The sequence below is a fragment of the Haliotis cracherodii genome, unplaced genomic scaffold (genome assembly GCF_022045235.1).
Source record: "Haliotis cracherodii isolate W230 unplaced genomic scaffold, xgHalCrac1.p SCAF_16, whole genome shotgun sequence".
NCBI lineage: Eukaryota > Metazoa > Mollusca > Gastropoda > Lepetellida > Haliotidae > Haliotis > Haliotis cracherodii.
Window position 1 is genome coordinate 4,577,693 of NW_027266271.1, and position 144,179 is coordinate 4,721,871.

Genomic DNA, 144,179 nt, shown 5'->3' on the forward strand with positions numbered 1-144,179 from the left:
GTCGTAGTCTTCAATGTATCCCAGGTGTACACACATGACAACAGATAGGTAGACATAATCTTCAATGTGTCCCAGGTGTACACACATGACAACAGATAGGTGGACATGGTCTTCAATGTGCCCCAGGTGTACACACATGACAGCAGATAGGTGGACATTGTGTTCAATGTGTCCTAAATGTACACACATGACAACAGATAGGTGGACATTGTGTTCAATGTATCCCAGGTGTACACACATGACAACAGATAGGTGGACATGGTCTTCAATGTATCCCAGGTGTACACACATGACAACAGATAGGTAGACATAATCTTCAATGTGTCCCAGGTGTACACACATGACAACAGATAGGTGGACATGCTCTTCAATGTGTCCCAGGTGTACACACATGAAAACAGATAGGTGGACATTGTGTTCAATGTGTCCCAGGTGTACACACATGACAACAGACAGGTCGACATTGTGTTCAATGTGTCCTAGATGTACACACATGACAACAGATAGATGGACATTGTGTTCAATGTGTCCCAGGTGTACACACATGACAACAGATAGGTGGACATGGTCTTCAATGTGTCCCAGGTGTACACACATGACAACAGATAGGTGGACATTGTGTTCAATGTGTCCCAGGTGTACACACACGACAACAGATAGGTGGACATTGTGTTCAATGTGTCCAAGGTCTAAACACATGACAACAGATAGGTGGACATTGCGTTCATTGTGTCCCAGGTGTACACACATGACAACAGATAGGTGGACATTGTGTTTCAATGTGTCCCAGGTCTAAACACATGACAACAGATAGGTGGACATTGTGTTCAATGTGTCCAAGGTGTACACACATGAGAACAGGTAGGTGGACATGCTCTTCAATGTGTCCCAGTTGTACACACATGACAACAGATAGATGGACATGGTCTTCAATGTGTCCCAGTTGTACACACATGACAACAGATAGATGGACATGGTCTTCAATGTGTCCCAGTTGTACACACATGACAACAGATAGGTGGACATGCTCTTCAATGTGTCCCAGGTGTACACACATGAAAACAGATAGGTGGACATTGCGTTCAATGTGTCCCAGGTGTACACACATGACAGCAGACAGGTGGACATTGCGTTCAATGTGTCCTAGTGGTACACACATGACAGCAGATAGGTGGACATTGTGTTCAATGTGTCCCAGGTGTACACACACGACAACAGATAGGTGGACATTGTGTTCAATGTGTCCCAGGTGTACACACATGGCAACAGATAGGTGGACATTGTGTTCAATGTGTCCCAGGTGTACACACATGGCAACAGATAGGTGGACATTGTGTTCAATGTGTCTAAGGTGTACACACATGACAACAGATAAGTGGACATTGTGTTGAATGTGTCCAAGGTGTAAACACATGACAGCAGATAGGTGGACATTGTGTTCAATGTGCCCCAGGTGTACACACGACAACAGATAGGTGGACATGGTCTTCAATGTGTCCCAGTTGTACACACATGACAAAGGATAGGTGGACATGGTCTTCAATATGTCCCAGTTGTACACACATGACAACAGATAGGTGGACATGGTCTCCAATGTGTCCCAGGTGTACACACATGACAGCAGATAGGTGGACATTGTGTTCAATGTGTCCCAGGTGTACACACATGACAACAGATAGGTGGACATTGTGTTCAATGTGTCCCAGGTGTACACACATGACAGCAGACAGGTGGACATTGTGTTCAATGTGCCCCAGGTGTACACACATGACAACAGATAGGTGGACATGGTCTTCAATGTGTCCAAGGTGTACACACATGGCAACAGATAGGTGGACATGGTGTTCAGTGTGTCCGAGGTGTACACACATGACAACAGATAGATGGACATTGTGTTCAATGTGTCCCAGGTGTACACACATGACAACAGATAGGTGGACATTGTGTTCAATGTGTCACAGGTGTACACACATGACAACAGATAGGTGGACATTGTGTTCAATGTGTCCCACGTGTACACACATGACAACAGATAGGTGGACATTGTGTTCATTGTGTCCCAGGTGTACACACATGACAACAGATAGGTGGACATGGTCTTCAATGTGTCCCAGGTGTACACACATGACAACAGATAGGTGAACATAGAGTTTAGGGGTAACGTACCCTAACACTGGCAACATTTGTATGTTTTCAGCGCCAATATATTTTCTATAACGGCTCCTAATATTCTTCACACAAAAACGGTGACAAAAAAGCAGGGTGAAAAGGTTTAGTATTGAATATTTTGGCTTCTGGAAATTGTTCTGGAACCTTCACAGTAGTCACTTTTATCCACTCCATTTATTCATTACTGATTCAAAGTGAATTCACCCTTGTGTCGTCACTAGCCATGCTTAAGCCTCCCTCGTTCCTTACAATTATCCACACTATCCTTAGAGTGTTCCCAACCACACGTTTCTGTCACAAAAATCACCAGATGAATTATTAATTACCATGTCATTCATACGTACTAGCCATTTTCATTTTGCGCCATATCGCCTCATTCCTCACCACTCGATATCTTAGTAAAATCTAAATATTTTTTACATTTGTATACTTATCCTGCATTACTCCGTATTGCATTTACTGCTGTCTTTGACAGAGAGACAAACTGTGTGAGATCCAGCTGCTGAAGAAAGTTGTCCCAACCAGCTCAGGAGGCAGCGCCCTCTCACAGTCGGCATGTGACCCGGAAGTCATGACGTCACACCAAAACACATAACTGCTTTAAACATAACATCTGAAACTTCGTGGGGACGTAGCGTAGCGAAAGGGAGGGCACTTAGACTTCGTAATGCAGGATAAGTATACAAATGTAAAAAATATTTAGATTTTACTAAATTTTTTAACTTATCCTGCATTACTCCGTATTGCATCTTTATCAGACGGCATGGCCAGTGGGCATACCTGCAGATGTTAACCATAATAAACCCTCGTCAAGGTCCGATGAATCCGCACCGCATACAAGCGATGACCGGAACATCTACGACCATTCCTGTCTTCAGGAAACAAGAGTCCATGCAAAAACGAAACGCCCGAATAGGTAACCGAAATACAATGAGGCGTGTAGCCAAAATATAGAACTTACCGAAGAGCGAAAGCGAAACGCAGTAGAGCCCTCTAATCTGAGGTGATAAACACCAGAGAGTTCGACGGGCCCCGCTCGGGGTATCGAAGAATCAGTGGCGTCGGCGGCAAAATCTACGACCAATCCCAAGAGCGAATGCGAAACGCAGGAGAGCCCTCTAGGCTGGAGGCAAGGAACACCGAGGTCAACGGGCACCTCTCAGGTATCAGAGAAGCAGCGGCGTTGGCGTCGGCGTCCAGATCTACTACCATTCCTGTCGTCAGGAAACGAGAGTTGATGTAAAAAGTAAAACCCGGATAGGTGACAGAACTAAAACTGACCGAAGAGTGAATGCGGAACGCAAGAGAGCAGTCTCGTCCGGGGTGATAAACACCAGAGAGGTCGACGGTCCCCGCTCAGGGTATCGGAGAATCAGTGGCGTCGGTGATAGATGACCTGTTGGGTTACAACCAGGGACCAAAACTGTGAAACTGACAACTTTCAAGGCTACATCACGGAAGTAGCGGTTGGTGAAGGCGGTGTCCGATCGCCAAGAACAGGCTTCCCTGAACGACTGGATGGAACAGTATACCGTGAAGAACCAGTGTAAATACGATCGCCCTGATCTCGTGTCAGGTGATAGCCTTTCGGGGGAGGGTCCAATCCAGCAGCTTCATAAGCTTTAAGGATGACCGCCCGAAGCCACGGGGAAAGTATTCTGGCTGACCAACGACTGCGACGAAAAAGGTGTTTCATAGACTTGCGGCAGGCTTTAGATCGTCGTAGAATAACCTTCAGTGCCCTTACTGGGCACAATGACGCTCTTCCTCATCCTCGGCACCCACAATGGACGAGGGGGGAGGGGACAAAGAATGATCTATCAGGCTGTCCTGGGAGTTGAGTCTTTACGCTGAAGTCCCAGTACGGTCCATGATGAACGGCGCCCTGGGTACTGCATTTGAACCGGGCACGGGAGACGTCGAGGGCGTGCTGTACATGGACTCGAGCAGCAGTAGCCAAAACCAGTAGAAACACCCGTCTTCTTCTTTAGGTCGTAGAAGGAAGACGAGGGGAGTGGTTAGAAGGGCGTTGAAGACCACATTCAGATCCAACGCAGGCGGTCTGAACTTGGCCTTCAGGTCTTCAATACTGAACGAGCGCAGCCAGGCCCGTAGGTCGGGAATTTTCGTCTTTCTCCGATCGTCCGGGATGGCCAGAACGGAGTAGATGGCGACCAGGTGTGTGGGGGTGGTAAAGCCCTTCAACCGACGGGTGCTGCGCAAGTACAGAAGGAACTGATCCAAGCGTCTGCGGTGACGCTGTCATCGGATCCTGGTGTTTGTCAGAACAAAATGCCTGGAACGAGCATCATTTATCAGCATACAGTCCCCCTGTAGATGGACGGTGGGCTGAAGCAATAGCCTTGGTCGCTCTAGCCGAATAGCCATTGGCTTTCTGCAGTTGTGTCAGGCATGCAGACGAGAACATGCGGGTATTAGGGTGTGGCAACAGACCGTGTGGATGGAGCAGAAGGTTGGACCACACCGGATGTTCCAGGGGTTGTCTCTGGCTATGTTTCGGAGGTCGATAACCCAACTTCTGGCTGGCCAATAAGGCGAGACCAAAGTCAATGGCAGGGGTCGAGTGGCCTGGATCTCTGAAGAACCGTAGTCGGAAAAGTGTACGCGCATAATCCTTCTCAGGAACGACTGAAGGCTTTGACTGCCACAGCGGTCGTATCCGGCACAGGTGGAATGGAAGACGACAGCTGGCAACATTCAGATATGAGGCAAACAGATCTAGGGTTGGGGTGTCGACCGTATGACATAGTCTGGCCAGAGGCGCCGGAGAGCGTGAGGCGTCTGAGAGCTTGAGGCGCCTGGAACACCGGAGATGGTGATTCTCGGGGGCGCCGGTCGAGTTTGTCAGTGGACACGATCAACAGGGCGTGACCGAGAATGCACTGTCAGCAAGTGACGTCCCGGATAAGCCTTTATCTCGAGGCTGTTGCTGTGCCAATGGTGTTGATCTCTGGATCACAGGTGGTCACAATGTGGGCTGGTGTGGGCCACTAGCCACTGACAAGGTGGCAGGGGAGGTAGTCAGCAACAGGGGTCTGCGATTGCGTACCGTCGGTACGATTCGGGAAAAGGTGTGATCGCCTGCGAACCAACCTCAAGTAGACGAAGTAAACAAGCTTCACAATCGACCGCCGGGGCATCGACGTAACCTGGGTAGTAGGAAGTCGAGGCAATATGTCCATTGCACGAAGTAATGAGATCGTTTTCATCCCTGAAGCGGCGTATAAGTACTCCTGTTCTTATATCGAGGTGACGATGGAGGACGACAACACGATACGAGGCAGGTATGCAACAGGGGTCAGTGGGACGGCCGAGGGACTCTAAGTATCAAATCGACACTGTGTCCGGTAGTCAAGGCGATTGATAGGAAGGTGTCGTAATCGAAAAGATCAAACCGGACGAAGGAAGGCGATCTTTACCATCCCTTTAATGCCTATAGGCGCTATCGTTCTTATAGCGAAGGGTTGATGAAACAAGGTTCCTCATGACAGCCGTGTTGGTAGAGGAGGTCTGTTGTTTCCAACATCGATGCATGGATGGACTGCGACAGGCGCCTGGTTGAGTGGTTGCACCAAGCGTACAGGTAGCCATGGAAACCAATCTGTAGAAATACATGGCACCCCTTGCCATGGTAAGTTGACCTAATTCCGGTCGGAGTTGTTGACAGTCCGAGTACTTGACACGTGACATGTAAATCACTCTGCGCAGTAGCCGAGAAAGCCGCATTGGAGTTGGAACTGAGGTGCAAACTCCACACACAGACAATCCTCAATGAACTGTGTGAGAGACGAACAAGTGGCGTACCCGAGTTTTGCGATAAAACGCGGAACCCCCATGGGCGTCGTGGAAAACCCGGGGAGCGCCGAGGAAGAGTCTCTTTCAGGAACGCTGGCGCTAGGGTAGGGTAGAACAGCGTTGGTGTCGGCGATGTCGACGAAGTAGACTCTTTATAAGTGGATGTCGTCGTCGAATCTGATACAGACGCTGTTTACATGACGCTCTGTTTCGATGGAAACCCGCAGGTCATCTCTCCGGAACCATAGCGCGGGATTAAGGACGACGGGATTAAGGATAACATCTCAGTGGGCAAGTTGAATCAGACCAACTGTCTATTGGTTGAAAAGATTCCACCCAGGAAGTAGAATGATAGTCACGGTCACGAAGACCGACGGGAGAGTATCGACAGGAGCGGCGACAGTTGTGTCACCATGCTTCTCCGATTGCCGATGGTGCCCCTTAAGCCGAAGCAGAAGATCGGATGAGATACTCGGCTCGTTGATCTGAGCTTGATAAAGCTTGTTGATCTGGGTGCCGGAGGTCACCGGTGGCGCCGGAGACATCAGAGGCGCCGGGAGCGTCAAAGACATCAGAGGCGCCAGGAGCGCCGGAGACATCAGAGGCGCCGGGAGCGTCAGAGACATCAGAGGCACCGGGAGCGCCAGAGACATCAGAGGCACCGGGAGCGACAGAGACATCAGAGGCACCGGAGAGGCGCCGGGAGCACCAGAGACATCAGAGGCGCCGGTGGCGCCAGAGACATCAGAGGCGCCAGGAGCGCCGGGGACATCAGAGGCGCCGGAGACATCAGAGGCGCTGGAGACATCAGCGTTGTCGACGAAGATGGTGTAGGAGACCGTGAACGGTCGTATGTCGTGCCATGGGAGGCAGACTCTACGTTGGGAGCGCCGGAGCCGCTGGCGGTGTTCGGAGCACTGCGCAGCTCCGCTGAGCGCTGCTGTCGTCAACGTAGATGGGGGTCAACGAGCACGTTGAGCGAGGTGTGTCCTGGATACTCGCATGAGCTGAAGGATCACAGCGACAAATGACTGCAACCTTGGCACTGCCTTGTGAAAGTACAGGGCGTCGTACAATCACGGCAGAAAGGGGCCGCCCCGACCAGATTTGTTCCCGCGGCAACAAGTGCAGCGAGGCAGAAAATCTGGAATTTAAGCAAAACATAACTATGTGGCAAAACCACAAAGTGCGGGAAGCATAATGTGACTCAGAAACTTTGTATTTCAATGAAGTTTATGAGATCAAACAATGACGCTAAAAGGTAGTGAAAAAGCATAGCTTTAAGCAAACACAGAACCATGTGGCCGAATCACAAAGTATGGGAAGCATAAAGTAACTCAAAAACGTCGTATTTTATTGAAGTTTATGAGAGGAAACAATTACGCTGAAAGGTAGCGAAAAGGCAAGGCTTTAAGCACACCAAAACAACACACGTAAATGTAATGTATTACCCAAGCCAAAGAGAGAATTCAAAACGCAGAACACGAAATTACGTGGCAATGTGGTGAATGGCCAAAATGGCGGGAAAGAAAACAAAATAGCGGGAACAACATTGCGCCCGTAAATTACTGTGACGTGAGCCACAAACGAGCGATAAACGTTACAATTTACGAATGGGAAGACCCTAAGGTCACGGCCCATAACAGGTAACAATGTAGCAGCATATAATGAATGTAGAAACACGCAAAATATAAAAAAACAAACAATAAGCTTTAATTTCCACAAGGGATACAAAGTACGTCCGTCTGTGGAGGTGACAAAGCAGTTATGTGTTTTGGTGTGACGTCATGACTTCCGGGTCACGTGCCGACTGTGAGAGGGCGCTGCCTCCTGAGCTGGTTGGGACAACTTTCTTCAGCAGCTGGATCTCACACAGTTCATCTCTCTGTCAAAGACAGCAGTAAATGCAATAAGGAGTAATGCAGGATAAGTTAAAAAATTTGTAGATTAGGGAATGGGATGAGTATGCCAAATGGTATCAGGAGCACTCGTAAGTGACCATAGACTAAAGTCATGAGACACCATGCCTACCATTAACTTTCGTAAATGTCTGTCACCTATTTGACCCTTATTATTCAGTTCCGTAACTGCGTAGGAATGACTAGGTAAATTTGCACTTAGATATACATTGTGGACGTAGCTCAGTCAGTTAGCTGTCGGGCTTACAATCTGAAGGTCGTGACTTGGCGTTTGATGGATTCACAGAAAGACTGGTTGCTTGTCTTCGAGACACGTGACCTACGGCAGAGATAGTCCTCATAGAAGTTGTGGTACTGTATTCTAAAGGTACTCCAACTTTACATGGCAGAGGAAATAAAAGCTAACAATTTGTATGTTTTAGGATACATGTATCCATGTTTATTCATAAGAAATATTAAGAAGTAGACTGATTAAAAACATCTACATCCTTCAGTTTGTATTCATATCTAAGTTGTATTTAATTTCTTATTTTTTACATTATATTTGTCACTACAAAACAAAATAAATGATTTATTTCACAAATTAGGATTTTGAATTTGTTGGTGATCAAAACATTATAATAAATAAATGGAAAGAAATGTTGACATTATACAGTGATATATGCACAAGAAATCATCAGCGATGTATTTATTTCCAGATGGAATGGCATTACAGCAACTGATAAAGCAGTAGCAGCAACAGCATTTGTTCAGCCAGGAATGAGCAACACTTGTACAAACATCCTGGCTTGGACAACTTGCCAAACTAAACAGAATCATTAATATTTACACCTAAAACCTATGCCCTGCTGAAAGTTTTGCACCTTCCAGTCATGTACTGATCTTGTTAGATTAGTACATCTATTTCCTGACTTATACACACCTACTCATCAGTTTACAGATACTTTTGAGAGTAACATCATGGCCAAACAAAAGGATTATAACTGCAATTTACATTTCATAATTTTTAACTGTGAAAATGTGTTGTAATTAGGCATGGCTTTGAACCCAGGACAAACTACATGCTGCATAACTCATTACTCAGTGTATGTCTAAATCAGAAATCCAGCGTTTGACAAAACTCACTAGCTTGTAGGTGACAGTCATAAGGTATGAGGAATATTTTTGTGCACTATGTGCTGATGTGTCGCTAATACATATTAAGCAATTAATGAAAGCTGTTTATCAAAACATAGAACTACAGATATGTCTCACAGTAAACAGCATTATGTGCACATATATCTGACACACAAATATACATTTTGCAAGTCCTTGTCCACCATATCAGACAACAAAGACCAGACAGAGCAGGAAGGCATAGTGATGAAGCTGCTGCTCTGGCCTGCTTCCCAGACTATAATTACTGGTACATACTTATCAGGTTCATACTTTTAGTAAACTAAAGTGATACGAAAGATTTAGCTACAGAATAAAACAAGATGACGCCGTGAAAAGATCCATTGTTTTATCATTGGCACCTGTAGTTGTGTGTGGTTTATGTCATTGTTCCGAACACAGGGTTGTGGCGGCAGATGCTTGGTCCATGTTCATCATAATCAGCCTTGGTGTGACACACTTGGTAAAACTCAGGCTGAAGATAGAAGACAAGATATTTAAACCACCTGTTGAAAACAGTTAAACTCAAACAATCGCAGTCTAAAACAGTTAGAAGTTCTGTAATGTTGGAATTTGAAAGTGTGTGTGTGTGTGTGTGTGTGTGTGTGTGTGCGTGTGCGTGTGCATGTGCGTGTGCGTGTGCGCTGGTGCAGGTCCCTTCTTCCAACCATCACATCAGCCTCCTACTGTCCATGGTTCAGGTACCATCACAATGTATCTATTACCAAGTGAGAATTTCTACAATAGCTCAGACGGTTATCTACTTCAGAAATATAGAATACTAAACAAGCTCAAGTGTAATACCTATTTTATAAAACGAGTGAATAGTTTTGGCATCTGACGAGCGATGTAACATGGCAGTGAGTTCAGTATTCTATTTAACATTTGCCTGTTCAAAACCTCATTTGCTCCAAGTATGGGAATTCAGGTCATAAACTTAGTCATGAGTATGAATTCAATATTTCACTGTCATCTGTAAATAGGCAGTCAATGGCGCAATCCACACTTGAGTTAAAAGTTGAAACAATTGAGATAATACCATAAAAAGTCTACCTTTAGAACCAAATATTTTACAAACATGTCACAATATCTCATGACATAATTTGGTTCAAAGCAATGGCCTGTGATGTCAACCTAGCAACAGGTTTGCTGGGGTATTCAAGTGCGCATAAGCTCCTCTCAATGATCTATCATTTCTACATTCAATGTCACTGAACATGCACAGCGATGTTGAGTGCTTTCAGTTTCAATATTTGTGAGTGAAACTAATTCCGTCAGTGTGTAAGCACATGATTTGGTCATAAACACTAATATCAGCTTACTGTAACTAAACAGTGGTATATTCAATGGGCTGTATAACAATAAGGTGTTCATACTTACTGTAGAAGCCAGCATACTGCCTCCAAACCAGACAGCGTATCTCTGCATGTGGTGTGTAATGACAGAGCAGTCAATTGGTTTAGGCTGCAATTGAAGATGTTTACTCAAAGATAAATTACTGACAACATATTTTACAGTGTTAGAAATTAGCCCTTGTCCTATAATTCTTGCCAAATGACCCAATAGTTAGGTATCCTAAGGACTAGTAGAAATTTGCCATTATAAACGGTTTTGCTGTATGTCATCATTATTAGGATTAGTGGACTAAAACAGTTTTTTCTATTGCTGTTTTTCCTATTATTTCTTACACAGAAAACCCAACAATGGCATATACATGATATGTACAACCAATTGTCAACCTGTCAATTTTAAGCAAACAGCCTTCCAGTAAATCAGTGTTTAAAATATCCACCTGCCCGACAGTCCGAGACGGTCTATTTTGCTGACGGACGGTCAGTTTTTAAAGGCTGCATGCTGATGGTCAGGAGTTTAAATTACTAAGTTGACAATCCACCAGTTTATTGTTATTTTCTGAGAAATATTAAACAGTACTATTCGTATGTTTACTCTTTTGTTAATTTTGTTAGTCTTTAACTTTGCAATATTGCCAGTCCGGTTGTCTGAATAATTGTTGTGCAAGTCCATCTGACAGGTCACCCATGCAGGTAAAATGAGTCAAGTATTCACTGTCATTCATCATGTAGGATTTTGTTTGGCGACTGCTCCAAATTACCATGTCTGCTTTTGATACATGCAGTGCTACTGTGTTCTAACAGTTCAAGGGAGGTAACTCTATGCAGATTGGTGTCCATCTGGGCTCTGTTCCACAAAGCGACCGTTGTAAGTGCGTGTAAGGCTTAAAAAAATATCCTTGGTACTCGGGCACTGCCGCATCATCACAAAGTCTGCTGCACAATTCGTTTTTATTCCCATTTTCAAAAAATAAAAATCCTTAAATATTCCCGTCTCGAACACACGACCGCAACAGTAAAATGCTACAATACTAAAAACAATGCGATCCAATATAGCGTGCAGTTACTTCCCTTTTCATTCGCACTGCTTAACTGGGCATCTTGTGTGTTATGGTCATGGAGTTTGTGTGCTTGTTTAGCTATTTGCAAATTTGGTCAATGAAAACATGAAATTTGCGATAAAACATCACTAGACATGATTATTTACAAATTCAATGGTATTTGTATACTGTATGCGGGACAATGTTTCATACGCAGTGGATAAGATTTACATGTGTATTTGCAGGAAATTGATGCTAATTTTTATACCCCATTATAAGGCGAATCGGAATGAAGCATGTCATCAGCGCATACAAAATCCCTAAATTTGCCTAAAAAAACATGTTTGTTTTTCGCAGAAAAAAATGACATTGTATCCCTTCAGCAAATTCAGGGAAATGAACAGATGATAATGAACTTGGTCAATACAAATCTGAAATTTGAGATAAAACATCACTAGACATGATGATTTACGGATTAAATTGTATATCCTGCTCTGATTGGCATTGTTTTATATGCATAGATAATGATTACCATGTGTATTTTCTTGCAAACTAAGCTGTACACGTTTCTCGGAATATACCAATGATTAAAAAAATATCCAATAATATAACATCTAAAGAATTTTGAATGATACATGGTTGGAAGAATTATATCTGAAACTATTATTTTATCAGGAATAATCTATTCCAATATCATGTTATTTTAGTTGCAGCCTTACTATGTATATGTGAAATAAATTAGTAACCATAAGCGTAGCCCTTTGGTACAGCTGTTCGCTATTCCCAGATATATTTTTGTAAGGAAAACTTTGACCAATCACCGAAACTTTGACCAATCGCTGTCGATGCTCACGAGCCCGTAGATGTGAAAACCTTTTGTTCACATAATCGTCAAACTACAACAAATATGACTTTAGGCGGGTCAATGTATGGCGTTTATGATATATATATCTATCCACTAAAGTTTGTTTCAAGGTGTCAATAGGGGTAATATGACTGTGGTTCCTGTAAACAACAGTGAATTCTGCGATCTTCCGATCACTTCACATAGGATTTCAACAAAATGAATTAAAAGAATATTGAATGAAATTTTGATTTTTTTTAATAAAATAGAATACAAACTTCAGATATATAATGAACTCTTTTAACAACCAATACAGTGTAATTACATGATTAATTTGCGTACTTCAGTACTGTTTTGTTGACATGGCATTTCCGGTGTTATGTGCTCACGGTAATGTTTTTGTGATGCGGAAAAAACATAAAAAACTCTTCAACCCTGTGTTTTAGACGACCCACAGACCCCTAATTCTAGTGACTAAAAACTTGCCTTATACACAGCAGTATATGGATTTGGATTCTTACTTGTTTGTACACAATAACAACAAAACAACGCAGCAATGGCGGGCTCCAAGTAACACTGCTCACAAACGTCAATCTTCGAATCCTCATAGTGTTTCCTTATATCAAACGGTCAAATGTAGGCATCACTTGCAGGGTATCACCGTTACGAAATTGTCATGTGCCGGGGTGTCCAAGTCTGTTCTAAACCCATTTCCAACCTCGAACATGTTCGAATCTTCAAAGGGTTTGCTTGTTCAGACTCCGTCAAAAAGCCGCTACGAAATTGGCGTTTTCCAGGGGGGTGCCAAATATTAATGAAACTTTATCACCAAGCGGTGTTACTTTTAGCATAAACCAAGAACAAAAAGTGAGATTCTTATAACACACTGATTTCATGTAAACTTGGAATAGTTTCTGTCAACAACCTTACAAGATATAATCTTTAAAGTAAAATGTTGTTGAGAGAAATAATCAAAATCAAAATCCAGTTTGGCCGCAACTAAAAAAGATATCCAAAATCGTTAAAGACAATTTGTTGTGTTGTGTATGGCACCCTAAAAAAACGCCCACTCGCACAATATTTTCAAAAGCCATTGCCTGAGAACCAGTTTTTTATATTTTTTTCAGCCTAAGAGTATGGGAGTTGCGATTGACACCAATGCTAAGTTCGCTTTGTGGAACAGTGCCCTCAACAAGAAGCTTGGGCTTCTATATCTTGATGGGACACCACTCAATCTTTACAATGAACAGAATACTCTTCAGCTGATACAAACCTAGGACACAGTATAGTTAAGTTCACACTGGACTGGAGTGCAGTCAGTCTGCACTTACATGCATTATCCTTTTTTAATTAGATTGATATATGTAATGAAAGGATAATTCATATGCACAATGGCCATTTTACTTAGAAACTTCTACTATAAGACTAAAGTAAAAATAATTTCCTGCTGATGGTGTAGTGAAAATATCCCTTTAAATTCACTTTCGCCGGTGAAAACCACCATTTTGATTTTCAGCCAATATATTATTTGTTCAGGAATTAGTATATACAATAACTGCCCATTAGCTTCTGCTGTGATTGTTTTGTAGAATTTTCCTATTCGGAATATTCTATAAGTAATACGTTACCACTGTTATACCAAGGCTGTTGTCTCCCACAACTGCTGCTATAGCGAAATCTACCACAGAGATCTCAATCACCTCATGCAGCACGTGCGTAGCCACCTAGCTGCCATGTGACACCCTTCACTCTTGTCTCTGGTGAGAGCAAGTGCTCGGGGGATGAACGGGCGGGCAGGAGCCCAGTGGTAACGTATTACTTATAGAATATTCCGAATAGGAAAATTCTACAAATTACATTAAGTAATACGTTACCACTGTTATACCGAGGCTGACTACCACAGTAGGTGGTGGGGCGCACCTACAACCCGAACCTGACTGCTCGTGTTCCTTCCGACCAGCGGAAGTAAACAACAAGGCAGAAGCACTCGATGCGCATGCTCCTAGCTAGGCGTTACCCTATAGGAATACCAAAGCACTGTCAAGCGCATACCGTAAGGCTCAATCATCATTGCCAAACGATTGGTGACTCCAAACGGCCCCACTTGATAGGTATTTCATCGCCGCAGCGGATGAGAACACAGTATCCGTGTGAGCTAAATCTTAGATCAGGTTAAACAGTCGGGAAGAGGGAAATTAATTTCATCCGGACCGTATATCCCAAAGCAGGCCTACTTAAAGTATGCATTAGGCGCGTGACCTAATTCCAGCATTCGTAAGCATGTACCACAAGGTTGGAATACACAGACAGACAATTAAATACATAATTGTCAAAATACAAATAAGGACAAAACACACAAAAAGCCGCCTCACCTGTGGTTTGAGCGGGCTGGCTTGCAGGACCCCACTCCTGTACCCACGGCGGTGGGAACATTGGAGACGACCCAGATTGACCACAGTGCAAGGTCTGACGCCTGTGGAGTTTGGAACTGCGCTGTACACACCGCTTAGATGACGGCTTGTGCCGCGATCAGCGGCCTAAGACAGTGCACCCCCTCCACGTCTTCATCAGAAACCTTCTGAGGTAATGATTGGCAAAAGCCGAGTCAGAACGCCAGTAACAACCTCGTAATATTCTGTGAACAGGGATATTCGAGTGTAGGGCAAATGTTGCTGCTAGCGCCCTGATCTCGTGCGGGTTTGACCCCGCTATCGGTAACCCCCGAGACTGGTACGCCAGATTGATGACAGAACGAAGCCATAACGCAATCGAGTTGCGAATTATGTCAGCAGTGCGATTAGGGTTACACGATATGAACAGACGGCCACGCCCTTGTCTGCGTTCATCAAAGCCTTAAGATTATACTTAAGGGCCCTAACCGGACACAGCGATCTGTCCTCAGTATCAGCAGGATGTAAGATTTCCTTGAGTGATCTTACAGTGAATTCCCTCTCCGTTTGACCAAATTTCTGATTCTTGGCGACGAAGCCCATGAGCAGGCCCAGGCTAACCGCTCCTTCGTCACCCCTATCGAATCGTACTTTAGCGACATCGACTGCATGAATCTCGGACACACGTGCCGCCGTGGCAAAGGAGAGGAGAAATGCTGTTTTCCAAGTCACATGCCGGAACGAAGCACTACCCAAGGGTTCAAACGGAGCCGCCGTAAGTGATTTTAACAATAAGGAGAGATCCCAGGCCGGTGCCCGAAGGGGGCCCTTTTTAAGATCGTGCTGTTTGAAACCCTTGATAATACCCCGAATCACCTGCTCTTTTGAGAGACTGGTACCCATAGCAACGTCCCGTACAGTAGCAACGGAAGAGACATTGGCAATGGAACCCCCGGAGAGTTTCCGGGTCTCTCGTAGGGAGACATGAAACGAGCAATATCCTGCACAGATACCTTATCTGGCGAATGAATGTGATGTTTACAACACCACTTCGTGAAAATAACCCAACGTGCATTATACACCTTTGAGAAAAACCTTTATTCCTCAGACGCTCGGTGACAACATCCACGCGTGCAGATTGAACTGCCCTGCGTTTGGATGAAGTTGATGGGTGTGAGGGTGGATCAGGAGATCCGGTCTCACAGGCAGTGGAAGTGGCGACTGGGTGACCTGGGTCAGCAAGTTGGGGTACCACGATCTGTTCAGCCACATGGGCGCGATCAGTTACATTCGACAGCGAAATCCTCGGAGCACAATCCTTAAGGTGAGTGGTATCAACGCCGTCAGTGGGTAAGCATAAGCGTCCATGCCCGTCCAGTCTAACGCGAGAGCATCGTGATCGATGGCCCTCGGGTCCGGGACTGGTCATACAAACAACGGGAGTTGATTGTTGAACCGTGTTGCGAACAGGTCGACCATCAGACGACCCAAACCTGGGATGTGACGGGCGCATACCTGGCACGGGACACTGTCCACCAGAGCGTAAAACTAGAACATGAGATCGAGTAGCGAGTGACTGTGGGTTCCCCCCAGTTTGTTCACATAGGACACTACCGTCTTGTTGTCGGTCGCCAGCATGAGCCGGGTGTCGACGAGACGATGCTTCCAGTGATTGACTGCGTTGATCACTGCCTTGAACTCGAGACAATTGATGTGAAGATCTAGTTCGTCTACGCACCACAGCCCCGAGCTCACGTCCCCCTCTAGATGGGCGCTCCAGCCCACTAGAGAGGCGTCTGTATACAGGTTCAACGTGGCCCGGTAGGGCCGCATAGAGACTCCTGATTAGATGTTGTAAGGGACCGTCCACCACACCAGAGGCGGTCGGAGCAGCGGGCGGAGTTGGAGACGACACCGTTCGGTGCAGTCCTGGGCTGACACAAGTAGCCCTAACAGCTGTTCCCAAAAGTGAACAGTCTGTGGCACCGCTGAGACTTTGGCAGTCATCGCCTGAATCTTGTGCCACCGGTCTGGGGGGACAAAGAGGCGATGGGTCACCGTGTCGAACCGACCTCCGATGAACTCCAAGTTCTGGGGGGGGAGTTAACTCGCTCTTGGGGAGATTGACAATCCACCCCAATTGCTCAAAGAGCCGACATGCGAAATCGAGATGGCAGGATAGGGTGTCCGTCTTCCGATTGGCAACTAGCGAGTCGTCCAGGTACACGAAGTACCTGACACCCCTCCTGTGGAGGAACCCCACTATGGGGGTGGTTAACCGGGTGAACAGCCAAGGAGCGGACGAAAGGCCGAAGGGGAGTACAACCCACTCGTAGTGCCTGCCGTGAAAGACAAACCTGATATACTTGTGATGGTCCGAGTGAATCGGAACATGCAGATAAGCATCCTTCAGGTCGATCGAAGCGAGCCAGTCGGATGGCATGATCAGAGCTTTCAGGTCCGCCAAGGTCAACATTCTGAACTTGGGCGGCTTGTGCAGGTACAACTCGTTGAACGATTTCAGATTGTGAATCATTCTGAGTTCAGCACTGTCCTTCTTGGGAACGAGAAATATCCTGGAGTAAAACCCCTGTGTTATTTCTGGTAGAGCTAACTCCCGTACTACCCTCTTCTCCACCAACCTGTCGATGGCATCGGTGAGGATGGGAGATCGGTTTCCGAATAGAAACCTGCCAACGGGGCAACGGTGAGCGGCAGATTCGCTTTGAGATCTAGCCGATAGCCGTACCGGATCGTGCTGACCACCCATGGGTTGTCGAACACTTGACCCAATTCTACCAGTAAGTCTGGAGTCTGGCTCCCACTGGGGAAGGAGAGGGGGGGCCTGACAGGCTGCGGCAGGCCCAACTGTCCAGGGTCAAGTGACTCGGGTTTGCCTACGGGCCAACCGAAGTTGGCGCTGTCGGCATACAATCCCCTCCAATGAGAGTCACCTGGAGGGGCCCTTGCCGTCCTTAGACGACTTGGGCTTCCCCCAGTTCCCCTTCTTCCCGCGAAAGGGCTGCTGATGGCCCTTACCGGAGCCCTCAGGGCGGGGCTTCTTTCCGGAGGAAGAAGAACCCGACCCCTTAGACCTACTGGCCACAGCATCCTGGGGCGCGTTCCGCTTAGGAGCGGCACACAGGCGCCGATGCAGGGACCCCACTAGATCAAGTGTGTGCCGAGAGGCCTCGGCAGACACAACAGCCTGTTGTTCCTTCAGAACCCCAGGGATCTTGTTATTGAAAAGGGTCTGCGCAGACAAGGCTGTGAAAGGAGCACTTCCTGGTTGGCAGCGTCCAACCCCGAGGCGGCAAGATATGACTGGCGCCTGAGAAAATGACACATGCCGGAAATAAAGGCCAAAGCCCCGGCAACGTACTCAAGGGAAGCATTTAAATCGAGCAGGCAGTTGTAAATGCGCTGGTCACGGTCCGTGGGAGAACCTTCGACCAGACTGGCCGCTGCAGCCAGGTAAGTTTCTCCGTGAGACATTGCAAGCATGGAGTGCCGAGCGAGGGTGTCCATCGTACCGGTGGACCCCGCGTCCGAACCCGCGGCCACCGAAGAGGAACAGCCAGCGGCCTATCCTGAGATAAGGCCGCCAGCTTGGAGTCCACAAGCTTGGAAAACAATGCAGTGACGGAATCCCCGGACAGCCCAAGGGCCGCCAAGGGATCCGACGCAGTCGTGGAGGTGGTTCCCGCAAGGGGACACCGACCGGGCATGCCGGCCACCACAGGGGTGGAAACTGACTGTACATACAGCCGGTAGCGCTCAAACGCCGCAGGCCCCAGACTGTCGCACAGGACGCACCGGGTGTCCCCGCAAGGAACCCTGCACCGCGGGCAACGATTGTGGGGATCTCGTGACGACAAGAACTTGTGACACACCCCTCAACGCCGGGTTGCAGGGGTAGAGGGGGTGGACAACGGCGACACATCCATGTCAGACATTTTGGTACTATGAACAAAAGAGCAAAACATGGTTACAAAACACGCACCACAAATATTCACAAACGACCATTTTCACAAAGGAAAATAAACGAGCAAAGTGAATATAGACCATACACATAGAACATATAGAGAAATAGGTGATATTAACCCCCAAAGCATACTATGGCAGGGGAACGTAAGACACAACATGCATACGAGAACCCCGCGAGTATATAGAAAAAAGGGCGGGAAATTGTTTTTCTGTTTGGCGGGGAAATTATATCCAAGCGTAGCTACCGCAAACGCCCCTACATGCACAGTTTATTAGTTTAATAAACCTTAATAAATATCACCGAATTGGTCGAAGAAACAGGAACGCTTCAGCAGTTTATAACACGTCTAGCGAGAGCCAGCGAAGAGACAAGAGTGAAGGGTGTCACATGGTAGCTAGGAGGCTACGCACGCGCTGCATGAGGTAATTGAGATCTCTGTGGTAGATTTCGCTATAGCAGCAGTTGTGGGAGACAACAGCCTTGGTATAACAGTGGTAACGTATTACTTAATGTAATGTGGCTGGACTCAAGCCACAGGTCTTTGTGGCAATCATATATATGAGCAAATACCCTAATACCCTATATTACATCGAAGCACCCACATTACTTCTCAGTAAATACCGGCATTACCTATAAGCAAAAATCCTAATTACATGAGTAAATACTCAAAAGCAAATGTGCAAATTACCCATACACAAATACCCTCTTTACACAAACCTGCCTCTAATGCATACCTTTATTCTTCCTGCACTCAGTTCCTCACTGACTTTCAAGCGAGCATCAACTAATCGCTTGATATCTCGCTGCAACTTTCGTCCAAAATCTCTGAACATTGTTGACCCACCCGACAGTACAATATTCTGAAAAGTAATAATGAAAACTGGTACATGTACTTTTTATCATTCAAAGACTATACCAGTGTTAATGAAATATAGAGAAAGGCTTTGTAGCTAATCTTGGTGTATTATCTGGTTTATTACCAACAATATATTATTAAAATGTAACTAAAAGGTCAACAAGAATATGTAAATATTATTTACAGCAGATTTGCAACCTCCCGAAAACCAAGCAACATGTTATTTTCAATAAAGCATCGAAAATAGTATCATCCTTGCCGAGTTTCAGCCTTGTGGTATCGAGATAAATGATGGCATGTGAAGTTCAAAAGCCATAGCAGAGTTAAAATCCAAATCTGCCAAAAAACATTGGTGTTTCAGTGTAGCATGGTCATGATCTCTGTCATGGTCGTCAAGAAAAGACAAGCACAGAAGATGTTAATATGTATATATATGAAAGACAACTGTACATAAATGATATGCATATAAAGAGGAATATGATGTCATATGGTGTCAAAGTCGTTCCAGGACAATTGTACCTAGGATGATTCCAGATAAGAATACAGGTCCCCAGCAACCTAATGTCAAGTCCCGTTAATCCGACATGGTTGGTTGCATATGATTATGTCGGATTAACGAGTATGTCTGATAAACAAAATTAAGTAGTATCAACGTTCATGATCGAAAATCGGACATCGGACATCTACACGATAGATAACGATACAAACACAGAAAGGAGAGCCAGGGTGTACTGACATCGCCATCAACATTGTGATGCCAATGGCACACAGGAAGTTGACAGATTTCATGATGTGGGTGTTATCCCCCTACACCGGTAGAACAAACCAAGTGCAAGGCAACTTCATAGCCCAATGCAATTGTGATGAAACTCTACAGCTACACATTGTTCCCATTATCAACCTTACCGACATCATGACAATGCTAGGCCCCATACAGCATGTGTAACAGTAGCATATGACAATCACAATGTACAGGTCAACCTGGGACCCTCCAAATTACTAAAGGACACATATAGCAAAAAATGCATCACTGCATACGACAGCATCATGCTGATCCAGATCCAGATCCAGATACGACAACAGCTTGCACATGCACTACAGACTGAGCAGGCCATGCTTCCCTAGTGTGTTCTACATCTTACCATAGTGTTTCAGTATAGAATGGGATAGTTCTACATCATGTACCTGTTGCAACTAAATGACATCAATGTTGACCACAAAACCAAATGTACAGTAAAGAATTCAAGTGTGCTTTGAATGTGATGGAAAAAAGGAATAAAAATAAACATTCACAGTAACTAGGCTTGGATAACTGTAACCTCTCAATGCACAAGTGCATTGTCCTACAGAGGTGTAAGGAGACTCGTGCTGGCTGTATCTCACACCCACCTTATAAAGGCCACGGCGGACATCAATTGGGCAGTTCTGTATAACATCATCCACCACTTCAGATATTGGTGTTGTAAAATCAGGATTGGAAAACTGTAAGAAAGGAGTAAATGTAACACTTTCAGTTGAATATCACCAACTTAATGGTGAGACCACTTGACATGGTATTATTAGGCCGAAGCATCACATAAGCGGAGTAACATTTTCTAATATGTTTACATTGGTAATGCTATGACTCCTTATCATCAGTCAGATGTAAGACGAAGGTAACGATAACTCAGCAGGTTAAATTTCAAACACTCAGAGCTGATAATGACATCAGGACATGCATGTACCTCTGGGTGAAAAAATATTTCTGGTCCTAGAAATCTTTCATATCCAACATCAACTGCAAATGACTGCTTGGTGACAGCATTAGTGCTCTCATGCTTCTTCAACCACTTGCTGGGGTCCTGGTCATACTTGGCAAACTCCTTGGCAATGTCAGGGCACACATAGCTGTACTTCTCCTGCAACAGACGGAGGCAAAGTAAGGAGGAGAAATACTTGATAATGGAAGAATGCTCTAACCATGTGTGCCTGCATAAACACTCCCCACTGTCAGAGGCCTGTGTACAGTTATGTACTGGTAGCCAGACCCCTTGTCATCAACAAGGACTCAAAATATCTAACTAGGAAAGTGTATGCAAGTAGAATCAGGCCCTGCTCCCATATTCCATGAGGTGCACCACAACCTGTCATCATGTGTGCCCAAATGTGTTCTAGTGCTATCATAATGTCAAAACTCCATTGATCTGTCAATGAATTATGGTCAATATCCTATCCTATATTTCCTCAAAATAAGTTCTGTGGCATGTGATTCCAACAAGACATTGTTGATATTGACTGATTTGGGTGATGATGAGTGAGTGAAAGAGTTGGGTTTAACGTCACTTTTAACAGTATTCCAGTTATATCATGGTGTGTCAGCTTAATGTGAGAGGAAGGCCCGAAGTGATGCAGGTCTCAGACATTTACCACTTTGGTGAAACCCACGAGCACGGGTATGGTGCTGACAATCCTAGAAACAATCAGGGCGAACCTGGATTCAAACCCACAATCATGGGTTTCTGGCGTGCCCAAGGGATGCGACTCTGGGGTGATGATGAAAAATGATGTACAATGCTACGTCTACAAAATACATGTGGTTGAAATCCATCCACATTAATTATCAGACAGAAATCTTTATCATGCTTTATTTTGTATCATGTGACATCAGACCTATGCAATATTGACATATCTGACTGCTTAACAAATTCGATCTGTCTGTACTCATCACATGTCTACAAATGAAGCGACCTGAACTAATAATATTGTAAAATTGCCATTATATTTTGAAAAAGCCACAAACTTTCTTTTCAAAATGGCATGCATGCCAGGTATACATCATGATTATTATATGCCATGCTTCAGTTACGTAGCTACGTGTCATTAACATCAAGGTGAATACTGATCATATCGAGTAGTTGCATCTTTACATTTATGGAATTTTCCCCATGTAATACCTTGATGGCTTTAGCTGTTTCCAGAGACTGCTCTGGTGGGATTCCAACTTCACGTTCTCGGAGCAACTGCTGAATGAAATAGGTAATGTCCCGCCCAGCAATGGGAATGTGCTTGATGCAGCTGCCTATCACATAGCCTTCTGCCTGAAATAAACTTGTGGTGGTTAATAGCCAATCAACAGACCAAACAAACTCATGACAACAAAGATGCTGTCATACATGGTTCGCAACTGTCATAGCTGCTTGATGAACTTGTGTAATCAAACTGACCACGCTTGATGCGTAACTTGGTTAGAAGCATTGTCTAAATCAAGCACTCAATAACATTATTCATTGTGAGCTTTCTTATCAATTTCACTGTGCAGTGGACCTGACAACAATATACTCCAAAATGTCCAGATAACAATGCTTCACGATATTAATGCGGACAAGGGACATTTGCATTAACTTCATGATTTACAGTGTACTGTGATCATGATTACAGTGAACAAGTCAATACTTACAACAGGTATTACATGAGTAACGCCATCCCCAGAATCTATAACTGTTCCCGTCAATGTCCGGTCACCAACTTGTCTTGATGTCCATGATGCAGCCAAGGCTAAAACTGCCTGTGGAAGAAAATTTCATTTAAGATGTTATTTCACTGCTGGACAAATGGAAGAGCGAGAGACCAAAGTCAGAAGACATTCATTGTGAGGCAGCAGGAGATTATGATTAGGTATTGGTGGGTTGCATAGTGATGGGGAAGGAAATTTTCTTCATTTTCATTTTGCATCATGATAACAAATTTTATGGGCCATTTTTTGCAAGTGTGGGCCATTCGTTGTACAATTTAGTACAGATAACCCTGTCTTAATTTCACTGATATTTGCAATTGGCCATAAATGCAATACAAGAGGCCCAAAGGGCCTGTATTGCTCACCTGGACATTTATGCGATCATGACAAAATATACATTTGCATTGTACATGTATATAATACTGCAAATATTTAGTAAGTTTGATTATGTTAGCATTTAAAAGTGGTGGATGGTAAATCTGACAGCATGAACGTGTACTTCTCTTGATTCAAATGTAGCATAAGGATCTGAATCGTTTCCAGGTTATGATCCAGGCAAATTACCCTTTTTAGGCCCGCCCCTCAGTCCCTGGTGGTGGGGTGGGGGGTTTCATCCCCTCCACTTTCTCCAATTTGAAATCCCACAGTTGGAAAATGCTTCCAACCAAATGTAGTTGATATCTATCTCTTAGTTCCAGGGAAGAAGGCGTTTAAAGCAATAATGCCAAATTACGCCTATTTGGCCTCGCCCCTCAGCCCCTTGGGGAATCAGCCCTTCCATTTGTACAATTTTGAATCCTCACCACCGGACAATGCTTCCAACCTATTATGGTTGATAACTCCTATTTGGCCCCACCCCTCAGTGCTTGGGGTGGGGGGTGGGGTGGGTCCCAGCATTACCATTTGTACAATTTGATTTTCCCACCACCTGGGGATGCTTCCAGTCAAATTTTGTTAATTTCCAATTAGTGGTTCAGAAGAAGAAATCGTTTGAAATAATTGTTGACATACGGATGTTGGCCGCACGACCCACACCATGGTATGGCATAAGCTGACCTTGGTCCTTCGGACCTGGCGAGCTAATAACATGAAAAGCATTGCTGCTGAGTAAAAACATTTTTATCTCACACAACGGGGTAACAAATGGTTCCCATAAATTTCAGTATTTTCCCCACTTCATTGGAAATAGCACATCTTCACGTCTGTACTGAAATACGACAGATAATCCTTTTGTTACACTATCTGATAATAAAAAAGTGTTCATTATATACCTAAACTTATGTTTGTAATCTGTTTCATTAGTTTTAATCAAATTTTATTTCAATGTTGTTTACATTAATTTTGGTGAAATCGTGTGTGTACTTTTCAGGACAGATTGCACCAACTGTCATTCAAAACAACCATGATAAGAGAACGGCTACTGGCACTTTAAAACAAAATTTAGTTGACAGAATGGATTCATATATCATAAATGTCATGCTTGACTCCAAAGCGCTAAGCTTATGGTTATTTGTAATATCTAGATATTTTTTACACTTATCCTTCATTACTTCTTGATGCACTTACTGCTTACTTTTGACAGAAAACGAAGCTAAAGGGGTCCAGCTGAGAAAGAAGTTGTTTCATTGAAATGTGATGCAGGACCCAGTAGATATTAGCATGTGCTTAAGTCTAGAAACTCATTTACCAAGCCAAGTGTTGGTTAGCAGAATAACCCCTGTCGGCCATGCAAACACTGTGCAAGATGGGTAGGTAAGGCTGGCTCTGAACAGGAGGAAAATTTTAATGGCAACAAGGATTGGTGAACTGCTGGGCTACGACCAGAGGACCAAAACTAAGAACTCCTTCGACATCTTCCCAGGCCACATTCCTCAGGTAAGTGGCTTGCAAAGACAGTGTCAGACCTCCAAAAAACATTATTCCATGATGGCTCTTACAGAGCAATTACTGAGTAGAGCCATCATAGAGGCAACCACCCGGATATTGTAAAGATTGTTACCATTTGGTGGATCAAGTTGGCAATTTCCTAAGCCTGAGAACGATAGTGCGCAACCATAATGATATAGTGTTGACTTCATTCCTGGAGGTCTGTGGATGCAGGTGTATACAACCTCTGATCAGGAAATCATAAGCACTGATTCTGGTCCTGAGCAGTCTCAAGGTAGTTAGGCGGAAGTAAGGTGGATGCTCCAGGTAGCACTTGTTGAGAGATTGTGAATCATCCGCATGTTGTAGGAGTCCTTCTTTGGTATAAGGAACATGTAAGAGTAGAACCCTGGTGATAGGGTTGGGGTGTGCACAAAATCTATGACTCTTTTCTGGAGCAGAATATCTTAGTTGGACACCAAAGGTGGGAGCTGCTTTTTGGGATACAGCCAATGTGGAGGTGCCTTGGAGGAGCGATGCACAGAGGTCTGGGAGACATATTCCAGGGCTGTCAGGAACGTTTCACCTTGAGCATAACTCGAGACCTACGCATGGGTATTGTAGATCTGTTTGTTGAAAGGATATGAAGCCGACCACGGTAGAAGAAGGAGCTGGCGCTTGAACTCCGAATCCCAATTGGAGGTGGCCAAATAACACAAGACGATCAGCCATCCAGTTTGTCATCTGGGACAGGCTGAGGTGAGTGTCTGACTCGCAGGATGTCTCATAATCCTCTATTACAGATGCTGATGCATGAGATGACGGGAGCCAAGAGGCTGACAGAGTGCCCAAGACTGTAGAAAGCGCCACTGTAGATTCAATTCAGAGAGGTATTTATAGGCTAAATGCATTTATCCATGAACAATACCGTGCCAAAACATGCCGCTTTTAACATTATACCAGTTATATCATGGTGTGTCAGCTTAATGTGGGAGGAAAGACTGAAGTGATGCAGGTCTCAGACGTTTAACACTTCGGTGAAACCCATGGGCACGGGTATGGTGCTGACAAACCCAGAAACATAATCGGGGAACCAGGATTTGAACCTACAATCTTAGTAAAATCTAAATATTTTTTACATCTGTATACTTATCCTGCATTTACTGCTGTTTTCTGACAGAGAGACAAACTGTGTGAGATCCAGCTGCTGAAGAAAGTTGTCCCAACCAGTAAAGGAAGCAGCTCCCTCTCACAGTCGGCACGTGGCCCGGAAGTCATGACGTCACATCAAAACATGTAACTGCTTTAAACAGAACATCTGAAACTTTGTGGGGAGGCAGCGTAGAAAAGGGAGGGCACTTAGACTTCGTAATGCAGGATAAGTACACAAATGTAAAAAATACAAATGAAAGTGAAACGCAGTAGAGCTCTCTAATCTGTCAACATCTACTACCATTCCTGTCATCAGGAAACTAGAGTTAATGCAAAAAGTAAAATCAGGATAGGTGACAGAAATAGAATGAGGCGGGTAGCCAAAAACTAAAACTGACCTAAGAGTGAATGAGGAACGCAAGAGTGCCGTGTTGTCTGGGCTGATTAACACCAGAGAGGTCGACGGGCCCTGCTCAGGGTATCGGAGAATCAGTGGCGTCGGTGATAGATGACCTGTTGGGCTACAACCAGGGACCAAAACTGTGAACGCCAGCGACATCTTCCAAGACTACATCACGGAGGTAGTGGTTGGCGAAGGCGGTGTCTCCGATCGCCAAGAACAGGCTTCCATGAGCGACTGGATGGAACAGTTATACTGTGAAGAGCCATTGTAAATACGATCGCCCTGATCTCGTATGGGATGATAACTTTGGAGGGAGGGTCCATAAGCTTCATTAGCTTTGCGGATGACCGCCCATAGCTAAAGGGAAAAGTATTCCGGCTGACCAACGACTGCGATTTCCTAGACTTGAGGTAGGATTTAGATCGTCGTAGAAAACCTGACTGGGCACCCAAATTGGACGAGGGGGGAGGGTATAATGAATGATCTATCAGGCTGTCCTGGGAGTTGATTCTTTACGATGGAGTCACAGCACGGTCCATGATGGACAGCGCCCTGAGTACCGCGTGGTACGTCGAGGGCATGGAGCTCATTGACCCGGACGAAGGACGACAACACGATACTAGGCAAGTAGTCAACAGGGGTCGATGGAACGGTCGTGGGATGAAGTATAGAATTGACGTAGTGTCTGGTAGCCAAGGCTGAAGATACGAAGGTGTCGTAGTCTAAAAGATCAAACCGTACGAAGGAAGGCAATCTTTTCCATCCCTTGAACGCCTTATAGGCGCTATCGTTCTTATAGCGAGGGGCGATGAAACTAGGTGCCTCGCGACAGCCGTGTTGGCAGCGGAGGTCTAGTGTTTCCACTAGCTGTGCATGGATGGACTGCGACAGGAGTCTGGTTGAGTGGTTGTACCATGCATACATGTGGTGTTGGTAGCACCGGAGGCGCTGGGAAGCTCGGCTGAGCGCAGCTGCTGTCAACGTAGATGGCTGAGGAAACAAGACCTGTCCCGTTGTTGATAAAGGTGATGGCAAGAGTGTAGAGAGACCGCAGTCTCAGAGTTGTAAGCCATATCAGGGGGTCGACAAGTACGTTGAGTGGAGTGTGTCCTGGATACTTGTATCGAGTTGAAGGAGCACAACGATGAATGACTGCAACATCGGCACTGCGTTGTGAAAGTACAGGGCGTCGTACAATCACGGCAGAAGGGGCGGCCCCGACCAGATTTGTTCCTGCGGCAACAAGTACAGCGCGGCAGAAAGTCTTGAATTTAAGCAAAACTTAACAATTTGGCAAAACATAACTCTGTGGCAAAACCACAAAGTGCGGGAAGCAACATATAACTCAAAAACTCGTACAAACCTGTAGAGGTTATGGATTCTCTGATGAAATCCTCCTTGGGGCACTTATTGCATTTTCCTTGCTCAAGAAAATCTACATGACAAAGTTGTAACCATTTTCCTTAATAAAACAAAGTTTTTGTATGATATATGACCACCCCAACGGGGCCTCACCCTCTACAGGCGACACACGCCAAGGGGAGCGACTCTCATGCAAATCACTTTTCCAATGTCTCATAGCTGACGGAATGTGGGGAGGAGGGCGGCCGTGCCCAAAGGAGGATTTCATCAGAGAATCCATAACCTCTACAGGTTTGTACGATTCTCTTTCAGATTAAATCCTCCTTGGGGTACTTATTGCATCAAGATAGACTCCTAAAGATAAATAAAGGAAGTGGCATCCGTCTGCAACAAGCATAAATAAACATATTGTTTTACATGATGATAGATAATTAAAAAAATGGAACCCACCTTATTGTGAGGCACCACTGTCGAGAGGCGGGGGCTTGAGAGAGGGCGTGGTCAGACCATTTGCCATGAAAAAGCCTCAGTAATGGGCCTCAGCTATCATAAAGCGAGTGAAAACTCAAAAAAAAAACCAACCCCCCTTTGTACAAGTGATAACGGGGACAACAATCACGAGGAACAATACGCCTGCTAGCTAGGCAGGCTTTAGGGTCCTGTAGGATCGAGCGAGTGCTGTGCGCAAAACGAGTGCTTTATCGATTAGTAGTGCCTACCCAAGAATCGTCGTCTCGGAGAGAAGAGAGAAGACGGAGCATTACAAAGCCAAGACACCCGGAGGACATTCTAAAATCTTGAAGACTCAATCGGCTAGAGATATAGAACTCTGACCAGTGCAGAGAACTGACTGACCGAACCGAGCACGCTCCCTAGAGAGTTTATCAATTTGGTAATGTTTGATGAACCTACTCGGCCGGCTCCAAATAGCCGCCAAGCAGATCTCCTCAATGGGCAGAGCTGCAGCATACGCTTTTGACGTAGCCACTGCCCTAACCAATGAGCCTTCAACCCCTCAGGGGGTCCCTCCCTTTGTTCTTATATGCCGAACAAATAGTAGAAACAATCCACCGCAAAATAGATTGTTCGCAGCAGAATAATATCAGCTGTAACAGGAATCAACATCAGCTTGGTGAACACCATCGGGGCCGTGGAGATCCTGAAGGGTAGAACCTGGAACTGATAACACCTCCCGTCGAAAAAAAACCTCAGGTATTTCTTGAACTCGGCGTGTATAGGTATGTGGAGATAGGCGTCTTTGAGGTCTATCGATGTCAGCCTGGTCTCTACAGCAGAGATCACTGAGCGCAGTGTCTCCATCCTGAAGGACGGTACCTCTATGAGTTTGTTCAATTTTCTCAGGTCTGAACCCTCCGTCTTTTTTGGTGACGAAATAAGTCGAGTAGTAGCCCTCGCTTTCCTGTCCCTTTGGAACCGGTTTGATAGCAGCTTTGTCTAGCAGTGCTACGATCTCGGCACGGAGTATGTCCGCCTTCTCTCGGGTAGCGGGCACCGGTGTGCGCCTTATCCCGGAGAAGGGTGGCGGAAGAAGTTTCCACTGAGGCAAGTGGCCTTCCCTGAGTGTGGACATGACCCAGGGATTGGATGACACCTTCGCCAATTCCGACCGGAAGAGAAAGAGTCGGCCGCCCACGGGAACTTCCGGCTTCAGGCAATGAACCCCAACAGTCTGCAGCCCTAGCACCTCGGGCCGAGCAGGAGCTATTGGGAACCCAGCCCTTGCCCTTCTTACCCCTCCTGACGCCCTTGCCTGAAGGAAGCGGTTGTTTCTAAGCAGGCTGAGACTTCTGATCTGGCATTGGAGGAGGCAAGGGGGGAGGCCCGCTTAAAAAATTTGGTGCTAGGCACCTCCAACAAGGCCTTAGAGTCCTTGATGGAAGCATACAGCACAGCGGCCTCCCTAACTACCTGCTGCGCCCCAGGGAAGAGGGTAGAACCCATCTTATACGGGAGCGCAAGTAGTTCTTGGCGTGTGGCACCAAGTACTTAGACACGGACATCCACAGCCGGCGCATGCCCATGACTGCTTACATCATCTGGGAGGCGCAGCTATGAATAGGATCCCTCGCCAGATAGCTATGAACTTCAGTGAGTTGGCCAGCCAACTCTGAAGAGTCGAACTGCCCCTCCCCAAAAGGCTCCCGCTGCACCGCTGACACGGCAATACAGAGCTGTTGGCATGCATTATGATATTGCTCCTCGAAGCAAACGTAAGCAGCCTTCAACTCCGCCTGCCCTGCTTAGCCTTAGCCTTAGCCAAGCTGGAGGTCGAAGACACTCCCAGGGTCACCGAAGTCCAAACGCACTCGTCCACGACCGGCACCTCGATGTCACGGTCCTCTGCCAACGGGTACCTCCTATGAAGTTCGGGAAGATCGAACTTCTTACGGGCACCCGAAAGCAGGGGATCAATGACCTCGTGTACAAGTGAGGTCAAAATGCGGAGCCGCACCTGGGGCGCTTTGCTCGGAGCAAAAGCATCCCCTGGAAGGCGGAACTCAGACGGATCTGACATGGGCATGGGGGCAGCCACTTGAGGCAGTACCTTGACAATTTTATCACAGACATGCTTCAGCAAGGAGGCGAAAGAGAAGCTCCCCAAACCCTCCGAGTCATCCCCCCCTCCTCATCTCTCTACTCCGAGCCGAAGGCTCCACCAGGGCGCCCGCCACCCCTCCGCTGGGGATCGATCGCGAACCGGAGACGAAGCCCGGACGTGAATCGTCCCCGGGGCCAAGCAGCCTGCCACGGCCGACGCCGGGCATTCCACAAGGCCCCGCGGCCGCATCCGATGCCAACGCTCGGGGAAGACCTGCTCCTCTCGAAGCTGGGACTTGACATCCTCGAACATTGATGCCATTTTCTTGAGCAAGGAAAATGCAATAAGTGCCCCAAGGAGGATTTAATCTGAAAGAGAATTTGTATTTTATTGATGTTTATGAGAGCAAACAATTATGCTAAAAGGTAGCGAAAAGGCAAGGCTTTAAGCACGCCAAAAACATAATACATAAATTTAATGTATTACCTAAGCCAAAGAAAGAATTCAAAACGCAGAACACGAAATTACGTGGCCACGTGGTGAGTGCAAAAATGGCGGGAAAGAAACAAAATGGCAGGAACAACATTGCGCCCGTTAATTACTGTGATTGGACCCCTGTAGCTTCGATGCAGTAAGTGCATCAAGGAGTAATGAAGGATAAATAGATTTTATATTTATTTTAAAATATATATTTAAAGCTCCAAATACAATAACACTGGAATATTGGATATTGGAATAATAAAATAATAGTTTCAGACACTGTTTCTTCCGATTATTGTATGAAGTTTTTTATTAGTGATATTTATTGGGTATCTCTTAACTGAATCACAAGTAGATTGGAAGAAAATGTATGTACAGATGACTGCTATTTCTGGCTTAATTAACAAGACAATTACACACTGTGTTCCTAATCTCTGCATTTCAAACAATGTCCAGCATGACAAGAAATACAATTGAAATGGTAAATCATCATGACTAGTGATATTTGATATGTTATCTCCTGCATGTTCATTCATCTGAAGCTATACAATGGAGTTTTACAATGCACAATACTCAAATAGAATATACTTACAAAAAGTGCACTACACAAACACAATATGTTATCATCCGACCTAGATTCCATAGTAGGTAGAAATTGCGCTGACAAAATGAATGATGTAACCAGTTCAAATCAGACATAATCATTTTATGGTTTTTGAGGAATTAAAAATTGAACGAATTTGTATAAATGTACGTGGTAGTGTAAACAAAGATGGTGAAAAATCGTAGTTTCACTGGTCATAATGTTGAAATAAAATTAATTGTGATAGGTCAGTCAACTTAAACTTAGTGGTGCAGGTAGTTAAGAGAACTACTGCCCATGCAGGCCTCTTACTGTATATTTTTATGTGCCATTTAAAAAAATTATGCGTGCATTGCACATGGCACATAACTTTCCCCATCACTAATTGCAGCAAATGACTTGGGTCTTTTCAGGACACACGTTTTATTTTTCGTTTCATGGGCACGCCGCCCCTACTGAAAAGCAGTTGGTTTAAGAAATAAATTAAACATACAAATATTTATTTTTATAATGTATCCTGCTAGTAATATAGACCCTCTTATACAAATACAAAATGTCAGATATAACTTCTGTGTTGACATCACTATCAGTGATTCAAGAGGCCACCTGCAGTTTTAACTCCCTGGCTTTCATATCAATCTCTAAATGATTGCCATTTATTTCTATTGTTATTCCGACTGACCTTGTGTGGAAAAGCTGGACAAAATCAGTTAAACATGAAACTAAAAATGTGTGGCCTCACCTGAACAGCTATATAGAGCCCCGGAACGTTGAAGGATTCAAACATGATTTCTGCTGTATATTCTCTGTTCTCTGGAGTATTCAGAGGTGGCTCAGTCTGTAAGAAAACATTCCTATTCAGTGAATACATTTATTGTCACCAAAATCATGCCCCACTGAAAACAATGCATACACGATGACCACTGAGGGTAATGCTTCTTCTATCATCTTTAGCACAGACCTTCATGTGATTGGCTGAGGCGTGCACGTGAGCCACTGAACCAGAGAGTTCAGTAGCGTAATCAGGATTAATCTGATCTAATTCAATAAATCAAACAAGGAATAATGTTTTTGTATAAAATAGAGTAAACTAGGGTTATAACGTACTCAAAGGGGCAACTAATTTTAGTTCATTATAACCGTAGTTTGTTATAAGCATTTCGATATGTCCTATGTTTATTAATCTCATAAATGACATAAAATACATAACAAGTAAACACATGTCATACATATACTATTGACACAGTTTCATTGACATACGGACACAAAAGTCACTTGTCACTTGCTGTTGGAGGAAGAAAGATAGTTATATTCAAATAAAATTTTGTAGGAACATTAGTTTTTAGTTAGGGACTGGTCATTTACCATAGGGAGGGCATGGTGGTGTCTTAATTTGAGAAACTTCTTACAAATCACAACCATGTTAACCATGTTAACTGATAATTTGGCTTTGCGATTTACTAGGAGACATATACTTGATTACTTGAATCATTTCAATTCCTTGATTCTGATTGATCAATCAGAGGTTGATAAATCACAATAATAAACCCCCTCTGATTGAAACAGCGAAGTTGACGGCCACATCATCATGGAAGCTAATATTCATAGTAAAGTACTTATTTCATTCATTGTCGGTAGGCATATTCAAATAATTATATCTACAATTACAACCACATTCAAAGGGTGTGTGGCAATACATTTCATGTAGAAAACACAATAGAAATCTAGAAAGAGAATTGAATTAAAATTTTGGGGAAAACAGAGAGCTTGGAATTTGGCGCTTCTCTACATACATATCTTTTGTGTGACAATGAGCGATATGACGTCAGTATGGTGAAGTGCGGTGTAGAACAAAAGCTTTGGTTAGTTTTCTTTAGGGGTGGCCACCTCATGTAAGTTTACCGTGTAGAACAAAGGCTTTGCTTACCGTATTTTCTTGAGTATAGTGTGCACCCATGTATAATGCGCACCCCCCTCTAGCGGATTAAATATTTTTGAAAAAAAATATATTCGAATACAAAGCGCAGAAAAAAAATCACATTGTACCCCTTTAGCATAGTGGGGCAAACGAACGGGTGATGAGAAACTTGGTCAGTACAAATTCTAAATTTGAGATAAAAAATCACCAGACATGTTGATTTACCGTTTAATGTATTTTTTGTTCTGCTAGGCATTGTTTTATATCCAGGGATTAAGATTACCTTGTGTATTACCTCGTAAACTAAGCCGGACACAGCAATCAGCTGTACACACGTTTTCTTGGAATCTACCGGTGATTTGGTCAAGACCAATGATATAACTTTACAGGATTTTAATGCAAGGATCGGCAAAAATGGTATCTGAAACTATTTTTTTATCAGGAATAATATATTCCAATATCTTGTTAATTTAGATGCAGCTTTTACTAAACATATTTAAAATAATTATAACCCTAAGCGAAGCAGCTGATCGCTATTGCCGGGTATCATTTTTTACATGGAACCAGTCTGACCAGTCACCGTCAAGGCTCCCATGCACGTGATCGCACGATCGCGAGAATTACGTGTTGACATCGAATCGTCCAACAAAAACAAATATGACTTTTAACGAGTCACAGTATGGCATTTATGATATATCTATCCATTCTCTGTCAAGTAAAGATCGTTTCAAGGCGTCAATAGCGGTAATCTGACCATGGTTGCTGTTAATAACGGTGGGTTGTGCGATTTTCCGATTTTCAAGGAATTTTGAATAAAATTAATAAAATAAGTTACAAACATAAGTCCAGATATACAAAGAACACTTTTTATAGCCAGACAGTGTAATTACATGATTAATTTGGGTACTTCAGTATGGATTTGTTGACATGGTATTTCCGGTGTTACGTGCTCACGGTAATATCTTTCCATGGGGGAATAAACATCAAAACTCATTAATTCGTGTATAATGCGCACCCCCTTCTACACAGCTCTGTTTTTTTTGGAAAAAAAGTGCGCACTTTACTCAAGAAAATACAGTAGTTTTCTTTAGGGGTGGCCACCTCATGTAAGTTTACCGTGTAAAACAAAGGCTTTGCTTAGTTTCCTTTGGGGGTGGCCACCTCATGTAAGTTTACCGTGTAGAACAAAGGCTTTGCTTAGTTTTTTTTAAGGGTGGCCACCTCATGTAAGCTTACCGAGTTCTGTGCTTATATGCTCTCAATGCCTGTCAACAAACTGCTGGAGCATATTACAGCGCCATATTTGTAAAAATAGACAGACATGGGGACTAAACCCATGCTGCGTCACTCAATATATTTGTTAACAACAAAGTGTTTGTGTTATATTTAGTCATGGCAGAAAGGAGATATACATACTCTGTTTTCAATGTAGATATTTTTTATATTTGTATACTTATGCTGCATTACATCTTAATCCATTTACTGCTTGTTCTTGACAGAGAAAGAGCCATGTGAGGTCTTACTGAAGAAGAAGTTGAGTGGCTAACCCTATCACACAGCTCCTACGTGACCACAGAAGGGGTGTCATCACTGATCAGCAAATTACTGCTAAAAACAGAGCATCTGAAGAAATCAGGGGAGGCAGTTCTGCGACGAGTGGGCCACTTTAGACGAAGTAATGCAGAATAAGTACACAAATATAATAAATATATAGGATTTTACTAGATTTTCTAACTTATCCTGCATTAGTCCTTAATGCATCTTTGTCTCATGGCACGGTGGTGTCCATCATGGAATGACTATTCCTGTCTTAAGGAAACGAGAGTCAGGTATGCGTGATGTCCAGGTATCAATGCAGTCACAGAAATTAAATGTACTCAGAGTCTAGAACTGATTTACAGAGCCAGAGCTGAGCTGCATGTAACCTTCCAGTTTGGGGTGACACGCACTGGAGAGGTCAAAAGGTAGGTTCTGGATATGTGGAAGTGTCAGTGGTGTCTTGGGTCGGTGACCTGCTGGGCAACAACCAAACGGCTAAAGCTGTAGATGCCTTCCACGTCTTCTAGGGTGACATCTCGCAAGTAATGGCTGTCAATGACTGTCCGAGCACCAGAAGCAGCCTTCCATAATGGCGTGGATGAAGCAGTTACTGTGAAGGGCCATGGTAGAGACGACCGCCCAGATCTCATGAGGGTTGTTGGCTCTTTGGGGATCCAGTGCTGCGGCCTCATAGACCTGAAGAATAAAGGGGCGAAGCCACAGGGAGATTGTGTTGCCGTTGACTTCCATCTGCAATGTCGTAGATAAGGCGGCGATGTTGTCCTCGGCAATTCTTGGAGCGTAGAATGAAGCATCGCAGCATCCCCACAGGATATAGTAGGAGTTCCTGTTAATGTTTCTCCTACATTTTTGGTTTACTAGTCCTGTTAATGATAACATATAGCAAAACCCTTAAAAATGGCAAATTTCTACTAGTCCTTATGATACCTTAACTATTGGGCAGTTTGGCACGGACTACAGGACTAGTGCCAATTTCTAACGCTGTCCTGGCAGAAAATCTTGAAGGAGAACCACTTGTCGTCATAAAGGCCTCTGGTAGAAGGTCTGTGCGCCAAGGTGATTGCCTTCGCCACCCTTGCCGAGTAACCATTCTCGCTTTTGGCCTTCTGGAGCCAGCAGGTTTGTCAAATCAGATAGTTCGAGGGGCGGACATCTCCTTGAGACCAGCCTCTCGCCGGCCACCGGTGATCAGAGCCAGGCTCTTGGTCAACCTTATCTTAAAATTCTTTTGAAGGACTCTGGGAAGAAGCACTGAAGGTGGAAAAGAGTACACTTTTAGTCCTTCCCAGGGGACGCTGAGGGTGTCAACTGCCCAGGCTTGTGGAACCGGCAGCGGTGATATGAAGGTCTGGATCTGGAAGTTCTGGCTGGTGGCAAACAGGTCGATGTTGGGGTAGCCGAGGTGTTGAGAGATGAGATCAAAGGCATCCGGATGGAGTTTCCTCTCTGCGTCGACGAACAGGTGTTATGATGCCGTGCGCTATGTCAAGGAGAAGCCGTCTAAGACGTTTGACTACACCATCCACTATTGGAAATGTGGTTTGAGATGATTGGAGGGGGGGGGGGGGGGGGGGGGGAGAGAGAGAGAGAGGATGGAGATGGACTGGTCCTGCCGTCTAATGTAGGGAGCAAGGCACATTTGTCTGGAGCGCAATTGAAGCCTTCCTCTGGAGGTGAGGTCAGGCACTGACGTGAGTAGACCCACAAAGGCCTGCCACTGACGCAGAGTGGCGGTTGTTGAAGAACAGGGAGTAGGTGGTGTTGGATTCAGTGCCACCTGTCCCTGGGTACAGAGAGGTGATCTCAGTCGGTCTGGAAGAGGCCTCTGAAGAATTGGAGATTGAAAGGAGGTGTGAGTTCCAACTCAATATATTGATGATCCATTCCAATTGATGTAGGAAGCATTGAGTCAAGTCCCTGTGGCAGATGAGCGTGGCCGTTCCTGTTGGTTCAGAAGGCAGTCATTGCTGTACGCCTCAAAATGCACATTCCTCAGATGGAGGTAGATGGTTATTGGCTTGGTGATGCATGTAAATAGCCACAGGGCCAACTCCAAATGGGAGCACCGCCCATTGACGATAAAACGGAGGGATTTCCTGTCACTGGGATGGATCAGCAGGGTAAGATATCTAGGTATATCCTTGAGTCGTGGGCCTAGATCTTGGACCTGAGCAGCCTGAGTGTGGACATCCAGAAATAAGGTGGACGCTCCTGGTAACGCTTGTTGAATGTAACCTGTCCTTCTGGGGGACAAGGAATATTGACAAGTTGAAGCCTGGTGTTAGAGCAAGGGAGTGGACAATCTCTATGGCCTCCTTGGCCAGCAGCATGTGGACATTGGAGAGAAGGAAGTGCTGTTGTGTAGGCGTCTGCTATGGGTGACGACGTCAGAGGGGGTCGTCTCTTAAGAGAGTGTTGATACCAGTGGCACAGGATGTCGAAATCGTATAGGTACCCCAGGATGTCCTATTCTCCCACATACAGGGGTCTCGATGATTGGAATGACTGGGGGTGGGAGGTCCCAGTTGTTGGTGTCCAAATCATCAACATTTAGCCTTGCGTTCTCCACTGCCTCCATGTGAACTGTCGAGGCGTGGCTGGTAGGTTCAGGTGGATTTTCCTTTGCCCTGGTTCTTGTCATGAAAGGCCGATGTACATCCACGTAGCTTGAGGGAGTCCCGCCGAGGCTGATAATTGCCCGATCAAGAAGTCTTGAAGGAGGTAGAGTGAGAATCATGCGTCAGGGCCTTGAAGGCAGTCTCTGACTAGGTTGTGGACAGGAGACTTGGCCATTGAAGAGGGAGGTGGAAGACCAGGGTTGCCAAGTTGTTGTGCGGTTGGAACTCAACTAACGCTGCACGCATGTGAGCTCTCAGGAAGATGATCTGGCGTTGTTGGTAGGCCATGACTGGCAAGGTGGTTGACATGGTGAGGGTTATCCTCTAGGGGCGCCATGTGACGAAGACAAACGGCGCCACATGAAGAGATGATCGTGGCTGATGTGATTAATAGTGTTGCCAAACAAGCAAAGGATTCAAATGGATTAGAGGTGAAACTCAAACAGGTGACTGTTCTCTAGGTGACAGCAGTAATGTGCTGATCAGTGATATCACCCCTTCCATGGTAACATGGGAGCTGTGTGATAGGGTAAGCCACTCAACCAGTTGGAACAACTTCTTCAGCAAGACCTCATACGGGTCTTCCTGTCAAGAACAAGCAGTAAATGCATTAACCTTTAGCCTGCTGAATTTTTTTCACACTTCTTACCCCTGCCTGCTGGATTGATTTTAGCATAAGGCGGACTAAAGAGGGTGGGTGATTTCAAACAGTCGGTGCCTCATTAAACGAGGGCCAATTGAAGAAATATTTTGCACATTTATTCCTGATAGAAAACTACACAGTACTATATAAAAATATCCCGATGTTTTCAATCATACCAAGGTTTATACCAAAGTGAACACAATTTTTTTTAATTTTCTTGAACTTACCTGAATTGCATTATTGAAGGTGGTTTGCATTTCATGCTAGGAAAATTTTAATATCGTAACATTTGTGCAAATTGATTTCAATAATCATATCTCCGACATCTTAATTTTAATTGAGTAAAAATTCGTTTTTTTTATCGGCATAAAAAATGGTAAATTATGAACCATTTTAGTGAATTTATTATCTAAACGTTAAACAGAAAAATAACTTAATTTTCGAGGTCATCATGTCGGTTGCAGAAATACGAATATTCGGGTTAATCTGACGTGTCATGTTATAAAATTTGCAGGAAACAATTAATGACTTATAAATATGGGTTTTTCAGATTAAAAACGATGTTTTATTGGTCTGTTTTCAGTCATACAAATGGGTATCTCATACCTCTAGTCGCACGTTAAAAGGAAGCCAGATGCTGGAATGTAAACAATAAACTTGATTCCGTCCGGTTGCGCATGCACCTCCCTTGTGCGCATGCCACAAATCTCGAAGAATAAGCCATCAAGCAGGACTGGACTGGATTACTTCCCAGTGGGGATGGCTGGGTGGGAAAACAGACCAATAAAACATCGTTTTTAATCTGAAAAACCCATGTTTTAGTCTGTTTTCAGTCGTACAAATGGGTAGAATTCGACAGAACACTGGAAGGAGGGTCGGGAATGAAATCAGGAAGTGACCTCTTTCACGTCGAATGTACCAAGTTCCTCACCCCTGTAGTGACAATAGAACATTCGACCAGATGCACGGACAAGACAAGGTGTTTATCACGAACGCACAGCATGGTTAATGCTCATCGACACACAACTAATTATCGATGCGACAGGACAACTGCACGCGTCAGTTGAACTGCGATCGAAGTGGTCGACGTATAGTTTAGTTACAGAGCAACTCGCAGTATACAAGGTAACTAAAACAGCATGTTTAACGCTCATCGACCCAAAAGTAAGTATCGATGCGACAGGACAACTGCACACAACAGTTGAATTCAGATCGAAGTGTGGACAGCATATAATTTAGTTTCAGAACGACTTGTCGTATACAAGGTAACTAAAACAGCATGTTTAATGCTCTTCGACCCACAAGTAAGGATCGATGCGACAGGACAACTGCACACGTCAGTTGAACTGCGATCGAAGTGGTCGACGTATAGTTTAGTTACAGAGCAACTCGCAGTATACAAGGTAACTAAAATAGCATGTTTAATGCTCTTCGACCCACAAGTAAGCATAGATGCGACAGGACAACTGCACTTGTCAGTTGTATTGCGATCGAAGTGTGGTCGACGTATAGTTTAGTTACAGAGCAACTCGCAGTATACAAGGTAACTAAAATAGCATGTTTAATGCTCTTCGACCCACAAGTAAGTATCGATGCGACAGGACAACTGCACACGTCAGTTGAATTGCGATCGAAGCGTGGTCGGATTATAATGTAGTCACAGAACGACTCGTCGTATCCAAGGTAACGAAAAATAGCATGGTTAATGCTCTTCGAAACACAACTAATTATCGATGCGACAAGCCAACTGCACACGTCAGTTGAATTGCAATCGAAGTGTGGTCGGCGCATAATTTAGTTACAGAGCAACTCGCAGTATACAAGGTAACTAAAAAATACGAGCAGTACTTCTTGTCTGAGACAATGTCGAAGGCGACCTGATTGAGAGGCTCGTAAGTCTAACTAGACATGTAGCGCAGAACGATATCGAGGTCCCAGGCCGGCAGTCGGAATTAATGTGACTCATCTTCAACCATGAAGGCACATAGAATCTTCTGCAATTCCGGTATTTCAGTGAGCCTGTCGCCCGTAGGAGACGGCTCGTCTAGGTAGAAGGCGACCCTGATCGCCTGCCGATGGAACCATTCTACGACCGTCTTCATGATCCATGTGATGAAGTCTTCCCCCTACCGGTAGCTCGTCTAAAGGTAGTAGACTCCGACGACGGTGACGGCGGAGAAAGGGACCTCACTACATCCCCCGCTGGCTCGCTGTCGACAGCATAGCAAGCGGTTGTAGCTGGTGACGAATAGCAGCGTCCATGGATCCCCAATGCCTGTCTACTACAAGAATCTTGGAGGGTTCTGGTTTCTTGAAGAGTAGCCCCCAATCCAAGTCCCTACTCATGGGTGACGAAAACGCATGCCATAGATCGGGTAACGCGATCGAACAGGTGGTTTCCTGAAACTCTGCCCCGGCAGAGCAGAGACAAGTTCTGGTCCATATCGTTAGCCATGGCTCTGAAGACATCGGGAGGAAAAGACTGAAGAGACTGCGGCGTATCTCCAACCTTACATCGGCACACGTCAGGCAGAAAAGTGAGATAGCCAAGCCATAGCCAGGCTGTCGTCACAATCCATCGTCGACGTCGATTGTGTAGATGTAGATGAAGGTACTGGTGTACTGGTCGATGGTCCATGGACCTCCGACGTAGTCGAATCCTTCTTGGTCGATGCCGTCGAGGCGAGTACCGCCGTCGTGATCTGGGCTATCAAAGCCGGGTCGATATGAAAGTGAGACGAGGGTGACAATCAATCATTATCTCTACGATGCTGATCTCCCAAAAACTCCCTTCGAGAGCGTCGCACGTCCTAGTGGGGACAAGGGCTACGATCTCTAACTGTAGAAGTACTACGATCCCCATCGTAGTTATCATCCGAATCGAACTCCCGACGACCTTGAAGGCGACGTACGTCCTCGTGTCGTTTACTGTCTCTCGACGAGGCACTCGACCTGTCGTCCCGGGGCAGGAACGACTTGTAGAGTGGGATCTGTGTTCACTGTCGACCTATTGTCGTTGGTAGGACGAGAGACAGACCGACTGGGGACTGTAGTCCCCTCATGGTCCTCGTCACGAGCCGGTCCCGTTGTAACGGGGGTGGCTGAGTGACGCTCTCAAACAACCGATTGACGAAGATCAGTCGTGCGGGTAGTATCATCAGCAGGCGAACTGTCACATGTATTGTCGAAAACATAAGTTGACTGGGGAGGGTCGTTATCAACAGATTCCTTGGGTGTGGCCGACGCGCCACCCCCAGGGCCAGATGTAGAGGCTGCAGAGTCCAGGGATCCCCCTGATGACCTACTCTGCTTGTAGCGCTGGTCAGTAGCCCGCTTCGCCAACGCACGAAGATACCAATTAAAGTTTATTAAAGTGATCACAATTCTTTACAACGTTTATCCCACGAACACGTTGAAAATCCGTCCTTAATTATGCAGGAAGGACAATACTTGTGAGGATCTACTTTAGACAGTACACTTTGACACGAGGCAGAAAAGCCCGACATGTTGCCACGTATATAATCAAGTCAAACAGTGAAACATGTGTTGAACACAAACAATGGATTACCAAGGATTACATTCCAGGAGTCTACAGGTAAGACATATTATTATTACTGTATTAGAACAACAACTGTAGACACACGATAAGTACTAGTAGAATACAAACTAGCAGTCTCTCACGAAAGTCCTTCTCGAGCGACCAGCTCAGAGGCGCGCTGAGAGATTTGTGGCATGTCATAGGGAGGTGCGTGCGCAACCGGACTGAAACAAGTTTATTGTTTACATTCCAGCTTCTGGCTTCCTTTTAACGTGCGACTAGAGGTATGAGATACCCATTTGTATGACTGAAAACAGACCAATAAAACATTGTTTTTAATCTGAATTTTGTACGGATGGGCTATGAGTCAACCTTTACCCACGGGTGGTTTTGAGTGGGTCGATGAGAGTGATATCCATAATAACAAGCGTATAGTTGACAAAGTCATCTATATCCCCCGCCCATTTTAACACGTTATGGTCCCAAACCAGGTAACTGACCCAACATTAGCTGCAATGGAAATTCTAAAATAAACATTTCTAAAACTCCTTAATATCAAATGGCACTAGTTCAGTATGCGCTTTATATATAGACATGCAATGTTTGGCAAGGAAATATTTAACAGTTTATTTGTTATACTACTTAAGTAAACCAATCCTATATTAAAACTTAAATCCAACTTGTTGTCATGGAAACGTAAACAATAAAAAATTCTAAAAGTGCTATATATCAAAAGGCACCAGTTCAGTATGTGCCTGGTAGACATGCAGAGTTTTGTAAGAAAGTATTTAACGGTGTTTGAGTTACACTCTGGAAACGAACACCACCCCTGTAGAACCTAAGTCCAACTTATTGCCATGGAAACGTGAAAAATAAACATTTCTAAAATTCCTAAATAGCAAAAGGCACCAGTCCAGTATGTGTCTGGTAAACATGCACAGTTTTTGTTGGAAAGTATTGAATGGGTCTTGAGTTATGCTCCGGAAAGAAACTCTACCCTATAGAACCTAAGTCCAACTTGTTGCAATGGAAACGTAAAAAATAAAAATTGATAAAATTACTAAATAGCAAAAGGCACCAGTTCAGTATGTGCCTAGTAAGTTTTGTAAGAAAGGATTTAACAGTTTTTGAGTTATGCTCTGGAAACGAACACCACCCTTATAGAACCTAAGTCCAACTTGTTCCCATGGAAACGTAAAAAATAAAAAATTATATAAAATTCCTAAATAGCAAAAGGCACCAGTTCAGTATGTGCCTAGTAGACATGCAAAGTTTTGTAAGAAAGGATTTGATGGTTTTTGAGTTACCCTCCGGAAACAAACACCACCCTTATAGAACCTAAGTCCAACTTGTTGCCATTGAAACGTAAAAAATATAAATTCATAAAATTCCTAAATAGCAAAAGGCACCAGTTCAGCATGAGTCTGATAGACATGCAAAGTTTCTTAGAGAAATATTTAACGGTTTCTGAGTTAAGCTCCGGAAACGATATCGGGACGCACGCACGCACGCACACACACAAGCACACGCACACACACAAGCGCACACACACAAGCACACGCACGCACGCACGCAAGCACACAAGCACACGCACGCACGCACGGAACCCATTTCTATATCCTCCGACAACTTCGTTGGGGCGGGGGATAATGATAGGGTACATACTAGAAGTTGACTTGGAATATCCAAGATCGTTACATAAAGATCATATCAGTTATCCGCTAGCTCTCAAAAGATTAATGGTTAATAAAGATTGGATGTCGGTATATCAACGCTCCTTGATGGGTAAAAGTAGGTTAGCTAACATAAAAAAACTCGTACCAAATTTGATGGATAAGACAAAATATATAGTTCACTACAGAAATCTCCAGTTGTATCTATCGTTAGGTATCAAACTTAAGAAAATACACAGAGTTCTAGAGTTTGATCAAAGCCCTTGGATGGAGCCCTATATAAGGTTGAACACAGATTTAAGTAAGGTAGCTGCCAGCGATTTCGAAAAGAATCTGTATAAGCTCATGAATAACTCAGTATTTAGTAAAACTATGGAGAATCTAAGGAAGCGTGTTGATGTTAAATTAGTCAGATCTAATGAGGAAGAAAGACTCAGGAAACTTATAGCCAGTCCGGCTTTTAACAGAAGCAAGATATTTGATAACGACTTAGCCGCGTTGCATATGCAGAAGAGTAATATAAAATTCAACAGACCGGTGTACGTCGGTATGAGTATTATCGACTTGTCAAAACACTTAATGTATGACTTTTATTACAACGAACTTAAGAAGCAATATGGCGATAGATGCGAGGTGTTATATACCGACACAGATTCTTTGTTGATGGAAATACAAACCGAGGATGTATATAAAGATATGGCAGAAAAAATAGATATGTACGACACAGGCGATTACCCTAAAGATAATCCACTGCACAGCGTAGTAAATAAAAAGGTGTTAGGTAAGATGAAGGATGAATGTGCTGGGACTCCTATAGCGGAGTATGTAGGATTAAGACCTAAGATGTATTCTATAAAGAAGTCCGATAATGGAGAGATAAGAAAAGCTAAGGGTGTTAAGAAGTATGTGGTAAAAAAGCATATCAAACACAAACAGTATAAAGAAGCATTATTCAATGGTAGAACGTTCAAACACGAGATGAACTCTTTAAGAAGTTACAATCATAGGATATATGGATTACGAATGAACAAGACATCATTATCCCCCTTAGATACAAAGAGATGGATTGATAATGATGGTGTAACTACCTACACTTATGGTTATTTAGGGCAGTAATACTGTACTGTCGGGAACTATGAACAACTCTTCTCATACAAATGCCCTACCCGGTCCATCTTTAAGATAATAAAGAATAGGCTCTCCTTCTTTCATAACCAATCGACTAATGTTATGTGTCTTAAGGGACCATATGGGATCGGTTGCGTGGCGTAGGCCTCCTTCGAGTTCACTTAATCTATCCGGAAGTTTTTGTTCTTTGCCTCTCCTCGGTGCTGAAGATTCGGAAGTCATGGATTTCATTTTAATCGCATCGGATGGTTTCTTCCCTATTAATCTCGTAACTTCATTATTCAGCACTGATACAACAGCTGATAATCGTGTCACCCATTCGGTTGATCTCAATCGCTCGGATTTCATTTCGATCCCATACTGATAGCCAAACAAACGTTTCGCTAATGTCCTGTTAAATCTTTCGACGATAGCTTGACTACGGTGGGCGTCTTTTTCACCACGCCTGATTTCGACATCGTGCTTTGTTAACAGTTTAGTTATCGATCCCATGAAATCGCGACCGGGATCTACTTGAAATAGCTTAGGCCATTTTAGTGGTCCGCGTTTATATATGCGGCTCAGTGCATTAGCTACTTCTGTTGAATCTTTCGAGGTTAATGGCTCAGCCTCTTTGTATCGACTAGCCACATCCACTACTGTTAAAGCGTATTAATACGTTTTGCGTCTTACCTTATTGTGGGGAAGAAACAAGAGGTCAGCCTGATGAACTTCATTCGTTGTAAAAATATCAAACTTCTTCCTCGGTATATAACGCGGTGCTGGTAAGTATATTTGCCACATCGCTTGTTTCTTCAACCAATCCTTGGCCACATCTTTAGATACCTTAGCCGCGGTGGCTAATTTTTGTATTGCTCCTAAACCTTTCCAATATCCTCGTGGGCTATAGTAAATTTTATTAATTATTAATTAATATTGATGTTTCTTTTAATATGACTTTCGTTGAATCGCATCAGCGTTTTGGTATAAAAAATGCCACCTGTAATAGGTATATAAATCCGGTTCCAGTCGAGTTGCGGCAGAACCCCTATTACCTATAAAAATTTATATCATAGACTCCAGGTGGTGGTGAGCTAGAGTCAATTTAACTTAATCTCATGACTATTGTTGAATCGAATAGTCATTTTTGCATAAAAAATTCCCTCTGTAGTGGTGGTATAGGTATATAAATCCAGCTCCAGTGGAGTTGCGGCAGAATCCCTATTACCTATACTACTCATTCACTAATCCTAATTTCAACCGTTTTGGTTGAATATTTACGATATACAAAAATACACAACACGTGTCATGATGCTAGCAGACGTCTTAAAATCAAACATGGCGCGCTTTGCCCGACCTCCGCATAACTTATTGCCATTTTATATCAACAAAGTTTACATTGCCTTTATAAATATAACTTGGCGAAAGTTGACAATCTTCTCAATCGAAGAATGTTTTATTCGTCATATTCCAATTAATATGACGAGAGAAAAACGAAAATAAAGATCGTGAATTCTGACAGCACTATTTCAATAAGTGCAAAGGTCCCCGGATGTGATGTCACAGACAGGGGTAGTCTGCTGATAATCTTTCGTAACAAAACAATTACAGTAAATTTTGAAATAGTTTGCCTATCACATACAGCAAAAACATAAGTCGATACACAGTATCAGTAATCACCACTAATATGAAATAAAAATGTGACTTTGAAGATATAATTCGCGTATTAGTTTGACCTTGCATGCTCCCGTGACCCGGAAAGGGTAGACGATAAAACAACATGCCACATGCAAGTTTCTCGGTATCTTTTATTTGAACTTCTGTTGATATTTAAGAATCACCATTCAATGTTGAATGGTGAATATAAATGGGACATGATTCATATTTCTGCGATGTACACGCTGATAAGTTTCACTACAACAAGTGTATCCCACGTAATACGTCTATCAGCAAGATCACCCTCTACAACAGATGCGCGAAAATGGGCTTCACAAAACGTGTTTCCAAATAACATCCCCGCGTTGCTGAATATGATAGGGTATATATATAAGCAATAAAATGCTACGTACATATTTTCTGTGTTAGTACCACATTACATTTGGGATATTTTTCCCTTCGGGAATACATTCATAGATTCTAGCATGATTTTAGAACAGTTTCACGAAGGATTTCTAAATTTATTCCAAAAATATGAAGATCACCATGATTAGGTAATGATGATAGATTTGTAATTGTTTAATTATTTACAGCTGTTTACAGGTTTTAAAATTTTAAATTATATTTAGTATTTATTTTTTTCCACAATGATGGTGTGTGGGGATGGTAAATATTGGTCTTTGCATCAGCACAGTGTAACTGATCAAACTTCAATTATTATCTTTAGTTTAAACCTATTTTTTCAACAATTATTATATTTCACTCTGATAATCAACTATGTGAATAAGTAACTCTCTGATGTCATTATTTTAGTTTTAGTATTCCATGAATAATGAAAAATTCATATCCTTAACATATACATACTTAACTCATATGGACATTAATCTTGTGCATTATGTGGTTTGTTTCCAAATAAAACAATTCTGAAATATAATTTAATAGGAATATGATACATTAATTACAGTAACAGTACTTGTAACAGTACATGACATTTTTGTTTGTTTAATCACAAGAACCATAGTGGCACATAAGCTGGTAAGTTGGTAAGCCATATGTTTCTTAGAAAATGCTATCTCAGTCTTCTGGTTGGAATGAAAAGAAACATGCCTGTGTACATGTTTACCCTTGCCAGATGTATTTTTTCCAGTCAGCCAATCCATTACTTTTGTTCACCTTATGTGGTCTATTTTATACATACAGGTACTGCTTCCAACCTGTTTTTCCTTTGTATGCAATCACAGTATCACAACTTCCTCAGCTGCTGTGTATAAAAGTTCCACTGTCATCATGAAAAAAGAATTATAAAGGAAAGTCATATTTTCATTCAAAAACATATCTGTCTTTCGGTGAATACTCTTTGTCTAAGTGCCAGAAATGTCAGTGTCATAAACAAATTTAAAAAAGATTTTCATAAGGACTTTTCTTAGATACACCTAGATCTTAGTCAAACCATGTGACAAGTTAGGTAGAATTATAACCTTATAAGCCCTCATTTCTGAGGTGTCCATATTTTTCACATTTTTATATATTTTTAGGACAAAACGTGATCCGTGTTGATCTGCCTGTTTTGTTATGTAAAACAAATTCTTGTCTTAAAATGAGAAATGGAATCAGACGAATTTTTTTTATCCCATTGATTCACGAAAACCAGTTGAAATGTACAGTGGTGACTTTTGTAGCCAAAATTTCTAGTAATTTGTTACCCAAATGGGTATGTGATTTTGTAGATCTACCTAGAATTATTCCAAAGATATTCATTAATTTTGGTGTCTTAAACTTAACATAATATCACTTTCCTTTCAAAACAATACATTCTAACTTAGGTTTAACCAACTTAACTGGCCTCTTCTTCAGTGACAAGGCGTCAATTTTCTCTCAAAACTAAACAATCAGTTTCAAGGATCAGTCATAATCATATTATGAACTTGATGAAATATTTTATTATGTCTTCTGTTCATCTACATGAAAACATAAATATAATTATAGAACTATTGTCTTATTTTCTTAGGTACAAATTCACAAAGTATTTTGGGTACAATTTAATTTGTTTTGGGTACAAAATCACATATAGGAGCCTAGAATCTATATATATATTTAACACTAACTCGTCGTGTACCAAAGTTTTATCGGTTCAGAGAACGGGAGGTTCTCAGAAAGTTTTCAACAACATCTTTAAAATTATGTTGTTATTATTATGGCATATCAATTCGTTATATCGCTCTCCGTTGCGTTTGTTTTCAGAAAATATTTTAAAATTAAAATCATCGAGCGTGAAATCCATTACGGTTTCGGATTTAGACTTACACATTTGATGGCGACAATCACGAAGAAATATAAAACAAATAGGAGTGAAGACTGCTCTCCAGATTAATAAATAGTAAACAGTTGACGAAAAATAGTAAATTATGTATTTTCTTTTGAATTTGAATCTATTTCGGAATTTCTTTATGATAGCTTACCAACTTTTGCATATTTTGTTTCCATGTGTCACATGTGGTAGGTGCTTCCGGTTTCAGAAATGATAGCTAAAATTGCAAGTATTGATTGTTTCTCGTAAACTGCATTATTTTGCTATTGAATGATTTACCTAGAATGTATATCAGTTCAGATTTTGCGTATCATCCAATATTTGTCATTTTTCGCAGTGTTTGTTGACTTTGTTCAACTCAACAAATCGCGAGTTAGGCCACACCCAAACGTATCACTGACGTTTGTCGGCTTGTCAATGTGTCCGAAAGTTTATCAAACGAAATCATTTGCAAACTCTTTAAAAATGTTGTTTTTTTTACAAAGATTTATACATTCGTGTCAATAATTCTAGAAAATTAAGTTAGATGTAACAAAATGATTGTAATAGTCTAACGGGATAACTATGCATGTGGAGTTGTTTGTTTACCGCCGTTGCCATGATCGTACAAGTTCCATTCAATCAATGATGTTACGATTCAGATATTTTTTGTTTACAACTAGTAACACTGAAAGTTGCTAATTTTTAGAAATTAAGGAACATGAGTGTTTTCCTTTCGTCAGCAAACAAAAATTTATGATCGAATAGGAAAAATGATGAAATTATAAAGAAAATATCGGACTGCATGCCACTCAACGTGAAGCGCCAAAAGTCAACAATGGCCGTTTCTGGTAGTTGTGTGTCGAGAAGTTTGGCCGAAACTTTTTTCAATCGCGATATTTTCTTTTTGAGGTAAATAAATGACTGAAAGTTTTGATACTGAGCAAGCTGAGAATTTATGCATGTCATACGTAATTTAAATGTTACGCAAAGCCTTCTTGGTAAATAGATATGGCAAGTTTTATTTTGGGGTCTCGTCATGCTATTCGCCTGTCGAATGGGTTCAACATCAGATGCACGGGAAGTGACACCTCTGTCGAATGGGTTCGACGTTAGCGTGCAGAGCTTTAAGGACTAATGCAGGATAAGTTAAAAAATGTAAAATTTGAAACCTCAATTTAGCAGTTAAATCTACAGGCAGCCTACCTCTACATTGAAACCACAGTATGTTTATCTCCTAAGTAAACTTATACAGCACCTGGGGCAAGCATGCTTCTAGAAACATGTTGAAACTCCCTGCAAACTTGACACAGGCCAAAATATGCGGTGAGCATGTTGCACTTACCACATTCATATATGAGAGATATACCCAGAAATATGGCCAGGTCATTGATGGACAAGGGCTTAGTACGAGTGTGGAGCCAAGTGCCATGCACCTGTCAATCAACAACCAATCATGGTATATGTAGGGATATCTCCATTACTGAAGGTGGTAACTGATTTGTACCATGGCGTCACAAATATGAGGTCACTATAAATTAGAAATTTCATCAGTTTGCAATACGGCCGACATCAATCAACATGTCAAGTAAGATAGCTGACATGTCGAATGAATGGACTACGGATATTGACGACATCAGCTTGTCTCAAACAGGAAATGACATGGAGAAGAATGTACATGCACTAACACCAAAGTCTACACTGAACTACAGCACAGGGATATGACAGAAGCAATGCTTAAACCCAACAACTAAACAATTACCATTTATTGCCAAGTTAAACTGGTTTTCCACTGTTTTTATGACACGTAATGGGATGGTGTGTAACATCAAGCTATATCTATAGGCCCATGGACTTTGGAAGAAATTTGTCCCTGATGTGATAAAATATTGGTATATTTCTGAAGGGGGGAGTAATATTTCTTTCAAAATGTGCAGTTTCTTATATTTGTCATTAAAATGTCATAAAATATTAGACAAGGCAGGACTTTCCAAGTGGGATATGCCAGAACATCATTATTTGCATAATAATTAATCAAATACTCAATAGATATTGTGTACATAGAAAGTAGCTGGAAAAATAAAATATCATGTAAACAGAGTGATCAGAAATAGAGAGTCTGACTATATATCTTGATATATCAAGCTCGTCTGAAAGTGTAAATATCAAGTCTGGAATAGAAAATTATCCATGCAATTGCAGCACAACCAAATGTAACACATAATAAGCCAGGTCACTCACAGTTAGCTAAGTAACAATCCAATCTCCTACTTCACTTTCAGTCATTTTGTACAATAAGCATGATGCACTGACGATCTATTCTTATCCAAAATCCACACTACCTCGTTCAATAGATCCTAGTGATTCTACATGAAACCATTTTGTCACTTGAACATTTTATTAGGAACATTCTGAAAGGTTCTGTACTAGTAGTGAAATGTACATGATTATGATAGTTACCAAGAGAAAATAGTGATCTTCAGGCTCTGATCGAAGGTACTTGAAGATAGCTTGTTCCATGAAACGTTCCATCAGATCCCAGTCCTCAACAATTCCGTGTCGTATCGGCCACTGAAACATGCAGGTGCAGACACTCAAAATCCACAATCAGTCACATCAACAATTACTTCTTATATTTCATTTTTAAGTTAACATGTTGAAAGTGCACATCCGGGGTTTAACTGGACACAACATATGTTTGCTATGTGCAAACACACAGTGAATGGCTGCAGCTGAGTGTCCTACACTGAGTGATTAAGTATGGTTCTACACCACTTTTAGCAATATTCCAGCAATATCACGGCAGGAGACACCAGTAATGGGTTTCACACATTGTATCCCATGATGGGAATTGAACCCAGGTCTTTGGCGAGTTAAGCTAACTCTTTAACCACCAGGCTACCGAAACACCCCTTGTATTATATTACAAGTCCAAGGTAATGCTGTTTGAAACATAAGAATATCATCAGAATTAAAGATTGCCAGGGTTTCTTAATTATTAGTACCATCCTGCCGAGGGCACACCTAAAACTGTAATGGCACAGTGAATTCTTACCTGCGTGCCCCTATGGCACGCTTAATAATCAATGAAAGTGACTGATGAGTATTTCTGTAGATAATTATGACTCGTATGCAAAAATAATTTTAAAAAATAGGTGCAAAAACAAATTGAATTTCTTTTTTGGAAATCGATGATCAGCACAATTTTAGTAAAATCGAAATATCTTTTACATTTGTATACGTATCCTGCATTACTCCTAAATGCATTCACTGCTTAGTTTATGACAAAAGGACAGCGCAACAGCGATGGCCCTGGGTGAAGGAATATAGTTGTTCTGAAGTCCCACTTTTACTGACCACTGCCGCTGTCTTGTGACCTTGATGACACCTAAGGTCACATTCTTCACATCACTGTCTGTCACCTGAGTTCTGAGAAAAAACATACTTTTGATACTCTGAAGCCAAAGTGGGGATGAAAGTCTGCGATGGGTGGGCCTTAAACATAGTAATCCAGGATAAGTATTTAGAGTTTACTAAATCTTTTACTTATCCTGCATTACTCCTTAATGCATCTGTATCAGACGGTTTGGAGGTGGGTGAACCTTCAGAATACAGAAAACTCAATAATTCACACCCTGAAATATGACACCAGTTGGTCGATAAACCATGAGCGGAAAAGTTCAGAAAAACGCTATTACTGAAGGGTTGTTCAAATATCAAAACAATTGAACATAGGAATTAAAGAGAAAATCCCTATACACATTTAGTAATAAATAAAGCAATAGCTAATCAGCTAATTCTTTACTTACTACGTCACAGAGCCCGTGTTGACAAACGAGATGTCAATATTCTTCCACTGGTGGAAACTGAGTGATTGCACATGGAAGTAGGCTGGCTCTGTATAGGGCGAGTTCATTATTAGCGTCGGGGGATGGTAACCTGCTGGGTTAAACCAGAGGGCCAAAACTTTTCATGCCTTTGACATCCTTGAGAGCCACATCGCGAAAATAATGACTAGCTAAAACTGTAACAAACCTCCAAAAACATCCTTCCATGATTGTTCTACAGGCTAACACCCCGAACTCGTGAGGGTAATTCACTCACGACAGATCCTGTTTGGCGATCTTGTAAGCCTGACGGATGACTGCGAGTAACCACACTAACTTCAGTCGTGGACGTAGGAGACACAGGTATAAATAACCACTTCCTTGAACCACGCCTAGTCATGGAGCGGTGGACGAAAACTCGAAGTGCTCGCACTGAGCCCATGAGAAGTTCACCCTCATCTCCGGCTCCTACAAAAGTAAAAATTGGTGGGATGAAGGAATGATGGGGTTGGCCTGGTAGTTGATTTTGCATTAAAATATGAGCACAAACCGAGATGTACTGCTCCGTGCGTCCCATGCTCAAAGCGGACCCAAGTGACATCGATCCCATGAAATTCGCTCACCCGTGCCGCCGTGGCTAATTCCAAGAAAAAACATTTTTTTCTTCGTGAGGGCATAAAATGTGGAGGCATAGAGGAGCTGAAAGGGGGGTCCTCACAAACCTCGAAGGACCACATTCAAGTTCCAAGCAGGTGGGCGGAACTTGGCCTCCTGATCCTCAAGCCTGAATGCGCGTAGTCCGGCCTGTTGTTCAGGGACCTTAGCCATCTTGCAATTTTTCGGAACGGCCAACACTGAGTTAAGTGCAACTAAATATGTAGTGATGGTGCTACCTTTAAAGTGTCTTTGGGTATGCAAATGTAGGAGGTATTTCGCTAGGAATTGTTGTGCCGTAATCATGATTTTTTTTGCCTTGCAAAAAGTCTCAAATGGTCCCCACTTGTCATCGTATAGTCCTCTCGGAGAGGAACGATGAGCTAAAGCTATAGGTTTTGCTGCCCGCACCGAATAGCCCTTTGCACTTAACACCTAAGAGAACCAAGCTTGCAGACGCAACCTGTCTGATGTTGGGTGAGGCAGTTTGCTGTGAGGGAGGATGAGGAGGTTGGACCACAGTAGGAGGGGTAGCGGAACTTCTTCTGCTAGATTTTTCTGAGCTTGACGAACCATGCTCTCGCCGGTCACCAGGATGTGACCAAAGTCAGAGCAAGATTTCTTGTCTCCTTGATCCCCTGTATCACCTTGAGAAGTAAAATTGGAGGCAGAAAAGCATACGCTTTTAGTCATTCCCAAGGGATGCTGAATACATCCACTGCCCAAGCCTGCAGATCCAATAACAGGGAGACGTACGCCATGAGTTGGTGGTTCAGTCACGTAGCAACAAGTCAATGTATGGTTGTCCAAACTTCTGAAGCAGTAACTGGAGTGCTTCTATGTGAAGTTTCCCCTCAGTGGGAGCCACCATGTTTGGATGCAGTAAGGCATCAGCCAGTAAGTTCTGACATCCCGGGATGTGCTGAACTATGAGCTGTAGTTCCAGATGATCCACTAATAGGAACCAGCTGAATGTCTGTTGAAGAAGGGAGTGGGAGTGCTTTGTTCCCAGATTTCGCAGGCACCACACCACAGTGCTGTTGTCTGTGGATATTGCAAGTTGGGCAGACGGTAGGCGAGTCTGCCAATGGGATATGGCCAGCATTACCGCTTCCAACTCCAAGTAATTTATGTGCCACTTTCGATGAGCGCCGGATCATAGCAATGAGGCTGTCTGGCTTTACAAGTGAGCACCCCACCCCTGAAAAGAGGCTTCTATGAACATGTGTAGACTCGGGGATATCCAGGATAAAGCGACTCCTCCTAAGACATTCAACTCTACCGTCCACCAATTGAGGTAAGGCCATAGTTGAGCCGGTGGAGTGATGCATAACATTGTACGCTGATGTCATTGAAGAGGCGCTTGGGTAGTAGTCAGGCGCTGAGTTCAGCACAAGTAACTGAGACCGATGCTCAATGGTATTGACTGGATTATGGCTTGCATCTGCACTACCCCATCAAAGTGTCTTGAGACGCTGGCGCCCCTGTCGCAGATTTAATAAGTACAACACGCCAGCATAAGGTACGCAATTAAAGAATTGTTAATGAAACGGTACTGGAAGAATGACGTAGAATTGAACAATAATCTATTGGTAAACATATTTTAATGAGTTGAAAGTGTATAAAATAATTTATATATACGCAACTCACTGTAACGCCAAAGCTAGAAGTATTTGAAAAATTGTAAACAATTTGACTACCTTGGCACTCAAACAATTGTAACACAATTCAAAATGGCGGCAAATTAATTCACTTAAAACGACACAACATGGTGAAAGTAATATGAAAAGAATACATCACCCATCATAGATCGATTTTAGAATTGTTGACGAAAACTGAAGGTCTAAATTAATCCAAAAGGAGTGAGACAAGCGGTGATATGAAGAAGGTGACCTTAGGTGTCATCAAGTTCACAGGACAGCAGTGGTGGTCAGTAAAGACTTCAGAACAACTTTATTTCTTCACCCAGGACCATCGGTGTTGCGCTGTCCTTTTGTTGTTAGGTCAGCAGTGAATGCAAAAGGAGTTATGCAGGATAAGTAAAAAATAAACTCTTTCAACACTGTAGGCCGGTACACCAGCCAAGAAGCCTTGAGTCGCCAAACATAACAGCAACAATAGACCAGCCAAGCCATAGTCACACCAAAATAATATATTATTTTATGAACCTTCATGTCATATCATTCACTTATTAAATCAATCACATTTCACAATGTCTGAAATACGTATTCCATTTCAATTTACCATTTTTTATTGATAGATTAAAAAATTAATCACTATTTCCCACAACAAGCACAATGTTATTGAAATTCTCTGACACACACTTTGACAATGGGTCCACATTACTATTCTGGTAAAAGATACATGATTTCAGACAGTAAATGGTTACATTTTCTTCACTCTAAAAATGAAATCCACAGAACTGGAAAAAAAAAATATGGGGGACTCCCTTGTTGATGCCTTGTGCTCAGGCCTGGGAAGTAGATAGACCAGAAGTTCACATCACTATGTGGCTTATCTAAACTCAGTCTTAAGGTCTAAGACAAATTCTCACACCTTATTTTGCTACAATTAATGGAGTTTGATTTTCAAACCTTGACTGAATAAGCAGTAGCACCAAGAGCTTCATCTCCTATGTAGAAGTCCAAGTCTTCCACTCCTTTTCCTAGTCGTCGAATAGCCTGGTCCCCAACACTGGCAGCCTCCTTAATGGCAATAGCAGAGGGAATAATGAACTGAGGTTCTGTGTTCCCTGCATAGCCCATTTTTGTATACCTGACAAAAGAAGAAAACAAACACCCATGAAAGCTAACATCACCACGGCACATTGAAACTTATAATTGTGAATTGTGCACTTATTTGAATATACACATAATGGAATGCAATAATATAGAAAGAATGACCAAAATTAGTAAAATCTAAACATTTTTTACACTTGTATACTTATCCTGCATTACTCCTTAATGCATTCACTGGGGCAGTCAGGTAGCCTAGCGTTTAAAGCGTTCGCTCGTCACGGCGAAGACACGGGTTCGATTCCCGACATGGGTACAATGTGTGAAGCCCATTTCTTGTGTCCCCCGCCATGATATTGCTGGAATATTGCTAAAAGCGGCGTAAAACCATACTCACTAATTCATTCACTGCTTAGCTTACGACAACTAAAAGACAGCATACAGCGATGTTCTTGGATGAAGAAATAAAGTTGTTTCACATTCCACTCCTGCTTTTTGTATGGACCATCGCCTCTGTCATGTGACCTGTGTGTACAATCTCTACAGCTCTTTTCACCAACAGTATGTCTATGTTGGATTTAAATAGCAGATGTTGCTTTCTCGGATACTTCCGAGGAGGAGGAGGAGCCGTTCTCAACGGTGGGATTATATCTACGTCCAGAAGGTAACCGTGACGTCGTACGTTAGGTACATTATTGTCCTTGAGAATAGTCCAGTTCTTCCAAAACAGATTCAGTCTCTCGTCTACAGGGGTATTGACAACTGAGATGACTGGGGACGGGAATTTCCAGACGTGACTGTCCAACACTTCAGTGTTTACCCCTCTTATCACCTCCCCTGCCCAGGTATTTACCATGATGGGACTGAAAAGAAACTTGAGGTTTCCCTCTGCCACGCCCTTTCCCACGAAAGGAATCGTGGTCCTAGCGTTCCTTGAGAGACGCACGTCTAGGCCTATAATTGCCCGACATGCTAGCCCGCTGGGATAAACTATGAGAGACGTGCTCTAGAGCCTTGAGTGCAGTCTCATCCCGAGCGTAACTGGAAACTTTGGCGTGTGTGTCTGCAATCTGTTCATTGAACAGAGAGGTAGATGACCAAGGTTGACGTAGCAGCCTGCGCTTGAACTCAAATTGCAGTTGAAAAGCGCTAAATAACCAAGTCTGCGTGTGACGGTAATATCTGCCAGAGCGGTCTTAAGATGGTTTCTGACGGGCGGGAAACAACGAGCACATGGCGGGAAAAAAGGCAAAGTCTTTTTACGCCTAAGTAACCCACATAAAACTACACAACTTAGTGAAAGTAATATAAAGAGAATACATCACCCGCAGATAAAATTGAGAATTATTGCCGAAGCTGAAGGTCTAATATAGCCCAATTTGAAGAGCTCCGCTGAGACACGTCCTTGCTGTACTGTGACAGGCAGTGATGTGAGGAAGGTGACTTGTCATCAAGGTCACATGACAGTGGTGATGTTCCATACAAAAAGCAGGAGTGCAATGCGAAACAACTTTATTTCTTCACCAAAGACCATTGTCGTACACTTTTTTTTGGTTGTTGTAAGGTAAGCAGTGAATGCATTAAGGAGTAATGCTGGATCAGACAAAGATTAATTGAATACATATACTTAGCTCAAATAGCACAGTAAGAAATTAGTGTTGATTAATGTATGCGCCAGTCAGCATGGTCTGAAATAGAACTGCCTTGAATGGAATCAAGTCTTGACCAGAACCATGGTCAAAAGTGGGAGCAGCAAACCACACGATGTGATGTAGTGACGTGACTTATTACAGAGCTGTCTCCCTGGTGGTCACCAGGCAAGTGTTATAAGTAGTTTAGTTGCCCTTTGCAATGTACTCCAGTTATGTTTCTCCCCTTGAACATGTTACACCCAACTATAAGAGATTGACGAATAGCAACAATATCAAAGGTCATATTGTGTACACAGGAATTATTCCAACAATTAAGTGAAGAAAAAGGATATGTGGAGTCTTTCCAAGATTTTAATAAGTACCTATTGCCTTTCATATATTTGAGTGAAAACTTCATTGTATGTTAAACTCATCAACATGATCAAACCACTGAGTGCTTATCGCAGTAACTCAGATGCAGGGCTATTTTTTGACGACACATCCTGAGAGTTTAATGTTACTGCGATGCACAGTGTTACCATCTTCCCGAGGCAAGAGCGCCCACTAGCCCTTTTATCAAAGATAACACATCAAGCCAACTTTCCTGCCATAAATATGACTGGACCATCGCACATATTGAAAGGGGATACACAATCAACATCCACGACTGGTACACCTTCATATGAAAGTGATTTACCGCTCCCTGTCTTTGTTGACACGAATATGTCTTTTTAATCTTTTAAACCCCCCAACATTTGCCTATGTTTTTGTGTCAAGGATGAAATCACGAATCTTTTGTTATCTGATCAAAAAGGCTGTTGCCTATGGTAGTTGTCATTTTTGTGAAGCTATACCAGATAAGCGATATGATTGGATATCGTGTTTTCACTATAAGAGGCATAACTCATGATCTAGGTGAGGTGGCATCAGGTTCGAGCTAAGAAAAGTAGCCATGATGTGGCAAGGGTAGAAAGTAGGCTTTGATATAGGCTAGTTGACACGCTGGCCTCGGGAAGATGCAGTGTTGTCTGTGAGCGTCTATTATTGTAACAATGTAAGAACAAACTGCAACTGCAATAATTATCTCTACTGTGGCAGAGATAATTTCATGGGGAGGGGGAGATTGAGCCTAACTTTTGAAAAAAGCCCATATTTTCAAAGACAATTAGATTAGATATGATAAGTGGCATAACTTATGATTTATACATGGTGGCATTTGAATCAAGTCAAGAAAAGTCGGTTTGAAAGGTCAAGGCTGAAAACTAGTGTAAGAAAACTGTAAGTTGCCGTCGTACAGAAATGGACAGCTGTTCCAGTTGTGGAAACAGTACATGACTGGGCAGATGACAGTTTCATGACTACTGACTGTATGAGTGCAGTGCCTTCCATGACCCACTATGTTAGGAAGAGTTGGAGTCGGAGATAGACTTGAAAACCATTTTGACATTCTAGAATATCCTATCAATAAGAAAATTAAATGTCTACACTTTAAATAAACTAAGTCACCACAGATTTGTATAAGTATTGTTTTTCCAAAATTTGGGTCCATTTCTCCAAACTTTGCACTAACATTTAGGGTCATTTTCTCCAAATTGTCAGGGGCCATTCTTGCATGTGGCCATTATCTGCTGCACCCCTAAGGAATTATCATGTGGGACTATCACCAAGAGTGTCACAAAACCATAAATTAGCATAATATGAAGTTAGCAACTAGTAATTGTCTGCAACCTGGGGGTATTGCGGTATTGTTATGTACGCTAAACGGAACAAAATGCACTCATGAACCTTTATAATTATTAGTGTTCTCTATATCAGTCATAAGATGTAATTTATTTTATCTAACAATGCATATTATACTGATAAAAGTTCAATATTTACATCAGTAGCGCTGAGTAAAACCTGGGTCTCGTGCTTAATTTGACAAGGGAGAGAACTTCATCGTATCACGGTACAGGGAAAAGTTGTGTCTGGAGGTCCGAATTGGACAAAAACAGGACATAATTCTACCAACCACTAAGTATGATGATGCCAGACTTCTGTGATTTGTCCAGGCTAGTGCAAAGACAGCACAAGTAAAAATTTTAATGTGTAATCAGTAATAGGTATTCAATGAATGTTTAACGAAAAGTAAGAGAAAAATATTTTAAAAAATCAACAACAAAATATCAGAAATGATATTTAAAGATTGTTTTAAAAAAGATTGAATGACAATAATTTGTAAAAAAAAATGGAAAAGTCAACAATAAATATATAAAAATCACTTCTACTATGCCCAAAGTATGTATTTATCTTTTGGCTACTAGTGAAGAACGTATTTCTTAGTCTGGCATTATGGCCCTTATGATCTCCTAATAGATTCTGGGCACAGAGCGGGGGGGGGGGGGGGGAAATGTGCGGACTACGTAACTTCCGTTACCTTATTAGTCGCCATGAATATGCAGATGATCTAGTTCAGGTCAATAGAGAAAGTTTCCTTGGGGAACTGCGGGTTATAGCATTGGTCATTGATAGATATAGGCAATATTAAAAAAGATGCAAGAAGTAAGTATCAACGCACTTATAACTCCTTACTTACAGCAGACGGCACATTCCAAGGAAATTGAAATTGTTTAAGAAGCGAGCACTTCCTGGTTACTGATTTGCATTAAAAGACAGCCGCTAAGAGGCATGTTCCGCGTGAACTACTGGAAATCACAAATGCCGCGGTACCACGAGGTCCGAGTATACTTCTTTGCTGTGCTGACCTATAACCATTAACTAGTCATGATAAGTAGGAACACTGATCTACCATGCTCGTAGTATTAGCAGACAGATGCCATGTTGACTTGCTTGGTTGGAAAACTCACATATGACTGATTACAACATTACAAAGTACATCTGCTTGTGAACATTGCAGGCAGGCCAACACATTAAACCTATGATAACTTTTATTATGAATCGAAAATACCACAAATCCGGAAACTATTTTGTCTAGGGATGGGTATGGGACACAACACATTCCTTTCCCCAAATTACTCGATATCGATTACTTTGACATGATGGATCCTACTGCTATATAGAATACATAACTTTGATTACTTATAATTATCACCCATACATATTGATAATTACAGGAGAAACTCCTTCATATCGCATGTTCAGAGATTCACTTCCGCCACACCCCTTCGAACGACTTCGTCATGCCTCAGTTAAGTTTCTCGATTTTCGCTCTGAGAAACGCTTAGAGGGAAACTCCATTAGTGAGTTCATACATATATATCTTACCCTGTGCCATTGTCAATCACAACAGCAGGTAACCTGGACATTCTGTACACTGAAGATGTAGATCTAGATCTACACTCACTGCTAAAGAGAAGCGCACGGTGTCGTACCGGAAGTAGCTTAATGACGTATTCGTGCGACGGTTAATCAGGTTTCTTGTTCTCGACCAGGCGTTCTAGGGTATGACTGTTTTGGGAGCAAACATGTTTTAAGAAAAAAGGAAACTTCGTCTTTGAGCCACGCAGTATTGTATTTCTTATCACAATATTTCTCTTGAGTATATGAGATACTGTTTGTACTTATACCTTGACAATTGTAATTCACTCACAGTGACACAAGTAGAAGGATCAGGCTAAACCGGTTAAGGTGACACGGGTAGAGGATTAGGCTGAACCGGTTACTGTGACATTGGTAGAGGACTAGGCTCAACCGGTTACAATGACATGGGTAGAGGACTAGGCTGAACCGGTTACAGCGACACGGGCAGAGGACTAGACTGAACCAGTTAGAAGGACATGGGTAGAGGACTAGGCTGAACCAGTTACAGTGACACGGGTAGAGGACTAGGCTGAACCGGTTACAGTGACATGGGTAGAGGATTAGGCTGAACCAGTTACAATGACACGGGCAGAGGACTAGGCTGAACCGGTTACAGTGACATGGGTAGAGGACTAGGCTGAACCAGTTACAGTGACACGGGTAGAGGACTAGGCTGAACCGGTTACAATGACATGGGTAGAGGACTAGGCTGAATCGGTTACAGTGACATGGGTAGAGGACTAGGCTGAACCGGTTACAGTGACACAGGTAGAGGACTAGGCTGAACCGGTTACAGTGACATGGGTAGAGGACTAGGCTGAACCGGTTACAGTGACACGGGTAGAGGACTAGGCTGAACCGGTTACAGTGACACGGGCAGAGGACTAGGCTGAACCGGTTACAGTGACACGGGTAGAGGACTAGGCTGAACCGGTTACAGTGACACGGGTAGAGACTAGGCTGAACTAGAAACTGATTGCCAAGAGTATTTGAATATCATAACGTGCCAAGGGACAGTGTTAAAGCTGTGTTTATGTAGACGTAACATCGGCGTAAGTACCAAACGTACAAACAACGTTTTACACAGTAGAATTGATATTTCTAAAATCTATAACTTCTTTTTTTAATTTCCACATCCACAATCCTTCTTGAACAACCGACCCATGTGCTACCAATGTGTGACAGTGAAACATTCGCGGAAACATGACCTGCCACCAGGAAGTATAAATTTACTACCGCCGTGACGTCATCACACTGACAAATGTTTTCCCTCGGCTTTTACATGACTCCTCATATATGGGTGTAACTATTGATAGCGTAGGAAGTCGTATAACTGAATGTGTTAAACTGATACATACCGACACATCTATAAGTCTACCATACCGCCCCTTAGTTCATTCAAGATTCAAAAATATAAATTAACACATGCCTTAAGAAACATATATAAATGAGAGTTAGTGCAAATTAAAGTCTGATCTCCCGTAAGTTCTGTTAAGTCAATGTTCTCGACCAGACAATTGAAACCACTAATCTGCATACTCTGTGCAGGAAGGAAATAGAAGAATAACGATTTGCATAACAATGGTGTAGTAATTTCCATGTATATCCTCTAATGCCCAGTTCATGCAGTTATCGTGCCATATTCTATCGAAATCTTTTTCACGATCTAAGAAAGCAGCATGAACTGCATGTTCCCTATGTATGTAATATTGAATGCCTTCGATCAAAGTAAACACTGACATAATAGCTCCGTGTTCTTTTCTAAATCCAAACTGGAGCATATCAGGACAATATGGGTCAAGCCTACACGATTTGTCTTCTATGCGTTTGAAGGGTAATTTTTCGAAGAGCTTACCGAGATATGATGTTAAAGTAATACCCCATCCCCAACCCCCCCTCCCATATATTGGTTTCATCATGCCATGTCTACAGTCATGGGGTACATATTGCAGTTTTATTATATGATTAAAAAGTATGCATAGGAAGAAATAAGATGTTCTCCTGCATAAATATATATATATTTCTTTAATCTTATCCGGACCTGGGGATTTATTTGCTGAGTGATTTAACGGCCTCTCTTATCTGTTGAGATGTAAGTTCCGCTTCCAATTTCCCGCCAGGACCCTCTCGTATCTGTTTGAATATCTGTACCTTACTGGTTATGTCTTCTTTAAATCTTTCAGAATTGCAGGGTTTGGCTGAAAAGTATTTACCAAATAATCTGCAAACATCTGAGTGTGTGGAACCGCTTTCATCTTACATATCTATATGTTATTATTTCATCCGGGTTGGGAAAGAAGCAGCTCTACGTCCAAAACCTTAGCCTAATTAATGTTAAAAATGTGTTCTGTTGAAGTGTGCTAAAGCGATTTTGGTGTGGTTGTGTGGTTGGTGTGGGTGTCTTATCATATTTTAAACTTATGTTCTGATGAATGTTTACATGAGACATATCATTTCATAATACCTCGAGTGTTGTTTGTCAATTTCTTCACTCTGTATATCACAAAAGGTCAAGGATCACGAAATGACAATTGAAACCGCCAATCTGCACAATCTGTGCAGTCGATAACAGCATCAGGATGGAAGGTTTATAAATCTGCTTCAACTACTCTGATAGGTATGAATGGCCGACTATATGGGTTGTTGTCATTTCAGGTTATTTTGTTAAGAATTGTGATTGTTTATCGTTTTACCTCTAATAGTATCATCTTTAAGCGCGAGCCTATAGTTATTTTTAGATCTTTGTCACATCTATTACGGGTATAAGGGGGGGGGGGGGGGGGGGGGGACAGGTTGTATTGTGTCATTGTCTGTGTTATGTTCTGTTTGCGGGGCACATTGTGTTTATTGGCTTGTTTGGAAATACTAAAAGATACTTGCACGTCAGCCATTGTACATCACAACAATCAGTGCACTTGACAGATCACATCAAAGAGCAAACGTAGAAATAAACAACAAATCTAAAGGTTAGTATAATGTTTTAAGTGTTGTATATATGTTAAGTACTGAGTAGTATTGGTGTTGACGTCAATTAACTATTCTAGTGCATCATAATGTTTGCTAGAATGTATACTTAGCTGTGTATATTTTGTGCAGTGGCGTTAATGCATAAGTTTTAATACTGTTCAGCATTAACACTCATAACACATATGCTTTAAAGTGCTAGTTACGGTGCATAAATGGTTGAATGACACAATGAATTAATGGACGGATGATAAAGGTTTGACCATGACTTTTCGTGTACATTATCGCCATGAAGTTCATAGGTTATTTAAACAATACCACATTCAATCTTATTTGTAAACATTTGCGCATTTAGAATAATCTGAATGTGGTTTGTTTATTTTATTGCAGCGCTGTATGTTTCTCCCGAGGACGTGAATTAATCTACACCTCAGTGTCATCCACAGGGTTCGAAACTTATTATTGCGTAATATATTTTGCAATTATGTTGGGCACATAGTTCTCTGTCTATAGTATGCAACGCGTTTAACATTCATAGCAACAAGTGCGCTAGTAGGAAGTATTTGCCTCGTGTTTGTATTATCAAGGAGTTATCGTTCTTGGATGGTTGCCTCCATCAACATGTATTTATGAAAATGTCATTATTTCTGTAGAGTATCATTTATTGCGGATTTTTATGTGACTGTGTAAGTTTATCCTGAAACTATTACTTACTCCCTATACATGTGTTTCAGGGTGTCTATTTATAAGACAAAGTAATGAAGCCTCACACCCGCAGCCCGTGTCTGGTCTTCCTTGAAACCTACACAACTCCAGGTTACTTGATGGAGCGCGCAACGAGGACTTTGTAGAGTATTGATGACAGAGCCACCACAAGCTGACAAGGAAGAGTGTTCAGTTTTCTTTCCTAGGACTGATTGGAACACCAGCGACTTGTGCTGAGTTTAAGCAGACATCAGGAACCTGAGCTGACATTGAAATGTGTGCCATGAACTTGTGCTCATGATTTGTGATTTTATTGAATTCTAGATTAAATGCGTACGTCATGTGGCGTCCACCTGAACATCTACACAACTGATGCAAAAAATCATGATGTGTGATTTACTGAACTCTGTTTCCACGCAAGTACTTGTAACAATAAAGCTTTCTGTTTAGCCATCAATCATGTACCACAGATCAAATGTGTTTGAACAATGCAGTAGTGAGTTTGTTTTGATTTCATTTCTTTAGTTAACGACCGGCTATAGTTTGTATGTCTCCTCTTGATTACGTTGGCACCAACATGTTTAGTTGGTTTGTGGATCCACACCTTGTGTAATAATTAAATTTTCGTTGTGTTCATGGAAATTCCTGCATTCTGATTAGCTGAATTGGTCACGTGTTATTGCATTCATTTCCCAATGAATGTACAAAATTAAGCCACGCCCACCGCGGCGCACTACTTTTATTACTGCGGAATGTCGGGGAATCCCAATATTACAGTCGAGGGAATTCCCTTTCTGCTCACGTGTATCGTCATGCACAGGACTTTTAGCGACTTTCATTCATATTCATTGTCCAAACTACCCTTTGAAACCGAAGGCCGAGAATGAATGAAACAGCAAACGTGCAGGCTCGCTCGCCTGTTTTTTTCCCTCTCACCTAGGTTCAACTTTCATGTCTTCGGGTTTCATTTCTAACTAGCATTTCTCCAACTGTGTTTTACCGTAATCAGGGAAGTAATGTTTGAATCATGCCTTAAATGACCATGTTATTTGAAACAGCCGCCTTCTCTCGGACATATTTCTTCCGGTTTGTTACAGTCTGACTGTTGCAGTTCTTTTCGCCTCTTGCCTTAAATGACAGGTAAAATGAACATTGGTTTAATCCCACTCTCCGTTGATTGGCTACTGACTGTGTAGGTGTGTCCAGTTATGTGCATAAATTAAACGATCACCTGATTCATGTCACGCCACTGTATGTATTCCTACACCTGGAATGTTTATCAATGTCGTCATTTTTGTCTGTGCAAACTTTTGTAAGAATCCGCTACGCTACGCGGATTCATACAGTTTGCACATCGGTTTTTCGATTCATGCCTCAATGAACCGAAACAAATACACAGTCAATCCTCAATTACAAGTTGGATTATTTCAGTACTGATCAGTGACTTCTAGGTATTGGACAAATATCTTTCTTTCTTTTTTTTCAGGTCAGTATGTAAGTGTGTGTGTGTGACGTTTCCTTTCCACGTCTCGTCTATAACCTTTAGTGACAGCTGAACTTAGATAACACTTTAACTAGGGACTTAAGTTCAGTAATACGGTATGGTTATGTCATAGTCAGAACGGGCTTTCACACTGCACTGCAGTCACACTGTTTGCCAACTTTAATGGTCTTCCCCACATATCCACTAAGTGTCGAGATACAGCTGTCAAGGTTGGTGAATAAATTCACATTTCCATGTTTCATTTGGTTCTGTCCGACTTAATTGTGTAACCTGTATACATTCATACATATAGTTGTATATTGGTCTGCTGGCTCTGGTTACAGTTACTGTTGGGTTCTTTGGCATGCGTCATTGTTGTGAAGGTATTATTTTGACAAAATCAATTCGGTTATGAATAAGATTAGATTTTTTTCTCCTTTTTCGTCTTTGCTTCAACTTAATTTATTTTCTTCATTGTTTAACCTAGTATCTGCTTATCCATTCGCCCCATACACAAGTTTGATTGAACTTGTTCAAGATCTCTCCTGATTTAGATGAAATGTAAGGCAATAAAGTGGTATTTACTTAGTAAGTTGACATAATACCATTCTATATATCTAAACGCATTGTCTATGGGCTTCACGAATTCGTTTAAAATACGATGAACCGTTTTTGGTTTTATATAAAATAAACGAAGAGCCATTTAACCCCTAACATTTTACACACATGTACTTAACAGAGCACACGTGTAACTGGTTGGTTTAGAAGCAATATTCATATTGTGTATGTATATCACTGGATTTCAAGTTGAGTTGTATTATCAGCTCAGGATAAGAAACCAAAGTTTAGGGGGGCAAGTAGCGAAATGTACGCTACAGATTAAGGAAACGAAGATAATACTTGATATAAAGCAGCAAAATACAACAGGAGAATTCTTTATGTATCTTCAAATATTTTATTACAACTCAGTAATTCCAACGATAGACATGATGTCACATTCTTTTAAGAACAGACATCAAACATAGGATTTACCCCGACAACTGGCCGTTTTTCTTTCAAATATTTCAAACAGTAAAACTTCGAATTCAACGGAAATGAATCAAGTTCAGTCAGATATTTACAATGGCTACTCAAAAGACCTACACTTATTGGAGATCATATCCTCAGATTTGCATGGCTACAACTATATATATCCGACCACAACATGAGATTCATGATCCATAACAATTGTAACGTACATTTCAACATTGCTAGATTTGTATATAAGGCCACCCTGGTTTCAAACATTGTTCTCAGCATACACATTGCTGATCAAAACAAGAATATCTGAAGAAGTTCTTTACTTGCATACAAATATAGGTGAACAAGTTAAAATAATTTTACTTCTTTCATTATATTTTCAGTTACGTTAAGAGATTTTGAAAGAGAAACAAAACTTGATGTATAAAATGAAAGTGTCAAACTCCTTAGACCACTAGATTTGGCCAGGAAGACGAAAATGCAAACTTAAAACAATGGTTTGCAATACTCTTTTGAAATATAACTAGACAATTGCCAATCAGTAACGAACATTTCAACTGTAACGACCATATCAAACATCCATAAAGAACTAAAATATGTTTCATACTTCGTATGTTATTCATAAGCCTCATATAACTTGCTTCGTGTGTACTTATTTCAGATTAAATGATCAAACATCATTGTTATCAGATCCTATTCCCAAATCGTTGCCCAATAATTTCAACGTCAGAAGAAATCAATTTGAACATGCGTTTGGATTTTCCACTTGGAACTGGATCATGTAAACGTCTGTCATTCCCATGTAAGATATGTTTCGCCTTCCTTCTCCCTTTCTCTATAGGCCTTTGAATTTCTGCACGCGATTTTGCCATGTTTGCCTGTAAAGTAAACATGAAATGTACGTTACTTAATATGAAATGTATGTTACACTTTATAATTTACATTGATGACCTCTAAAATTAAACTGAATGAATTAAATATAAATCTAAGTTTTACATTACATTCAGTTGTGAAAGTAAAGTTGAATTCAGGTGGACAAGTTAAATGACTTCCATTCATAAAGTGATTGTGTAAAGACATTTGTCTTCTTTAAAACATTATTAACAGAACACTAGATTTCTCTAAATGTCAGTTTGGCAGAAAACATCAGTTAATTCTACATTATCCAAAACTAACTTACTTTTTGAACCGGTTTCCTTTTCTCAAATGTACGTTACAAGTGGTAACGTACATTTCCCCATCTTTGTTGAGGAAAATGTAACAGTGTCTCAACTTGACACGTAAATGCAGTTATTTTTCATGTTGTTTAAAACCTGTCCACTGGTTGTTACTCAAGATCACAAACAGATGCTGCCTGCAACACATGGAGAACAAGCGTGTAGTCGACGGAGTCATGTATATCCCCCGCCCATTTTAACACGTTATGGTCCCAAACCAGGTAACTGACCCAACATTTCTCATAGCCCATGTCAAAAAAGCTGAAATGGAAATTCTAAAATAAACATTTATAAAACTCCTTCATATCAAATGGCACCAGTTTAGTATGTGTTTTATATATAGACATGCAATGTTTAGCAAGGAAGTATTTAACAGTTTATTTGTTATACTCCATAAGTGAACCCAACCTATATTAAAACTTAAATCCAACTTGTTACCATGGAAATGTAAAAAGTAAAAAATTCTAAAAGCGCTAAATATCAAAAGGCACCAGTTCAGTATGTGCCTGGTAGACATGCAAAGTTTTGTAAGAAAGTAAATAACGGTTTTTGAGTTACGCTCCGGAAACGAACACCACCCTAAAAGAACCTAACTCCAACTTGTTGCCATGGAAACGTAAAAAAATATAATTTTTTTAAATTCCTAAATAGCAAAAGGCACCTGTTCAGCGTGAGTCTGTTAGACATGCAAAGTTTCATAGAGAAATATTTAACGGTTTCTGCTCCGGAATCGATTTCGGGACGCACACACGCACGGACGGACGGAACCAATTTCTATATCCACCGCCAACTTCGTTGGGGCGGGGGATAACTAAAGAAAGCAATCGGTAGCCTTAAAACAAAGCTAATTTCACGAAAATGGTTAGTTTCGTATATGTTGGTTACGAACATTTCAGTAACGTACATTACAAAACTATTGATAAGGTTTGACATTCATCTTTTTAAAAAGACCATTTAAACAGATGTAGTTTGTAAAGATCATGTCAGTGACTGTGGATGATTTACTGATGTTGTTGTCATGTTGAAGCATGTGGTTGTATTTCTATGAACGGTAACGTACATTTCACTTTAAAAACTACTATCCCACTTGTCCAGATCATCATGGCTATGAACCTTGTATTAATGAGGATACTATTGTATATACTCTATCATATTCATTTTGAAGGTTATCTTGATATCTTATTACATGACAACATTTGCTTCCAATAATAAATATCCCCATTTGGTTATAATTAAGGTACACTTAATTAATGTTACACACACGATTGGCGTAGCCACGAGTGAAAATATCTCCTTTTCCCCATCGCGAGATGAGAGAAACATGGTATTTCACAAGACACACGAAATATCCTATTTATAATATACTTTTTGTGCAGTTATCTAGCGGAAAACTAAATTATTTCATCACAATGTAAAACCTTAAAACGTAAATTCCCCCTAACACAACCCAAATATGGATTAAGAATATATTTATTAAATAAAATTAAGAATTATGTTGGTAATGATGTATCCAACGCACTCACATCCATTCAGCTACCTTCCACTATCACACTTCACACACTTCACACTCTTCACATCCTTCACACACACCCTCTGTCCCTCTAACATACACTTTCCCAATAGTTAAGGTTAACCCTACTAACACATTCACATTAAATCTCTATTAATACATCAATATATCATTGCATCAATGACAGAACATCAATACATCAATATCAGAACACATTAATACATCTCAACATCAACACCTCAATACATTAACATCTTTGAGGCATTAATTCTTCCAACACTTGAATACATGCATGTCAACAATTATCTCTCATTATGTACACAATATGTTCAAAGTCATTTAAACTTGTAACTATGTATAAAAAAATATATAAGCAATGTCCTTCATATGTAACTGATCTTATACCACCAGCTGTGTCACAGAACGTCAGTTATAATCTCAGAAACTGCCATGATTTTGTAGATCCATTTGCACGGACAACTACGTTTAAAGGACTTATATTATAGATACATTAGGCCAATGGAATAATCTATCATCAGGAAAATGGGATAGTCCGCCAATATCTTATTTTAAAGCTGTCGCATCTGAGCAGCCTACATCACCACCTATGCACTGTAATTGCGGTAAGAGATCTACAAACATATTGCCCACTAGATTGAGACACAATTGGAGCACACTAAATTCCGACCTGTTTCGTGTTAATGTATCTGATACTATTTCCTGTAAATGCGGAGCTCCTTGTGAAAATTCATTCCATTTCTTCTTCGGATGTACCTTACATGATGATTTTAGGGAGACATTACTGACAGCTATCGACAATCTTGGAGGACAAAAAACTCTACATAGTATTCTTTTTGGTGATCCAAACTTAGATGTTTTCCTGAATACAAAAATATTCTTGTCTGTACACAAATTTATAGAAACGAGTAACAGATTCAGTAGCTAGCATATTATTGTTTCCAAACTGTTAATCATTAATATTGTTATATCTATATACAACACTAAAATGTATAATATCAGGATATGTATGATATGCACACTGTCTTATTATGCAATATTATGTATAACTGTATATATGGAGAAGGCTGTAATAAGTGCTGCACTTGTGCCCAATCCCTTTGTCTTTTTGGACAATAAAATACTTAATAATAATTCGCCATGCCTCCTTCCACGCCATTGCATTATAAACTGTGCATTTTGTTACGAGCCTCACACAGGTCTCCTTCTATCCAGATGTAAACATCTCTGTGTACTTGGCCATCTGTCGCCCTGGGGTCAGGCTTCATAAAATGAATGACACTGCCTCCTCATACTTCATACAGGTTCCCCTCTGGGTTCCCGGACAGCCACAAGATTGGGACAACGCACCAAAACCAAAACCGTCTAACCAAGGTTAGAATTCTCTGCCCTAAATTTCAGTTCACAGTCTTTTTAAATACCCATTCAACCACACGGCTCATACAACAAAAGACGTTCACTCCTGACCCAAGCAATCTTACATAACACCTCTAAAGCTCACAGCTTACATTCAGAGAAATATATACATTGTGATCTTGACACTAATACACAGTTACAGTTCGCCACCCCTTCTATATGCGACTAAAAAGTAGTTTCGTGTTTGCAAAATCATAAAAAAAGTAACAAAAGTAACAAAAAAATATATAGGATCACGAATATAATCATCAATATACAAATGATTCTATACAAAATAAACTTTAACAAAACATATTCTTGAAAACTAGGAGAACACGGTTGGAGGCGAAAGAATACACGCTGGTCAAGTAACAAAAATGGCGCTTTGCGAAACGAAAAGTCCCGATTGACGAATTAAATGAGAAATTTACAGTTTATAACGAAACATTTTCGAGAAAATAACAAACGGCAAGAAGTGATGTTAATTCCATAATGACCATCTGTCATTATTTTGCCTTGTCAATGTTGAACTAACGTGAAAAGGACGTCAACAGTGTGTGTTCGGGCTAGACACTTACGGTAAAGGGAGACAATTTAAGGGTGTGGAACTCTTGTATGACAATAGTTCCGTCAAAGTGTTTTATATTACTTTTCTCAACCTCAGAAAACTCTTCAGAAGGTTTTCTTTCTTGCTAAATACACCACTGATGCTCCCCTAACACGGCTATACAATACCTTGTGTTATTACTAATTGTCCATTGTAAAAATGTGCCAGGGACGTCACACGTGGTCGACCTGGCCGAGGGCGATCAGCGGTGGTACCCGTTTGCTGTAGACGCGTCTGTAAATCATAAACAGTCCGTCTGCAACATGCCGATGGCACGTTCACGTTGCACATTTGAAAGGCGTGGCATGACAAATGGCCGTAAAGACTTTTGTTTTCTTGTGTTTTTCTTTTTTCTTTAATGACTGCTAACAAGTATGGCTGAAAACACGTGCGGTATTATGGCCACGTGACCAGTTGGACGTGAAAAAACACTTTTGCCACTATAGTGCTGTGCACATGATTTTGATCGATTCACTTGCACAAAAACGGGTGTTATCTGAAGACAATACGTGGCCATTACTGTTTAAATACACAATAAGGGCCCACAATGATAACTGGTCAAAATGTTAAAATTTTAGGATTGTGAAGTTTTAATGTGGTTCAGTATATGTAAAAGATTATCCACAGTTGTATGACAAGAGACAGGAGGACTGGCTCAATGGGGCAGCACCCTCTGCCCCAACATCAACATCCAAGAACTTATACCTACCATCTGCAACTGCCATGAGTACAATGCTGTGGAAGCCCTTGTAATCATAATAGAGGGTGGCTTCTTCATAGCAACTTGCTTGCCGTCCAGGTCTCCCAGACAGTTGTGGTAGTCCTATCTGGAGCTGAACATCTCAGCAACCTCCTTCCACTCTTCTTGAGTTTTGGGCCAGCTGAGCACTTCGTCCTTGTAGAACTCAATGATGGCTTTGCACACCTCTGGTAAAAACTTGCAGATTGTACTTGCTTCAACTCTGAAGCTGTACTGTAGACTTGGATAGGAATTTCCAGTGGCTAGGAAGTGGAGGATGGCAGCCAGCTTGAGTCCAACTTCAAGCGGTTCTCCCATGAATGTGGTCTCTTTCTTAAGGTGAGGGGTTAACTTCTCTACCATCTCTTGGAACAGGTCAGGTGTCATTCTCAGGTAATTCCTGTAGCCTCTGGGATCTTCTTTATGGAGTCCTGTCAATAGCTGATCATAATGTCCGAACTCATGTCTTCTAGCCAACCATTCCCTAACCAACACTGTCCTTGATTTCCTTGTTCTAGTTTGGGTTGTCTCTTCTTCTTTCTCATGCTCTTCCTCTTGCTCTTGCAGCTTTTCTCATGCTCTTCAAGAAGTAATAGTTCTGCAGCTGCCAGATATAGACACCTTCTCTGTTCTGCAATAGCAGTGTGTCTGGTATTCAGCATGTTGTATCGTCCACAGCGAGTCGAGGAATGAAGCGTCTCTTCTATTTGGAGTTTATATACATATGCCACCAGCGGGATTTGAAGCGTGCCTCCAAGCGGGACAAAGCGTGACCAAAAATTGCCACGACGACTTCACGCATGCGCAAAGTCGTCGGGGCAATGCGTGGAGATGCGGGAAAACAGCGGGAACTATGCGTGTCGTATGTGACACTGAGGGACATTGCGGTACGGAAGACGTGAACAATGCGCGAACAATACTTAACCTATACGTAAACAAGTCGTGCCATTGCGTGTCAATGCGTGCCAATGTGGCCCATTTTTGGCCGTGCATTGCGTAGACATTGCGTAACTTATGCGTGTACTGTGTGCGAACAGGGCGCAAATGCGGCTTCATGCTCCGCTGCGTGCCACTGAAATGGCACGCCTTGCCACGACGCATTGCGCGGCATTGCAGGGACCAAAATTGTGCAAGTGTCAGGGTGGCTTTAGTAGTGCAATCCCTGCCAGTTTGACGAGCCCTGGAACCCAAGTTCTTGTCAGTCAGAAGGCGCTACCAACAGCAGTTGTAGGTAGCTCGAGTGTGGGATCTTTGTAGTATTTGTGGTGTCAAGGCTGGTGGGGGAAATGCATGCCCGTTTAGGTCCTCCAGTGATATTGTCAGAGTATCGACTGATCAGGCTAGTGGGTCCGGCACTGGTGACACAATGTTATCTGATGCAAATAGGGTTATTAGTAGACAACCTCTTCTTTTATTGCCATGCTTTGGAATGCTTTGGCTGTAGTTTCCATTCTGTTAGTGATAGTCTGGCTGGTCTGGATAAGGTGTCTACTAATATATTTGCCACTCCCGGTATACGTCTTGCCTTTATCGGTAAGTTGAGCCTGTCTACCAAAGGTGACAAAAAGTCAACTGCAGGAGGATCTCTGATTTCATTGTGCCTTGAAGGTGTATAGTGTATGTGACAGTTTAAATGAGTGTGCTAATCATCAGACGCTGGTTTCTTGACTGTGGGGTCCAATGAAATATTTGCCGGATTACAGCCTCATATTCTAGGTTATTGATGTGGCAGAGCTGTCTGCTTCTGACCATAGGCCTGCTGTTACTTCAAAGTTGAAGTGACCTCCCCGACCTTGAATGAGGCATCCATGAACAGGTGGTTGTCGTATTCCAGCTTGTGTAACCAAGTTCCTGCAAAAACAATCAATTCCACTGTCCTTCACAAGAGGTGTTTTGATACAAGGATGTTAGTCTGGCTCATTAGACTTGATCCCAAGGAATGGAGATCCTGGAATGGTTGTAAGTCGGACTTCTGATAATTTATTAACCAACATTGTTGAGTTAATAATATCCGGGGAAAAATTGTAGTCTGAGTAATTGTTGATATCAGGGCTTGAATCACTTTGTCTAGATAACATGTATTACGGATTCCTGTGTGACGAACAGCAGTTGGTTTAGTCACTCGTGTACATAGCAATGGTTCGAAGCAATTCCAAAGGGTAGTGTACCGCCAGTAACAAGAGGGTGGTTCTCCTTCCAGTTGTGTTAGTCCAAGCTGTCGTCTGTTGACTGGTGACAGTTGGAATGGGGTAGCGGAGAGGTCGTCCCAAGTGTAATAGCTATTACCAACATTGAACTTCTGAGTTGTTGATGTGGAGATGAGTTCTCTGCAGATAAACTTTCAGGCACACATAACATAAAAATTTGTGTTCTAAAGCGATGGTAAAATCTTGACGGTCGTGCTTGTGATCTAGTATCTAGAAGAAAAACGAGCCTGAAGATGTAGTTTACCGTTTTGCTACCACGTGGAAGAGCGGTAGTAGCAGAAATCGTGCCTTGAATGGACGTGGAGAACATTAGGATCATATACCGAACCAAAATGTCAATATTCACCAACTCTCGTCTTGAATAATTGACGGATGACTTGTCCTGCCAGGTTGGTCGGCGATGCGTAGAACTGGTGAAGAGACGATGGATTCCATCGCCTATGTACCGGAAAAGGCGCTGTGCATTCCGGTATCAGTGCGACGATAAAGGTTGTTGTGAAGATGTGACAGACCGTACGTATAGTCATTGACTGCTACTGTAGATGCTTCGCACGGCTCTCGTGAGATCAGCCTGTACCAAAGTCTTGTTTACAAACAAAAATCTCGCTGTGATGTGTAATTAATACAGGAAATACAGCAGTCTTTCCGATCACATGGTCAAAAGCTCCCAAGACACGAGCGGTGTCCCGAGTAACGAAAAACACCATTGCATAGTCAGTCAGTTCCTTGTAGAATATGGGACGAAACCGGTGTAGTACCTAGGCGAGCCCCCTATGACGCTAGAAACCATCTTCAGACATCGAACATCTGCCGTTTGTATTGATGAAAGTCCGACGAACTCCCCCGTCAAATCGGCTGTTAGAATGGTGTAAGTTGACCACGGATAAGACGTGCCAAATAATATCAAATATCAGGCTGAATTCGAGGGCATCGATGATAAAGGTCGGCTGCAATGATATCGAGCCTCAGGATGATGGCGTCTGTTTGACGATTCAAATCTGAATAGGGGGAGCGCGTTGTCTCGAGCGTCATAACCTTGTAATGGTGATTTTTATAGGAGAGTATCATAAGACGATTCATCGCTGGCAGGCACGTGGACCGGATCCATGAAGATCCCGGTAGAGAATAGACGTCAGTACCTCAAGCTCACCATCGAGGTGACTATGCCTGTAAGAGATCAATGAAACCGGTTGGTCAAGTTCGCTGATATGGTTGGTGCAGATCATCGTATCCCAAGACATAGACGGATACTCGTGATGACAATCACTGGATTGTCTAATCTAGACAACGGAATGTCGCGAAGGCCTTGTCCAAGCTCGCGTATAGAAGTCTGATGCACGATGACAGCGAGGTCTATTGATTCCGTGGAAGAATGACGATCTTATGACTGAGGACGATCCGTCGTTTGTCTGATTTATATAATAAAAGTTATATCTGGGATAACATCTTCTCAGTAAAGTACATAAAGTACTTTATGGGGTTGAGTCCCGTCCAGGACCCGAACCCGCACTGCCAGAGTTAGGGACCTAATCGCCAGCACACAAAGTCAGTGATCCAAACCACTCGGCCACCGAGGCTTCCTGCATGTAAAGTTGTACTAGTGGATGAGTTCTTGATCGGATGATGTATCAATGTATCGATGTATCGATGTGTTGATGCATCGATGTGTATCGTAGAGTGGAGATCCCTCGGTATTGATCTGTAGGAGAGGCGAAACTGTCGATCCTCCGAGGTACAATCTCACGAACTGTCCATCCAATATCAGCGTCTTGTCGATAATGGTGAAGTATGTCGATAATGGTGAAGTATGTCGATAATGCTGAAGTAAGGTGATCTGCCGATCTGCCGATCTGTCGATCCCTCGGCCGTCTATGATCTAACGAAGGATGACGATCCTCCGAGGTACGATCTGGTGAACTGTCGACATAGTAGTCCATATGTCGATGCATCGGATATCGATCTGTAGAGAAGGCGAAACTGTCGATCCTCCGAGGTACGATTTGGCGAAAAGTCCATCCAAGAACAGCGTCTTATCGGCAATGGTGAAGTATGGCGATCTGTCGATCCCTTGATCACTCGGTCGTTTACGATCCAGCGAAGGATGACGATCCTGTGAGTGAAGACCCGTCGTCAGTCAGCTATCACTTCCTCGCCGACGATTGTAGTGTTTTCGGTCAGAAGGGTTGTCGCCATTAGAAAGCCGGAGAGGTGTAGCTGTATCCTCAGAGCGCTGCAGAAGCGATGACCCGAGTAACAAGGGGAAGAGGCAACCCTCAGTTGGCGGCTTGACTTCCCAAGCTGAGTAAAGGGCCGTAGACCAACACGATGACTGTGGAATATTGTTATTTAATGTGAGAAAAAACAACAATAACAAACAAAACAACAAACTAGACATGTATACAAAGGCATATTTAGCCAGTTCTAGCTAGCTTTATTTCACATATGTTTCGGCATCGGGAAATTATTCAATAAGATTTCATAGTCTAAAAGGTGAAGGTGATACAGACGACAGAACCGTACACTGGCCATTTAAAAGCGGGACGACTGTAGAAGCCAGGGAGCGGGCACGTACATAGGGGCGTGGTCCGCACAGAGGCAGGAATCGCAGCAGTCAAACTAGACGGAAAGCGATCCTCCTCTACGGACAGCGATGTAACCTTGTTAAGCAAGAAAACGAAGGTACAGCCACGGGAGATAACACAATCGTTTGGGTTTCAAAACGGAGGAAAAAACAACTTGCACGAAAACCGTAAACAACGCCTTGAACCGACGAACAGTCGCCTCTATCGAACACTTAGCTGACAAGGTGTTACACAGTAGACATCGTTATTAATACCACACACTGTTCGTGGTAATGATAAACTTTAGTAATGAAGTCGTGAATTTAAATTTTATAAACAATAAAAAAATAAAAATAAAAATTCTCTGTTCAAGTATAACGTCAGAACACCATAGCGATGGAATTGAGAATGAAGGTGCAGGATATGTAAGGTGATCAGGTCGCTGTGGCCGTGTCGCACGGGATTTTAGTGGTGCTTGAACCATGATCACAGTGGTCATTTGCTGATGTATATGATGTGTTTGGGTGAGTGGTGTTTTTGAAGCTGGAAACTCTGTTCTAGGACGTTTCCACACCAAGATCTAAGAATAAGAAGAAATGCATAGTGTGAGATAGGATAAATTTAAACATTGAATGCTTGTATCCGGGTGTGTATGATGTATATTGGATGCTTGTATCCGGGTGTGTATGTTGTATATTGAATGCATGTATCCGAGTGTGTATGATGTATATTGGATGCTTGTATCCGGGTGTGTATGATGTATATTGGATGCTTGTATCTGGGTGTGTATGATGTAAAGTGGAAGCTTGTATCCGGGTGTGTATGATGTATATTGGATGTTTGTTTCCGGGTGTGTATGATGTATATTGAATGCATGTATCTGGGTGTGTATGATGTATATTGGATGTTTGTTTCCGGGTGTGTATGATGTATATTGAATGCATGTATCTGGGTGTGTATGATGTAAAGTGGAAGTATGTATCCGGGTGTGTATGATGTATATTGGATGCTTGTATCTGGGTGTGTATGATGTAAAGTGGAAGTATGTATCCGGGTGTGTATGATGTAAAGTGGAAGCTTGTATCCGGGTGTGTATGATGTATATTGGATGTTTGTTTCCGGGTGTGTATGATGTATATTGAATGCATGTATCTGGGTGTGTATGATGTAAAGTGGAAGTATGTATCCGGGTGTGTATGATGTATATTGGATGCTTGTATCCGGGTGTGTATGATGTATATTGGATGCTTGTATCCGGGTGTGTATGATGTATATTGGATGCTTGTATCCGGGTGTGTATGATGTATATTGGATGCTTGTATCCGGGTGTGTATGATGTATATTGGATGCTTGTATCCGGGTGTGTATGATGTATATTGGATGCTTGTATCTGGGTGTGTATGATGTAAAGTGGAAGTATGTATCCGGGTGTGTATGATGTATATTGGATGCTTGTATCCGGGTGTGTATGATGTATATTGGATGCTTGTATCCGGGTGTGTATGATGTATATTGAATGGTTGTATCCTGATGTGTATGATGTAAAGTGGAAGTTTGTATCCGGGTGTGTATGATGTATACTCACACGCAAAAGAAACGCAAGTCGAGTATGCAGTATACATGTTATTTATTTTCAACAGTAAAGACAAGAAATACTAATAGGGAAAGATTGACAAAAAATGACTGAAGACAGTTTAAAGGATTAAAAGGCAGATGACATAATTGTTTTTTTTTCCAATGTTAAGGGCTTACACAGTTTCGGGTCAATACCCAAAATGTCAGTCAATACTTGGTATGACCACCATTAGCATTGATCACTGCCAAACATCTCCTATACATTAAGTGGATCAGACGATATGTGAAGGCCCTAGGGATCCTCCTCCACATATCCAGAGCAGCTGTGCGTAGTTCATCGGCAGTTGTAGGGACAGGGCGCACATTGTGCCGACGCCTTTGAACCTCATCCCACAAGTGTTCGATGGGGTTCAGATCAGGGCTGAGAGCTGGCCACCGTAGAACACGGATGTTGTGTTGTTGCAGAAAGGCCATGGTAGCTCTGGCAACGTGGGGACGAGTGTTGTCCTCCTGGAAAATGTGTTGTTGATGTGCAAAAAATGGAACAACGTGGGGTCTGATCACTTGGTCGATACACCGCTGAGCAGTGACGCCGTGTCCCCGACCTTGACCAACATTCAGAAAGCACATGGTCCAAGTCTCGCATTAAGTCTAAACCCTGCCCATTTCATGCCGCAAGGTCCACCCCATGGATCCCTTTCCACAACGTTTCTGTCAGCGAAACGATCACCTCGACGCCGCCAAATTCTGACTCTTCCGACTGTATGGGAGACACAAAAGCGACTTTCATCAGAGAAGGTGACACGCTTCCAATCACGATGACGCCAGTTGTGATGACCCTGTGCCCACTGAAGTCGTGCTTGTCGATGCCGTGGTTGGAGAACATGACGACGTGCTGGTCGGCGACATCTGAGGTTGTTGGAACGAAGAAGTCGGATCACAGTGTCTCGACTAATGTGTGGATTATGTGTTCCTATGGCCTGTCGAATACTTTCACTTGCAGTTAGGAACGGATGACGCTGGTGTTGACGGGTAATTTGCCGATCTTGTCGAGGCGTGGTGACCCTAGGACGACCGCTCCGAGGAAGGTCATCTGTGTAGCATTGTATCGATGCCGGAGACGGTAATGTGGTTATGTTTACGTTGAAATGACGGGCAACATCTTGGACAGACTCTCCAGCTTCCAAACGTCCGATAGCTTGGTTTCTCTAAATTTGAGGTAGGCGTGGCATTGTTGACCAAGGAGTGGTAGGCCCAAGAATCGGCCACAGTTTTATACCCACTACAGTTCGTGAATTTTCGATTTCGCAAGAAATGGGTGCATGATACCCACATATTCATTGAAATGGTGCGTTTTGACGATTCGTTTTTTATGTTGCGTTTTTACTCGGGGCTTCCAAAATGCAACCCAACATATTGATAACACCATCAGGCTTCACTACATGCTAAAACTCGTATCAATTTATGGTTTCGTGTTTGTTACCTATTTGCTTAAAACCACTTGCGTTTCTTTTGCGTGTGAGTATATGTCCAAGAACTCTCATATGTTGAGGAATTCCAATTAGGTTCTTCTTAACTTGTACAACAGCTTGGTTAGCATGCATCTTCCATGCCAATCTATTTGCAAAATATACACCTAAGTACTTATAGAACCATACAACATCTAATGGATTTTCCTTGATAAAACCATTTCTCTCTTCTGGCTAGTGTACCACCATTTTTAAAAACAATAACTTTTGTCTTATTCTTGCTGACAGATAAATTCCATTCTTTGCAATAACATTCCTCCTGATTAATTTGCTTTTGTGGGCCAGGTATTGTGCTTGAAAACATTACTATGTCATCGGCAAACAAAAGAAGAAATATTTCTGTAGTTTCCAGTTGAAGTTGAATGCCAACAGTTCTGCTGAATTTGTTGAGCTAATTATTGATAAAGAAGGAGAATAAAAACGGACTTAAATTGCACCCATGCTTAACGCCAAATGTGTCAGCCACAGTACCGTTTTTCGCACACAAACCTTTACATTCTGATTCTTACGGGGTCACGGGTGGCCCAGTCGTCTAAGGCGCCGTGATTCGCTGTGCAGAGTTGCGTCTCTTGGGCACGCCAGAAACCTATGATTGCTGGATCGAATCCCGGTTCGCCCCGATTATGTTTCTAGGTTTGTCAGCACCATACCCGTGCCCGTGGGTTTCACCGAAGTTGTAAACGTCTGAGACCTGCATCGTGTCGGGCTTTCCTCTCACATTAAGCTGACACACCGTGATATAACTGGAATACTGTTAAAAGCGACGATAAGCCCAACTCACTCACTGATACATACAGTATAATACGTATAATGTACCATCCTTCTTTGCTAGGTACATTTGTATTATTGTTTGCAACATAAATATAGTATCAATTGTCGAGTATCCTTGCCTGAAACCAGATTGAGACTCAGTAATCTTTTAATAAGCATCAGCTCAGAATACTAACCTTTTGTTAATGATATATATGAACACTTTGCTGAAATTGCTTGATTACACAATGCCTCGATAGTTATTTGTATCATTCACTAAACCCTGTTTATGGTGAGGGACGATTATACCAATTGCCCAGACTTCGGGAAAATATGATGTTTCCAGCTTAATATTAAAAATGAATTCTAGATATGGTACAAGGATATGTTTAAAAAACTCTGATGTAAGTTTATCTTATCCAGCTGATTTACCATTTTTAAAATGAGAAATGCTTTCTCTTTTTTCACCACTTGTAATCAGAGTTTCGAGGATGTCTCGTCATAATTCGATAACATATGTCATATTGTCGTCTCCAAATACAGAAAAAAGTCACCATCACTGTCATCATGAGCTGTAAATAACTTTATAAAGTGATCATACCAATTTTCGATACTACCATTATTATGAATGTATGGAGTTGTCCCTGGCTTTTTAAGAGTTGACCAAAAGACTTTTGATTTATGAATTATTTTCTCAAGAAGTTCCTGTTTCATTTCATAATATTCAACTTTCTTTTTTCTACATGTTTCGTTATACTAATTCCGGATGTGTTGGTAATTTTCCAATGAAAGCAAAAATGCTTTCCTTCAAACTATATTTAAACATCTACATCTTTCTTTTTTTAATAACTCGCAACTGCTACCATACCACTGACGATGCGGTTTGTTAATGCAAACTTTTCTCTTCATATCTGATGCAGCTATACATAAGGCTTCAATGATATATTTTAAACTAGCATCGATGCTAACGAATGCTGTATTTACTGCCCTTTCTAGTAAATAAGATATTTCTCCCTGATGTCAAATTACATCTAAAGTTATCAGCTCTATCGTGGACCCCTGTAAATTTGAAAGATTCATTAATAATTTGATCACTTTTAATCTGTTCAGTTGTTCACATCTTCCATTCATAATATGGATGTTAAGAATACTGCACATTTCTAACAAGCATTTACCAAACCTGTTTATAGTTGAATCTACCGAAAATCGTTTCATGTTAAGACTATCCAACAAAAACTCCCACCTGTTATTATCATTACCTTCCAAGTATTCAAGGATATTGTCTTCAACAAAATCAGGTAGTGTGCCAGTCCTAGAGCTGAAACACACATATTATCACATTTAGAAAGCATATGCAACAGATCGTCTTGTAATAATGAGATGCCGTTTTTACATTGACGTAACGCGTTATTATACCAGGTTGAAGACTCCGGGTGAATATATACACATGTATATAATAGCTCTTTCTTAAGACCACATATTTCTTTATCTAGTAAAATAAATAAACCACTATCACACACTTTGGTCCACTTTACAAGATGTGCTAAAGTGTTTCTGATCAATACTGTTACTCCACCTGAGAGTTGTCCCCGGGTAGATATCCGCTCACCATCCTTTGTGTGTATAGTAAAATCACTGAATAAACCACCCTCCTTCTCCTTCAACCGTGTTTCAGTTAGCCCGACAGTATGAAATAAGTTTACAAAGGTGATAAATTCACAATCGTCCACTTTGGATTTTAGTCCAGACACGTTTCAGAAATTTTATTTTGTGGACCCAGTCAACAAAGGGGAAATTGTGGGTGAACCTGTATGAAACACCCTACAGTCATCTTGGCCCCGGCCACCCCGTATATATTGTTTGTCTTCTCTCTCGCGCTGCCTCCGATTACCGTTGTTCCTGGTTCCACCATATTTTGGTCTAACAGCACTATCCTGAGCCTGTGCGGGACCATGTCTTCAATCTGTGTCACGTTTTATGTCCTCGGCAATATGAGGATTTTCAGTGCGTAATCTGTTAAGTTCACGTCGTTGGTTATACGTTAGGTCACTAGCAACACGGAATCCCATCTCTCTCATTATACCTCTCATGCTCACAACCTTCATCTTGTCCATCCAATGAGTCATTTTCACTATGCGTGGGCGTGGTTTGTTATCATTCCTTATAGATAGTCTATGTGCAGGTTCAATATCTCTTGACACAAGCTGGGGAAGTTGGTTTTCTTTATTTCTAGCTCTGTTGATAATATCTAACGCCTTTCCCCTGCATGCATCATAGGACTCACTATCTCCTTCAGGAACATCATAAAGAATTAAATTGTTTCTTCAACTATGTCGTTCTTGACTTTCAACTCTTTCCTCCAAATTGTTAACAGCATCGCCATAACCATCGATAACATCTATTCTATCAAAAACAGCATCAATATCAAGCCTTAAGATTGCCTGTTGTTCTTTGCTGTTGTTCACCTCGTCTCGAAGTTCACGAACATCGTTCTTGATTGTCTGGATTTCAGCTTTCACAAATTGAATATTTTGAGTTTATCTAGCTTCCGATTCCTTTATCTGTTCAATTATTGCAAACTTTAGTTCATCAAAGTTATCTACTTTAGGTCCAGGATTAAGTTCAATATCTCCGGAGAGATAGATAAGTGTCACAAAAGGCTGTCGCCTAAATTCGAGGGTATTGTTCAGATTTCGGAATGTAAACAATGTCGATTGTTTGTGGACATGTTCACAAATCTCACCTTCTGAGCACAACGATGATGATGGTATGAGGGTAGGTAATGCCGATTGCATCGCCGATGCTGTATGTAGTAGATCCCAAAATACCAGATCGTGAGAAGTAGTGTTGTACACAACATCAGACGGTAGACCATGTCGGTTCTTGTTGTCCACTCCGACGTCCATGTGTAGGAGAGAACTGTCTCTACTTGTCGGTGTCCTCTAGGAGTTACAAATGTACCGATTCGTGACCAACATGTTTCTATGGATATCCCCATTTTGTATCGTGAACTTTTTGACTGATACTTGTATCAGATTGTGTTGATTTTTTCACAGGTCATTTGAATCAACACCCGATTACTCTAACGCATGCGCAATGTCAGAGTAATGGTGATATTGTGCCAGTGCCCAATATATGATTTAATATTCACCTCTCTATATCAGTCTGTATTTATATATCATGTTTATCCCGCGATATGCCAAGGAGAGGCAGGGCCACCGAGCCTATAATAAAAACAAAAGATGATTGGGTTAAATGGCCGAGGGTGTGCAGGTACTAGTGGGCTACTAAGCTGCTAATTGTGTATACAAAAATGCTACCGTTGCCATGGCCACTAGCGTGGCCAACCGCGATTCGCAGCTAGCGCTGCTAGCCTGAGACTGCTACCGCTGTCCGGACCCCACAGTAGCATATTTAAACGCTACCATTGCTTGGCAACTACCATGCTGCCAAAAGCAGCTACCGCTGCTGGCCTAAGTTAGACCCAGGTAGCTGGCCCCAGGTAGCCGGCCAAAGCAGATCCCACTGCCTGGCCCCATTAGCAAAACCATTGTGCGACTACCGCCGTGGACCCAACTGTCAGCTACCGCTTGACAAGACGACTTCCGCCGCCGGGCCCATATAGGTGGCAATTGTTTGCCCCAAAGTATGTTATTTTACGATTCCCCCGGCTGAAAAGTCGGGAAAGACAAGGTTCCCACTGAGAAGCAGGTAACCCCGAAAAGGTTCCCGCTGAAAAGCAGGTAAAAAGCGTTCTCAATTATACAAATCCAAGCCAAATGGCGAATGGTGTATGTGATGAAACATTATTTCATAAAAAAGGAAAAAAGAAAAGAATAATAGTATATGCTTTAAGTTCAATTTAATGCTATCAAACAGTGTCAAATAAGGGTAATGCATGTAAGAGGAGAGGACACAAAAATGAATATTTTGTGTTGATATGAATCTGTGAACAGAATCAGTATATTCTAAAAGAAAACACAAAAGGTGGTACAAGGGCATATCACAATAAATAATTCTGTATATGTAGAAATGGCAGAAAAGATGGCAGTTAATAACATGTGATTACCTAGCATTTTTAATACTAATGGACATTTTTACAATAAATCTCGATAAATTCTTTAGATCCTGTGTGTTTGTTGTTGATAAGAATTTTACAAATTTTATAATATTTGGCCATTCAGTATAAAATGATGAAAGAAATGTTTGCAATCAATGCAAGTGGAAGTACGTGTAGGCGCGAGGATACGAAAGGAGTGACATGATGACATGTCTCGGAAATCGATATTGGGAAATCACCTTAAACATGCAATGTCTGGCTTCTGTCCCTAAAAAACACCTTCTCTTCTGATACTGTTTCCGTTTATGATGTTATAAGAAATGCAGGTGTCGTCACTACCTTAGGTGAGTCCTTGGGATGTCGCAGATTTAGGGTGATTTTACGACGCAGTGCAAACTAAGATTGCATTGTGAAGCGGCCTTAAAAGTTATGACATGGTTTAAGACGTGGTTTTGGAGATCAACGAGACTTTCATGAAACGGCATCCTGACATCTATCTCAATACAGGATTGGAGCATATATAGTCTTACACATTTATAAATGTAATGTTCCATAATGTAGCAAATAAGCTAACTCACATTGTGGTCCGCGGATAGTTTCCACTTCCGTGAATATCGCGTTGAATTTGCATATAAAACACTGTTTTGCACATTCCGTCCAGTAGTCAAACCACGTGATCAGCTCATTAATAAGAAGCCATTCGCATTACTGTAATGTTAATATGCGCAACACACTGCAATCAATATAATAAATTCAATGAATCTGTGCAGAAACCCCCCGAACCGATTTAAAGTAACTGTTATGTGGTGGATGTGGTCAACAAGTCAGTGACATCCCTTCGTTTTGTTGCAAGCATATGGGATCATGCTTCTAACCAATAAAGACACAGACGTACAACAGCAGTCACTTAATATTGTGGCAATGCTTCACATTTTTATATCAATTTGTATATATATATATACACGCCGCATTCGGGAATATTGCAGTCATACGACGACCATCTGTAATTATTCGAGTCTGGACCAGACAATCCAATCATTGACATCATGAGCATCGATCCACGCATGGAACACGATGACATACATTAGCCAGCCTGACCACCTGATCCCGTTTGTCGCCTCTTATGACAAACATAGTCGCCTTTTACAGCAAGACTGGTTGCTGAAGAATTATTCTACCAAAGATCTTCACGGGTCACTAACATTGAAATATCACTTTAATTATCCTTCATGCCAAAGACCAAGCAGACGTACCTTAGTATAGCACCAGCCATATTTTTAACGTAATTCATTCTATACATTAACAACATTGAAATGTCACTTTAATTACCCATCATATCAAGGCCAAGCTGACGATAGCTCACCTAGCAAAGCTAATTAACATCAACTATATGCTAAAATCCAATCTATTGTTTTTCTTACCTGTTAATTACTTAATGACCATTGTATAGACATCCCGAGTTTGTAATTTACATAATTAGCATCGTATCACGGTCACGTGACATCAACTCTAAAAGCTCATTAGACATCCAGACAGCAGCTGTAAAAACAAACTATAATTAATGTGATGTAACTAACGCAACTGTCATCGTATTACGATCACGTAACAGCTCCCCCCAAAACTAATTTCGGCCTGTGCAATCAAATTCCTAGGAGTAAATTACCTAATCTATTTCAACCAACCAACATTGTAATTAAAGAGCACATTGTATGTTTTGGCCAATCAAGAGAATTCCAAAGTTGATCAGTGGTGTTTCCACTACTTTTTATATTTTAAAAAGAGGTCCGTTATTTCACACAACACATTGGACCTCACAATAAATACTGAAACATCTCTATGACTGATCACTGACTCCCTTCACTAAGTGACGGGATAACACATGGTTGAAAAATGGATTCTCTAAAACCTCTCACATGACAAGACAGAAAGAAATCACTCCCTTCTTCAACGGACTCCGGAGCAACTCACAAACAGGAAAACAAAGTCAGAGAGCCAGTTGAAAACAACAGACCAAATACAATCCCAACAGCTGTTCCACAAGTCCTGCATCTCATAGATTCAGAGAAAATGACATGGTTACCAAAATTTACGAAATCTGTCTAAAATCACGGAATATATGACCATGACCAGAAATTCTTAAGCATCCAAAAGCAAGTCTCACAAACATCGTCAAGTCCTTTACATGATAAGTTTCCTTTGATGGATGTTCGCAGATTTGCATCTACAGTGCAAGCGAGCACCGCCGCAGTGTCTTACATCGATACCTTGCTGAAACTACTGCTTGTAGAGAAACAAGCAGAGGCATATTCTCGACAGCCACAGTTCCAGCACTTCAACCAACATTAGAACCTACCACAGTGGCCCAGCCAACAATCCCAGTAACATCCAACTTGGCCTTCCAGACAATGCCAACAGCAACCCTCAATAATGGCTGAAGTTTCAAGGCCAACAGAGATGCGCAACATGTAAAGGTGCCCCTCTCGTAGCGTTTGCCCATACAAAAAATCATACTTGTACAGTCTGTAATTCGGATAGGTACCTTGGTCAGTCCAATGAGGCTTACAAACGTGCTGAAAGATAAGGCATCTGTGCCTTCCCGTTAGGCCAGGAACCAAAACAAAAGAAAACATTTTAAAACCACCTCAAAATCAGCAAACCTTGTCAATGCTAGATCAAAATCAATTGTCATTCAAACAAAACAAAAATCTGTTTCTATTCCCAAAATTCAAGCTCATAATTACCCTGAAACAATTGATTCATTGATCCTTGAAAGCAAGCATCTACATGTCCCTTGGATGAAAAACACTATAAATGTGAGTATCAACAAAACCAAACAAAGTACTTCAGTTGATACAGGCGCAGGTATATCATGTGTCGCCAAGAAAGTTCTCCCAAAGCAGGCATTTCTGTCACCATACTCCAAACATGGCCAAATCATCGGTGTCCCTGTTTTAGGTTGTATTAAATATCCAATATCAGAAGGTCACCTCATCATTGAGCACACATTTCATGTCGTTGCACCGTTGCAATATTCGCTAATCCCTGGTATGGACACACAGACCAAAAAGTCGACATCGATGATAGTCTTTGTTTAGTTGAATTTTATGATCGCGAAATTCATGTTATCCAAACTTGCTGCACCACTAAATAAACTCTTGCAAACGATTCAAAATTTGAGTGATATCCACAATGTCAACATTCATTCAGTACCCTCACACATTTCTCAACAACATCACCTGTCCCTGAGTATTCGAAGTTTGAGAAGACTTTCATCTTACCAACTGATGCCTCCTCAGAAGCTTTAGGCTACATCTAAGGCCAGCTTGATGAATCTGGGCACGAACATGTTATATCTTATGTAGGATGATCTTCACGTCCATTTGAAAAGAAATGGTCAATCACCGATCAGGAAAGTCTTGCAGTCTTAGAGGTAATAAGAACACTTCACGTCTACCTGGTACATCGCAAATTAACAGTCTACACAGATCATAAGGCATTAACGTACGTCCACACCAGTAAACACAATTTTACTTGTAGAATCTGGGTGATTTATTATCCCGTTACTCGCGGCACCTGAAATCTATCCTGTTTCGTAAACACATCATTTTGTAAAAAATGCATGCAAATAATGATGTGTAATTCTTTCCTTTTACTCTCCGAAACTAATGGAGGAAATAATGAAAGCAATGAAGATGATTAATCCATCATACTTGGCCCTTGAACCAAATATTCGTACTAGTTCTCTAAGAAGGGATAATGCCGTGAGTCAGTGATCACTCAAAGAGATATTCCAACATTTATTGTGAGGTTCAATGTGTTGGTTCAAACAATAATAACGACTTACTTAGTTAGGGTTTTAACGTGCGCTTTCCGACTTTTACGTATTTCGCGCACGGAAATAATAACGAACTCACGGACCTCTCTTTATAGTCTAAAAAGTATTGGAAACACCGCTGATCTACGTTAGAATTCTCTTAGAATTCTCTTGATCGGCCAAAACATACAATGTGTTCTTTAATTACAATTTTAGTTGGTTGAAATAGATTAGGTAATGTACCCCTAGGGATTTGATTGCACATGCCGAAATTAGTTTTTGGAAGGAGCTGTCACGTGATGGTGACACGATGACAGTTGCGTTACTTACATCACATTAATTATAGTTTGTTTTACAGCTGCTGTCTGGATGTCTAATGAGTTTTTAAAGTTGATGTCACGTGACCGTGACACGATGCTATTTACGTTAATTACATTCTCGGGATGTCTATACAGTGGTCATTAAGTACTTTTCAGGTAACGCGATCAATAGATTGGATTTTAAGTAGACACTTCCAATAGCATATAGTTGATGTTAATTAGCTTTGCTAGGTGAGCTAAGAGGGCTGGTCAAAACGCTTTCAACTATGGGCCATAACAAAGTGTACTAGTCAATGTAGTACAATGCTTGAGTCGTTCATTGCAAGTGTATTTGGTCTGTTGGGGCCGTTTGTTTATAACTGACAGCCATTTGAACGTGATAGGGGTCCAGATAGACACAGAAATTGAAAAGAAGGCGTTGAGAGAAGTCATCAAGTTTTTGACTTTTGAGAAAAGTACTCCCCAAGAAATGACCGAATGTCAAAAGTGTATGGGAATAAGTGCCCTGGCACAAATGAAATCAAGACATTTTGTACTAATTGTCAAGGCTTAAAAATACTCAGAGACGCAGCCTTTGCGATACTCATTTCACTCTAGGATTAGAAAATAAGATTAGAAAAGAATAAGGATCTCAATACTGCACATTTAGTTCTGACAATTATTATTTACGATCATGCAGAAACCGTGGAAATTTCCGGAATATTACTATTAATAGATTTAGAAAAGGCATTCGATTATGTAGAATGGGATTTCATACAATAATCTATAACCTTTTTTTCAATTTTGCAGATTCAATAAAATAATTTTGTACTGATATAACCTCCAGTTCAATAGTAAATGGCTTCGTATCACTTTTTGTAAATGACTAGATTTTGCAGACAAGGGGATCGAGCTACAGTTAGCGAGATATGATCGCAAAAGGAGTCAAAGAAGTTAGTTACTCTGTTAAGAAGCGAAAGTAAATTGGGGAATTTTTAATTTACAATTCTAGGCATAACATTTATTCACAACTTAGCTGAAATGATAGAGACAAATTACAAGGATAAACTAAAACAAAATCAAAATACAAATGAGGTTTGGTCCCCATGAAATATAACCCACCGTGGGAAAAAATACGGTTATGAAAAGAACTGGAAAAAACAAATGTTTTAGGCATAATAAACCAAAGTTATGATAAGAGATTAAATACGTATGAAGATGATGGTTTAAGAATGCGAGACATTAGACATACCCTTGCAGCTAAAACATCCTTGAATTAAAAGAATACTTAATAGCATTGATGCTCAGAACTAAACTCTTGTCATGTCGGTCTAGGTATGACACAGTTACTACGTCATCCTGTGACGTAACATTGGTTCGCCTCTGCACTCGCTCTCCATCATTCATTTCTACAACACACGTTTCATTATCTTTCACGTTCATCTGACGTTTCGTTACAAGTACGGTTAACGATTTATTCATGCCGCCTAAAAGAGGTGCTTGTCTTGAACCACCACCGCGTGAGGAGTGGGTAAACTCCGAGGACGAAGCCAGCAGTCCAGCCAGAGACAGTGGCGACTGGTAAGTCATTTAGATCACCAACACCTTCCTTAAAAGGGTTAATATCCGCTTCTTTGCTACTTAATGCAGGTATAACGGATAATGCAAATGTTCTTCCATAAGTTTGCACGGGAGCCAACCATGAAGAACTCCAACACGTAGTGTCGCCCATTCTGTCCATGCAAAGGTTATCCACCCAGATCCGCAATATCCTGAATAAGCTGGGCAAGACAGTGTCCCTAGTTCCCTCATTTTCCTGTCATGCCTGGAATAAGTACAGTTAATCCAGGGGAGATGCCGTTGGCGTGGCGAGAAATCACCATATGTTGTTTTCCAGTGTGGATTCATGCAAGGCGGGGGTTTCCTGTGTCTTCACGACAAACCCAGGGTCACCCAATCAGGGACCAGTGGATTACCTGCACTTCCAGGGCCATGTCGAAGTTTTAGGGGAGAATGTATCAGATGAGTTTGTTGATTTGGCGTCATTCGCATGACGATTATGATTCATTAAGGAAGAAAATGGATTTGTCAAACCACATCCCGCCTATTCTTGTTTTTGCTCAAAGTTATCATAAACAACCTGCAATTTGTCTGCTCCTCTACCTATGAAGAAGGATTTTCTAAAGCAATGTACAGTGTGGCCTTTTTTTGTTTAAATGAACTAGTGCAAACTACCAGGGTGTGCTTTCTTAGATATAGCAGTCCAAAACATTTCTAAGACAGTAACATTCACTCAAAGGCATTCAAAAACGGACAAGCTGTCACAAGGTGTGGTTGTTTCTTGTTCTGCCACCCCTGAGTACAATACATCCATGGCTTCTATTAAAACATACCAAACAGTACGCCCACAGGGTGAGACTCAACCCTTTGTACACTTTGATGTCTCCCCTGAACAGGAGTGGAAACAGAAAAGAAATAGAAGTTTTTATGAATATTCTACCCAAGTATGTCACTACTCTTTAAGATGGGATATATACTCTGCCAACAAAAAAGAAACGCAAAAGTTATTTTAGATGTATATTTAATATATGATATAAATAATCAACAGATGGTAATCGATCGTTAAAAATCGACACACATCATTTTCATTGACCCAGGTTCCATATGACACACATGGAACATTAGATTTTCAAGGTGAAGGTAATCTGTTCTCAATACAACGATGTCCTCTATTAGAGTCCAAAACTGACTGGCATCGCCGACCCATGGAAGCAGTCAGATCCCGAATTGTGGCCTTGGGAATGTTCACCCACACTGCCTGCAGTGCTTGTGCCAACTGTCGGAGGTTCTGAGGTTGCCACTGACGTGTTCGCATTCGTAGATCCAGTGCATCCCATAAATGTTCGATTGGGTCTGGACACATGAAGGGCCATGACAGGACCTTGATGTTGTGATTCCTGAAGAAGGCTGTTGTCAGTCTTGCCGTGTGAGGTCGCGCGTTGACTTGTTTGCAAATGACGTTCGCTTGCTGCATATTGGGAAGAACGTATGGCCTTAGACCTGTGTAACGTTGTGTCATTAAATTCCCAAGGACTTGTACCAAATCTGTTCTACCATCACACTACCCCCACCAAATCCACCCACTTCCTATGTGCTGTATCGTGCAAAACGGTCTCCGCGACGCCTGTAAACAAGACGTCTACTACCCTATTCCCCGTCGAAGCATAAAACATGACTCGTCACTAAACCAAACCTGTCTACATCGCAGTTGTAGCCATACTCTGTGACCATGACACCAATGACGTCGCAGCCGACGACGCAGGTCCGTCAAAATGACACTTCGATCAAGTCGTTTAGCGCGAATAAAAACGAGGCCTCACTGTCTGGGCTGATATCCTACACAATTCTGGTGCTGTCGTAGTTGTAGAGGTGGCCATGGTGGTATTTTCACGTAAGTGACGTAGCAGTATGAATCTGTCCTGGATTCCAGTAGTGATACGTGGTCGACCGGATCTGGGAAGGTCAAGTGTTGTCCCATGTGTCTCATAACGGTTCTACGGCCTTGTAATGATGATGGTGCTACGTGGTAAACCCCGGCTACGGCTGAAGATGATTCTCCTGTTTGCGGTCGGCGTCGTTGGGTTGGGCTTCCGTCAGTCGTCGCATGTTTTCGCTGTTTACGTGCTGTAAGATTGTGATGGCATGCAAATGAAAACGCAACGGGTTTTTTTCAACCCAACAAGTAATAGTGCATGTGCATGTCATGCTGGTGTGTTTTGGTGCCAGGATCGTACGTGGTTATGTTTTTGCTATTTTTCTATCTGTTTACAAAGTTTCTGCAGTACCTCCTTCTTTCCAAACAAATCAATGGCAATTCATTTTTTATATTTACTTTGTATTGATATCGGCAGCAAAATTTACGATTTTATTACTTTTGCGTCTCTTTTTTTTCCAGAGTATATAATGTTTTGTGTTCCTCCTGTGACTCCGAGATTGAAAGCCTTACTCACCTCTTTTATGTATGCAGAAAGACACAAAATATACTGAAACGATTGTTTTTTTGGATAGAAGTCGAATACATATTGCAATTAACACTAAAGATATAGTCTTAGGTTTGAATTGTTACAAAGGGATTTTTTTAATGAATGTAACATATAGATAAATTAATGCCTTTTCTACTTGTAAAAACACCATATTCATGCATTTCTTGTTGTTTATGTCATCTTCTATTTCAATAACTATCTTATATTTCTGGAATTCATGATACAAAGGTAAATGTAACGCTTCTTCTGTTGAAACCAATGATAATAACCATTGTATACATCCAATGATTCATCCCTAGAACTGCACCTACGATATCTAAGCATTTTGTAAAATGTCTCTATTTCATATTGTAGTAACTTAGATATGAACTTAGATTTAATATTTATCAATTGTATAAGAAGATTTTATATATATATATATGCTGAATCTTTAGACTTTAGACCCGTAAAGATCCGGGTAGAGAATAGGTCTTAAGCAGCCCATGCTTGTCGTCAGAGGCGACTAACGGGATCGGGTGGTCAGGCACGTTGACTTGGATGATGCATGTCATCGTATCCCAGTTGCGTAGATCGATGCTCATTATGTCAACCACTGGATTGCCTTGTCCAGACTTGATTATTAAAAGGCCGCCGTCATACAGCTGGAATATTGCTGAGTGCGGAGTTAAACAACAAACAATTAAATGAAACGATTTTACATTGACGTTGTTATCATGACTGCAGTATACTCTATTTCCCTAAAAATAATGTAGATTAGTTAAATATTTCACTGTACATGTTTAGTTGTGTTCTAGTGCTGAACGTGTCTTATCTGTCAAATCGTGTAGTTCAGTAGCGTGTGTGGCATGGTGTCCCCAATGTTGTTATGTCTTCACATGCCATGGGTCTTCTCTGTACTCACCCGTCACGCCAGTTTCACCTTAGAAAATGACGTCACGCGCATCTGAAGAAAGAAAACTCTCTGTCAGTAATTCACCATAACATCAGTGAAATCTCGACGGTACTTGTCATTCGGTTGAAAACAATCCAACTATTTACAAACTACTCTAGATTCTGCTTTGTCTTGGGTTTTTGTCTAACGGCAAGTACCCTTTCCACTGGCAGATTAAATCCTTCAAAACCACGTTTTACCGCCTCGTTCGTGATTGGTAATTCGTTCTGTAGGGGAGTTGCTCATCTACCCAATTCTTCAATTATCTGAAACGTGTCAGCACATTGCACTTCTCATCGTGATGCCCCTGCTGCATCGGATTGCATCTGCCAGGTCAGCACTCAGTTCTCCATAGAGCAACGCTTCATGTCACATTTGATCTAATTTGCTGCACACACGATATCGTATATTATGTTTATAAATACAGATGCGATCTTCTACTTGAATCTATACCGCAATATATTACTGGATCTAAACTGTGAAGGAGGGACTTGGTATCCTTGAGGTATTTGTGGGTGTCATGGATGATGTTCCAACAATTTCATTAAAGTATGGTGATATACACCGATTCAGTACTGTCTCCGTCAAGATTTGACAAACCTCCAATGAGAGGTCATGTCAGACAAACGTTTTTTATTAATCAATCATTGTGGAGGCTTCTACATTCTCGGTACGAGCGAGCAAAGCATTTCTGACTCCTGTATCTCGAAAACGAACGAAAACGACGTTCTGATTGGAGACTAGGGTTCATCACCACGAGATCGACCTTTGTAATGTTTGAAGTATATACGGATTGCCCAGTCGACTACCTCTGTAAAACAATAGGTACTAAGTGAGATTAAGACCTTGGGCGAGTTTAAAATGGTGAACAGCAAACAGACGAAATCATGATCTAATATGAGCAAGTTTTAAATGAGTGAGTATGGTTTTACCCCGATTTTAGCATTATTCCTGCAATATCACGGCGGGGGACACCAGAAATGGGTATCACACATTGCATGACGAGTGAGCAAGGTCTGGTCGGCCCGGACCAGTCGGCCTGTATTGGACTCCTGACAACGAGAACAGTAAGTCATCTCTATGGTGACTGGGCCCTTACTCCTCTGACGACCGCTTCCGTACTGCTGACATGGTGACATTGACAAACCATTATCTTTGCAATGAGACAAAACATAGACAACCTTTGTAACGCAGAAGTACTTTTCGCAGATGGAAGTTCTGTTCATCTCCAAAACAGTTCCTTATGATATACACGGTTCCTACAGAAGTTTGAGACAGCATGTACCCATTTTCTCCTCCCCAATAAGACTCAAGCAAACTATACCACTTTCTTTGAGCTACCGAGAAATGATACACAGGGACAAAATCTTAATCTGTAACCAGAAATTTTCCAGATTCACTTTGAGAAAGCAGCCACGAGTGCCATAGCAACTTCGGTTGAAGAAGGGGTCTGGGACAAGCGAGTGTTAAACACATCTATCACGGTTCATCAATGAACTCCAGTCTGTCTCCACTATCCACTTCATGTAAAAGAAATAATTAGTCACCTTTAACCTTAGTCCAGATGATTTAATCGTGTTTCAGTACTACTATATAGAAAATTAGATCTAATGAATAGACATCGTTTCATGTTTTCTACAACTACATACACTGTCTTATGTCGTCAGTTTGACAACAAAGTCGTGTCCTCTTAGAAATGCTAAAACCCCATGCATCCTTCATTTTAACTGTACAGTCAAAATTCGATCAGGCCTAGGGTTCACCTCATAGAACTTCCTTGGCAGAGAATGGTTTCACTGAGGAATGATCCACTTGAACGTCTTTAAGAATTGTCTGTGTAATAAAATTTTGAATATGTTTCTTTCCTTAATGCACTATACATTATAATTTAAGCCCGAACGGCTGTGATAGTTCAAAACGACCTGTACGACTGTCAAGGATACTAAGCAGGTATCCCTCAAGGATATGTATGTCGAGCGCTGTTGCACCATGGCCTGTCACTTCCTATCTTCATGAAGGCTGTCTGTAGGTTCACGGTGGGTACCCATTGAGCCAGCAATGAAGGTCGAGTTACCTAATGAATTATTACAATGTATCACTTATGTAAGCGTAAGGCAATCGGGTGTTCATACTGCCATGATATAAAACTTCATACCTATATCTAACGAAAAGATCAATACAGTAACATGTTCTGGGACATTGGGTCTCAAAGACTGGTTCACATTACATCGGTCATTGATAGTGGTCTCGCATATGATCATGCACACTTGTTACAGTTTGTGGTGTCATCCTGCAGATACGTTAAAACACTCGCAAGTAGGCAAGGTTTGCTGATGACACACTGTTTAGTCTAATTGCCTAAAATGATAATAATGATATTTTGCAAACAATAATACGGCTTTTGGTCAATATTAGGCGTTGAAACACGGGTTGGGTCATGTGACGTGTTGTGCTAGGATGTGCGTGTGCGTGTGCGTGTAAGCGTTCGCGTGCTCAGCCATGTCAGTGGCTATTCAGATGAAACTCACTTGAAAATTGTATTAATAGATAAGATCAACAACATCTAAAGTTGAACGCCACCCACTAGCAGTGTTCCCTTGTATACTGTTCCGATGAGATGTGCAATTGTATTTCGTCCACCAATGCCCTCCTAGTGCATATTGTTCTGGCGTGATGTGCAATGGTCGGTCGTCTACTAATGCCTATAGAGGTATTGTAGCCAGCTCAGTTAAGACTCGTACATGTTTGAATGTTTTGTTAATTCACGTCTCCTCGCTCTACAGCATAAGTATATATTGGTAACATTATGGAGCATTACTGCTTTATAACAAACAACAATGTCCACGCACGACTGATATTAATATGTCTTCAAGTTAACTGTACAATAAATATTTAGTCGCATATGATTTAAACTTCAATTAGATGTTCTTAGTTACCGCCTTTGTGTGCACTGACAAGGACAAGAATGTTTCCGCGGTTTGTATCAACTCATAAACATGCAAGAACGAAGGCGTGTCCCGTGCCGTGGCTGGGGGGGAGTCAGCGAGGACAGTCTATACAGCGCCGGCTGCCTGTCACAGACACACACACACATAATGCCGGGCCTTCATATAAACTTGGCAAATATCAACAAAGGGATTTTATGGCTGTTTATATTATCAGAACCCCACGGGGTGACGGTTATATGTGTCCGGGTTGTACTAATTAGAAGTGTTTTCCACTCTCGTCACCAGTGGTTAACGTCCTTCATCGCACGGCTATCCAGGATTAGATATGTATTTCAACCTTATCGTCCTTAGTGATAGGGCACGCATGTGGACTGTCATCCAGTAGAAGCTTACAATCCTTCTCAATTTAGACTATGAACTTCAGTAAACTACGGTTATGATGAACTCAAAGGGACCACTAATTTTAGTTCGTTAAAATCGCAGTTCGTTAAAAGCATTTCGACTGTAAGACAACTTGGATCTAGTCTTGTGACAACATCATGTTACTCGATAAATAACAAAAGTGTGTTCTGTACATGTGCTATGTTTTACACAGGTTTTATTTGGAATTTCAAATAAATTAGCTAATACACATTAAAAACCAGTTGTGGTTATTTCAACTAAAAATGCCATCAAACGAGAATACCCACAATGATAGTTTAGGGGCAGGGTGTCTTACTCCCCTCATCGTAACTTATTAACGGGAACGGGAATGCAAACAGGATACAGACTAAATCAAATCTACAAATCTTTTCTTTTGGCGAGGATCGTTTGTAAACAATACTTTACTAGTAACGTATTTCATTCTAGTTCTTTTACAGATAATTTAGTAGGTTTTGCCATCACAAATAATTACCATTAACCAAATATATGCACTAGGTTGGTAAACAACATAACCACGGGTTATTCACACTGAGGTGTAGCTACATGTAGCCTCAATGTATTATGTCACATCCAGATAAAAAATAGCAATTATTTCGAAATAAAATGAAAACTATTTTCAAATTCATCCTATACTAAAAACTAAGGACCTGTTAAGCCAGTATTCAGGTTAAGTCTCTGTGCAATGAAAACCACTTCTACTGACTCCATGAGAATTAATTACTATTATTCTAACAATCAATATAACATATTATTTTATGTAGAACTATTGGGATGTCAGAATGTTTCGGCTTTATTACACAATCGCTGGTAAATAAACACGGTGTCATTAATTTTAACGTTTACTCTGGCATATGTCACACCATTTGCCATGTGTAAGAGATGGTCACCATTCTAAATATGCCATGTTTAGCGTTCTATTTCTTGTATTAGTTGTTGTCCATTGTTTAGCTACAATGTTTTGTCATGTTTTTTTTCTCAAACAGGAATCGTATCTTCAACAACCAAGTCTTGATTTTAGGATACATAAGCGGCAAAATTATTTCCAGAATCGTAAGAAATGTCCGTAATTGTAGGATTCCGACTTACTCACAAGCATGTTTTATGCATTACAACAAATACGTAATGACACCAGGGGTTGACGAACATGTGAGCGTATCATTCCACATGCTAAGGGAAGTCATTAAGAGTCAGTGAGATTCCAAATACCCCTTATATTTATTGGCCTGATATATACTTCCAAATTCATTCTGTCAACGCAGTCAACTCTGTCACTTCGTCTGGAATAAATTGTATTTGCTGATATCCATCCTCTTCACCTCAGTATGGACTGAGTAATCACCGGAAACGTCATTGAGTAACGAACTGTCAATCAAATGCAGATCTTAATGACCGTATTTCCATTGCATTCAATGGATCTCTTAACGACTGCATTTCCTGTGTTCAATCGACCTCTTAACTACTGCATTTCCTGTGTTCAATGGACCTCTTAACGACTGCATTTCCTGTGTTCAGTGGACCCTTCAACGGTTGCATTTCCTGTGTTCAATCGACCTCTTAGCGACTGCTTTTCCTGTGTTCAATCGACCTCTTAACGACTGCATTCCCTGTGTTCAATCGACCTCTTAACGACTGCATTCCTGCGTTCAATGGACCTCTCAACTACTGCATTTCCTGTCTTCAATCGATCTCTTAGCGACTGCATTTCCTGTGTTCAATGGACCTCACAACTACTGCATTTCCTATGTTCAATCGACCTTTTAACGACTGCATTTCCTATGTTCAATCGACCTCTTAACGACTGCATTTCCTCTGTTCAATGGACCTCTTAACGACTGCATTTCCTATGTTCAATGGACCTCTTAACGACTGCATTTCCTATGTTCAATGGACCTCTTAACGACTGCATTTCCTGTGTTCAATCGACTTCTTAACGACTGCATTTCCTGTGTTCAATGGACCCCTTAACGACTGCATTTCCTGTATTCAATGGACCTCTCAACGACTACATTTCCTGTGTTCAGTGGACCTCTGAAGGACTGCATATCTTATTCTGTCAGTTCTACATTATTTTATTGGCACAGATTACTTGAAATTATGGTAAGATGCATATATTTACTTGTTTTTATAAAATTGAAGACATGGGGTATTCCTATCTCAAATAGTAACAAGCAAAATATGTAGAAATACAATCTCTAATTACTGTAAACATGCACCCCTTGCCGAACGGAATCCGTGCAACGTTCGAGGATTAGAAGGAGGTAACGCGAACACAAAGGAAAGACACAATTGCCTCAACCCTGGAAACGTGTGTGACAGTTTGAAGGAGACCATGCAATGGAATTTGCTAAATGTGCTCAAAGGAAAACGCTACCGTGAACTTCATATGAAATTTTGAATTTAAACCAGTGAAACTATTATCAAAAAAGCTCGAAGAAACACAACCAAACAAATGTTTCTGTTATTACATTTATTTTGCAAGAAATAACAAATATTCAGCAGAAATTGCTTCAAATGTTCTCTATAAAAACATTTAATTCTTCACCGAACCGACAACAGGACAAGTGTCTTCAGACGTCGAGGGTAACGTTACGTCACACCATGTTTTCCCGAAGGCGATCACTTTGTAGGTTGTGGCGTTATGATCTGGGTTGAATAACGACTACAGGAAGGGCTGAAGTGATTGTGGTGGGAATTGGAATGTTGCGGGATAGAGATGTGAGATTTTGTAAACGGACTTTTTACCGTTTTTACAAAAGCACGGCCAGGGGGTGACATTGCAGCAACGCCAGAGCATATGTTACTGAACTTTTGCAGCAGTATCTGACTCAGAAAAAATGTTAATGTGTTACGCTGATCTGTCACCAATTGACCTAGAATGCCATTCCCAAGGGCTTTCTTCAGTGCTTTGTCAAATCAATGAGGTGAAGGTGTGAGGCCTCAATTCACGAGGTGGACACACTCGCTACTGATTGTGTGAACTTGTCTGAACTCACTTGCATATGCCAAGCTTAGCACCTTCAGACCTTGTTCTTTCCATGTGATATGATTCAATCCACTTGTTTCCCCATTATGTTTTTGTCTTTTGTATTTCACAACAACTTGTGCCTTTGAGTGATAATGGATAAAATTAATTCCATTGAATGGTCATCTTTATCATATGCGTCTTGTTTTATCCATGTTCACGCGGAAAGAATTTTATCACTATGGAAGTACCTTTTGCTTTTCTTACTGAAGTTTTTATCCTGTTTATGAACATGACTGATGACAGGTTCACACAGTAAGGGTTATGTGCTCTAGATATATAGCCCACGAAATCAATATAATTATTTGTATAAGGTCTTACAACATCCTGAAAAGCTTTCCATGCCGGATCACAACGCAAAACCGCTACACAGTATGTTGTTGTGCCCATAGTATAGAGTATTCTAACATGACACTGAGGAATGCTTGATTGTTGGTAGTAAACATCAAATTAAAATCAGGTAGCTAATTCCATTCGATACCTCAAAGACTTTGTGTATGAAAACATTTATCTATCGATAGTTTACACGTCGATGCATATACCGTTGGCTGCCGAATACCCATCAAAATTGTATACGTTCGATATCAGAACCACAGCTTATCAAATGTTATAAAATGTATTTCAGAACACGCACAATTAAGTAAAACACACTAACCACACTGCCAAGGCCACAAAAACGAGTCTCCCAGACTCTCTAATGTGGTTCAATGAAACGTCGGTATTCAGGCAAACTTCAGGGTGGTAACATTGGCAGTTAGGTTGTGCCAGTGGGTTCGTGTCCACTAGTAAATCATCGCTTTAATGGTAAACATAATTTACAGATCGGGGTTGTCCTCGAGATTCAAACAGTTTGTAAATGCCACTATCACCGTAAACAACTATTTTGGCAGTCATGGAGACTGATGACTAATGGAAGTAGGTGAAGTTCAGCCATGTCAAAGTTCGGGCAGGAGATATAGTCATTCAAAATATACATTACTATTACTGGGGAGTCCTTTCCAACAACTGGTGCATAAGTACCATAATAAATATATCGTATATAAGTAGGCATACATTGTATTCATACATTTAAAACCTCGTGCTCGAGCGATCGGTTCCCAATTAAAGTAGGAGGCATCTAATTTACAGTTAGACTACCTCAAAATTCAAAACACAGTGGGTTTTTCTGGGTATCGAGCTGTAGCAACGCGTGCTTAATTTATATGTTCAAGCCTTCTTTCTAAATGTAAAGGCATTACTCAGTTCAACAGATAATCACTTTAAAGTGTACAACCTGGGAAGTCTGAGAACAAACAGCAGTATAATTCGAGCAAACATGTGATTACCTTCTCCAAAGACATGTCGTACTTGTACAGAGCTAATGTGAGTAGTTAATGCACTGTGGGTAGAGGGTATAGAACGCTACCGTACAGGCCAGCATTCTTTTCCTTGTAATGATGCCCATGCAATTTGTTACAATGTTCGTTATTGCAGATGAAAGAAATGTTGTCTGCTATTTCCTTTTTACAAGCAATTTGGGAAAGGGGTTGTAGAATTTAACATTTTTTTCGTTGCAAAGATAAAGTTTGCATTACATGTGATAACACTTTTAGAAGCTATAACTGCTGCTCGGGCATCACAGTACTAGTTAGCACATCAGCACTGTTACCAGATGCCATTGTCCTAAAGGCATATGTAAAGAATCTTTGTTGTCAACCAAAGGCGAATAATTTCATTGGCATATATTGACTTCAGTATGATTGAAGGTTACACGCCCTCGTCTTTAAAACTGACAGTTCTTAGAATTATCTCTGTACTTTGTCTCTATCGCAAAGGAACTAGGACGGGGTCCACATTTGATAAAAAATGTAGATTTAATTTAATGTGCTACGCTGCATGGAGCCGTCAGGTGACTTGGCATGTTGTGGAGTATAACACTAATAACAGTTAAGGGCATTTTACAGTACAGTTTTACAGTTGAGATGACCAAGCTCTGTAGTGATGTTTTACCTTAACTCAGAGTAGGTTATGCTTTACTGTTTTACAGTAACAATAGAGTATGCTATGTATTACTGTTTTACAGTACACTAGATTAGGCTATGCATTACCGTTTTACAGTACCTTTAGAGTATGCAATGTATTACTGTTTTACAGTAACAAAAGAATAGGCTATGTATTACTGTTTTACAGTAACAATAGAGTATGCTATGTATGACAGTTTTACTGTGAAATAGAGTATGCTATGTATGACCGTTGAACAGTACACTAGAGTATGCAATGTATGATTGTTTTACAGTAACAAAAGAATAGGCTATGTATTACTGTTATACAGTAACAATAGAGTATGCTATGTATTACTATTTTACAGTAACGATAGAGTATGCTATGTATGACCGTTTTACAGTAACAATAGAGTATGCAATGTATGATTGTTTTACAGTAACAAAAGAATAGGCTATGTATTACTGTTTTACAGTAACAATAGAGTATGCTATGTATGACTGTTATTACAGTAACAATAGCGTATGCAATGTATGGCTGTTTCACAGAAACAATAGAGTATGCTATGTATTACTGTTTTACAGTAACAATAGAGTATGCTTTGTATTACTGTTTTACAGTACACTAGAGCAGGCGATGCATTTCCGTTTTACAGTAACAATAGAGTATGTAATGTATGACCGTTTCACAGTAACAAAAGAATAGGCTATGTATTACTGTTTTACAGTAACAATTGGGTATGCAATGTATTACTGTTTTATAGTGGTAGTGCTATGTATACAGTTTTACAGTACACTAGAGTAGGCTATGCATTACCGTTTTACAGTAACAATAGAGCATGCAATGTATGAGTGTTTTACAGTATCAAAACAATAGGCTATGTATTACTGTTTTAGAGTAACAAAAGCGTATGCAATGGATTACTGTTTTACAGTACACTAGAGTATGCAATGTATTACTGTTTTACAGTAACAATAGAGTAGGCTATGTATCTCTGTTTTACAGTACACTAGAGTATGCAATGTATCACTGTTTTACAGTAACAGTAGAGTATGCTATGTATGACCGTTTTACAGTAACAATAGAGTATGCTATGTATGACTGTTATTACAGTAACAATAGCGTATGCAATGTATGGCTGTTTCACAGTAACAATAGAGTATGCTATGTATTACTGTTTTACAGTAACAATAGAGTATGCTTTGTATAACTGTTTTACAGTACACTAGAGTAGGCTATGCATTTCCGTTTTACAGTAACAATAGAGTATGCTATGTATACAGTTTTACAGTAACAATAGAGTATGCTATGTTTTACTGTTTTACAGTATTAATAGAGTATGCTATGTATACAGTTTTACAGTACACTAGAGTTTATGCAATGTATGACTGTTTTACAGTAACAATAGAGTAGGCTATGCATTACTGTTTTACAGTAACTATAGAGTATGCACTGTATTACTATTTTACAGTACACTAGAGTAGGCTATGTATTACTGTTTTACAGTAACAATGGAGTATACTATGCATTACTGTTTTACAGTAACAGAGGAGTATGTTATGTATACTTGTTTTAGAGCAACAATAGGGTATGTTATGTATTACATTTTTACAGTACACTTGAGTATGCTATGTATTTCTGTTGTATAGTACACTAGAATAGGCTATGCATAACTGTTTTACGTGACACTAGAGTTTTACAGTGACAATAGAGTATGCTGTGTATCTCTGTTTTACAGTGTCAATAGGGTATGCTATGTATTACTGTTTTACAGTAACAATAAAGTATTCTATGTATCATTGTTTTACAGTACACTAGAGTAAGGTATGTATTACTCTTTTACTGTGCAATAGAGTAGGCTATATATCTCTGTTTTACAGTTATAATAAAGTAGGCTATGTACTACTGTTTTACAGTGTCAATAGAGTATGCTATGTATTACTGTTTTACAGTAACAATAGAGTATGCTATGTATTACTGTTTTACAGTACACTGGACTAGGCTATGTATTACTGTTTTACAGTAACAATGAAGAAGCCTGTGTTTTACTGCTTTACAGCACAGCAGAGTAGGCTATGTATTACTGTTTTACAGTATCAAAAGAGATTTAGTGGCACTCATGAAGGGCAACCTCCGTGCACATTCCTCAACTCGAAAGGGTGCACGGGAATCACGCACGCACGAATACGGTGTTAGCGTTGGGCGTCTCAACGTGCGTGATTCCCGTGCACACGTTCGAGTTGAGGAATGTGCACGGAGACAACAATCCGTCAATCTGCTGGGTCTACAGCAGTTTGTTAACACACAGGTTGTTGTTTCGGTTCACAGGACATTAACTTTCCAGCAGAGAAATTGTCCAGGGCCGCTCTCGATGTCTTTCCGATATGTCAGAAGATGTGATTGTTTCTGAATTAAAACACCAAGTAGTCACTGCTGTTAAGCGGTTTACCCGAAAATATGAAGATGGCAGTATCATAAACACCCAAACTTATCTTTTCACTTTCTGCCTTGGAAAAATTCCAACATCTATCAAAGCTGGTTACTTTAATATCGGAGTGGAGGTTTATGTTCCAAATCTTGCACTCGCAAGACAAGGTTCTCCCGTTGCAGTGGGACTCATGAGAGTTCTGAGTGCACAAATCAGATCAAATGTGCCAACTGTGACGATGAGCATGAGGCCTCGTCCAAATCCTGCCCAATGTTTATCCGTGAATCACAAATATTAAAAATAAAACATACCCAAAACGTTTCCTACTTAACTGACAAAAAAATAGTTCAAATTCCGTCACAAACCCTTTCCAATAAAACCTTTTCCACTGCAGTCTTGTTCCCGAATCCAGCCAACAAACCCACGACAGTGTCTACTTGCTGCCAAACTGATATCTCTTGGGTCAACGATGACCAGTTTATTATCCATGACGCTACTCAGATATCCACATCTGCTTCCCAGACAGAAACTCAGAAAATTCGATCAACACAGAATCTGCAATCTAAATCACCAGAACCAGATAATATTAAGGCTAGTTCAAAAGTCCAGGGCGAAGCCCATTTGGCCAAAAGTGCGAAAAAGCAATTGAGAAGACTTGGAGTTGCCTTCTTCTGCTGTGACACCTGAAGAGGTTCATAATCCTTTTGAGCCTCTAGAGATGGAGGTCAGTCCATCACTCCCAGTTAGAGGGCATGGACCTTCCTCTCGCTCAAGATCTCCGGTTGAGCCACCATGAGCATCTCAAGTTCAATCATTCGGTGGAACTGCAGAGGACTTTGCAATAATTTTAATGACTTACAATTATTAATACAAGATTTTAAACCATCAGGATTTTGTATTCAATAAACTTATTTAAAACTAACCATATAGACATAAGACCGTATAATACACATCACTACTTTTCTCCTCCGTGACCTAAAGCCACTGTGGGCTCTTCAATCTTAGTGAGGCAGGGTGTCATCAACAGCCCTGTTATTCTGAAAACTCAATTTTAAGCTGTGGCTACCCGTGTGACCATGCGCATTGCTTTCACTTTGTGCTCTTTGTACCTTCCTCCGTCATCAACTCTTCATCAGACTGATTTGCAGGCACTATATGACCAACTCCCAAAGCCCTGTATTATCATGGGGGATTTAAATAGACAAGCCTCTTTGGGTAGTGTCCACACCACCAGTAAGGGTAAGATCATTTCGAAGAGTTCATTTCAAACAATGATTTATGTAAATACAATGATGGCTCAAACACTTATTTTCATCCTGGCACAGGAACATATTCCTCTCTAGGTTTATCAATAACAGACTCAGATCTACTAAATGAATTCGAATGGTCAGTCCATGATGACCTTTGTGGAAGTGACCTTTTCCCGACCATATTAAAACCTGTTTCCGCATCTGACATTCCACCTTCAACAAGATGGAACTTTACTAAAGCCAACTGGCCCTTATTTGAAATACTTGCCACAAATAAGTTAAAACGTGTGCTGTTTATTGACATTGCTGATCCTATACAGTTATTCTCCGATGTACTTAATAACATAGCTGATGAATGTATTCCGAAGTCTTCTGTAAATCCACACATCCGAAAACCATGGTTCAATGATACCTTAAAACACGCAAGAAAGGCACGGAGAAAAAAGGCTGAACATTATTTCCGTCGCCATCCTCTTGTTCATAATTTAAATAAATTGATTCTAAATGCTAAAGCACGGCGTACTTTTAAACAAAATAAACGCCAATCTTGGCAAAACTATGTTTCAAAAATAAATTCACGTACGCCTATGTCTAAGGTCTGGAATATGATCCAAAAGATCATAAGCTGGTAAGGGTTCTTAATCTAGCATCCACCATCTTAAAAATGGAGATGAATTATTGACTGATATTTCAGACATTACAAATAAGCTTGGTGAAACTTTGGCACAACATTCTACCTCGTCTAACTTTGTCCCAAGAATACCAAAAGCAGCATGAAAAGAAATTTATTGATTTTAAATAAGAAAATGGGGAAGATTACAATGATATATTTTCAATTCATGAGCTTCATACTGCCCTTCGGCAAGCTCCTGATACAGCTACAGGAGCTGATAACATACACTATCAACTCTTAAAACACTTAACAGATACATGTTTGGAAATCCTTCTACCAATATTTGATGGAATTTGGACATCCGGAAACTTTCGTTCAGCATAGCATGATGCTATAGTTGTTCCCATTCCAAAGCCTGGACGGGATCATACTGATCTCTCTAAATACAGACCCAATTCATTGACTAGTTGTTGTTTTTTTTACCATGGAACTCATGGTTAACAATAGATTAGTATGGTACATTGAATCTAATAATTGAATTACAAAAATTCAGATTTCGGAAAAAATCGAAGTACTGTTGACCATTTAGTCCGGTTAGAATCATTTGTTAAAAATGCAATTAACAGCCAACACGCAGTGTCTATCTTTTTCTATTTAGAAAAAAGCATACGACGCTGAATGGAAACATGGTATTTTAAAAGATTTACGTGATTTTGGATTGCCAGATCGTTTGCCTCAATTTATATCCAAGTTTTTAACCCGCGTGGGTTCTACGCCGTCTGATCATTATAATCAGGATTCGGGTGTCCCACAATACAGTATTTTGTCTGTCACTTCGTTTAGTATTAAAATAAATAGCCCCTCCAAACTTTTAAATGATTCCATTGATGGATCATTATTCGTAGATGATTTTAACATCTCATGTCGTGGTAAGAATATGAAAACTGTCGAAAGGCAGCTGCAAATATGTCTCAATAAAATCCATAAATGGTCGTTAGAAAAGTGTTTTAAATTTTCAATATCCAAAACCTATTGTATCCACATTTGTAAGGAAGCCCCATAGAGACCCAGAGTTAGTATCAGATGATGATCCCATTAAAGGAGGCATCATTTTCGATCACCATTTGACCTTCTTACCACAAATAAAGTATTTGAAAAGTAAATGCCTGAAGGCCCTTGACTCATGTTGAGAGTTGTTTCAAATTCCAAGTGGGGGAGGGGATAAGAAAACCCTACTCCAACTCTGCAGAGACTTCATCCTCTCCAAACTGGATGATGGCTCCATCATCTATGGTGGAGCCTGTAAAAGTAATTTACAATTATTAGATACAATACATCATCAAGCCCTGCGACCTTGCCTTGGTGCATTCAGAACTTCACCCATTAATAGTCTGCACGTGGAGGTTGATGAGCCATCTCTAAAACAACGTCGTATAAAACTGTCATTACAATACGTCACAAAACCATTTTCGAATAAATCTAATCCAGCATATGACTGCGTTTTTCATCCTCTATATGGGGATATGTATCAAAAGAAACAATCCCTGATTCCACCCCTTGGAATAAGAATAAAACCTGAAATATCTGCTGCAAACATTGACCCCAATAACATCTCTCCCACCCAAATACGGTCGTCTCATCCGTGGCAACTGGTAAAGCCATAAGTAGATCTTTCCTTAACTAAACGAAATAAATCAAACACTAACCAATTAATGCATCAGCAAGAATATAATCAGTTAAGAAGCACTTACAACACTTCCAAGTCTATATTTACTGATGGATCCAAAGACGATGACGCAGTTGCAAGCGCCACTGTCATTGGATCCAGAACAATATCATCCAGATTTCCAATTGACAGTTCAATTTTTACAGCAGAATCACAAAAACATGAACAGCTCTTAAATATATTAATACTCTGTCTAAACATAAACAGTTCATCATATTTTCTTTTCAATATCAGATCTCATTTAGATATTGTTTTTTAAAAAGAAATTGAATTGAACAATAAATTTTGATTCATATGTTGTGTATATAATATAGTTTTTATAATTGGCAGAATATATGTAATAACTGAGATTGTTAGTGGCTGTATCCTCGAAGGGGGTTGAAGTAGTGTAAAATGATTGTTTCCTGGAGATAGTATGTAAGACTACGTCATTCAAAGTAGATTTATTCTTACCGCATTCTCTAATCGAAGAATGTGTGTTGTTTTAATGAGGCTAAATGTGTTAAAAATCGCCAACACCTGAGGGGATGATGTAAATCCGTCTGGGGTCAATGAAGGTAGCAAAAGTACAGTAAGTCCCGATGGACTCTAGCATGGTGATCTACCTTCAGCTGTTGGAGATCAATAGCCTGTTTTTATAATGCATTGTTATGTATCTTAATATTCATTTTATGATTCCATACTAGTTTTAAATATTTTTCTGTGTGTCCAGTTATTTTACTGCCCTTCGTTGGCAGGTTTTGTATAAAGTATTTATAATGTATAACCTTTGATAGTCACGATATGGCTGAAATATTGCTGATGTGACTTGAAATTTAACTCACTCACTCAACCCCAATAGGTGAGGTGAAATGGGGTTTAACGTCGCGTCCAAGATTATTGCACTTATACAGCGACGTGCATGCACGTGTGTGTGCAACCCCAATAGAGTAAACTATGTATTATTGTTTTACAGTTCAATAGAGTAAACTATATATCTCTGTTTTACAGTACAATAGAGTAAGCTATGTATTACTGTTTTACAGTACACTAGAGTAAGCTATGTATTACTCTTTTACAGTGCAACAGAGTAGGCTATATATCTCTGTTTTACAGTTCAATAGAGTAGGGTATGTATTACTACTTTACAGTACACGGGGGTAGGCTATATATTACTGCTTTACAGTAACAATAGAGTAGGCTATGTTTTACAGTTGTACGGTAACAATAGAGTAGGCTATGTATTACTGTTTCACAGTAACAATAAAGTATTCTATGTATCATTGTTTTACAGTAAACTAGAGTAAGCTATGTATTACTGTTTTACAGTAACAATAGAGTATGCGATGTATTAATGTTTCACAGTAACAATAGAGTAGGCTATGCATTAATGTTTTACAGTAACAACAGAGTATGCTATGTATTACTTTTTTACAGTAATAATAGAGTAGGCTATGTATTACTGTTTTACAGTACTGCTGTTTTCAGGGACAAAGAGACTAGGATTTGTATTACTCTTTTACAGTACACTAGATTAGGATGTGTATTATCGTTAAAAGGCCACACCATTCAGTGACGGGCACAGGGCTCTAATTAGTCTTCATTTTGAATTAACTGGTATGATAACAGGATTGTGGCAATTCGCAGTTTTTTCGTATTTATGACAGTAAAACTGGCATTACCTGACGTGAATGTCCATGAAACAGGCTTACAGTTTAGTGTAATTACATGTGTATTTATTCCTACATTCCTGTAACTAAAGCGAATATTGTATGACAGCTACATTGAATATTGGGGAAATGTGTATGAAAAAAGTATAAGAAAAAGAAAATTTAAGTATGAAGCTAAATCTCAGGTAGCGGCAAACTGCACGTCTGTGTGAAAATAAACTCTTAGCATAGAGTGTCGCCGACAACATCGTAAGAGATGAGTGTAGATAATAGGAGAGGGTACGGCGAGTGACCGGTTTGCGGCCGGCTGGGACACGGTTGCAGGTAAGCTGAAAGCTAGCGGGAACATGTTAATTGCTTCTCTACACAGATCTATTTCAGAACAGAATGACGTTCTGTTGACGATGAAATCGACACTGGCGTGGCCGTGTGGAAGCTAAATAGACCACTGTTACTGGTGAATACAAACACTATTTTCTGCATGGGTGGATTTTCACCCGTGTTTACAATGAAGTAATTTCTCCCACCCTGGCTCAACTACTTAACTCGTATGGAACAAGCGCGTGTATAGGGAACAGGTTTTCCACGTCAAGATGACTGACAGCAACAATATTAGCGGCGTGACTGAAAGGCAGTAACGCTGTTATAGGAGTGCCCCTTTAATTTTCATTTATCATTCCCCACTCAAGCTGCTTGCAAAAGCCATTAAACGGTCGCGGCCAAGCGACATAATTGCTCCAATGTAAGCCATGAGCGCCTGGGCATTAGGCATGCATTCATTATTTTGTAGTTCCGGTGGTCTGCATACGAGCATCATCTTTTAACACTTTAATTTCACTACACGGAGGATTCAAACAGGCAAGTAATGTGCTCTTCAATCACCACTCTATTTCGTGGAAACAGCATCAGTGTTCAAGAATACTTTCAGGCAACGGTAATTAAGTGGCTTCATTTTGTTACAACTGAACAAACGCATGTTACCAGTAAAACAATGTTTTGACGCGAACGTGACAGAAATAAAAACATTCTTGGAATCAGTAGAGAGAAAGTCCTGTCGGATTCTGGTGAGAACAGCCCTACCTCTATGCGAACTCTTCCAGCAGTACCTGACAGCGAAGTATCCTAAATTCTGGCTGTAATCGGCGGGCGAGTGAAGCATCAGAGACATGTAGCCGCGAGGGGCCGCATCCAGCTCGTGACAACATCATTTGATAGATGATGGATAAGGATGTTGGGTTTTCTATTAGCGATGTTGGTGGCTTATCTTGAATTAACGTGTACCACATCCAGTCCGAAACAGTGATATTTGGATGGCTGCAAGTTACTGGCATTTTCAAATACAAAGGATGTTATGGATAAAGTATTTTGCTGAGGAATTGGATGTTGATCTATATACAGCTAAGGTACACCAGTCTCTCTCCTCTATACCGGATTAATCGTTGTCATCCGTTGGGTAGAGAACGTGAATCACAGAGGATATTTCAAGGTGCGGTGGATTGCTTCCCATACGAGCGAGTAATTTACAGCAACAACAATTGATTTGTGAAGCTTCAAGTTTAGTATTGTAAATGCCTGTCACAGTAGTGTCAAGCAAATTGTGTTTTAATACATGGGTGACATGTGAGTAGGCATATTGACAGAAGTTTGTGAGGAGCCTACAGTTACCTGTTGCGTACTTGAATAAGTAACGCGGCGCATATCCGTCATGTCGACGACGAGTCTCTCTGGACATCATGTATTTGTGCTTTAAGAAGATACTTACTTCGGTATTTTTAGTGTTCATTCTCGTGCCAACACCACGTGGATATTTTGGGTAAGTTAACGTTTCTATTTGTATCTGTATATGTCGGCATGGCGAGCAAAGGTCGCAGTCTGTGGACAACAAATTGACAACATATATCGCTTCCTCTAGATGTGTTTACACTGAAAATACTTTGGCAGATAAGGATATGATCCAAGATTTGTAAGCTGTTACTTGCGTAGTCTCAATGCGATGACGAACGTAATACGGTCCCCTGTACAGTCAGCAAGAACGAATGTACTACAGTATAAAAAGTGTACCGTAGATTAGTGTATTTCATAGTTTTAATTAAGGAACTCACGTTGTGCTTGTTACACTTGCATTTGTAGTTACTCAAAGCTGTCGAGGTGATCACCATTAGACAGCATTGGTTTATAGATAGGCGTGGTTATGTGCCCAATGTGTTGTAGCGGACAGACAAGTTTACAGACAAGTTTGCATTTAAAGTCTATTCTCACTACAGCAGCGTCTGAGAAGGAATATGCTGACGGTACAGTCATAATTCCACTTCTTGAAAGCAGCATGGCTACTAGAGGCTGGTAACTATATACATAAACAATAAAACCTCTCGCGATGACGTCTCCCAGCAGGACAGTAACCAAAACCAATAATTGGAGAGCCGTTATAAAAATATTACACTCACGAAAACTGTAGTAAGAATTACCGTCGCAGGCAATGTGGGATTTAACAGTAAAGATATGTTGATAAAGTATTATTATGATATTTTGGTAAAGATAAAGTTGGGTCGAAATCAAAGAGGCATTTCAATAAAGATGACAACGCTAAAGCACTCAGATAAAAAAATTCTTTAAAGGGCATTTGTCAAACACAAGTGAGCGAAATTGTACATGACTGCAGTAAACTGATGAGATGATGTTACTCGTATTAATGTGAGACAATCTCACCACGGACTGGATTACATCTGCACAGGTCGATTAACATTCTGTTACTTTTCTCCGAGTATTGATATCTTTCATATCACGTAAGCGACGATTTATTTAATAACAAATACCATTATGATTCAATAATTATGCCAACAATATTAAAAACGTGAAAATAAGTCCCCATCACTCTTTTGCTTGTGGTAAGAGTCGACTGAACTTGATCTAGTGATGAGGCTGTTGTCTTAACTGACTGCGTGTGATTAAAACCAGTCGTTGACGATAGTAATGGTTTAAAACGTTCCGAACGTGCATTTTAACAAGTAACACTGACACAGCTATAGGTCATTACGTAAACATATAGAGAATGATTTCTCTATTACGTAAACCATTGATTTGTCGGACCCCAACTCGACTACAAATATATCCATGTCGCCGTTGTATGACTGGCATATTGCCGATTGCGATGGTCAACGCCTTTTAATACACATTTCAAAAGTAGAAATACGAACGAAGGAAAACTTAACATCATGATACTCACTTTGGGAACCTTTGTCGACACTGGAGTATTGACCAAGGGGGAAATAGGCCACTGAATTTCACTGCTTTTGGCTATAGAAAAATGTATGTTTCGTTGACGCGCCAGTGCCCGAGAAACTGTTCGTAATGCTAGTCATATAGATTAGTCATTGTGCTTTATGTCTCACATCATTGTCATGGTTGTGACACTTTGTGGTTGGCGGTTGTGGTAGACGGTTGTACTTTAGCGTCTACTGTATAAGAGGGGTATATTGATCAGCTCATGGTGAGTGATTGTGTTCTAACATCTACTGTATAAGAGGTAAATTAGCCTGCTCACTGAAGGTGATTGTGTTTTAGCGTCTGCTGTATTAGAAGAATATATTAGTCTGGTCACTGTGAGTGATTGTGTTTTAGCGTCTACTGAATATTAGCCTGGTCACTGTGAGTGATGGTGTTTTAGCGTCTTCTGTATTAGAGGGGTATATTAGCCTACTCTCTGTGAGTGATTGTGTTTTAGCGTCTACTGAATATTAGCCTGGTCACTGTGAGTGATTGTGTTTTAGCGTCAACTGAATATTAGCCTGGTCGCTGTGAGTGATGGTGTTTTAGCGTCTACTGTATTAGAGGGGTATATTAGCCTGCTCTCTGTGAGTGATTGTGTTTTAGCGTCTACTGAATATTAGCCTGGTCACTGTGAGTGATTGTGTTTTAGCGTCTACTGAATATTAGCCTGGTCACTGTGAGTGATTGTGTTTTAGCGTCTACTGTATTAGAGGGGTATATTAGCCTGGTCACTGTGATTGATTGTGTTTTAGCGTCTACTGTATTAGAAGAATATATTAGTCTGGTCACTGTGTGTGATTGTGTTTTAGCGTCTACTGTGTTAGAGGGATATATTAGCCTGGTCACTGTGAGTGATTGTGTTTTAGCGTCTAGTGTATTAGAGGGGTACATTAGTCTGGTCACTATGATTGATTGTGTTTTAGCGTCTGCTGTATTAGAAGAATATATTAGCCTGTCACTGTGTGTGATTGTGTTTTAGCGTCTAGTGTATTAGAGGGGTACATTAGTCTGGTCACTATGATTGATTGTGTTTTAGCGTCTGCTGTATTAGAGGGATATATTAGCCTGGTCACTGTGAGTGATTGTGTTTTAGCGTCTACTGTATTAGAGGGATATATTAGCCTGGTCACTGTGAGTGACTGTGTTTTTAGCGTCTACTGTATTAGAGGGATATATTAGCCTGGTCACTGTGAGTGACTGTGTTTTTAGCGTCTACTATACTAGAGGGATGCATTAGCTGTAGTATCTACTTTCACATCGGTAATTCTAATAGGCTGTGCATAATATCAAAGGTGGATATGTGGCAAAGGTCAATTTGTACAATTTGGTCTTTATGAACGTGCATATGTTTGAAAGATATTTGATATTCCTTTCATCACTCTCTTACTCAATCTTAACTTTTAGAACTTCTAACCACAGGGTAACCATGGAGATTATTATTCGAATTTCTATATGTGGTCTACAAAGGTAAAATGCTACGGTGTCCCAGAACATTCTATAACGTAAAATATTATGTCCAAAGTTATTGCAAATTGTACATTACACCCTAAAAAAGTAACATATTGCTACCATAACGACCGTGTAATGTACTGTATACGTAATAGTTGAAGTGTTTCCTTTGGTACCACCACGGGTCGTTTCATGAGAATAAATAATCTTAATCTGAATACTATCAGTCTGGGTGAAGCGGTCGGTTGTTTAATATCGCCTCCATTATTATTTCGCATGTCAGTGTGCTACTGAGATGTCAATGGTTAATGTATCATATTAATATCCTATATATTAAAGAGTGTTCTATCTGCCAGTTAAATTAGATTGTTATTCAGCAGCTTCGTCGGATTTTCCGCAAATCATTCCCAAGGAGAACAGTTTAGCTATGGTTTACGGGAAATGACAAGATAAAACATAGTACTTAGATTATATTTCGACGTTGGATCTGTTAGGCAAGGTATAAAGAAACATCACGTACAAGTTCCTCCGCTTAATTGCGAGCTATTAAGGATCACATTTTCCCTTGACTCTCTTCCTCAGACCTGTTCTGCAATTCATGCTATAATATCTGGTAGCCTTTGTATTAATCTCACCACACTACATGTAAGAAAGGAACTTTCGATTTCTGCGTTGATCCCACTAACCATTTCCAAATGATAATGCCGATCTTTGATTTAATCCAACTATACAACCTATTTTCTCCTGACATTGACAATCTCTGCGCCTATCTGACCAACCCGTGGTAGTGATTAATCGTAGCATCCCACCTTTAGTACAGTGGCAGTGATGATCATTGTGAAATCAACTGTATTTACACTAAACTACTGATTATAACAACTCAAAGGGACAATAATGTCAGACTGAGTTCGTTTTAACCATAGTTTATATATAGCATATATTCAGCTGATGGTTGAGACTAAAGAGTAAGTTCGATAGATCCGTCAGTTCCTTAAAAACGTGTTCGATATAAACGTAGTTTACTGTATGCAGTGGCGTTCTCTCTGAGTGCCATACAACTATATACATGCATTATTTCAATGGCGTTCTCTGTGTGAGTCCCACACAACTATTATGTGTTGATGTTACAGTGGCGTTCTCTCTGAGTGCCATACAACTATATACATGCATTATTTCAATGGCGTTCTCTGTGTGAGTCCCACACAACTATCCGTGTTCATGTTTCAGTGGCGTTCTCTTTGTTGGTCCCACACAACTATTATGTGTTCATGTTACAGTGGCGTTCTCTTTGTTGGTCCCACACAACTATTATGTGTTGATGTTACAGTGGCGTTCTCTTTGTGAGTCCCACACAACTATTATGTGTTGATGTTACAGTGGCGTTCTCTTTGTGAGTCCCACACAACTATCCGTGTTCATGTTACAGTGGCGTTCTCTTTGTTGGTCCCACACAACTATTATGTGTTGATGTTACAGTGGCGTTCTCTGTGTGAGTCCCACACAACTATCCGTGTTGATGTTACAGTGGCGTTCTCTTTGTTGGTCCCACACAACTATTATGTGTTGATGTTACAGTGGCGTTCTCTTTGTTGGTCCAACACAACTATTATGTGTTGATGTTACAGTGGCGTTCTCTTTGTTGGTCCCACACAACTATCCGTGTTCATGTTTCAGTGGCGTTCTCTTTGTTGGTCCCACACAACTATTATGTGTTGATGTTACAGTGGCGTTCTCTTTGTTGGTCCCACACAACTATTATGTGTTGATGTTACAGTGGCGTTCTCTTTGTTGGTCCCACACAACTATTATGTGTTGATGTTACAGTGGCGTTCTCTTTGTTGGTCCCACACAACTATTATGTGTTGATGTTACAGTGGCGTTCTCTTTGTTGGTCCCACACAACTATTATGTGTTGATGTTACAGTGGCGTTCTCTTTGTTGGTCCCACACAACTATCCGTGTTCATGTTTCAGTGGCGTTCTCTTTGTTGGTCCCACACAACTATTATGTGTTGATGTTACAGTGGCGTTCTCTTTGTTGGTCCCACACAACTATTATGTGTTGATGTTACAGTGGCGTTCTCTTTGTTGGTCCCACACAACTATCCGTGTTCATGTTACAGTGGCGTTCTCTTTGTTGGTCCCACACAACTATTATGTGTTGATGTTACAGTGGCGTTCTCTTTGTTGGTCCCACACAACTATTATGTGTTGATGTTACAGTGGCGTTCTCTGTGTGAGTCCCACACAACTATCCGTGTTCATGTTACAGTGGCGTTCTCTTTGTTGGTCCCACACAACTATTATGTGTTCATGTTACAGTGGCGTTCTCTTTGTTGGTCCCACACAACTATTATGTGTTCATGTTACAGTGGCGTTCTCTTTGTGAGTCCCACACAACTATTATGTGTTCATGTTACAGTGGCGTTCTCTTTGTTTGTCCCACACAACTATTATGTGTTGATGTTACAGTGGCGTTCTCTTTGTGAGTCCCACACAACTATTATGTGTTGATGTTACAGTGGCGTTCTCTTTGTTGGTCCCACACAACTATTATGTGTTGATGTTACAGTGGCGTTCTCTTTGTGAGTCCCACACAACTATCTATGTTCATGTTTCAGTGGCGTTCTCTCTGCGAGTCCCATATAACAGTCTATATGCATGTTTCTTTATTCATATTACAGTGGCGTCTTCTCTGCGATTCCCGCACAGCTATCTATGTTCATGATTCAGTGTTCATGATTCTATGTTCATTTCGGCAGATATAAATGTCACCTTATGGTGATGTGATGTTGTGGTAACGTTCAACGCTTATGTATACTCTGCTAGCGGTAAGCTGCTGCATATGTTTATGTACACAACACTACAGGGAACATTCCCTTCTTGTAAAACAAGGACGGTCCCCTCACGCAAACATATTGAAGTAACTGGCACTCGGTCCGCCAATACGACCTGTGAAGACGGGTTAACATCTTGGCCTGTGATTCACAGTATTGAGTGAAGCTGCAACTGTTCTCTTACGTCTAGCCATGTTCCCATGGGGTGCTTCATTGACATTCCGACATTATGAATTTATCGTCTACATTTTTATCTTATCTAGACTTTAAGCATGACATATGTGTCCTCTCAAGACATATATAAGATTTTATTAGAAATATAACTTATAATTCATGAATTATAAACGTGACACACTCGTAATAGTTAAACATCATTTCATTGTGCTATCGTCATAATAGTGATGTGCATTTCTCTATCCTTTGCCTTCCCCGCTACTGTCCACCCCTAGGTCCTATTGTAGTGGAATACCGTAAACCTGTGGAACGTAGCTTCTTCATGTGAGTCTCTTGATGTCCTTTCCTTTGAAACGCCTCATTCCTGACACAGGATGAAGGAGTAGAACATAGTCATTTCCAAACAGAGGATGTTTTGGGTGTATGCTTTAGTGTCAAAACCTCCCAATTCCAGGATACATACTAATTGAGATCATGACAGCGCGTACGCGTGCGTGTGCATGTGTATATATTGCAACACTAAAAGGTTAGAGCATATATTATTCGTAAGTGTAAGTATTAGATGAATGTATATAAATATACATAAGATTTAAGATGAATGGATAAATAAAGCTTCATGCACTCAGATTGTCATGTTTTTTTAATAAACATGTAGTGAACATGATAGCTGATAAGGAGTGGTTGCCTTTAGAACCGCAGTCATACTTCTAATTGGATTAAAATGGTTCTGCTTTTAACAAAATATTTGCACTTACGCTGAATAAACAAACCGATGTCTAGTCGAGCTGAGGGAAGACGTGTTTTCATTAATAGAAGGAGTTTGCATTTTATCAATGATAACAATATTTTTGCCATCAAGTTGATATATCAGTTCATTACAGCGTTTTGTTTTACAACCATATTTGACTAGTAAACTTTGTTTTAGGAACAGCCTGTAATACATACGATGCAGATGTTTTCAGAGCTTTGTTGTTCCTGTAATTGACAGATGTACTAAACGACAAGAACGTGACAGAAGTGAAATTATGCAAAGCTACATACCACAGGACAGAGGACAGAGAAACAGATACTGGAGTGGAGATACATGTATAAGTTAGATGTTTTGTTTTACTCTTTAATCCTGGATGGGGCATACCGAGGAGCTATTAAAGTTGAATATAGTTTATCCCTACGGTGGCATGTGTTGCTACTGTAGCTCCTGCATCGTCAGCAAGACAGGTGACTGTAAGGGTCTCACTTGATTCACTTACTTCAAAGCTGATTGGCAGGCGAGTGCTAGTGGAAACAATCTCACCACTTGATTGGCTCATGATTATAAGATTACATACATTTTGGTTTATTTTCAGTAGCGTCTGTTCTCTCTCCTCTGAAGTGAATGGTAAATGAAGGGCACACCTAGTCTTGTCTGTGAGCTTGATTGAAAGTTGGTGTACATGCGTCTCTGTTACACAAATACGTCCTTGGCTTTTGATTGCAAGGGTTAACACTTCTTGGAATTAGCAATAAATGTTATTTTCCACAATTAAATTGTCATGCCACGTATTTTTATATCCATATGCATATACAAACAAACTTTTCTCGTTAGGTTGGGTGAAATGCGACCATAACGTAACTTGGAAAGTAAAATGTAGGGAGGTCTATCCTGAACAAAAGGTGGCAAGTTGTGCACACGTACGGACGAGTTGTTTCGGAAGGCCCCGTTAGGCGACGCTGTATGCTTGTGAACAAAACGTTTGTCGCATAGAACATATATTGTTGGACTGGTCTGCACGTGCACGATATGTTTACGTTTGTTTTTCTCATCTCATTTGTACTGAAGAAGTGACGCTACCCTTTTTCCGCTTGTTGTATCTCATTTGGCACATGGCTGATGGGACAGTCCGGCACTTTGTACCCGCGCTGTGAGATAGCTCATAACAAATATGAGGATAGCATTAGGATGGATTTAAAACACGGCCTACATCTACCTATAAGATATTTTCGAAGAAGGAGCTGTAAGAGACATCGTGGGAAAACAAGGCGTACTATACAAAGTCAGGTACAGCCACATGAGTGGTTTGAATAAGATCAACATGATCGAACGATTTACTTCTGGAAAAAAGAAGTTTCTTCTGATATTTTCTGCCGGTTCAAAGATTAAAATAAGATAAATGACATATGCAATTACATTTGGAAATCACCATATGTAGATTGTATGTTTTTGTGGTGACAAAAAGCAATAGCACAAGTTGCCATTGATAGAACGTGGTGATGAAATGTTGTCGCACTTTCGGTGTGGTATAAATTCCACTGATATTTTCACCATTTGTTGAATTCATTTTGTGCAAAAGTAAAAGTTTCGCGTTTCCAACAGAAACAATTCGTCGCAGTGTCGTTGTGCTCTATGTTCTCTGAACATGATCTGCAGAAGAGAATGATAGATGGAAGACTATGTACCTGGCTGTCGGATCTTCATGAAGTCACACACTATATACCTGTGTACACTTTAACCCCCTGGATGCCACAGGGACATATATGTCCCACCTCTACAACTCTCACTTTGAAGTCGAATAAAATTCAAAATACATCACCCACACAACTACACTTTACAGTTTTGAATAAGGTGGGAAATTCCCTGTTCTGTGATATCATGTTCTGTGATATCTTTACACATTACTAAATCACCACTCACGGCGATATTTACAGCATGCTTTGAAATCTAAATTTCGGATATTTACTCGGAGAAATGAATTTCAAAAATAGCATATTAGTGATCACGGGTATCTGTCTTTGATGAAATCACCAATGATCATTCCAAAACGTCTTCGATAACCCTAGAATCGTTTAAACTGTTTTGGAAAATACGCAAACACGAACGCCGAAGGGAACTTTCCGCCATATTGGCCAGCGTTTACAAAATCACGTTTCCGGTACACCGGTTATGAGGCGCCTGTAACATCACGTATATTTCAAACTTACCTGAGATACACACATCCTTGAATTCCTTATACATTTTAGAACCAAATGACCAATGGTCTGTGTCACCGATACAAAGTAAGGTGTGATAACGAACGCTGTGCTCGAAAAACTGCACTTGTTTGTAATGTAAACAAAGCAAAATACAGATTTTACACAGTGTAGCATTTTCTCCTATTTTCAGAGATCCATTCTTCTATTAATTCAAGATTTTGGCTCAACATTTTCAGAATATGCACGGGAAGAGAAACGTAGGAAGAATTAGGTAATTTAAAATAGATACATTGCAATGATTTGATATTTTCAACAGAAGTTGTCAAATTTACCGTTCTGGTTGACGCCATGACTGACGCAAAATCACGCACAACGACAACGGTATTTATCGGAATTTCTGACTATTTCCGTTTGTTTCAATGAAAATTTTGACAACAAACAACAGTACATAGATTGTCTGAATGTTTCTGATTACTTACATGTCACATTTATGTTTACACGATCCCTGAATCAACGAAAGTCCCCTCGTACAATCCCGCGTACTGTTGACTGTGTACACGCCATTTTGTAAAAGTGGGTCACAGGTAGTGATGTCATACATCAACATTGTTGTACATATTTGGTAATTTCTTTGAGGTGAAGGTCCTTGAATGAGAGTGCACACGATCATTGTATCATGCTTTTTACAGTTTCATTTATGGTGCATATTTTGCATGTCTTTTATACATTTTTTCACACAATTAATTTCACTTTGGATATTTGTCAATGTTCAAAATGAAACCATACGTACATATAGGCCACACCATATATGAACGAACCTTTGATAATCTCCTGTTTGTTTGAACATTGTTTACATAACAATGTGATAGGTTTATAGTGTCGACTACGATATTTCTTTCCTTTGGACAAGTGTTACAAGATGAAGTGTAAATGTAACTGTAGCATGTACGTATTTCTTGGGATGTGTAACAAGTCAATATTATAAGTTCATATAACCAATGTCCATGAATAGCCGTTTCATTTTATTTTATAACTAAAACTGAATATATTACTTCAACAAAATGGATAATATTTTTCGGTCAAATATATGCACACATTTCCGAAAGAATTGTCTTGGTCTTGGAATTGTTTTTATTTCGTTGGATACAGAGAACAGTGATATCTAACGATTCGCCAGGTGCACGTTAGCCACAAACAATTTACGAATTATTCCTCTCGTTTTGCATTATATAATCAATGGGTTCATTCTTTTTTTCAATATTGTGATCAGAGGATATTAAAAAATAAAACCCCGTTTGTTCAACCTTATACCGTGATAATTCTATACCAATAGAGCTTTCTTCGCATCTTTTATCGTGTAATTCTGATACGAGATGACGAGAAATAATAACATAGTAATGAACAAATATGTGTCCGAAATTGAATATAATTTTCGTTGTTTTGAAAGATTATTTTGGATATTTCATTACGTACATTGATGCCAAACAGGTGCCTGTCTTGTCCAATTAAAATACAAGATTGTTTACATATTCAAGACATAATTTACTTAGTGAAAGCAGTCATTTTATGTTGTATCGAAAAAGCGTCAAATTCCGTTATACACATCGAGATTTTCCATACCATGAACGAAATTTAGGAGAGATATATATAAATCAAAATACCATTGTCGTCTTTTTCCGACGTTATCAGAGCCATAAAACCAGCCATGACGTCAAATAGAATGGTGTTATTTTTTTGGTATTTAATTACATTTGATGATAAGGCTAGTGCTCCATTAATAATGGTGCAACATTAATCAAATTACACTTACACATTCAGGAGAATGTTTGAATCTAAGGACTAAGTTATAGGTTAGATAGGGCCATCCATTTCTCTATTACCTCCTTTTTATAAAGTACGATTTCATAATTTCTTATGGTTCTTTTTAAAATAAATAAACGTATACCGTTTCTTTATCGATATTTGTGTTGGAATAGTTTTGTTCCTCCTGAACAAAACACCACGAAAATATATTATCCTTACCCACAGCTAATTCTTACCAAGTGACCTGAGTTACAATAAACTAGAGCTAAGCATAGCGGAGTTATGCCCCCTTTTTCTTAGTACGTGTGTAACCTCTCTGTCTCCTTTTGACGTCATAGAGAAAAATCAGTTTTCTTCATTTACGGCATGATATTTTTGGCATTGAATGTATGTCGTTATACGTAAGCATATAAGTCCATTTGATACATAGTTCTGTCGTTTAGATATTAGGCAGTATTTTGTTCGCACACAGTTTCCGTGAAGCTCCTAAATAAAAAAAATCGTCGCACAGTACTTTTATCGGTGTACGATAAAAAGCGGAGAAATTTACTGTTTTTCAACGCAGTTTTTCACTTAGAAGTGTATTTTCTTTTAAACTGGTTGAATATTTGCAGTTAACTTTACACCATCAAATAGGAAATTTAATATTCCCCACCTCTGCGTAATTTTATAGCCAAAGGTAGATCCTGTGCCGCGTGAGCGCAATTCTCGCACAACCTTCACTTTCACGATCTTAAGGCCCCTATACACAGGGCTGCGACCTTTGTGCCACCTTTGAGCGATCAAAAACTGCCCAGGATGCTCAATGGTCGCCTAAAGCCAGTAAATCATGTTTCTATGTAACTGCTCCAGCAGTTGTTCAGCGTCTGCAATCACAATGACAATCACAGGTAGCTCACTGGAGGCAGAAAAGAGGCAGAAGCTTTGCCATGGTATCTCAAGGGTTGCCGTGGTCGCCAAATGGAGGCACGGCGGTCGCCGCAGTCCTCGTTCAAAGCACGCTGTTGATCGCCCAAAGGAGGCACAAGGGAGGCAGAAGCACCGCCCAGATTGACGGGAAATTATTTCAGCAGAACGCATCTTTTACCTGGCGACCGTTAGGCGAAAACTGTGCCTTCATTCTGCAACAACGACAATGCTTGTGCCTCCCTTCTGCCTCCTTTGAGCCACCTTTGAGCAACCAACCTCCTCGGCGACCTTTGTACGACTGTTTTGAACACGTTAATAAAAAAAGGCGACCATGGCGTCCATGGCGATGTCTGAACCTCCTGTGTACCACCTTGGAACGACCTAGGCAACCACTCTGCTTCCTTTGGGCCTCCAACGACGACCTGTCAAATTGTATGGTCACACACGGGAGACACAAAGGTCGCCATCCTGTGTAAAGGCCCCATTAGGAAAATGTGCGTCAGAAAAAAAAACTTGGCACCCACAGGGTTAAACACACAGACATAAACATTGCAATCGTCGTTTAACAGGCGCAAATCATATTAGAGTAAATCAGTTCAAAACAAGGGGTTGACTGACAAGAACACAGCCATTTATTCTGTGGAATCGGAATGAAAACGATCTACAGTGTTTGATAGATATTTTACAGACACTCCATCCAAGTTTAATCTTTACTTTAGAGACGAGCGATAACAATCTATCGTTTCTAGATGTAATGGTTATAATTTCAAACAATAACATTGAAACAGATGTATATTACAAACCAACCGATTACAAGCAATACCTTAATTACAATTCCTGTCATACTAAAAACAGCGTCCCTTACTCACTAGCACGTAGAATCTGCGCGATAGTATCTAATTCAGATCGTGCACAATATAGACTCGATGAACTGAGGGAGTCACTATTAGAGAGAAACTACCCTAGTAAAATAGTGGAAGACGCAATAAACAAGGCTAAATCACAAAACCGTTGTGATCTTTTAGAACCTAAAGATAAACCTAACGAGAGTGTTCTCCCTTTTGTTACAACCTTTAATCCCCAAACCCGGAAATATTTGGAAGTGTTCGGGAAACACTGTATTCCTTAAATAAGTGTAAAGAACCAAAACAAAAAAATATCACAAAATAAACTTATTAAAAGTAAAAGACAGAGCCAAAATCTGAAACAGATTCTTACTTGGGCTTCTTTCTCAAATGGAAAACAAGAATGTAAAACAGTACAAAAGTGAAACAGACCAAATTGTGGTACTTCCCTCATGTTTTACAATGTTGTTCTTTGACATTCAAAGACGGAAAAACTTTCTATGTCCGGGAAAATATGAATTGTGCTTCAAAAAACTTGATTTATGTCATACAATATGCTGGATGCAAGGCCGAATATATTGGACAGACAGGGGACACCCTAAGAGCGAAAGTGAGGGTCCACCGACAACAAATAAGGGACCCCTCTCGTCGGTGTAGCCCACTCAGTCAACACATTGATCAGTGTGCCGGGAATAAAACACCAATTTTTTTAATATTCTCGTTTTACAAATGTGACAATGATGCACTGAGAGAGATAAAATAAACCTTATTAACACTTTCAAACCAAATTTAAATGGCCTGAAATAATTGAATTATTTTTATACAATTACAATGTATTGTACATTTTACTGCCACCACAATACTTATTCTGTATGTGTCGTACGCCTGCTCTATCGTCTTACGCCTCTTGTGACGTCACAAAGTTAGATTGCACTATGACGTCATACTATGTTAGAGTGCACTGTGACGTCAAAACAGCGTAACGGTATAACTGTACTTTTGAAAATCACATGCGTGAAACCGGTTGTGCTGGTTGGTTGGTTTGTTGTTAACCCCCTGGATGCCACAGGGAGGCCTACCTTTAGAATACAGTACCACAAACTTTTCAAACACGTGATCATACCCTATGACGTAATTTGTAGTATTTTGTTGCCAGTCACACCGGCGAAACAATGCCCTGTGACGTCAGGGGTCATCGAGTGTGCATAAGCTCATCCCAGTGATCTATCATCTCTACACGAAATGTCATTGAATACGCCAAGCGCTGTGGAGAGTTTTGAATATTTGTTTATTGAATATAGCCTGCGGCGGCGCATTTTATAGCAAGCGCTAGTTTACGAAAGCACTTTTTTAAATATATTTTTCATTTCGTTTTTCTCGTAATTCAAGTGGCTAAAAGGGTTATAAATGGGAACTAATATACATATATTATTTTTCCGGTGCATTAATTTTCATTATTATGCACAAGAATGTAGTTTGTTAGGGATATTTAGTGGTGCTGAACACATCGAAATGTCGCCAGTGTTAGGGTAGGTTACCCCGAAATCTATCCTTAGCCCTTGGATCCCCTATACGATCAATCAGCCCTTTAGGATCATTAGGGTTAGGAACCCGTTTAGTGGCTATTAGATTACCCGAAGTCTATCCTTAACCCTTGGACCCCCTTTACGATCAATCACCCTTCTACGATCATTAGGGTCAGGGGCTAGGTACTAGTTTAGTGGCTATTATAGATTATATAGAGGCTCCTTATATTCTTCCCACAAAAACGTCGAGTAAAAAGGATTAAAATGGTTTTGTGTCGAATATTCTGGCTACTGGAAACTGTCCTGGAACATTTAAACAAGCCACTTTCACCGGCTAAATTTTTTCAGTACTGATTCAAAAGCGAACTCACCGTTGTGTCGTCACTAGTCATGCTTATTCCTCCATCGTTCCTTACTATTATCCACATCATCCTTACAGTGTTTCCTACCACACTTTTCTGTCACAAAAATCACCCGACGAATTATTAAAAACCATATCATTCATGCGCTCTCGCGAGTTCGACGTCTGACGTTTTTGACGCTTGGAGCCGTTTTCAGTTCGCGGCATATCGGCTCATTCCTCACCACCCGGTATCTTGTAGATTACGGAATGGGACGAGTGTGCCAAATGGCATCGGGATCATTCGTAAGTGTCCGTACACTAAAGTCACGAGACACCATGCCTATACCCGTAACCTTCGTAAGTGTCCGTCACCTTTTCGACCCTTTTCGTTCAGTTCCGTAACGTCATAGGCATGACTAGGTAAACTTGCACTAAGTTTAACAGTGTGGACGTAGCTCAGTCGGTTAGCTGTCAGGCTGACAATCCGAAGGTCGCGGGTTCGCGTCCGACGGATTCTCACTAAAACTGGTTGCTTGTCCCGTGACATGTGACCTACGGCAGAGATCGTCCGCACGAGAAGTTGTGGTACTGTATTCTAAAGGTGCTCCAACTACACTTTACAGTTTTGAATAAGTTCTGTGATATCATCCACTGGCATTTTAGGCCAAGCAAAAGTATTAAACACGACCTCTGAAAATTCGGTACATCGTAAATGTCGCCATTTTTTACACATTACTAAATCACCACTCACGGCGTTGTTTACAGCATGTTTTGAAATCTAAATTTCGGATATTTACTCGGAGAAATGAATTCTAAAAATAGCATATTAGTGATCACGGGTATCTGTCTTTTATAAAATCACCAATTATCATTCCAAAACGTCTCCGATAACCCTAGAATCGTTTAGAATGTTTTGGAAAAAACGAAAACACGAACGCCGAAGTGAACTTTCCGCCATATTGGATAGTGTTTACAAAATCACGTTTCAGGTGCACTGGTTATGAGACGCCTGTAACATCACGTATATTTGAAACTTATCTGCGATACCTAGATCTACATCCTTGAATTCCTTAAACATTTTAGAATCAAATGACCAGTGGTCTTTGTCACCAATACAAAGTGGCTAGATGAAATCAAGCAAGATAAGTTAGGTGTGAAAACGAACGCTGCGTTCGAAAAACTGCACATGGTTGAAATGTAAACAAAGCAAAATTCAGATTTTACACAGTGTAGCATGCTCTGCTATTTGGAGCTATCCATTCGTCTATTCGTTCAAGATATTGGCTCAAGATTTTCAGAATATGCACGGGAAGAGAATCGTAGGAAGAATTAGGTAATTTAAAATAGATACATTGCAATGATTTGATATTTTCAACAGAAGTTGTCAAAGTTACAGTTCTGGTTGACGCCATGACTGACGCAAAATCACGCACAACGACAACGGTATTTATCGGAATTTCTGACTATTTCCGTTTGTTTCAATGAAAATTTTGACAACAAACAACAGTACATAGATTGTCTGAATGTTTCTGATTACTTACATGTCACATTTATGTTTACACGATCCCTGAATCAACGAAAGTCCCCTCGTACAATCCCGCGTACTGTTGACTGTGTACACGCCATTTTGTAAAAGTGGGTCACAGGTAGTGATGTCATACATCAACATTGTTGTACATATTTGGTAATTTCTTTGAGGTGAAGGTCCTTGAATGAGAGTGCACACGATCATTGTATCATGCTGTTTACAGTTTCATTTATGGTGCATATTTTGCATGTCTTTTATACATTTTTTCACACAATTAATTTCACTTTGGATATTTGTCAATGTTCAAAATGAAACCATACGTACATATAGGCCACACCATATATGAACGAACCTTTGATAATCTCCTGTTTGTTTGAACATTGTTTACATAACAATGTGATAGGTTTATAGTGTCGACTACGATATTTCTTTCCTTTGGACAAGTGTTACAAGATGAAGTGTAAATGTAACTGTAGCATGTACGTATTTCTTGGGATGTGTAACAAGTCAATATTATAAGTTCATATAACCAATGTCCATGAATAGCCGTTTCATTTTATTTTATAACTAAAACTGAATATATTACTTCAACAAAATGAATAATATTTTTCGGTCAAATATATGCACACATTTCTGAAATGTCTTTGTCTTGGATTTGTCTTTTAAGTCGTTGGATACAGAGAACAGTGATATCTAACGATTCGCCAGGTGCGCGTTAGTCACAAACAATTTACGAATTATTCCTCTCGTTTTGCATTATATAATCAATTGTTTCATCCTTTTTCCAATATTGTGATGACATGATAGTAAACAGTTTACTTTATTTCTCCAGGAATTGTAAAATATATAAAAATATAATCCATGCCAGGTACTCCGTTGGTTCAAACGTATACTATTATCCTGATAATTCTATACCAATAGAGGTTTCTTTGCATCTTTTATTGTTTAAGAAATAGTAACATAATAATGAACAAATATGTGTTAAATATTGAATAGAACTTTGGTTGTTTTGAAATATTGTTTTGGGAATTTCATTACGTAAATTGATGCCAAACAGGTGTGTGTCTTGTCCAATTAAGATACACGATAAACTATCTAATTGTTTAGATATTCAAGACATTATTTACTTGGTGAGAGCAGTCATTTTATGTTGTGTCGAAAAAGCGTCAAATTCCGTTCCACACATCGATATTTTCCATACCATGAACGAAAATTAGGGGAGATATATATTAATCAAAATACCATTGTCGACTTTTTCCGACGTTATCAAAGACATAAAACCAGCAATGACGTCGGAGGGTGTTATTTTTTTGGTATTTCATTACATTTGATGATAAGGCTTGTGCTCCATTAACAGTGATGCAACATTAGTCAAATTACACTTACACATTCAGGAGAATGTTGGAATCTAAGGACTAAGTTATAGAATAGATCCATTTCTCTATTACCTCCTTTTTATGAAGTACGATTTCATCATTTCTTATGGGTATATTTATAACTAAACTTGTACAGTTTCAATATCGATATTTGTGTTGGAATAGTTTTGTTCCTCCTGAACAAAACACCACGAAAATATATTATCGTTACCCACAGCTAATTCTCACCAAGTGACCTGAGTTACAACAAACTAAAGCTAAGCATAGCGGAGTTATGCCCCCGTTTTCTTAGTACGTGTGTAACCTCTCTGTCACGTTTTGACGTCATAGAGAAAATCAGTTTTCTTCATTTACAGCATGCTATTTTTGGCATTGAATGTATGTCGTTATACATACGCATATAATTCCATTTGATATGTAGTTATGTCGTTCAGATATTAGGCAGTATTTTGTTTGCTCACAGTTTCCGTAAAGCTTCTTAAAAAAAATATTTGTCGCACAGTACTTTTATCGGTGTACGATAAAAAGCGGAGACATTTACTGTTTTTCACACTTAGGGGTGTCTTTTTTTTAAAACCGGTTTGATATTTACAGTTACATTTACACCATCAAATAGGAAATTTAATATTCTCCACCACTGCGTAATTTTATAGCAAGAGGTAGATCCAGTGCCGAGTGAGCGCAATTCTCGCACAACCTTCACTTTTCCGATCTTAGGAAAATGTGCGTCAGAAGAAAAACTCGGCATCCAGAGGGTTACGCCGCACTCAGCAATATTCCAGCTATATGACGGTGGTCTGTAAATAATCGAGTCTGGACCAGACAATCCTGTGATTGATATCAAGAGCATCGATCCACGCAATTGGGAGTGAGTGAGTATGGTTTTACGCCGCTTTTAGCAATATTCCAGCAATATCACGGCGGGGGACACCAGAAATGGGCTTTACACATTGTACCCATGTCGGGAATCGAACCCGGGTCTTCGGCGTGACGAGCGAACGCTTTAACCACTAGGCTACCCGACCGCCCCCACGCAATTGGGATCGATGACATGTATCAACCAAGTCAGTGAGCCTGACAACCCGATCCGGTAAGCCGCCTTTAACGACAATCATACCGCGACCGAGAATGACGTCAGAGCCCCCCAAAGTTTGGTATGGTACAAAACTCGAGCTTTCAGAATCATGGACAATAGGCAGAGTACATAGACAATGGCTTACTTTCAATAACAAGTCATTAGTAGCGTGTGTGACCACCAAATGCCTCAATACACGCAAAAATTCTTCGACGCACAGAACAAGTCAGTCGTCTGATGAGATCACATGGGATTTGACGCCATTCTTCTTGGAGGGCCAAGATCAGTTCTTGCCGGTTGGCTGGAGAGTGTTGTCGTTGTCGAACACGACGATCCATCAAGTCCCAGAGGTGTTCTATGGGGGACATGTCGGGTGAGCGTGCAGACCGCGGCAGGACGTTGACGTTGTTGGCTGCGAGGAAGTTAGTGACATTTCTGGCTGTATGGGCTCTAGCATTGTCATGCTGATAAATGACACCACGTGGGTGGTTTTGGAGAAATGGTAGGACAACTGGACGAAGAATGTTATCCATGTAATGCTGAGCTGTTAAGTTGAAGTTCAAAAATAGCGTTACCCTCATTATAGCTAAAATGGATGGAATTTGCTGTAAGATAAAAATAAACAATATCTGTTTGGAAACATTTGCTGCAATCAACACGAATGTCACTGACCATCTTTTACAAACATGGAAACGTCAGTGAACAAACCAGATGACGTCACTATTGAACGTGACGTCACCTATCCCTACCATATGACGTCACCTAACAACGGGCGTGATAATGGCCCGTCGTCAAGCAATATGAGGCCATTATCAAGTTACAGTGGCCCGCTCATTTCTAAAACATGCGGGCGGTTGCTCAATACTTAGTGCCTTCTGTGTGCTATCTTCATTTATCTTTGCGGGATAATTTTGAAGCAGAAGGAAACTCTTAAGTTCCGCAAGGCGGGTAATTTTAACTTCATTCCCGGAAACAATGGTACAAATACGTCTTGCGAGACAGAAAGGGATATTACGTTATGTATGATACAGGTGACATGATCCAAATTCCAAATATTGGTGCGTATCAGTATATATATATATATAGTCTTGAATATATACTGAGTCAAATTAAACACTTCACATTTTTAAAAGTAATCCCATATATGATATACAACGGAAAAATGTATCAGAGAAGGTAATTTTTAATCATTAATGTCCAAAGAAGGATTTTAATTAACGGTGGTAACCATAATTTGTTCCAAGCACCTACGGTATTCGGTGATAACATCAACAGTTTAAATCATAAGTCCCAAGATGATGGCACACAAGTTCAGTAGCGTGTATGGCCACCATGTGTTGACAACTGCCACACAACGCCTCCGCATGGAGCTGGTGATGCTTGTGAACACATGATTTGGATGACGACGCCATTGTTGCTGCAAAATGGTGCCTAGATCTTGCAAATTCTCTAGTTGGTTCTGGAGAGTGCGCAGACTTCTGCCAAGAGCATCCCAGACGTGTCCGATTGGATTGAGGTCGGGAGACCTTGACGGCCAGTCCATGACGTTGACTCCCGCATTCTGAAGGAAATTCCTTGTCAAAATTGCTGTGTGGGGTCTGGCATTGTCGTGTTGGAAGATCAAACCGGGTCCATGTGCTGCCATAAAATGCAATAGTTCTGGTGCCAGTACTTGGTCGCGGTAAGCAGCAGCGTTGAGGTTGCCACGTATGACAAGAAGCCTGGAACGTGCATTGCCACAGAAAGCACCCCACACCATGACACTTCCGCCTCGAAATCTGTCAACTTTCTGTACACAACACTGGGCGCAACGTTCATGACGGCGCCTCCACACCCTCGCCCTACCATTAGCAAATCAAAGATTAAATCGGGATTCATCACTGAAGACGACTTGATTCCAATTCCTTTGAGTCTATCGTAAGTGTCGCTGTGTCCACAATTGACGTTGACGTCTGTGTAATTGAGTCAGAATCGGCCCGCAGTATGGCCGTCGTGCTTGAAGGTGAGCAGTTCTCGGACGGTTTCGAACAGTTTGCGCACTCAGTCTACCCCTAAACAGTTCATTTCTGGTTGATGTAGCCGTCAAAAATCGGTTACGGAGGTGACGTAAGACAATCTGACGATCCTCTGCATGTGACGTCACACGTGGTCGACCTGGCAGAGGGCGATCAGCGGTGGTACCCGTTTGTTGTAGACGCGTCTGTAAATCATAAACAGTCCGTCGACTACAACACATTGTACTTGCGACTTCAGCTATGGACGTTCCCGTCTGCAACATGCCGATGGCACGTTCACGTTGCACATTTGAAAGGCGTGGCATGACAAATGGCCGTAAAGACTTTTGTTTTCTTGTGTTTTTCTTTTTTTTGTTAATGATTGCTAACAAGTATGGGTGAAAACACGTGCGGTATTATGGCCACGTGACCAGTTGCAAGTGAAAAACCACTTTTGCCACTATAGTGCTGTGCACGTGATTTTGATCGACTCACCTGCACAAAAACGGGTGTTATCTGAAGACGTGGCCATTACTGTTTAAATACACAATAAGGGCCCACAATAATAACTGATCAAAATGTTAAACTTTTAGGATTGTGAAGTTTTTAATTTGGTTCAGTATATATAAAAGTTGACATAGACTTACCATCAAGACTGGCTCCGTGCTGTAGTGGTAGAGCGTTTCCCAAAGATCGGAAGGTCGGGGGTTCAATCCCCGGCCGCGACATACGTTGAGACGTCAAGACGTTACCCTCTCTGGCACTCGGCATTAGGGGCTAACAAACTGGTCGGCTCGGATTTACTATACTGTGTCTGAGTATTCATGTTAAACAGTGACATGGCATCTCAGTGGGCTAGCACTCTAAAGTCGGCATTAGGGCAGACGTAGTACAAGCACCTCCCCCCACCCGCTCTCCCCACCCCCCACTCGCCTCCAAACACACCACACATCCGATTTCACCTCACCCTGCAGTCAAGGGGTGGGGAACATTCTTTTACAACCTATTTTTCAGGTGTCTGTTGGGTCTGTCTACCAGATTTTACGTCCGCCTCAATACCTCTTCGCATCCTCAAGTAGAGTTATTAGTTTGTTTGTTTCTTGTTTAACGTCGCACTCAGCAGTATTCCAGCTATATGACGGCAGTCTGTAAATAATAGAGTTTGGATCGGATAATCTTGTGATTGACATCATGAACATCGATCTACGCAACTGGGATACGATGACGTCCATCAACCAAGTCAGCGAATCTGACCACCCGATCCCGTTAGTAGCCTCTTTCGACAAACATGGCAAGCTTGGGTTGCTGAAGACCTATTCTCTACCCGGTTCATGACGGGTCGAATCCTCTAGGGTTCAGCCGACACACACACAGACACACAGAGACTCACACAGACACACAGACACACAGACACACACACACACACACACACACACACATCGATTTTTTTCACAATGACACAATGAAGAGAAATATAAGTTATGGTTAGGGTTGTCTTAAAACACTCTTGTCCCGGATGTCATCCGCTCAACTTCGTAGTCTTTACGGTAATTAACATGGACACTCCACTTAAGGACAGGGACATCTACTAATGTAACGGAATGAGTGGGCAAATTATCTTTATCTATTATATTCCATGCAACGACGCCGAAGACGATGGCCTATGAAACTACTTCGAAGACAATGATCAGAATAACAACGCCTGAGACAATGCTCCATATATAGTACCACGCCAAAGACAATGATCCATTGCACAACACAGAAGACAATGACGAATGTTACGACGCCGAAGACGATGACCAATGTTACGACGTCAAAGACGATGATGACCCATGTTACCCCTGGGAATTCCCCAGCACGAATACATACAGAAGTGTTGTTTCTGATCATTTAGATACTTTAATCTTGAACTCACCGTTTAGTATACATTGAGAAACGTCAGAGAGTTTGTCTGCATGATCGTTTACGGATATCCTCGCTACGACCCATCCTAGTGAACAAAACGAATAAATGCACATCACATCACAACTGTTGTAGTATCGACTGTCCAGAATGACAGTGACAGTCTACAGCAATCTACGAATTTACATTAGTATCTATTTGACACATCTTTAAAATCACCTTTCAATGGTCGGCCAACTGATCAGTGATGACCAATACACGTAACCGCCACGGGTTCATTAACAACTTCGGAAATCACTCCCGTTACGTTTATCGTGTGGGTCATTTTGACGTCTTGTGTTTGATTTACATGTATTACGACGCGTCGTCAATCAGACTGACTTGGTCGTTCTGAACACACCTTTCTCACCCAATGACGATTGTATCTAAATAAATTTGTAGTAAACAAACTACAACAGGTGTTTCTGTAGAGCAAGTTGAGCATATATACGCTCACGTCACCTCTTTTTTTAGGATTTATTTTATTCCGCACAGTTGGTTGTTGTATGGTTGTTTGTATATACATGAAGCCACACGTACTAAATAAAATTGTATAGAGATCTAGGCCTATTCCAGGTATAAAATAGTGATATAAAACTTTGCAAGAATTGACTTTCTCTTTGTGTGAGATATGGTGCCTCTGTCCTGACGGACGACAAGATAATAACGGACCTCTATAAAAATGTTATTCTGGCATTTAGTGAGCCATGGTTACACAAGAATGACTAATGGTGAACATTTGTCTGAAAACGATGATTTGTAATGTTGTAGTATTGAATCTTACAAATTAACACACTTCTTCCTCAAATCAGATATTTGGATTTTCCTTGGAGATGGCAACTGACAATATTTATTATGGTTAAATGTAACGTATTATAACAAATTGATCGCTTTAATAAGAATGAAACGGACAACGCCTCTCGCTCGTAGATTAATCTAATAAAAAAAGATGGATATTTTACTTTTACTCTATTTTTGCAATTTTACCATGATGTTATAAACTTCATCGTACCGTCATCTTTTCTAAAACGAAAGTAACAAGCCTAATTCCTGGACGTCATAGACCCTCAGTATGTACATGACGTCAGCAGCAGAAAGGGTTGGCCCTGGTGATCTGTCGTCATTTCGAACATTTCGTTCCGTCATATTAAAGTTGACCATAGTAATAAAACCATAACTCACAAATCAAATTAGTGTCATCTTGATATTGTTAAAATCGTACCGTAGATGAGTAGAAATCTGATTGTCCAAAACAGTAATACTATTCTGCCAGTCCCGATATTTGTTGCAGATTGACTGCAAGAGAAGCACTCAGCATCAATGAACTGTTGACTGCCCACAAGGATGACGAGAGCAGCATTTACAATCTCTCCAAGGCGAAGGTGTGCGATACGCTCTATCTCCCACGGCAACAGAAGAAAATGTGCAGGCGTGGAAAGGGAATAGCAATGACGCTCGTGCAAGCTCTTCGATTAGCATCAATGGAATGTGCACATCGGTTTAGCATGGAGAGATGGAACTGTACCCTGGCACAGTACAGGCAGAAACTCCTCCGAAAAGGCTAGTTTTAAAAGAGAAATACCTACGCCTGCCCTACATTGCTATTCCGTGTCAGATGACTATATCATGTAACATAGATAATACCAAATTCCGTTTTAATCCAAACCTTTCAAGCCTTCTGTTACAATTACACCGTTAACCCTATTGTCCCTAAGTCTTGTGCTTCTTTTTGACCGTTATTCCTACCATAATTCAGCCATCTGATTTACTAACACCGCTAACCCTTCAGTCATGTGCTTCACTTTGACGGTAATTCCTACAATACTTCATACTTAAGCTCCACTTACACAGTTAACGCTGTCATCCTCCAGTCTTGTGCTTCACTGGGATCGTTATTCCTACCATATTTCATCCATCTTCTTCCCTTATATAATTATGTCTACCACCCTACATCCCTCTACAGCACTTATATCATTATGTCTACCACCCTACATCCCTCTACAGCACTTATATCATTATGTCTACCACCCTACATCCTTCTACACCACTTATATCATTATGTCTACCACCCTACATCCTTCTACAGCACTTATATCATTATGTCTACCACCCTACATCCTTCTACAGCACTTATATCATTATGTCTACTACCACCCTACATCCTTCTTCAACACTTATGTCATTATGCCTACCACCCTACATCCTTCTACAACACTTATATCATAATGTCTACCGTCCTACATCCCTCTACAACACTTATATCATTATGTCTACCACCCTACATCCCTCTACAACACTTATATCATTATGTCTACCACCCTACATCCCTCTACAACACTTATATCATTATGTCTACCACCCTACATCCCTCTACAACACTTATATCATTATGTCTACCGTCCTACATTCCTCTACAACACTTATATCATTATGTCTACCACCCTACATCCCTCTACAACACTTATATCATTATGTCTACCACCCTACATCCCTCTACAACACTTATATCATTATGTCTACCACCCTACATCCCTCTACAACACTTATATCATTATGTCTACCGTCCTACATCCCTCTACACCACTTATATCATTATGTCTACCGTCCTACATCCTTCTACAACACTTATATCATTATATCTACCACCCAACATCCTTCTACAACACTTATATCATTATATCTACCACCCTACATCCCTCTACAACACTTATATCATTATGTCTACCACCCTACATCCCACTACAACACTTATATCATTATGTCTACCCCCCTACATCCCTCTACAGCACTTATATCATTATGTCTACCACCCTACATCCCTCTACAACACTTATATCATTATGTCTACTACCACCCTACATCCTTCTTCAACACTTATATCATTATGTCTACCACCCTATATCCTTCTACAACACTTATATCATAATGTCTACCACCCTACATCCCTCTACAACACTTATATCATAATGTCTACCGTCCTACATCCCTCTACAGCACTTATATCATAATGTCTACCACCCTACATCCCTCTACAACACTTATATCATTATGTCTACCACCCTACATCCTTCTACAACACTTATATCATTATGTCTACTACCACCCTACATCCTTCTTCAACACTTATATCATTATGTCTACCACCCTACATCCTTCTACACCACTTATATCATTATGTCTACCACCCTACATCCTTCTACAGCACTTATATCATTATGTCTACCACCCTACATCCTTCTACAGCACTTATATCATTATGTCTACTACCACCCTACATCCTTCTTCAACACTTATGTCATTATGCCTACCACCCTACATCCTTCTACAACACTTATATCATAATGTCTACCGTCCTACATCCCTCTACAACACTTATATCATTATGTCTACCACCCTACATCCCTCTACAACACTTATATCATTATGTCTACCACCCTACATCCCTCTACAACACTTATATCATTATGTCTACCACCCTACATCCCTCTACAACACTTATATCATTATGTCTACCGTCCTACATTCCTCTACAACACTTATATCATTATGTCTACCACCCTACATCCCTCTACAACACTTATATCATTATGTCTACCACCCTACATCCCTCTACAACACTTATATCATTATGTCTACCACCCTACATCCCTCTACAACACTTATATCATTATGTCTACCGTCCTACATCCCTCTACACCACTTATATCATTATGTCTACCGTCCTACATCCTTCTACAACACTTATATCATTATATCTACCACCCAACATCCTTCTACAACACTTATATCATTATATCTACCACCCTACATCCCTCTACAACACTTATATCATTATGTCTACCACCCTACATCCCACTACAACACTTATATCATTATGTCTACCCCCCTACATCCCTCTACAGCACTTATATCATTATGTCTACCACCCTACATCCCTCTACAACACTTATATCATTATGTCTACTACCACCCTACATCCTTCTTCAACACTTATATCATTATGTCTACCACCCTATATCCTTCTACAACACTTATATCATAATGTCTACCACCCTACATCCCTCTACAACACTTATATCATAATGTCTACCGTCCTACATCCCTCTACAGCACTTATATCATAATGTCTACCACCCTACATCCCTCTACAACACTTATATCATTATGTCTACCACCCTACATCCTTCTACAACACTTATATCATTATGTCTACTACCACCCTACATCCTTCTTCAACACTTATATCATTATGTCTACCACCCTACATCCTTTTACAGCACTTATATCATTATATCTACTACCACCCTACACCCTTCTTCAACACTTATATCATTATGTCTACCACCCTACATCCTTCTACAGCACTTATATCATTATATCTACTACCACCCTACACCCTTCTTCAACACTTATATCATTATGTCTACCACCCTACATCCCTCTACAACACTTATATCATAATGTCTACCGTCATACATCCTTCTACAGCACTTATATCATAATGTCTACCACCCTACATCCTTCTACACCACTTATATCATTATGTCTACCACCCTACATCCTTCTACAGCATTTATATCATTATGTCTACTACCACCCTACACCCTTCTACAACACTTATATCATTATGTCTACCACCCTACACCCCTCTACAACACTTATATCATTATGTCTACCACCCTACATCCTTCTACAACACTTATATCATTATGTCTACCACCCTACATCCTTCTACAGCACTTATATCATTATGTCTACCACCCTACATCCTTCTACAGCACTCATGTCATTTTGCCTACCATCCGGCAGCCACCTTCTTCACTTATATCATTGTCTCTACTACCTGACAGTCTCCTGTTTTGCATGTTTTGCTTCGCTTAGTCAAATATTCATCAAATTCTTCAGCTTGGTATCCTACTGATTCATTTTTCCTTTATTCCTGACATTCTTTAGCCTAATGTATTACTTAGGCCATTGTACCTAATCTTGTACAACCTTCTGCTTTACTTATACCATTGTACTTAATCTCGTACATACTTCTGCTTTACTTAGACCATTGTACCTAATCTCGTACAACCTTCTGCTTTATTTAGACCATCGTACTTAACATCATACACACTTCTGCTTTACTTAAACCATTGTACCTAACATCGTATAGCATTCTGCTTTATACAGACCATCGTACTTAACATCGTACATACTTCTGTTTTACTTAGACCATTGTACCTAACATCGTACAGCATTCTGCTTTACTTAGGGCATTGTACACCTAACATCGGACAACCTTCTGCTTTACTAAGACCAGTGTACCTAACATCTTACATCCTTCTGTTTTACTTAGATCATTGTACCCAACATCGGACAACCTTCTGCTTTACTTTGACCATTGTACCTAATCTCGTACAGCCGTCTGTTTTACTCAGACCGTTGTATTTTTCATCGTACATCCTTCTGCTTTACTACGACCATTGTACCTAACATCGAACAACCTCCTGCTTGACTTAGACCATTGTACCTAGCATCGGACAACCTTCTGCTTTACTAAGACCATTGTACCTAACATCTTAAATCCTTCTGTTTTACTTAGACCATTGTACCTAATCTCGTACAGCCGTCTGTTTACCTCAGACAAGTGTACCTAACATCTTAAATCCTTCTGCTTTACTTAGACCATTGTACCTAACATCGGACAACCTTCTGCTTTATTTCGACCATTGTACCTAACATCGGTAAACCGTCTTTTTTCCTCAGACAAGTGTACCTAACATCTTACATCCTTCTGCTTTACTTAGACCATTGTACCGAACATCGGACAACCTTCTGCTTTACTCAGACCAGTGTACCTAACATATTACATCCTTCTGCTTTACTTAGACCATTGTACCTAACATCGAACAATCTTCTGCTTTACTTAGACCAGTGTACCTAACATCTTACATCCTTCTGCTGTACTTAGACCATTGTACCTAACATCGGACAACCTTCTGCTTTACTAAGACCAGTGTACCTAACATCTTACATCCTTCTGCTTTACTTAGACCATTGTACCTAACATCGGATAACCTTTTGCTTTACTTTGACCATTGTACCTAATCTCGTACAGCCGTCTGTTTTTCTCAGACAAGTGTACCTAACATCTTACATCCTTCTGCTTTACTTATACCATTGTACCTAACATCGGACAACCTTCTGCTTTACTCAGACCAGTGTACCTAACATCTTACATCCTTCTGCTTTACTTAGACCATTGTACCTAACATCGGACAACCTTCTGCTTTACTTTGACCATTGTACCTAATCTCGTACAGCCGTCTGTTTTACTCAGACCGTTGTATTTTTCATCGTACATCCTTCTGATTTACTTAGACCATTGTACCTAACATCGGACAACCTTCTGCTCTACTTTGACCATTGTACCTAATCTCGTACAGCCGTCTGTATTACTCAGACCGTTGTATTTTTCATCGTACATCCTTCTGCTTTACTCAGACCAGTGTACCTAACATCTTACATCCTTCTGTTTTACTTAGACCATTGTACCTAACATCGAACAACCTTCTGCTTTACTTAGACCAGTGTACCTAACATATTACATCCTTCTGCTTTACTTAGACCATTGTACCGAACATCGGACAACCTTCTGCTTTACTTAGACCAGTGTACCTAACATCTTACATCCTTCTGCTTTACTTAGACCATTGTACCTAACATCGGACAACCTTCTGCTTTACTTTGACCATTGTACCTAATCTCGTACAGCCGTCTGTTTTACTCAGACCGTTGTATTTTTCATCGTACATCCTTCTGCTTTACTAAGACCATTGTACCTAACATCGGACAACCTTCTGCTTTACTTTGACCATTGTACCTAATCTCGTACAGCAATCTGTTTTACTCAGACCATTGTAATTTTCATCGTACATCCTTCTGCTTTACTTAGACCATTGTACCTAACATCGGACAACCTTCTGCTTTACTCAGACCAGTGTACCTAACATATTACATCCTTCTGCTTTACTTAGACCATTGTACCTAACATCGAACAACCTTCTGCTTTACTTAGACCAGTGTACCTAACATCTTACATCCTTCTGCTTTACTTAGACCATTGTACCTAACATCGGACAACCTTCTGCTTTACTAAGACCAGTGTACCTAACATCTTACATCCTTCTGCTTTACTTAGACCATTGTACCTAACATCGGATAACCTTTTGCTTTACTTTGACCATTGTACCTAATCTCGTACAGCCGTCTGTTTTACTCAGACCGTTGTATTTTTCATCGTTCATCCTTCTGCTTTACTAAGACCAGTGTACCTAACATCTTACATCCTTCTGTTTTACTTAGACCATTGTACCTAACATCGTAAAACCGTTTGCTTTACTTTGACCATTGTACCTAATGTCGAACAACCTTCTGGTTTACTTAGACCAGTGTACCTCATCTTGTACAGCAACCTGTTTTACTCAGACCATTGTACCTAACGTCGGACAACCTTCTGATTTACTTAGACCATTGTACCTAACATCTTTCATCCTTCTGTTTTACTTAGACCATTGTACCTAACATCGAACAACCTTCTGCTTTACTTAGACCATGATATGATATCAATGATATCTGCTAAGTGTATCTCGATCACTGTCGTATAACCTGAATACTAAGCACTGCTAACATTGTACTATGAAGACTTTTGTAATTTTCGTTTATCAAGGCTGAATATTGTTTATTCCAGGATTTAAAGAAACGTCCTTCTTGTATGCGATATCATCAGCCGGTCTGGTGCACGCCTTTGCGAGTGCTTGCAGTAAGGGCTCTTTGGACAGATGCACGTGTGATGAATCTAAACATTTAGAAAACACTAAAGCCTGGATGTGGGGTGGATGTGGCCACAACATACGATTTGGATTAAAATTCACAAGGAAATTTTTGAAACGGGCGAGAAAATCAGGCAAAGACATACGAGCCAAAATAGATGAGCACAACAGCCATGTTGGAATAAAGGTGAGTCGAAAGAACATAGGATGCAGGTGAATACATCTATTAAACACTTCTTGCTGACCTGTTTCTTTATTCATATGAAAAACATATCTGCTCGGATTGGCAACATCAAAACACGTGTCTTTGTCCAAGAAGTGTAACTTAAACACAAGGTATATCGATGATCTGATATTGTTCCATAATGGTCAAATAGCCAATTCCCTTCTACTGATTTGCAGCCTGATCTAGAAATAAAAGAGACCCTTGAAACCGTCTCGACTGTTTCACATTTAGATCTATACAGAAAGATTCAGAATGATCTATATCTCTCCACCAAACTTTTATGACAAGAGGGATGACTTAAGTTTCCAACAGTCAACTTTCCCTTTGGGTGGGCAGTCCCAGCCTTCGACGCCACATATTGAGGTACACTTGAACATGCTCTTTCTTCAAAGATTTAAAAGAGTATCCCAAGATTGACCAAAAGTTGTCAGATCAGTGTTACAACATTCAATACCTTTAGTAAAAGCTTTCAAAACATTTTATGGTGAACGCGTGTTGTTTCAGGTAAATAGTTTACTTGCATGTGTGTGCGACGGGTGCCGCTGGTGGGGCAGGATACGCTCACCTTTTCGCGAACACCTGGCATCATTTACTATTGATACTGATTCATTAACATATGTTTATGTTATGATCGGAACAGTACAATGAGCTCTGCTTTTAGTAGATATTTCTTATGATTCTGGAAACATGGTTTTATTATATTATCTATGATAACAACATTAGATTTGAAGCTGTGAGAAGGAAAACGGCTCATCTTCATTGTAACCCCTAACACTACGTTGCTTACCCATAACATTCGCCACTTCTAAACGCGTACAACCCCGTACATAGCTCGTATAAACCTAGTTGACTTATTGCCAAAAATACCCAACTGTAGATTGATAGTGTTGGACCTGGCAAGTTTAGATGTAGTGTGCCTAATAACCCCCGTTCCTCTGTAAAACATTACTGAATCAATACTGAAACAGAAAATAGAAATGATTTCATAAACTGGTGCTTGCTGAGACAATCGCTGCTGCATCGCTCCGCTGATATATCAGTGAGAGGAGTTAAATGCACTTTCGATGCCCCCAGCTACCATGTTGCTAGGCAGACGTCACAGGGATTGGTTCGCCGATGTATCTTGTAACAAAATGTAACAAATTTTATTCATCGGGAATTGTGAGTCTTTCTTACTTTAGCGAGCTGAATTATGTACTGGTTGTGATATATGGCGTACAACTGTGTACAATTTCTACAGACATTAAGTTACATTTGTGACATACGGCGTTTTTGATATTTTTGAATCAACTACCTACACATACAGTCAAATCTCTGACAAACGGCATTTCTAACATCTATGTACTTGTACTTTCTACAGGCCTTACGGTCAGATATCTGACAAACGACGTTTCTAACATCTGAGTGATTGTACATTCCACAGGCCTAGCAGTCAGATATCTGACAAACGGCGTTTCTAACATCTGTCCCCCTGCACTTTCCACAGGCCTTACAGTCAGATATCATACAAAACGGCGTTTCTAACTACTGTCTCTTTGTACTTTCCACAGGCCTTACATACAGATCTCATACAAAACGATGTTTCTAACATATGAGTGCTGGAACGTTCCACAGGCGTTTCTAACATCTGAGTGTTTGTACGTTCCACAGACCCTACAGTCAGATATCTGACAAACGACGTTTCTAACATCTGTCCCCCTGCACTTTCCACAGGCCTTACCGTCAGATATCATACAAAACGGCGTTTCTAACTACTGTGTCTTTGTACTTTCCACGGGCCTTACAGTCAGATCTCATACAAAACGGCGTTTCTAACATCTGAGTGTTTGTACGTTCCACAGACCCTACAGTCAGATATCTGACAAACGACGTTTCTAACATCTGTCCCCCTGCACTTTCCACAGGCCTTACCGTCAGATATCATACAAAACGGCGTTTCTAACTACTGTGTCTTTGTACTTTCCACGGGCCTTACAGTCAGATCTCATACAAAACGGCGTTTCTAACATCTGAGTGTTTGTACGTTCCACAGGCCTCACAAGTCAGATATGTGACAAACGACGTTTCTAACATCTGAGTG

The 144,179-nt window shown here is 41.0% G+C and overlaps 3 protein-coding genes and 1 pseudogene across 3 annotated transcripts in view; 1 reads left to right on the forward strand and 3 right to left on the reverse strand.

Moving 5' to 3' along the window:
* Positions 1 to 8,350: 8,350 nt before the first annotated feature.
* Positions 8,351 to 60,656, reverse strand: LOC139463738 (actin-related protein 3-A). Its single transcript, XM_071244993.1, has 11 exons — positions 60,540 to 60,656; positions 55,504 to 55,684; positions 50,889 to 50,999; positions 32,171 to 32,266; positions 22,966 to 23,073; positions 22,463 to 22,606; positions 21,254 to 21,427; positions 20,919 to 21,011; positions 19,408 to 19,533; positions 10,440 to 10,523; positions 8,351 to 9,534 (listed from the first exon to the last, which is right to left on the reverse strand). Exons 1-11 carry the CDS (start codon positions 60,578 to 60,580, stop codon positions 9,439 to 9,441), a joined length of 1,254 nt encoding a protein of 417 aa, XP_071101094.1. The 5' UTR covers positions 60,581 to 60,656; the 3' UTR covers positions 8,351 to 9,438.
* On the reverse strand, positions 16,830 to 18,413 carry LOC139464099 (uncharacterized; annotated as a pseudogene).
* An 11,661-nt stretch (positions 60,657 to 72,317) lies between the features above and the next one.
* On the reverse strand, positions 72,318 to 72,620 carry LOC139464135 (uncharacterized). The gene has a single exon (XM_071245669.1). It carries the CDS (start codon positions 72,618 to 72,620, stop codon positions 72,318 to 72,320), a length of 303 nt encoding a protein of 100 aa, XP_071101770.1.
* A 38,623-nt stretch (positions 72,621 to 111,243) lies between these two features.
* Positions 111,244 to 144,179, forward strand: part of LOC139463346 (protein Wnt-9a-like) — a 41,893-nt gene continuing 8,957 nt past the window's right edge. Inside the window, exons 1-3 of the mRNA XM_071244594.1 lie at positions 111,244 to 111,854; positions 135,348 to 135,616; positions 141,792 to 142,060. Coding sequence (XP_071100695.1) covers positions 111,775 to 111,854; positions 135,348 to 135,616; positions 141,792 to 142,060 — 618 coding nt within the window. The 5' untranslated portion in view covers positions 111,244 to 111,774. The remainder of the gene's footprint in view (positions 111,855 to 135,347; positions 135,617 to 141,791; positions 142,061 to 144,179) is intronic.

Coding starts and splice junctions, on each gene's coding strand:
- LOC139464135 (XM_071245669.1), bottom strand. CDS start 72,620: ATGACACCTGACCTGTTCCAAGAGATGGTAGAGAAGTTAACCCCTCAC.
- LOC139463738 (XM_071244993.1), bottom strand. CDS start 60,580: ATGTCCAGGTTACCTGCTGTTGTGATTGACAATGGCACAGG. Junction 51,000..55,503: donor CTACTGCTTATTCAGTCAAG/GTTTGAAAATCA, acceptor TGCATGTTTCAG/TGGCCGATACGACACGGAAT. Junction 23,074..32,170: donor GGCTCTATATAGCTGTTCAG/GTGAGGCCACAC, acceptor TTTCTTCCACAG/GCAGTTTTAGCCTTGGCTGC.